The sequence below is a fragment of the Erigeron canadensis genome, chromosome 1 (assembly GCF_010389155.1).
Source record: "Erigeron canadensis isolate Cc75 chromosome 1, C_canadensis_v1, whole genome shotgun sequence".
NCBI lineage: Eukaryota > Viridiplantae > Streptophyta > Magnoliopsida > Asterales > Asteraceae > Erigeron > Erigeron canadensis.
Genome location: NC_057761.1, coordinates 885,692 through 1,029,870, shown reverse-complemented (window position 1 = coordinate 1,029,870; position 144,179 = coordinate 885,692). Strand labels below are relative to the sequence as shown.

At 33.6% G+C, this 144,179-nt stretch overlaps 12 protein-coding genes, 1 long non-coding RNA gene, 1 other non-coding gene and 2 pseudogenes across 20 annotated transcripts in view; 9 read left to right on the top strand and 7 right to left on the bottom strand.

Annotated features, from left to right (window-relative positions):
- The window catches only part of LOC122585618, a 4,470-nt gene extending 544 nt beyond the window's left edge, over positions 1-3,926 (bottom strand). Inside the window, exons 1-3 of one of the 4 annotated variants that reach the window (XM_043757742.1) lie at positions 3,746-3,926; positions 2,539-2,862; positions 1,663-1,998 (exon numbers count right to left, since the gene is read on the bottom strand). In XM_043757742.1, coding sequence (XP_043613677.1) covers positions 1,975-1,998; positions 2,539-2,862; positions 3,746-3,868 — 471 coding nt within the window. In that variant the 5' untranslated portion in view covers positions 3,869-3,926 and the 3' untranslated portion in view covers positions 1,663-1,974. Of the gene's footprint in view, positions 1-1,662; positions 1,999-2,538; positions 2,863-3,745 lie in introns of those variants that run through there. The other 3 variants (XM_043757743.1, XM_043757740.1, XM_043757741.1) reach the window with 3 other exon arrangements.
- Positions 3,927-20,765: 16,839 nt separating this feature from the next.
- Positions 20,766-23,862, top strand: LOC122584709. Its single transcript, XM_043756756.1, has 4 exons — positions 20,766-21,722; positions 21,902-22,087; positions 22,873-22,964; positions 23,056-23,862. The coding sequence occupies exons 1-4, from the start codon at positions 20,943-20,945 to the stop codon at positions 23,693-23,695; spliced, it is 1,698 nt and encodes a 565-aa protein (XP_043612691.1). The 5' UTR covers positions 20,766-20,942; the 3' UTR covers positions 23,696-23,862.
- Positions 23,863-30,879: 7,017 nt separating this feature from the next.
- Positions 30,880-31,550, top strand: LOC122585621. Its single transcript, XM_043757746.1, has one exon. The coding sequence runs from the start codon at positions 30,996-30,998 to the stop codon at positions 31,542-31,544; it is 549 nt and encodes a 182-aa protein (XP_043613681.1). The 5' UTR covers positions 30,880-30,995; the 3' UTR covers positions 31,545-31,550.
- A 3,648-nt stretch (positions 31,551-35,198) lies between these two features.
- On the bottom strand, positions 35,199-35,270 carry TRNAG-UCC. Its single transcript has one exon. It is a non-coding gene; the product is annotated as a tRNA-Gly (tRNA).
- Positions 35,271-37,128: 1,858 nt separating this feature from the next.
- LOC122583280 (secreted RxLR effector protein 161-like) lies at positions 37,129-37,869 on the bottom strand. Its single transcript, XM_043755703.1, has one exon. It carries the CDS (start codon positions 37,867-37,869, stop codon positions 37,129-37,131), a length of 741 nt encoding a protein of 246 aa, XP_043611638.1.
- Positions 37,870-45,520: 7,651 nt separating this feature from the next.
- On the top strand, positions 45,521-51,113 carry LOC122580431 (deoxynucleoside triphosphate triphosphohydrolase SAMHD1 homolog). The gene is made up of 19 exons (XM_043752707.1): positions 45,521-45,806; positions 46,871-46,908; positions 46,990-47,012; positions 47,800-47,906; positions 47,989-48,040; positions 48,127-48,211; positions 48,700-48,790; positions 48,907-48,942; positions 49,042-49,118; positions 49,213-49,275; positions 49,354-49,409; positions 49,483-49,556; positions 49,651-49,743; positions 49,811-49,912; positions 50,022-50,102; positions 50,175-50,266; positions 50,382-50,397; positions 50,556-50,666; positions 50,758-51,113. The coding sequence occupies exons 1-19, from the start codon at positions 45,690-45,692 to the stop codon at positions 50,863-50,865; spliced, it is 1,422 nt and encodes a 473-aa protein (XP_043608642.1). The 5' UTR covers positions 45,521-45,689; the 3' UTR covers positions 50,866-51,113.
- A 949-nt stretch (positions 51,114-52,062) lies between these two features.
- LOC122579765 (ubiquitin-like-specific protease 1D) lies at positions 52,063-57,182 on the bottom strand. Of its 3 annotated transcripts, none has more exons than XM_043751996.1 (14): positions 56,821-57,182; positions 55,448-55,502; positions 55,270-55,358; positions 54,892-55,163; positions 54,192-54,240; positions 53,981-54,072; positions 53,866-53,898; positions 53,692-53,787; positions 53,434-53,521; positions 53,260-53,357; positions 53,051-53,173; positions 52,786-52,900; positions 52,522-52,629; positions 52,063-52,421 (listed from the first exon to the last, which is right to left on the bottom strand). In XM_043751996.1, the coding sequence occupies exons 1-14, from the start codon at positions 57,112-57,114 to the stop codon at positions 52,299-52,301; spliced, it is 1,635 nt and encodes a 544-aa protein (XP_043607931.1). In that variant the 5' UTR covers positions 57,115-57,182; the 3' UTR covers positions 52,063-52,298. The 3 variants fall into 3 exon arrangements, with proteins under 3 accessions (XP_043607931.1, XP_043607939.1, XP_043607947.1); XM_043752004.1 differs by having other exon boundaries at positions 53,984-54,072; XM_043752012.1 differs by having other exon boundaries at positions 55,270-55,343.
- Positions 57,183-58,113: 931 nt separating this feature from the next.
- On the top strand, positions 58,114-60,231 carry LOC122585389. Its single transcript, XR_006321700.1, has 3 exons — positions 58,114-58,440; positions 59,386-59,440; positions 59,941-60,231. It is a non-coding gene; the product is annotated as an uncharacterized LOC122585389 (long non-coding RNA).
- A 1,284-nt stretch (positions 60,232-61,515) lies between these two features.
- Positions 61,516-74,216, bottom strand: LOC122599174 (methyl-CpG-binding domain-containing protein 9). Its single transcript, XM_043771635.1, has 9 exons — positions 73,540-74,216; positions 71,367-72,867; positions 69,987-70,628; positions 69,129-69,434; positions 68,689-69,051; positions 68,478-68,576; positions 65,658-66,104; positions 63,696-65,165; positions 61,516-62,175 (listed from the first exon to the last, which is right to left on the bottom strand). Exons 1-9 carry the CDS (start codon positions 73,944-73,946, stop codon positions 61,792-61,794), a joined length of 5,619 nt encoding a protein of 1,872 aa, XP_043627570.1. The 5' UTR covers positions 73,947-74,216; the 3' UTR covers positions 61,516-61,791.
- A 6,251-nt stretch (positions 74,217-80,467) lies between these two features.
- Positions 80,468-84,972, top strand: LOC122608170 (U4/U6 small nuclear ribonucleoprotein Prp31 homolog). Of its 2 annotated transcripts, none has more exons than XM_043781264.1 (9): positions 80,468-80,551; positions 80,887-80,952; positions 81,041-81,178; positions 81,306-82,198; positions 82,292-82,362; positions 84,059-84,161; positions 84,254-84,329; positions 84,411-84,676; positions 84,759-84,972. In XM_043781264.1, exons 1-8 carry the CDS (start codon positions 80,549-80,551, stop codon positions 84,516-84,518), a joined length of 1,458 nt encoding a protein of 485 aa, XP_043637199.1. In that variant the 5' UTR covers positions 80,468-80,548; the 3' UTR covers positions 84,519-84,676; positions 84,759-84,972. The 2 variants fall into 2 exon arrangements, with proteins under 2 accessions (XP_043637199.1, XP_043637204.1); XM_043781269.1 differs by having other exon boundaries at positions 84,744-84,972.
- Positions 84,973-91,172: 6,200 nt separating this feature from the next.
- LOC122583036 (U4/U6 small nuclear ribonucleoprotein Prp31 homolog) lies at positions 91,173-92,080 on the top strand. The gene is made up of 3 exons (XM_043755478.1): positions 91,173-91,822; positions 91,916-91,985; positions 92,072-92,080. The coding sequence occupies exons 1-3, from the start codon at positions 91,173-91,175 to the stop codon at positions 92,078-92,080; spliced, it is 729 nt and encodes a 242-aa protein (XP_043611413.1).
- Positions 92,081-97,490: 5,410 nt separating this feature from the next.
- On the top strand, positions 97,491-98,336 carry LOC122582936. Its single transcript, XM_043755371.1, has one exon. It carries the CDS (start codon positions 97,491-97,493, stop codon positions 98,334-98,336), a length of 846 nt encoding a protein of 281 aa, XP_043611306.1.
- Positions 98,337-107,233: 8,897 nt separating this feature from the next.
- On the bottom strand, positions 107,234-112,511 carry LOC122585211 (annotated as a pseudogene).
- Positions 112,512-122,572: 10,061 nt separating this feature from the next.
- On the top strand, positions 122,573-124,947 carry LOC122584781 (U-box domain-containing protein 19). Its single transcript, XM_043756840.1, has one exon. It carries the CDS (start codon positions 122,714-122,716, stop codon positions 124,766-124,768), a length of 2,055 nt encoding a protein of 684 aa, XP_043612775.1. The 5' UTR covers positions 122,573-122,713; the 3' UTR covers positions 124,769-124,947.
- A 2,266-nt stretch (positions 124,948-127,213) lies between these two features.
- Positions 127,214-138,624, top strand: LOC122582642 (annotated as a pseudogene).
- Positions 138,625-140,811: 2,187 nt separating this feature from the next.
- Positions 140,812-142,735, bottom strand: LOC122597850 (7-ethoxycoumarin O-deethylase-like). The gene is made up of 2 exons (XM_043770427.1): positions 141,780-142,735; positions 140,812-141,668 (listed from the first exon to the last, which is right to left on the bottom strand). The coding sequence occupies exons 1-2, from the start codon at positions 142,653-142,655 to the stop codon at positions 141,060-141,062; spliced, it is 1,485 nt and encodes a 494-aa protein (XP_043626362.1). The 5' UTR covers positions 142,656-142,735; the 3' UTR covers positions 140,812-141,059.
- Between the last annotated feature and the right edge of the window lie 1,444 nt (positions 142,736-144,179).

Here is a 144,179-nt window from a genome sequence, read left to right as displayed (position 1 = left end):
AAAAGTCAAGATTTAGAGTTTAGTTCTAAGTCTAATAAGGAAATGGAATGTATATACAACTAAAAAAGTTAATTTAACAAAATAAATAAATTAAAAGGACACGTGTCAATCAAGAATTACACCACGTGTCGTGTCAAGAACATGTCAATTGAGAAAGAAAAAGAGTTTATTAATGGGAAAACGATCAATCAAATAAGATTTTAATATCTTTTGTATTAATAAGCCAAGATTCAAAGTTTAGTTCTAAGTCTAAGAAGAAAATTGAATTTATATACAACTAAAAAAGCTAATTTAACAAAACAAATAAATTAAAAGGACATGTGTCAATCAAAGATTACGCCACTTATCGTGTCAAGAACATGTCAATCCTTTTTAGCTTATGGGTAGAGGCTTTTACTTTTTCTTTTTAAATCAAGTTTTCAATAGACAAGTATATATATACATTTCGCCAGGCTTCACCTAACGGTATATGTACTATATATGTATATGCATCCATAAAATTTTGAGGTATCATCATTATTAGTGGTGGTATATATTTATATATACTAGGTTAGTCTCGTGCGTTACACGTTTATATGTTATACTATTGAGTCATTAATAATATATAGTGAAAAGAACATAGAAATTGAGTTAAATGATTATATATTATAAAATAGACGTTTATATAGAAAAAATGTCAACAAAATGGAAGATATTAAACATTATTATTACAAATTAAAAGTTCTAAATAATTAAACATACTCCGAACTTGCCTTTTCTTTTGTTTGAATAAAATATCAAACAAAAATTTGGTTTCATCACAGACATGCGTGTGATTTAAAAATGAAAATAGATTAGAATGTTGTTATAAAAGAAAATTTGTTTCTTACTAAAAACTAAATTGTTTTTTTAAAGGAACTTTTGTTCCTTCTTCTCACCGAGTAAGTAGTTTACAAAACCAATGAAATAAATATTTCCTTTTTATTACTTTTTCTGCTCTCTATTTGTTCCAATGACACCAAAATGACCAATTGATTTACGTTGTGTAGTTGTTTAAGGATCATTAATTAAAAAATTTTAATACAGTTATTCGGAAAAAAAAAGTTTTTAATAGAAACATTTTCAATTATTGTCTTTTTAATTACTATTATATGATTTATAATAAGTGAAATAATGACAAACAAACTTAAGTAGTTTCTGCCTTGCGTTAGAAGTTAGAGGTCATAAATTTTAATCTTGCTTATGTCTCTTAAATTTGCTATTTAAAACTATATATAGGGTGTTAAATTGTTTTAAAGGTATAACATTTTCACTTAACACCCCTTAATAATTTTACTTAAATAACCCCCTTAATGTTGATTACCTTTACCACAACCACACCACCGACACCACCACACTGCCTATCATCACATTCCGAGGATACTCCTCTTTTAATACTATGTTATTTTACAAAAATAAAATATTTTATTGAAGTGTTACGTTTTCATATATTAAAATATAGAAGTTGAAAATGGTAATGTTATCATTTTTACAATTTTTTTTATTACCGTATGCACAATATATATACGGAATATTTTTTTTAAATAAATATAAGATATTAACGATGTAAAATTAAATATTTATAACCAATATTTATTCTTTTGATATAATTAAAGTTTCTATGCAAAATCACAATTTTAAAGGTAGTGCTCAACAATAAAACATGTATATTTGTTACTAACAAAAGTGGTAGATATATTTTTTTCAATTTTAATAACAAATCTATCTATACTTCCTTATAATACAAATGAGAGTTCTAAATTCAACTTTTTCTTAACCCAAAATACACTTGTACACAAACAAACCATACACGCTCCTCATTTTCACCTTTCTCCTCCTCTTCCCACACTGAACACACACACAAACACACATATATCACCATAACTACCTATTGCCGTCAATCACCGCTGTTCATTACCACTGCAGCTATAAATCCCCAAAATCATCATCATTTAATCACCGTAACGCACAAACATCCATCTAGTTTAATAATAACATATTGCAATGATCCCAAATCGTTTTAGAACTTATATATAAGACTGCTACTTTTTTAATAGTGATTTTTAAAATTAAAAATAGAAATAAAAATTGTTATTTAAGATTAGGATTTATCATAATATAAATCAATTAATTAATGTTACATAATGTTCAAAAAAACTTAAAAAAAACTATGTTACCTGATTTAACAAATATAAAATATAATACTAATATATAGTGATTGTAATAATATGGAAATATTACTTAACTAATTGATAGACAATTTTTTTTCTTCAAATTAAATGGAAATATTTATGGCATAATAAAAGTAATCTAATTTTGTAAAAGTATTCTATATTTTACGAAGGAACTCTACTTAGTAATTGAATATAGTTTATAGGTTGCAAAAAAATAAAAAATAAACAAATAATTAACATATAATTGTTATACTTTTTCATGACAAATTAACGTATATATTTTGTCATCTAAAAACTTCATTAAATACACCTATCTTAAAAGTGATGGAAGATGACATATACTTACTTGAGCATAAATGATGCAATAGATGTGGTTTCCATGTGTAGTGAAACTGGAGCTCATTATTTGAGCACCACCTTCCTCTATAATTTTGAGAACTTCAAATGGCATCACTTTCTTGTGATTCACCATCATTATCAAGTTAGCCTCCAGTATTAAATCCACTTCCCTCACTTGAACCATGAGTGGCTTCCTTCCCTTTCCCACTTCATCATCATCGACCTCCTTTTCTAACTCTTCTTTCCTTCCCTTCAGTCGCTCTACTTTTTCCTTCAACAGTTTTAATGCATTCGCTGCTTGATCCAACATCTCCGGCATCGACGTTCTCTCCTATATAACCGGTAACAAGATGAGAACGTCCATACACGTACGTTATAACCAACCCGCACATAAAGCAAAACATATAAACAGATAAATAGCTAACAACTCCAAACGGATGCACCTATGCCGGTTTGACTTCTGGGAACGCCCTAAAGAGTTTGTTCCCATGTGCTAGATGGATATAGCGTTACTAAAGCCACCTTATCACATTTGCATATGTCAGAATTTAAACCTAAAACCCCGAGAAGGAAACTACATTGTGAAAAACTCCTGGCCATTGGGCTAACACCCTAATAGCATAATCTCTTTTCTTTTACCCATATATAAGGCCTTATAGTTTAATAATATATACGGAGTATATTCTAGTAAGGATGTTCTTCTTTTAAGTACTAATAATAAAAACACTATATATAAAACATTTAAATTCCAGTTTTGTACCTTAATATTCTAATTATATAGAGATGCATTGATAATTGATGCAAATTTTCACATGTTGAAAATAAATATATTTTCTCATTCGATGCAAATGCTTCTTCAATATACATACAAATGCATCAACTCATGATCTTTGTGATTCTGAAGTATTCAATGCATCAAAATGTGGCAACTTTAGTCCCCACATATGGCGACGACTCCAATCGCAGCCAAAAGTCAGATTTCTTATACTGAATGCATTCTCGGATTATTTTTTAAATAGAACATGAAAGGAAGGGAAAGGAGAAAAAAATAATAATAAAGCTATAGTATTCTAATAGAAAGAAACTCTATATGGATTGGAAAAGGAAGAAAAGAGAATTTTCTAATTCAATTAATATATATAAGTGTTTGCATCATTTCGTGTATGCATACATATATATATGAGCTCGCTAGCTAGAGAAAGAGTAGTACGTACATGAGGCTTAAGTTGAAGGAGAGTTGCAAGGGTAGAGTAAAGATCCTTCATACGATCTCGACGTTGCTTTTCGTTAACCGCCTGCCGGGAAGAAGAAGAAGCTAAGCTTCCACGCCTCATCATATCAATCTGTTTTAATTTTTTGTGTTAGTTAAATGCATACTGTTACTACATAGTCTATATATAATATATAGTTTTAGTTTTGGTACGTGTTTACGTGCGTTTAGTCATATCGTCAACGCATGCATGTACGTAAGTACATACATTAATTAATTATTTAATTAATTAAATGGAATGAAAAGGTCGTTGTCTTTATCAGTATAATTGTAGCTGAGTAAAAGCGAAAATTAAATAGAAAGCAGGGAAAACGTCTATGGAAAGGTTTTTGTCTGCCTCGTACATTATGCATCTTCCTCGTAATTGCTATAAGCAGCAGACGCGCATTTAATATATTCACTTTTGAAGGTGCGTCAAAACTCCTGATGATCAATCATCATCGTACATATTGTGATTATGTCATCTACGTATTGTGACTATGGAAATATTTTGTTTATGATGTGTATTTCATTAGGTATAATTTTTATCTAACTATTATATAACACAAATAAAAATATTTATGGTCAAATTTGGTAACCTTTGACTTTGAAATTTTAAAAAATGTATAGTTTTAGTGAGACAAATGAAGTATTATATAATTTAATATGGATACGTACGTGTATATTATTAATTCATAGTTTAACATACTTTAAAAAAGTTCGTCAAATTTTATTTTTTAAATTTTAATTTCTTTAACAGATTTTATTAATCCCAAAATATTATGTGAACCAAATATATCTACTTTTAAATTGTACTTTCTCAGTCATTTTGGGGTAAAAACAAATTCCGTGCAGTGTAAAGATTTACACAAATATGTATTTTCCATAAAAGGATAAAGTAGGTACTTTGATGTGAGTCATGTGAATCTTTGGCTCCAAAGTTTCACTTTCATTATCCCACCTGCATAACTAATTAAAGAATTTTTTGTATGGATGGGAATAAAAACCAAACAATTGGTGCATCTAGGAACTTAATTTACACAAAATATTTGCAATTTGTAAAACAAGAATGTCTACTTGGAGTAAAAAGTGAAGGACGGTATTGTGATTACCGAACTTCATTTATAAGTTTGAGAAACTATGCTGCTTATTGGTACATGAATTGTGGTGTCAAACAAAACATTTATTACAAAGATAGACAAAAGTATGTTGCATGAATTTTGATACATGAAGTGCGATGTCTTAGACACCGGACTTCCGAGGACGTGGCGAAGTCAGGTGTTTTAGATACCGCACTTCCTTGTTTTGCAGATATTTTGGATAAAGTTCTTAGATGCACCAAGTGATTCTACAAAATGAGATAACATCGATAAAATTGTTGTTTACTAGTTAGTCCTGAGATCCTTTGTTTATTTAACAGAAATGATTAATCTTCCTAATATAATAGCCTATATGATACCAGACTTCCTAATATAATAGCCTATATGAGAAGTTATAATTTTCCTTTACTTAATTTGACGACTAAGTTCACCCGGCGAATTTTGGTCCTAACAATTATCTACTAAAATTTGTTAAATATTCGAAGCATAAGACATTAACTATTAGCTCGATTTTTAACTGATTATTATCAATATATGAATGGTGTCTCGTTCGATTAATTTTATAAATGATATGTAGTTGATGGAAACCAAAATTCATTTATAAAATGTAAATCTATATTGATTGTAACGACATAAATAAGTTTACTTAATTGAATGAATTAAAGACAAAGCTCGCCTATAAAGGAAGTGATAATCTACGTACCGTAATTATTATTCATTCATAACAATATATGTTTAATTCAGTTTCACACTATAATAAAATATATACACTTGTTATAGATAGCTAATACTTATAATTGTTATAGATATGTCACCGTGTAACACGTAAGAAGAAATTAAAAGATGAAATAATAATCAGTAAGTTAACAATAAGCAAGGGAGAGAATATGACAATAGTCTCGAGACGATCAATAATTCAAGGGAGCCGGAACATATAAAAAGGGGTGGGCGATGATAATAATCATAGTTTGGTTGAACCGAAAACGTACCTTTACTAATTCTTGAAGCCGAACTAGTCAAACTCATCATAAGTACGTATCATGTTTCCGGTGCTTTTCTTTTTGACATTCTAAACGCGTTATTATTATTTTTTTTTATTTTAAAACTAAATTATAACCTACTGTTACTTTTCAATTACATGCATGTTTGATATGAAACTCAGAATTCTCTAAAAATCCTTATTAATCCACCCCACAAATGTGGGAAGTAAGACTCGAACCCAGATGGATTCCCCAAGATCAAAGACCTTACCAATGGGTCATCGACCTTATTGGCTCTAAACGCATTATTCTTTCCGAAAGATATACACTCTCATTACCTTTTTTACATACAATAATGAAATTGGACATTTATAATACCTCTTGTAACACTTTATTTATAAAACAAAACAAAAAAGCATTTCGATCCCATACGTAATATATGTTATCATTGTTTTTATTTAATGCTTTTATTTCATCATTTATTTCATTGATCCAACGAGGGTTTAAGACCCGTGCGATGCACAACAGAATGAAAAATAATTAATTTCGTTGAAAAATTAATCGTTTTTTACATGTTCTATAAAAATTCAATTGATACGATACAATATCAAAACATCCATAATTGCATGAGATACACATAAGTCTCTCTAAACTTATAACTAAAATAGCTTAAAACTATTTATACTCAATATAGCGTATAAATTGTTAGTATTCGAGTACAGTTAATATACTAGATTTTAGACCCATGTCCAACACTGAACACGGGATCTACGATATTATCAATATTAGATCTTCATACATTTAAGTCATAAAAACTTATAATTTTAAAGAAACACAGTTTTAAGTGTTATATTTTGCAAGTTGTAATACAATAATCATAGGTTCGTCACTGTCATTATTAGCTTAGACATATTGATGGCGCTGGATCACAAATAATTTTTTACATATGTTATATTTTTTTTTATTTAATTAAATGATTATAAGTTTTAAAAAATTCTCTCAAGATGATGGCAAAAAATAAATATAAATTAAATATTCAGGGCTAAAAAGTGTAAATTATTGATGGAAAACAAAAAAGTGTAAATTAATGAGACTTTTTTTACAAATTAATATAAATATTAATATAATAATATATTTGGATAATGATTATCAATACGGTATATTTACATGATAAGAAACCAAATAATTTATAAACAATGTTTGATTAAACATGAAAAGGAAACCATAATCGTAAGCAACAACCAACATGTCGATTATTAGTTTCTTTTGGACCATGCATGGAAATCCACGTTAAGTTCGTTAAGTGCATTAATCCTGTCATTTATCTACTCCCCGGTCTGATCAATTCCATTACTCAGACCATTCGTAACTGTTCACCTTTTCACTTACACATTTTTCCGCCACATCAGCATAACCATCTCATTTCTTTCACATTCTACTTTTTCCCTTAACCATTCACCTATCATTTGGTTCTCATTTTATTTAATTAAATACACTTAATTAATGACTTAATCAATATATAAAATAAATTAACATTATTAAAAACACAATACATTTAATCATTTGGTTCCCACATTTTGTCTTTTTAGCTAGGTGATCACACTCACCTACCTTTCTTTACTTTCACTCATCACTTCCCCCCATTAACCATTCACCCTTTTTCATTTTTATCTTTCACCTACCTCTTTCACCTATCTTTACAAATGGACTTATGGTACTCATAAGACTTTTGTGTCTTTTCATATACGATTATATATGCATTAACAAAAATACATGTTAAATATTCATGATGTTATTAAGTATAATTTTTTGAGTTTTAGAAAGATCAAATGATTATAAAGAATTGATTGTTTAAGATTTCAACATCATAACCAACATGAAATTGAAAGCTTTAGATTATTGATATCAAAATTAAAGAATCATTAAGAAGAGAGATGAATGTTGGTTTAGTATTAATGCAAGAACTTAACTTTTATATTATATATATATATATGGGGATGGGAATATAAGGCTGTTAGGTACCTAAGCTTAGGTGCTGGACACTCACATATAAATTTTTTAAATCATAAAAATCATGGGGGCCTGGACATTTATTCATTAAACAATAAATAATAAAATATTAGTATGTGAGGGGTTCCACAGCTAAGCTTAGGTGTCGGACAGCCTTATATTCCCTTTTCTATATATATATATATATATATATATATATATATATATATATATATATATATATATATATATATATAGCTTGTGATGTTTACATATGAATAATTTGTTCATATGTACCATTAATATATGAATTTATCAAGCTAGTCATATGTAATTTTACATGTTTTTAGCCATTTATCAATTTTACATGTTTTTAGCCATTTATCAACCGTAAAACATGTGATTTAATATATACTAATAATTAATTTAATATATACTAATAATTATAGGTTTTTAAAGTTTTCTTTTGAAAAATGAATATGTGAAGAGAAAATCAAAGGGAAACAACGTAAATTCCTATATCCATCATTGGATGGCGTATCATTTGTCATGTGGAAAATATCTTTATTTAGCAAGAGAGTGCCAATTCACTTATTCCACCGTAATACGTACATTTTTAAAGTTCAAGCATTCACATAAGTCCCAAATGAAAGTCAAAGTCGTGGCATGCAAAACGGAATGAATTTATACGTTATTTCCGCTTATCGTGTATGGACTTTTTGTTAGTAAAGTTAGTATTCAAGTAAAACTCAAATAATATAAAATCATGATAAAACAGATATATGAAAATAAATAAAATGAAAACCATTATGTAAGTGACGTCATAGCATATTATGTAAGTGACGCCATAGCACACTCTGTCAAAATAGACTTCATGTGGGTTAAGCTTAACTCTTACACCAATGCTCGAGACTTTCACCAAAAGATATATTAAAAATATATCACACCAATATCTACATAATATTTTAGGGCCCTTAAATGTGCACGTGACATGACAACCTAAATCATGTCTAATGTACTATGTGTACAAGTCCACATAAATCATTCACTACACACTCAACAAGCTACATATATCAACAATACAATATTAAACTCATATCTACTCAAGCATGCTTTAACAACACCCAATAAACTTTCCACATATATTCCACACCCAACATATGCATGAGATAGTTGAAACAATATAAAAATGGAGTTTAACTATTAAAACTAAGTTTTTTTTTGTGTCCCCAGGTGTCAAAAGTAAGTTATCTTACCTTTTACAACTTCACAATCATAAATACCAATAGTTTATCAAGCTTGTCATGTATTCTCAATAACATATACACGACCAATGCACACATCAACCAAACTAACAAAACATGACACCATAAACTCTAAAAAGAAATTTCTCATGAAACAACACTTCTATTGTTCACGTGATTCCTAAAATCACAAACCACCTTTTTATACTACTACTTTATATAGGAACAAATAGCAACGACCATTTACGTCAACATGTCTTCTCCAATGAATCTGAAGCAACCAATAATAAAATCACTTATTCATTTGATTTTTTTTTACTACATGCAGGCAATAACAAAGCATTTTTCTCCTTTATATTTATCTTTTTCTGTTCGACATCAAGACTAGGAACAACATAACTCATTTTTTTTTTTTTGTGCTTGTAACTCACGGACCCCAAAAGACAACAACACCATTTGACTCTCTTTTCTTTTGACCTGCTGTGTCTTTCAAGAGAACACAAATAAATTTGCATTTTTCCTTATTACAATTTTTAGCCACTAGCCAATAAAAGGAACATCATAATTTTTATTTATTATATACATATAGTTGGAACCAAAGAAAAGTCAAAATCAATCTTTGCCACTTTTCTTAATTTTAAAATCTGCAACTAGACTCCCACATGATGATAATTCCTTTTGGTGTCACATACTACAACTTGAATAGAGCTTTATTAACTTAGGTTTAGGGCTTTATTAACTTTACACTTAAACCCTTTAACATAGTTAACGATGTCACAAATATATCTAACAACCTTTTGTACATAAACCGACACTAATGGAAATACATACAACATAACAAGCACTATAGTAACATTTAACGACATCTTAAATCACACTATTGGGAACTCATACCCGAAATGACACGCCTTAATCTACTTAATTACCACATAATCAAATAATTATTAATACCATAATGAACCACATAAAATATGACGTCACTTAACGATAGGTCAACATTGACTGAAGGTCAAAGTTAACGGAATTAGAATAAAAGAGTTCGGGATGTTACTGTAAATTCGAATTTTCTCAGGTAATAATCAAATGTAATTTGATAATATGTGATTAGATTTATTCTAACATTTGAGTTTGTTAAATTTTATTAGTTTTTCAATTGACTTTGTTGTTTGGTACAATATTGCATACAAGGTGTTTGATAAAATGTCTAAACCAAAGTTTATTATATATGATTTAATATCAAATCACATTTGATTGAGTATTGCATAAGGTGTTTGATGAAATGTGTAAATTAATGTTTGATAATAAGATTTAATAAACTTATGATTAAGAATTAAATTTTTTGGTGTATAGGTTTGTGGATATATACTCCATTTGTTTTGTGGAAATTTATGAGTAACATCAAGTACAATTTGTTATATGTTATTATTTACTTTTATGTTCATAATCATATTTGATTATGTATATAGAGATTTATGTTTTGGTAACTGTATGTAAAATCATAATTGATTTTGTATATAGATTCTACAGATTTGTGTTTTGTAACTTTGTTCATAATCATATTTGATTATGTATAGAGATTATAAAGATTTCTGTTTTTGTAACTGTATGTGTAAAATCATATTTGATTTTGTATATAGATTCTATAGATTTGTGTTTTGTAACTTTGTTTTCTACAATCAAATTTGATTTTGTATTGAGGTTTTAGTTACTTGTGTTCTTATGCCTAGAATCATATTTAATTTTACTCTTACAGTGTGAAAATCCTATATATTATGAACTATTCAAAATCAAAAATAATTTTACACATACATTGTGAAAAACCTATTCAAAATCAACTATTCAAAATCAAAAATGATTTTACGCATACATTGTGAAAAACCTATACAAAATCATATATGATTTTTTATAACACATTGAGACAAAACCAAATGAGTTCCATATAACGAAAACCATTTAAAATTAAAAAAAAAATGATTTTACCTATAGTGTGTCAAAACCCTATACAAAATCGTATATGATTTTATTCATACATCTAGACAAAAACAAAGTGAGTTCGGTATCATTAAATATATTCAAAATCATATAAGATTTTGTATATGCTTCTCTACAAATAAACTTATTCAAATTTAAAATTGATTTTAAGTATACACTATGAAAAATTTATTCAAAATCATATATGATTTTACGTATAAATTTGAGACAAGGCAAATGAGTTCTATACAAATAAACCTATCTAAAATCAATTTTGATTTTATGCATACAATGTGAAAAACTTATGCAAAATCATACATGATTTTACGCATACATTGTCAAGAAAATATACAAAATTATATATAATTTTGTGTAGCACATTGAGTCAAACCAAATGGCTTCCTTAAAAAGAAATTTATTCAAAATCAATTTTGATTTTACTCATAAAGTCTGAAAACTTATTCAAAATCAACTATACAGCACGCTGAGAAAAAAAAAATAAGTTACATATCAAGACACCCATTTAAAATCAAAAATGATTTAAAGCATACAGCAAGGTTGTAAAACTCGTGGATCGGGATCGGATCGGCAAGGTGGGGAGACAGGCGTTTTTGAAAAATCACAGAGATATTGGGGAGATATCGGATTAGGTAATTTATATATAAAAAATAATATTTAGGGTTATTTACTGAAATGGTCACTGGACTATCCACCATATTACTGATTTCATACCCATAACTTTAAAATTACTCTCATCATACCACAACTTATCAATTCTCCACACGGACGATACCTGACCTGATGGGCGTCAGTTTGACCGTTAAGTTGGGGTATGACTACCGTAAATTTAATATATATTTTTTCATGAAAATAAATAAAATGAAAACCATTATGTAAGCTTAACCCACATTAACTAAAAACCATTTAATATATATTTTTTCATGATACATAATGATTTTTAGTTAAGCAAAAAATATTGTTTTATTTAGTCATAATACCCTTACAATAATGTATATACCATAAATGGTTATTCTTTGTATAAAAAATGAATTAAATTATAACAAATTAAAAATTAAAAAAAAACACATGAATCTTTAGCTATATTAAACAAAGAAAATATCACTTGATATGTGTGGTTTTCACTGTTTATGTAGATTTCATGGCGTTACATAAAATCATATATGAAATTTTTGCATTTGATGCGTGCATCCAAAATGCATGTGTAATGTAAAAAATTTAATGCTTTCAAATACGTTTAATCTGGAGGTCAGAACACTTTCCATAGTTTATGTGTAATAGAAAAGGGTATAGTCTAACTTAATGATCATCTTAAAGATAAAGATATATTATAAACAGCCCTTATGCGATTAAATAAACATAATGGAAAATTATAAAATATATTTGGGAAAAAAGAATTATATATATATAACTAGGTATTTTACCCCACGCGATGCGCGGCTAGTTAAAAAGATTATTTTATACATTAGTAAATATGTATTCTATAAGTTTATTATGTGAAAATTGATTATGTTATAGTTCATGGTTAAATTCTGGTCACCTTTTAACTTTTCCGACATGTCAATATTACAATCACTCAACCTACCGTAGTTATTAAACACTTCTTTTGAGACCATTTACCTTAAGATATTTTGATATCATCAACAACGCCATTTGTGTAAAAATAAATCAAATATAAATCGATAATGTAGCATGTTATCTATTCATTAAACTTAATAATAATATATATCTACAAAGCAAAAAACTAAGCATGACAACAATATAGTCATATAAGATATACATAAATACAATACAAAAAGGTAAAAAAAACAATAAGAGAAATAAGAGAAAATCATATAGTTTTTGTTTTCAGTTATGTTTAAGAGATGAAGAAAATACCTTATGTAATGACTGAAAAAAATAATCCTAAACACAACTAAGAAATAAAGTTTTTTTTTATAAAATAAATACAAATATTTACAAAAATATACCAATGTACTTTGTGTAATTAAAAAAACAACAACAACAACCATAATAATAATAATAAATAATAATAATAATAATAATAATAATAATAATAATAATAATAATAATAATAATAATGGTTAATTACATAAATGATATCTGGACTATCCACCATATTACTGGTTTCATACCTAAAACTTTAAAATTTACGGTAGTCATACCCCAATTTAACGGCCAAACAGACGCCCGTCAAGTCAGGTATCGTCCGAGTGGAAAATTGATAAGTTGGGCTATGATAAGAGTAATTTTAAAGTTATAAGTATGAAATCAGTAATATGGTGGATAGTCCAGGTTCCATTTCAGTAAATAACCCTAATATTTATGAGATTATATACAAAGTTAAGTAAATATAGATGGCAAAATAAAGAAATTTAAGAATTGAAGGGGTAAAATAAAAGTTATTTCTGTAACAAATACAAGAGACAACTATATGTCACTACTCACAATTCTCAATTCCTCATCACATTAGTTTATATTTCTTTTTTTCTTGTTTATGTATCTTTCTCCCCTAATCTATCTCTTTCTCTCTTCTCATCACAATAAAGCACCACCATACAACCATGGAATCAATCATCACCATCATCATGAGACTCTCTCTTTTCTATCTATTCCCTTTTTCTCTTCTCTTTGTTGAGTTTTTAGATTTTGATCGTTTTTTGATGGCCAATGACCGCCGCTGACCATCGTTGACCACCGGTGACCTCCGTTGACCGATCCACTGGGCCGTTCCGGCAGAATCGACTCCTCCAGCCGCCGATCCCGAGTTCAGATCCGAGATCTCGGCCGATCCCGACGATATTTACAACACTGGCATACAGTGTGAAATACCCATACAAAATCATATTTGATTTTATTCATACATCTAGACAAAAGAAATGTGTTCGGTATCATTAAACCTATTCAAAATCAAATTTGATGATATTTCATTTGTTTGGGTAGATATATGGAATTTCATTAAACCTATTCAAAATCAAATCCGAGGGGGAAGTGTCATCACGAGGGCCTTCGGCCCCGCGCTTTAGTTTAGGGTTTGAAGTCCTATGCTAACCCTACAACTTCAAACCCTAAACTAAAACTTAATTTCTAATCAAAAATGATTTCACATGTATAATGTTAAAAATCAATGCAAAATCATTTTTTGATTTTATGCATACAAATTAGAAAAGTTGCATTCTAAAACCCTAAAAGTTAAACCCTTGGGGGCTAGCACGGACCCGGTTAATACAACGTATACTAGACCCCTGCTGCCGAAATTGTGACACGAAACTTCAAGCGAAATTCAACTTTAAAAAAAAACTAATAACTAAATGTTAAGTATGAAACTACATTATCGAGCAAACGTTAGATACCATTTCAGTATTTAAGAAACACGAAACTACATTTTTACCCCTTACGTGCACGTGGGGGTGTTTTGACAGTCAGCTAACTGCGTTTGGGTCCAGGTATGTCCCGAGTGAAATTTTGACAGCGTTGAGTATGATCCACATAATGAGTATAGGTAAGGTATGAAACCATCAATATCGAGCAAACATTATGTACCATTTAAGTAATATATATATATATATATATATATATATATATATATATATATTACGCAAAATTAGTATACTATCACTTAAAATAAATTGATTTCAATACTCTTGCTAATTATCCGTAAAAGTTTGTTTGACTTTTCCTTATTGTAAATTTTCTTTTAACCCATTCAAGTAGTACGAGTATTTATTTTTCTCATTTCTTCTAACTTTTTTTTCTTGTCGTTGATTGAGTTAGCATGCATCTACACAAATACGATTACTGTGGTAAAATAATAGTGGCAAGCTTTGCAACTACATACAGGTTTTAACAGCAGAATTCATAGTGGCTATACCCACATACTAAATTTTAGGCATATCCAACCCATTTTATGATGAAGAATTACACACGAAATTAACATCCAAATTTGGCTAGTAGGATACCTACAGGTTCAACAATAAACCATAATTCATGAGGCAGAATCCATTGACATAAATCCTTTTTACATTGTATCAACCCATGCTCCACATTAACAATATACTAATTTACTAAGCTAATTTGACCCCATCGTCTCACAATCCTTCTTGTGGTATAACTGAAATATATTTTTTTATTAAGTTATAGTAGATTATATGGATAATTAGCAAGAGCATTAAAATCAGTTTATTCTAAGTGATAATATATCTACTACTCTTTTATAATGATTATTCACCCCCTATTTTAAGAAAGAGTTAGAAAATAATTAGATGAGAAATTACCAGATTGCCCTTATTAAACAAACCTTAAGGAAGGGTTATTAGATATTACCAAATTACCATTAATGAATTAATTTACATTTTAAATCCTTATCTTCTAAAATATCATTATCACCATTGTATTAACTTACACGGTTAGACCATTTGACATCAATTGTCGATGTCATCGATCACCACCTGTCACCGTCACCGACACCACTAAACCACCGTCGCCGTCACCGTCGTCGCATTGCGCGGGTACAATGCTAGTCTATTTTAATGAGGTGTATGTAGGGAGTTAGCTACATGGAGTTGTAGGAAATATATCTCCATATATATATATACACACTAGGTTTTTTATCCGCACGATGTGCGGTTGCTTAAAAGTATAGTTGAATTAAGTCAGCTAAAAGTTTAGAATGTCAACAATTATTAGTAATTTGTTTTTGTGTTTTATATACACCGATAAAAACTCACCTAAATATTATGTGGTGGCATCATGTATTCATACGTTTAACTTGTAGTTTTTGATGATAATTTATCAGTTTAAAGAAAGTTTTCACAATGTTAAAATCCTTTAGATTTTATCATGTTAACTATAACATTTGTTACTTGAAATCATATAAATTTTAACAAATCAATTAATATTCTGTTGCGGTTGTGATTTTATTAACTAAATAAAATGATGCTTGTTTTTGGTTAAAAAGAAGATTTGATATTTAATATGCCTGGTAATTGTTGTTAAAAAGAAATATGCCTAATAATCAAAAACTACCTTTTAAATATCTTTTTATCTTTGTCTAAAAATAATTGTCATTGAAGTTTACGATTTCTTTTATAATTTTAAAAGATAAATAATTTTATTTAATTGTCAAAGAACTGATATGATGTACCTAATTGCTATTTGAATGACAAGTTAACTCAAGAAGATGATGTTCTTAAGCTAACACTAAAAATAACATCATAAATAAAGTAAAAAGCAAAACAAAAAATTAAGTGACAGTATTAAGAAAACATGGTTATGGCCTTATGGATATCTCCATCTTACTAAAACATGAGAGAAAAAAAAAATCAAAGTATACTATGCAAGACAACAAAAAATTCTAAAATAACTTAGATAATATAAACGAACCTTAGGATCGAAAACAAATTCTTTTTGTGTTTTGTAAAACGAATCTTTTGGTAGGTAGAGAATTTTAAGAAATTTATTATGAATATATATTGTGATTTGAAAGTGATCGAGTTTTACAATTGAAAACATATATTAGAGATATTTATTACCAAATAATATTGTAAAAAAATTATAAAGATGACACATAAGCTTTTATCCCATGTGTCAATTTTTAAATATAACTTTAAATTGAAGAGGCCTTTAAAAAGTTAGGATTCCTACTGTTTTAATATGTATATAGATATATAGTGAAGGGATCAAGTGGGAACCAGATATATGGTGAGAACCGTGAAAACCATTGGAAAATCATTTCTAAGGGCTTTGCCCTAGCATTAAGGGTTACGCCCGTACCGTAAGCGTAACAACCGTCACCTTCTTTTGGATCGTCTCCCATCAAATCCATACCATTCTCATATGCGTCCAGTGACAACCCCTTTAGAATGGATGTAGGGCAATGCCCGTAACGTATCCATACGTTTTCTTAACACGTAACCCATATGATTTTTTACCATATACAATTTTATTTTATTTTGGAATGGGTTTTTGATAAAAATAATAAGAAACAAAATTTTTTTTCAAAAAGTGAAAAATAAAAATAATAAAAAACCACTCAAAAATGAAGAAAGGGGGAGGGAAACTAGTGGTTCTCACGGTTCTCTCCATATTTCTAGTTTCACGTTAACCCTACCCTATATATATATATATATATATATATATATATATATATATATATATATATATATATATAAGGTGAGTTATATAAGGGACTCCTTATTTTAGGGACTGTTAGGGACTTGATCTAGACCGTCCATTTTCATCAAATCTAATCACCACTGATCATCTCCAGCGACATCTCCGGCCATATTCTTCTCCGGCGAGACTTACACATGTGTAAGTACAACTTACACATGTGTAAGTTGAATAAAAATTATGATTCGGAGCGGGATTCGCCCTTAAGGATATTAATAAACCAAATCTGGTGGGGGTGATAGGTCATTGAGGGTGATAGGTCATTGAGGGTGATAGGTCATAGTGTGATAGGTCATAGAGGGTGATCGGTTATAGGGGGTGACCGGTGATGGGTGATCTACCTAAAAAAAATTGTACTTAAAACATGTGTAAGTTACTTACACATGTGTAAGTCTCGTCGGAGATGGTCGCCGTCGCCGGAGGATCATGGTGGTGGTCGGAGATGATCATGGTGGTGGTCAGAGATGATGGTGGTGGCGGCCAAAGAAGGAGGTAGAAGGAGTCCATAACAGTCTCTAAAATAAGGAGTCCCTAATTTAACTTTTCCCTATATTATATATATATATATATATATATATATATATAAGATAAGTGAATATGGGGTTGTCCCTCATCTAAGCTTAGATGGGGAATACCCCACAATCAAATATTTTAGATATCAATGATGAGTTGGTGGAGTGGTTTGGAGTTCCCCTGGTGACCTTTAGGTCTCAAGTTCGAATCTCCATTCCACCAACTTTGAGATATAGGTAGTCCTTCTATGTGGGCTAATGTGTAATTTCGAGTTTAAAAATTTATAATCACGAATTACCTAGCTAATGTCTGCTACACACTTGCAGGCAGTGTACCCGTTCGTATGCAATATAATGACTTGGTAATTACGATGTCGAACACAAGGACTTTGTGAGTAATTGTAAAAATAAAGTGATTCAAGAAAAAGGGGGGGGGAGGGGGTTTGTGGCCGAATTGCCACGTTGCAAGTAGTTAGTAGAAAAAGGTTAGTAATCCTATATGATTAATCGCAGAGAGAATTTTGTTGTTGAATCTTAATAATAGTTTAAAAGGAACACCTACTTGGATCAACTCACATGCCAATCATCGTATCTAAACATTACTTGCATTTGTTGAACGAATCAAAAAATAGACAAGACGAACTTTCTTTATACTTGACACTTTAACTGCTCTAAATATAGTTATCGCTTCCGCGTTTAATTTCTACTCAAAATAATTAAGCATTAAGAACCTGAGTTGATTTTTAAGATTTAACCTTTAAAAGCTTTCTTCCGAACTGCTCATTCACCTAATCAGATTCCTCTATCATAAGTGTTTACACATTCAAAGTGAATTTACTTGTTTAAAATCTTTATCGTTAGTTTCTTCCAAACTTCAACGACGTTAAGTTAATTATAGACCGATTAACTTTTTCATAAACTAATTGACTATGACATAGATTCTTCCGAACTTCTAATTACAATTATCAATTAATAAATATAAAAGATAAAAACAATATTTACACTCATATAAATATGGATCTTCGATTAAACATAAAAACCTTGTTCAACACTTGCAAGCAACATTAAATCGACCCTATGAGATGCTTACTACCCAAGCGGGTGCAAGAGATTTAGCTACTCATATTAAAAAGACAAGAACAAACAAATAAAAAAGAAATCATAAAAACGATTGAAGATAATCCGGTAGCAATGATGATTATAATCAAAAGCTGAAAAGATGTAAAACTCTAACAACTCGTTTGCCTTAAGAATATTGAGAACAAGAGTTATGCTAAGATAATCCCTAATAAAATTCATCCATAATACAGAACCCTAGCCGAGTATATATATGAAAAACGCGTGTAACGGCCGTTAGTAGCCTCACGCCAGTTATCTGCTTTCTTCCCGTGTAACGGCCGTTAATATACTAACGGGCGTTACACGCCTTCACACTTCTCACGGCCGTTATGGTCATAACTGCAAGTTTCAGGGATTTCAGAATTTTCCATTGTAATGGCCGTTAGTTTTGTAACGAGAGTTACACACTCCAGAATTCGTTTTCTTCGTCTTTCACTTGATTTCGACCGAATCCTTCTCCCGTTTCTTCCATATGTCATCAAAATCAACCAATTCATTCGTCTAATCATATTCCAACCTAAAAACACTTAACACAACCTCAAAGCATCGAAAGTTAGATGTAAAACTATAAAAACAACGAATAATTGGTCCTAAAGTTACGTGAGAAATGGTATAAAATATGACACATCAAGGGCTTGGCTTGGTTATACTCAAGTTCAAGTCTGAGGGGGCAGGGTTTACCCCTATTAATCGTCGTGCCTTCGGGGGATTGTAGTGGGTTTTCCTCCATTGAGTATTTAAAATAGGCATTTCTACTTCGAGAGAGCTATCTAGCGCGAACCCAGTTAAGACAACGTATGCTAGAACTCTCGCTGCTGAATCGCGACACGAAGTTTCAAGCGAAATTCACCTTTAAAAAATATATATATATATATATATATTTTAGATTAACATTACTTCTAAAATAAGTTTACAAATCATTCATTAGGCTTTTGATAAACGTATAGAACATTTCATAATTAGATATTTTCTTCATTTAAAAAAGACTTTCATAATCATCAAAATCACTGTCGCCTCACCGTGTCGATATCCATTTAGTCAATTATATAAATGAAAACATTGAACAACTCGATTGATTTTTAAGACATAGAGAAATTTTATAATTTACTGATATTTTTGTCGGTTTCTAAACATAATCTAATCTAATCTAAATTACCTTATAAAGCATTCGTTTTTTCTAAATTTCTTATAAAAAAACTTGATAAACCTAAACTACTCATATCCTTCATTTATTCATTTAAATATCTCTACCTGATATACCTATAATACCCTCTTAATTAATGAAATTATTTACAATAAACATCTATCAACCATGAAAATAATACACTACCATTTTTAAATCAATTACTTTTAAATTAATAACCACACCACCATCGTTACCGCCGGTGCCACCAACTTTGCTACCACTGCCGCCAAAACTGTCATCGCCATAGTCGTCGTCGTCGTTGCCACATCGCGCAGACATTTGTCTATTATAATAAATTAAATATATTTATCAATCAATATTTTTTAAATAAATATAAAATATGTTTTGATTATACGTGTCATTTTATTTTAGTGATACGTTTTTTTTTTTTTTTCAAAAATTCTCTATATCATTCATGAACTTATTAAAACAAGCTATATCATGTGATTCTTATAAGAAAATAAATTTAAAAGAAAAAACTTTACATATTTACATATATGGGATATCCTAAGGGAAAAAGTCAATAAATTTTCACCACCAATATGACCGTTGGCTATATATCCCTAACGTTCATAAAAGTCTTTTTTATTTAAATAAATTCACAATTCGTCCGTTTCTCACCTCTTTGTTAGTTACCGTTATATTCATCGCCCCACTTTCCATCTTCCCTCTTAAACCCATAAAATTCTGTTCATCTTCATTCATTCAAACCCTAATCTTTATATCCAAAAAAAATCCAATCTTTATTTCGAGAAACCCAATCTTTTTTCTTTTTCTTTTTTTGTTTGGTTTCGTCCGTTGATGATATTATTTTTGGCCCGATCGAAAAGAAACCCCAAGATTTTTGAGATCAACTTATTTGTTGATAAATAATGGCGGCGTTGGCACCCGGAATGTTGTTAAAGCTATTAAATGGGATGAATTCAGGGGTGAAACCAACAAGTGAACATAGGAGTTCACTTTTACAAGTAACCGATATCGTCCCAGCTGATCTTGATGAGAAAGATTTATGGCCCAAACACGGGTTTTATATCAAGGTTTCGGATTCTTCTCATTCGATATACGTTAGTTTACCTTTTGAACAAGATGATCTTGTTCTTAGTAATAAAATGCAGCTTGGTCAGTTTATTTATGTTGATAATTTAGAGCCAGGGTCCCCTGTTCCTATTGCTAAAGGTGCTAAACCGCTTCCGGGGAGACACCCGTTTGTCGGTACGCCTGAACCGCTTATGGGTTTGAGAAAAAAAGGCGAAAAAAGTGAACAAATAGGGATTTTGAGTATGAATTTGAATTCGGGTACAAAGTCTTGTGTTCCAAGAAGAGGTTCTTGGGGAACAGGACAAAAAGGGGAAGATGGGGTATGTGCATCACCAATGGTTTTGAAGCCGTGTCCATTGGATTTCGATCAATGTACGCCTGTGAAAACGAGGTCTGCCATGAAGGTTAATTTTCCTATGTCGCCGATGATGAGAGGACGGGCAGATGGAGGCGTTAGAGCCTCTGCAGGTGGAGGGTTGTTATCGAAGATGATGGAAAGTCCTGCTACGAGAAAAAGCTGCGCTATTAATTCTTCTATGATGAAATATACAAGGAGCAAGAGTACAATTTGTGACAGAGATGCAAAGATTTTAAGAAGTCCTTTTAATACAGCTGTAGGTACATCTTCCTCATTATTATTTTTAAATCTTTTGAATTTTTAAAAAATGCTACTATTTAATCAGATTAGTTATAGAATTTTATGGATTTTCTGCAAGCTAATTGAGAAGAAAAAACCAATTACATGTCCCAAATTTAGTTGACCTTGAGTTAATCTTTGACTATATTATTCCAGGAAAAGAAAAGCACAACTCCACCTCCAAGTTTACGGAACGCACGAGTGTTGTCTTCTCCAAGTGTCGGTGTTGGTTCGGAGACCAAGAACTATTCAAACTCAAAAATGGCTTCACAACAAGACTCTCCTTATGGGGACTCCAACTTATCATTTAATTTACCAGGAAAACTTGGCCTTTTGGGAAAGGTATACCTTCAACTGCCAAAACTTTTTATTTTTCTGTAATCCATTTTTTGAGGTTTTTAGTTTTGACTTTACAAACAATATGAATGACTTCAAATGTTTCTAACCCATATAGTATTTCTTGTTAACTCACTCCCTTATTGTGACCCAATTTTTAGAGTTTTTGACCTTTTTCCACTGTGAAAACATTATTGAGACTTCAAATTTCTACAACTCCATATGGACCTTTTGTAGTACTTTTTATACATTTCTGTGTTTCAAAGCCTTTTTTTTAACGGCAAATGTTAGTGTTAGTTCTGAAGTTAGAAATTTACCATAATATACACCACGGGGTTTGAACCCCAGACTTCCACATAAGGAGCCCCTTGAGGGGAAACCTCGTGACCGACTCACCTAAGTGGAATTGGCGTTTCAAAGCCAATGTGATCCTTATAATTCTGTTTTGACTTTTACTCTGCAAAAGTTTGTATTTTTCTGTAATCCATTCTTGAGTTTTCGAGTTTTGAGTTTCCATGAATGATCAAAATGTTTAAAACCCATATGGCATTTCTTGTTTTGTGGCTTTACAAACAATGTCACCCTCAAAATTAAGTTGCTTAATGTGAGTTTGTGACCCAATTTGCAAAGATTTTGACTTTTTTCTACTGTAAAAAAACATATCAAGACTTTATATTTTGACTTTTTTGCAACTCCATACAGACATTTTGTACTTCTCACTTCTTTCTGTGTTTCAAAGCCAGTGTGATTTGATTCTGATATATCTAATATTTAAACTCATATTACTTCAGGAAGCAATCCAACAACGTGAAACGGCACAGAAGATAGCCCTACAAGCACTTAGAGAGGCCTCGGCCACTGAAACTCTTGTTCGGTCTCTCAAGTAAGACTAACGTGTATTCATCAGTTTTTACTCTTTGTGACTATATACATTTAGGTCTCCTACAATCAAATTTGTCTTATTAAACTTGCAGGAATCTATCAAACTTGAGCAAGTCAGCTAAACCCGAAAATCCAGCAGACTGTTTTGACCAGTTTCTTGATTTCCATAACCAAATTGTTCAAGCAGTAGCTGAAATGACATCCATTAAAGCTGCAACCGCTCAAATCCCAGCAGAAGAACCGCCAGTCTTGCACGATATCATGAACAACAATAATGCAGACTCAAACAATGCATCCAAGAGGCGAGCTGCATTATACAAATCGATTGCAGCCTTCCCTGAACGAAACGATCACAAGTCAACAACACCCTTGGGGAAACAAATGAGACCACCATCGAATGTTAATCCAAAACAGAAATTCGTTGACAACGATGAAAACAAGAACCCCGGGGGGTCTAGTAGCTGCAGTCTGAGTAATACCATCAAACTGGGAATGCAGATTGAAACCGAGGCTGGGAATTGGTTTATGGAGTTCTTGGAGAAAGCCTTGGAAAAGGGTATGAAGAAAACGAAAGGAAGCGTAGAATCTGATGCTAAGAAAGTTCCTCAATCACTTGTATTGAAAGTGATCAATTGGGTTGAAGTTGAACAATGTGATTCTAGTAAGAGACCAGCACATCCAAAAGCAACACAAATTGCTAGGAAATTAAGAATTAAAATGAAGAACCCTTGAAGTTTTATTGAAGGGTGAGTGTGTGATTTGTGTGTGATTGTGGGAGGATTTTTTTTTTTTTTTTTCGAACGGCCATGTGAGAGGATTTATTTAATTGTGTCAAATATTGTTTGATCATGTACTATTATTTGTTGCTAATTTATAATAACAATATCAAGTGAGATAAACGTGCCAACAGGCTTTTCTAACCTAACGTTATGAGTTGTAGTTTGTAAAATTTAGTTTGGAGGTATCAAACACGGTTTCTTAGTTAGTTTGACCGTTTAAAGATATAACAATGGGGGGAATACAATTGCTTATCTTGCGATGTGGTAGTTTAAGGAAGCACTTAAAGATTTCGAGCTGGTTTGTGTAACTATTCACTTATGTTTATAACTTAAGTTTAGGCTTCTTTAAACTGGCATGATGGGTAGATGAAGTAATTTTTGGTACATATAGAGTTACGAAGTGATAGGATGTATTATATTATTTTTTAACATGTTTCACTATTAGTTGTTGCATTTTTCCAAGTTAGCAATTCATTGATAGTATAGCCGAGTCTTAAAAGGTAGTATTCACCTATTAACATATGTCTTCTACATGGCACTGCTCTAATTATTTATCATACTTGAGTCACTAATTATGACATGGAGTGTGGTTTTAACAATTTAATGTGTCTCCCTTCTGAATTGTGATATTGCCCAAGAATGCTTATCAGTCCTTGCTATGGGTGCAGTTGGTTTATCTCTATATTTCATGTTGGCTCCTTTATGGTCAATTCTGTTTCATGCTTCCTACAGTTGATGCTTTCCCATTTACGAGCTCCCTAAATGAAAATTTCTGGTTGATTTTTGCATTTTGTTCAAGGTAACATTTTTAGAGCTTGATTGGAACTGCAATAGCTATTCTCAAACATTTAGGCTTTACATAGCTTTTATTCTGGAACAATCTAATATGATCTACTGATGGACCGCTCTTTCCGAGAGTTGTGACCTTCCATGGTAGACCACATCTGTTGCAAGACCCTCAAGAAATAGAGAAATAAGACACGTGTTTTATAGAGTTATGACATAGATGTTCGCCCAATCACCCTAGATCGAATGGGACAACCCCCTATGCACTTCAAGGCGGGTCGTTTAATTGCATCTCTTCACCATAGTAGTTGTAGCTTTAACTTATCGACGCAACAAAAAAAGTTTTGCATGTATGAAGTTTTTGTATCCGTAGGTCACGGACCAATTGGTAACAAAATAGAACCATGAACACTTCTGATCATTTTTTCAGTTAGATTTGAATTGATGTAACATAAACGTTAATCATATATGTTGGATGAAACATATATGAAAGGACTGATCTTTTTTATTCTCTGGTCTTCCTGAGTTCCTGTTTGATGTTGCTTGTAACTTGCTGGTAACTGATCTTTGGATATTTTTGTTACTCCGACCGTTGCAGAATCATGAAACTGTCAAAGAAGCTGACAACAAACAACGAGTCTTTGTCATGTGACCCGCTTTATCTGTCCAAGATAATTTCTATCATGTGGTGAACAAAATTTCTACGTTTGCAAATTGCAACAGAATGCCAGCCCATTTTTCTGGTTTTGTCAATCTCTAACCGGTCAATTGGTACAGTAATTTATAGATTAAAGGGAACCTGTCAAATGGGCGGAAAGTCGCCAGAGCCAAGAAAGGTATTTTAAATGCACAGAACCTTCGATCTTTATGTGAAAAGTTAGATTGTCAAATAATAGGAGTATAATATTTAACCAAACTTGACCTTTTAATTATTTATTAATGAAGGGAATGATTTTTGTTAAAGAATATAAATTTTGGACCAAAAGTTCTTCAGGGTCAACCCAACCTGACTGACCCATCCACTTTGGCATCTTAAAGATTGGTCCTATGATTGTAGGCTTCCGTTTGTTAGAATGAAGTGTTTTGAACTGAAGCCTAATCGTTAAGGTTGGGAAAGAGCAACAATGATTTGACTTCAATGACTATGATGATGTTCCTCAGAACTTCAAGTTGTGAGAAACGGACTGGAATGCGTTTCATCAGATATACCATTTCCACCATTTTGGCATATATCTTTTTACGTTTGTCAACCTGAGGCACGTATGCAGCAGCAAAGGATACTAATTTTTCTTTGAGTACGTGAATTAGTACATGTGAAATCTTGCTAATATTCAGCTTTGAATCCAGACTGGTTGTTTTGATGTTACGCTTGTCATTATCCATGTACTAATAGTTCAATTTGTTGTTTATTTTTAATTATTATTTTGCCTCAAATTTACGCAAAAGAAGCTATCGGGGTCACCAAAATACTCTTCTCTAACGGATTATATTATTTAACTCTTCCTAAAATGCTTCACAACTGTCCATGGGGAAGAAAGGGGGCGTTGCTTTGCAAGTCTGGATGTTACAATCAGTTGCATTCTATGGCAGATGCCAACAACCTCTTCAATATATGTTCAGTTTGCTAGCAGTTGGTTGGTAAACCTTAAATTACTGTGTAATTTCATTGGTTATTTTTAGAATATATAAAATACATAAATTACCGATTATCATGGTTTCAAATAGATGCCAATCATAGAGAAGGATTATTAAGACGAAAGAAATGGAAGAAGAGTTGCAAGAGCTTTTGGGTCTACTAAGACAGCTTGAGTTACGAAGAAAAGAAGCCGAGCAGGAGCTAAAAGGAAGTGAACGGAAAACTGTGGCAATCGCATTAGCTTCATCTGCTTCGGTAAATAATGCATCAAATTTTCAAAATATTTTTAAATATAAGCAGGGTAACTGACGGAATTCATTAAAACATGAGTGGTCCTTTATCTCCAAATTCCATGCCCGTACCAAAACAGCCAGCAGGCAAAGCCAATGGTTTGGTCAGGGAATCAGAGCAACCTTCATAGACCAGAAACGAAAGGTCCAAATCTTGATTGATTTCTATATTTTTTCTTTCTGTAGTTTATAGAGAATTTAGCTGAATGAATAAGAATGTGGTGAGTACAGATGGTTCCCCTGTGTCAACTATCTATGAAAAAACTGGCACTGGTCGGGCATTCTAATGCAGAACTGTGGAGGTGGGAGATGTATCATTAATGGTTGCTACAATTCAAATGGAAATGGCGAAAACCATGGAGACTCTCGGAGCTCATCAAACACAGTGACTAAACACTTTTACAATCATGAGATCAAAACCTCATCCACAGCCCATATCCAACGTCACGTTGCATAGACATTTTTAATATGTTGCTACTTACCTACTGTATATTCGCCTTTTACCTCCCCCTCATCTTCAACATACATTATAGTGAAGAATATAGAAAGAAGGGCAGGTAAATACCACTTTCCTATCTGTTATGAGCAACTGTAAATGGCTGTTACTTTTGGTTCAACCACGTTGCCATGCACTTATTATATCTAGTTTATACTCGTAAGTTATTTTCATTTGAGTTGGTAGTTAATTGTGATTAGTGGGTCAAGTAGTACATGGTGTTATCAGTTAAGTTTAGTTTTCTTGTAATTAGTTTTCGTTGCCTAATTATAGTCAAGCATGTATCCTTCAGAATTATGAATGAATGAAATGAAAGTTTAGTCTTTTCTCTTGTCTGTTATTCTTGGAGTTTCACCCACTCTACGGGTTTTATCATTGGGAGTTTCTAGCTAGGTTTTCTCCGTAAACCTATCACTATCCCTGGCTGGGTATAACATAAACTTATAAAGGTGGCTCTGATCCATCTCCAACATACATTATAGTGAAGAATATAGACATAACTGCGTTTGTTACAAGATTCTTGGCCTGCCTGCAAGCAAGAAAGATCGGGTAGAAAAGAAGTTTTTGGTTGATGCTGATCTTAGATTGATGTATGGGATTTTCAAAGCTGCGGGAGGAGGAGGCTACAGCATTAAATTAAACCAAAATCTTTCTGTTCAGTGTTTCCGTCTCTGGTTAGTGATATTTATAGACACCTTGGTGGTTTTTTATCGTGTTGTACGTGGTGATGCAAATAATGAAAATTGCTCATAGTTTGAGGGGAACATGTCTGGATCATGAAGATTATTCAGATGAGTTGGATGTTATGGTTGGCAAACCAGTGATGTTCAAGTTTGAGCTTACACAATTCAATCTCAAAAACAATTTTCATGTCTACACTGTTTCAAGCTTATAAGTTATCTCTGATTGAACTGGTATGTTTGTATGACATGTATTTTCAGTTTACATACATAAATATTATAAATTTAAGATGTATAAGCATTCTACGTTTTTATATATGTTCTTTTTTCCAAGTGTAAAAAATGCAGACGTATTCCTATGGGGATTTAGGTGTGCTGTGAAAAGCTTAAACATTCCATTCAATATTCTCGGCCACATATAAATGGTTGGTACAATAGTAGGGAGTAAATTCAGAGGAAAGAATTGAGGAGTAAGTAAAGAGATCAATGTCTAAACTTGTTGGGTTATATAACTATTATCAAATCAAATCACAAACCACACAGCGGAATATTAATTTATATAATTATTATCAAATCAAATCATAAAGCACACAGCGGAATATTAATTCTATGTAGTTAATTAATTAACCAAGAGAGAAACGTGTACCTTAAATTGGAGAGAATAAAGCAAGAAACCTTTATAATAAGGTTTAAATTAAACCTCTTTACGATTGCACACACAACGTTGGAATATATGTATGCTAATACTTGATCACGAACCGAACAACCTTTGTTAATCACCCTTAATATCAAACAAACCAAAACCCGAAACCCTTTGTGTTTGGTAGAAACGGCCGAAGCCAAGAGAGAGGAGAGAAAGAGAGATTTTTAGGGTTTTAGAAAACCTTAAGATTTGTGTGTTGAAAACAATTAGATTAGCCCTCCTTATATAGGAGTAGGAAACTTGATGACCAAGTTTAGGGTTTTAAAACCCTCCATACGGCCGGCCCCCCTAGAACATTCTAGAGGGTTTCATAATTGTTTTCTAATTACAATTCTCTTCTTCGTTAAGTCCATCAGTTAAGTTTAAACCTTTTAACGGATGATCGTTAGTTTTTCGTGATCTAATTAATTAATAAATTACATTTAATATATTAATCAATTATAGTTACATTCGTGTTGAACGTGTGATCCCGTATGCTTAAATACTTTTCGGACATACGTTCATTTTACGTGATCATATTCTAACAAAACTAAATAAAATGAAAGCAAGTAAATGATACTCGTATATGACATACAGCTAATTTGAATATAATTTAACATTGACGTCCCTTTATTATTGGTAACTTGATCAGAGTTAATACGGCCCCCGCGAGATGGAGGATCCGTCGGGTACGCCAATCTTGGATCAATTACGAAGATAGAGTGCCCGAGGTAGAGGTTTTGTCAATATGTAAGCAGGCTGGTCTTGAGAATGGACATGAAGGAGTTTGAGATGACCTGCATTCACTTGTTCCCGCACAAAGTGGTAATCTAGTACAACATGATTCATGTGTAAGTGGCACCGGTGTTGTAACAAGTTTTTAATCCAAAGTAACTCCGCTTAGGTATTGACTATAGCTTTTTATTCGGCCCAATGCTAGAAATTGTTTTGGGATTTCAACTATTTTGAAAGCCCTTTTAACAATAACTTTTTCTTTCTTAATAAATCAAATATATAGCTTTTTAGTTAAACTTCACTATCTCTATTCCCAATTTCATTCGTTACACAGGCACTTCTAGTAAATATTGATAGATGTGCATATATGTTTTTATATAAAGGAAAATTATTTAGATGGTTAAGTTTTACTTAATGGACTTAATAATTAAGAACTTAATGCATTAAGTCATATTTTATGTTCTTTTTTTTACTTAACGAGCATATTACCCGTGTTCGTTGCGGCGGAATTTTATAACTATTTTTGTGGATGAACACATTGGTTACATAATGTGTCAAAAATATAAATTATGAGATTCTGTCTTTTAAAACCATATAGAAAGATCAATGTTAATTAAATTAGATACAAAGATCGGTTTATTTTTGTGGATTTACTTTTTTTGTAAGGGTAATTTCGGTAGTTAGGACTAGGATGTGTAAAATATAAAGTAATGTAGAGGGTAGTATGGGAATGAAAAATTTGCTTAAACTTAACTTCAATACCCTTTATAAGGGTTTATAGATAAACAAAAATAACCGTCAAATGACTTATTTTTTACTTAATATATTCATGCACTATTTATATATTCAGCCACTTAATACATTCAGAACTTAATGTCTAAAAAAAGAACGACCCCTAGGTCAAAGATTCTTACCCCTTTACAGTTATGGTAAGAAATAAAATCGACTTATCAAATAATGTCAATTGTTTATAACGGCTTCACCACTTAACTAGCTTTTATTTGTGTTATCCTCTCCTCAAACTTTTTTTTTATTTTATTTTTTAAACAGCGAAAGGGCCGGACCACGGGTATTCGAACAGGATACCGAGGGCCAACCGATCCCCCCCCCCCCGGCCAAAAATATTGGCTAGTAACAATGCTCGAGGTAAGATTTGAACATATGACCCTTGTTACAACATTCAGGGTGTCCAACCACTGCGCTAGCAAATGAAGGACTCCTCTCCTCAAACTTATTTCTCTTTCTTGTGTTAGGTGTTTTTTAACTAATATTTTTTGATGTTTTATAGTTGGCATAAATACATGCTTTGATCAGTTTCTTAATGAGTATTTTTTTCGTTTTAGATTTCAAATCACTCTAGTCTTTGTAATAACTTGATATATGAAGTAGTTACGCTAATTTATAAAAAAAGTAGAAACATATAAGTATATAACTCATAAAATTTAGACCATTATCTCACTACACAACATGCCAACAAAATAGTTTTGTATAACTCCTCGATTGTCGAAGAGACGAAGAGTATGACAACAACTGAAATTCTAGTGATTTTGTTTTATTAAACATAGCAATATGAAATGAAACCCGTCCCGTGAACTTAAACATAACATTATTTGATTGGTTGATTTTTATTTTCTTACGAATTTAGTAACAATGTTAAGGATTCTATGAGCATTCTAAATTTTGATAATTTCGGTAATTTTCTCTGTATGAAAAAATCTTCAATCAAAATAAACAAATATTACACAAAAACTTGTACATTGCCCATAAAGCGTTGTACATATATGACTTTACATCTTCCCTGTTCACATTTCAAACATCCTTTTACAAAAAAAGGTGTATTCATCACTTCACTATCTTTTTATGACTTCCTTTCAACACTACTAAAAAAACCCCAAAGCAATCAACCTTAATATAAAACCATCTATATATATAGATATAGATATATATCATGCGCGATTATTTCTTGTTTTTCACTTCACGTAATAAATCCGATCAACAAAAATCCTTATTGACCGTCAACGATAACATCTGTTATGATCAGGCCACCACGGCCGCCGGCGACTACAACAATCCGACGGCGGCGATGGCTTTGATACTAAAATCATGGCTCAACGGTAACCGATTTCGTTATTTAATTCTTATATTATGTTCACCGATAATCATACCGATTGTGTGCGCGATTTTCCCCTTCATTTGCGCCGCCGAAGTCTGTTTTCGAATCTGCCGACGTCGGCGGTTGAAATCGGAACCGGCGGCGGAGGTGGTGGCGGCGGCGCCGCCTCAGAGGCGGAAGGAGGATGTGAATAATAAGGAAATGAGTTTGTTAGATAGGTATTTGGATGATCAATTGGAACTTGCGATTGAGATTTTAGATGAATGTGGTGGTGAATTAGGGTTAGGTTTTGGTTGTGATTTTCTTGATGATGATTATTTTGATTGTAATTATCAGTTTAACAATAATAATAACAATAAGAGTAGTAGTAATAGTTTGTGTTAATTTTAATTATGTGATTCTTTCTTTTTATATTATTATTTTTAATATATATTAGAAAAAATATGGGTTGATTGTAATTTGTAAATAGCTAATTTCTTATTGATACCTGGGTTTTGATATTAGTGTTTCTTTATTACAGATTTTGATTTGATCTTGATTGCTTTGTAGCATTGTTTCATGAACTTGTATTTTACTTTGTAAAGTTAAATTCCAATTTTTATTTTAGTCTGGTATATCATGTTAGGAAATTACAACATTTTAGGGCATGTTTGTTTTTTTAATCATTAAATGATTAAATTGGTTAAGTGAGTGAATGGATAAATAACGTCTATATGAATTAAGTCAATACAGTTATTTTTTATTTATTAAGTCAAGAAAACAGGAGGTCTTGGGTTTAAGACTTGGGAAGTACATAGGAAGCCCTTCTATAAAGGCTTGGCTTGGATATACCTAGGTTCAAGTCTGAGGGGACAGGGTTTACCCTTATTGATCGTCGTGCCTTCGGGCGGATTAGTATGGGGTTTTCTTCCCATCGGGTATTTGAAATAGACATTTCTATTTTGAGAGAGCTCTCTAGCGCGGACCCGGTTAAGACAACGTATGCTAGACCTCTCGCTGTCGAACCGAGACCCGAAGTTTACAACGAAATTCACCTTTAAAAAAATGTCAAGAAAACAAACATTTTTATGACTTAATAGATTAAGAATTTTTGATTAAGTCATGACTTAATTTATCAAATTATAAATAAACACCACCTTAGTGTGTTATTGTAAAATATTACGAAATTAAATAGTTATCTAACCTTTTGTTCTCTCTTATTAGTACTTTTTATGATATATTGGGCTATATGCGCTCTGCATTATGTTAAATATTGAATAAACGGTGTATATGTGACATTTCATTGAATAGGAAAAAAAAAAAAAAATTGTGAGTTGTTTGATGTCCAATCCCGGTAATCTTGAACGGAAAATTGAGAGGGAACGTGGTTGTTGGTTGGCGGTTCCCTTACGGTGAAGTTATGCCTTTTGCACACCGAATATGTGTGTTTTTGTATGATCCTTTCGCTTAGTCATCCTTTTCCCTATTTATAGGGAATTCGTGACTTTCTTCCCAAGTAGGGTTTGTTAGACTTAGAACATATCTTTTCTAATGATAAAAGATACGGTGCTATCTTTCTCGAAATTATGGGGATTCATGATAAACACAAATCCTTTCCGTATTTGCTGGAGGTCGGGTGTATCTTTGATGTACACGCAACCCTGCGTGTGTTTCTGATGCACCCTGCGTGCATTGTTGTTAGACTCTTACGAGTCGAGTCAATTTAGACCGAAAACGAGACGACTCGTAGTGTGACTCTTTTTTCTCCTGACTCTTACGAGTCGCGGTGTGAATTTGAAACGAGTCACTACGAGTCGCAAACTTATAATTGTTGTAGTTTGATAATATGGTTATATATTATATATCATATTTATAGTTACATTATTTTGTATGTTATAAATTTATTTTTGATCATTTTAATACGAATTTGGAGATAAACCATAAGATTATGACTTAAAAGTATCGAATATGTGATATTTTGGAAATGTATTAAAATAATCAACTTATATTTTGTTTATAAATACGTCACATATATAAAATTATACAATATTATGTAGTATATACAAATGTCTTGACTATTACGAGTCGAGTCACGAGTCAAAAATCAGGTTTTCAAGTCGAGTAAATAGTTACGAGTCGATAACAATGCCTGCGTGTATCTCCTAGGTGGTACGTCATCATGAGTATAAATTCTGAAACAATATATAGTTAATTGATATTATTTTTTAATGATTGTTTTGATAATAATAATAATTATACTAATATTATTATAATTATATTATTATAGTTCTATACAATAATTCATAGTGGATACTGGATAGTTGTACCCTTGTACATTGATGATGTATGACTTTGCACAACCAATACAACGTTAAAGTTATATTCCCTGATAAAAAAAATTTCATTCCACTAATGCAGATATTCATATTCAATGTGATATTCTTTAAGTCTTATTATTTCGAGACCGATTTTTCCTACTTCGATCTTATTATTGAGGCGATGTATTTTTTTTTTTTCTCTTTTAAAATGAAGGCTGTCACTTTTTTATTTCCACCTGTCCAAAAAAGGCGATCAGTTGAATATAGAAATATAATTAAAATGAGAGGTTTAGTATTTAGAAGTGTGAGAAACTTTTACATTTTTTCAATTGTATGAATATAACTTAGATTTGGTGCATTGTAGGAAGAAACTTTATAAAACTGTTCAAATAATGTAAAAGTGTATATGTGACAATCTATATGAGCTAGCACGTGTAATTTTATTTGTTAGTGCATGTCAAAATGTTACATTATTTGAATAGTTTTACAAAGTTTTTTCCAACAATGCACCAAATGTAAGTTACATTCATACAATAGAAAAAATGTAAAAATTTATTACACTTCTAAATACTAAACCCTTAAAATGAGAATAGAATATCCGTTTATTATTCAAACAAAAAACAAATCCAATTGCGAAAGAGTTGCATATCGTGTCATGGATTGATTACGGTTGAATAGAAGATTTAAACAGATGTGTCATGTCAAATATTTATGATTTAGTGAAATGTACAATATCATGTCATATTCATATTCGTGACTTATAGTTGTCTTGTTGTACCATCTAAAGGGTGAGTAAATATGCAAAAAATCGATCAGAAATCAAATAAACACTCTTTCTATCAATTATTATCACAAATTCAACTCATGCTTTGAAGTAATTTCACATGCACGATATTTTGAGAATATATATTACCCCAGTACCTCTGGCCACATGCTTCTTGTGACTCATTTTGAGCCTACGTGTATGTAGTTCAGATGTTGACTACTTAGGCTTCATTATTCGAAATCTCGTTGTTCGATAAGAAATTTCAGGACATATCATGTTTGTTTTCGGTCATGTGATGTATATTTTTAGTCTATTACACAACGATTGTGTCATTGTTAACTTGTTGAAGAAAATAAAACGAGATCGGTGTTACTTATTCTTAAAAAAAAAGGAAAAAAAGACTACATATAGCTCGTTAAGTCATTACACGCGACGTTCACGTGAGAGGTGTTATTCTCCTAACATTTTTCGAAAGTCACTGGTGAATATTTTGGAAATGATGTGAAAATAACTGTTAGAAACAAAAATACCCCTCGACGTGAAGATAAGGTCATATATGAGCAAGGTTGCGGAAGTCGTTAATCGTTCTCAGGTTGGTTGACGGGCGAGTTGGGAGTACTCGGTTGTATGCGGTGAGTACTCGGGGTCAAAGTGGCAAAGTCGGGGAGTGTTCGGAGTAATCGGCCGACTCGACACCTTACCTTGTAGAGAGTACTCGGAAAATACTCGGCTCTACTCGGTGAGTTTTACAACAATGCATATGAGTATATGACGACTTAACGACCTATATTAAACATCATTTGAAGAGGGACGAAATTTGAAAGATTGGTAAGTGTGAGACGCTGGAAATTTTCATTATAAGCTTTTCACTTTTAGAATGAAAGGTGTAAAAATTGATTAAAATGGGGGATTTCTACCAACAAAACTTATGAATCCAAAATTAAATAGTTATGTTAAAAAACAAAAATAAAGTGATGCGTTTGCCGGGAGTCGAACCCGGGTCTATTGCTTGGAAGGCAATTATCCTAACCGTTGGACTACAAACGCTTGATGCTTTACATTTCTATTGAGTACTTTAATATAGGATTTCTATTTAAAGGGTTGGAGAATATATAAAGAAATTAAAATGACCGACGATAAAACAACAACTGACTAAATACTTGCGACTTTATGTCTTTGAAATTTCAAATTTGGTAAAATTTACATGGCTCATGGACATAGATTGTTTGGTCATCGATTTTTGGAGTTTCATTTTAGAAAACATTTTCAATTAAATTGGTAACACCCCGTCACTTTTATAAAATGCTGATTACTTTTGTAACCATGTTAGATCTAGAAAAGGGTTTTTGTAGCTAAAGTTGTTGAGTTTTAACATACAATTCATATTGACATTAGAAAAATGTTTAACAAGCTTTGTCCTTGATAAAAGTTAATTGCAACCTAGTAAAAATTCATATTAAATAATTTGATCCACAATTTCGCTTTGAAATTTATATTTTTCACTCCAAACCAACATTCTCAATTGTATAATGAAAAACTAGAATCGTGTGCGTGTAATGTAGATCACTTTATAATTCTTTAGTAAGAATATAATCGGTAAGAAGTATTTGGCAACCAACTTCGTCGACCATCGATATTGTAACTCGTAAGGTGATCGGTGTTAGGTCACATTAGCATAGGCTATAAGGGGTCTTGGGGAGACTTAGCCCTCAACTAGTCCAATTTTTCTCCCTACAAGTACTTTCGGTGACGGTCGTTAACACCTAGTAATAGACTAATAGTTCATACTAGATTTTAATATACCCGGATACTCCGCACATACTGATACTGTATGAATGACATTGCTCCCAAAAAGCTAAAAGTTTTGAAAATTGTGTGTGTGGTGGTGCAGAAGTAGTGGTGGGAACGAGAGAGAACGTTGGAAGCGGTGTCTATAACCCCACAGAAAAGATCCAAACATTGTTTCAAATTGGGCTTAACTAATTACTGCAAACAAGATTATTTACTCCATAATAGATCAAATTTTTAAGGTGTGAGTTACTCGAAGGTTTATAATAGCTCAAATGAAACTGAGAATAATAGAAATTTTAAACTCATCAAATGTCTCAATAGTCTCTAATTTTGAAAAAAAAATATTCCGTAGTGCACTTTAGTACTTTACAACAAAAGTGCGTTATAGACTTATAGTAGAATTATTGCGGAATCTGCCAATATAATGTAGTTACTAATCTATACCGAATTTCCTCTTAATTACAAACTAATATTGTTGTGATGTTAGAAACTTAAAATAGTATACTTATTGTCGTCAAGTCCCTAATCAAAAATCCTGGTTCCCCTTCCGAATGTGAGTGATAATAAATGGTATGAATTAGCTAATCTATATTAATCAGTTTTGAGGTACATACAAAAAGGGTAAGCCAGATACGATATCTCTTCGGTTGCATTCTTCAATCATCTTTGATTTTTTTTTTTCTATACATAGATTTTGTGCATAAATTATTGAAACTTTTGGATCGATTATCAATGAAAGAGAATACACCAGTACATGCGTGATTATAAGCTCAAACGATCAAACTGAAGTTCAAAGATATAAGAATATTGGCCCCTCTACATTTCATCCATACTCATTTATGTTGAACAAAGGATCAAACAAGTAGTGTTTGATATGTTACTTTGGAAAGGAAAAGTACAACTCTCAATAGCAGGTAATACAACTCACAATGAATAAAGAAGTAATACAACTCACAATGAATAAAGAAGTGAAATAAAAGGGACTCACGATTTGCACTGTAAATGTGCTTTTTCTAAATGATTAATAAAAAAACAAAACATGGCCTTATATAGGCCTTATAAATTAAATAGCTTAGAAATTGAAAATTCCCACGTGATGAAGGTGTTGCATATTTTAACACTCCCCTTCAACACCAACTCTGCCCATCAAGCCAAGATGCTCACTGAAGCTTTTCAACTTGACGCCATCCAAGCTTTTTGTAAACAAATCTGCAACTTGACTTCCTGTTCCAACATGCTCCAACTTAATTTCTTCTTGCGGAACTTTCTCCCTGATGAAATGATAATGAACTTCCACATGCTTAGTTCTTGCATGAAAAATTGGATTTTCAGCCAATCGTATTGCCGATAAGTTGTCACAGTACAGTGGAACACCATACTCGGTTGTTTGATGCAGCTCTTTTAATAGTAGCATGATCCAAGTGATCTCTTGAGCTGCCATAGCTGCTGCCCGGTACTCGGCCTCGGTAGTTGATAAAGACACAGTTGGCTGTCTTTTGCTGCACCAAGAGATTGCTCCAGACGCTAACAAAAACACATAACCTGCAGTTGAACGTCGGGTATCGTGGTCACCTGCATAATCAGCATCACAGTAGCCCACTAGTCTGCAATCTCCACCTTTCTTGAACATAATACAATAACCGAGTGTACTTTTCACGTATATGAGAATTCTACGAACCGCCTCCAAATGAGACTTCTTCGGGTTTTGCATATAACGACTCATCACACCAACTGCAAAAGAGATATCTGGTCTTGTTAAGGTTAAGTAGATGAGACTACCCACCAACTGTCGGTACATTGTTGCATCTTCCAGGTCTTGACCTTCATGAGCACAAATCTTTGCATGTGGCTCCATAGGTGTTGAGATTGGCTTGCTATTAACCATTCCAAACTTCTTTAGCAGGTCACGTGAATATTTTTGCTGATGAAGAAACAACCCCTCTTCATTATAATCAATCTCCAGACCAAGAAATGCTTCAAAGGCCTAAGCTCTTTCATCTGAAAACGAACTGATAGGTTCTCTTTCGTTTGAAAAACTTCTTCTTCATAATCTTCTGTGACAATTAAATCATCCACATATACTAACACAATAGCTAACTTTCCTTCTTTAGTTTTCACGAACAAACTAGAATCTGCAGATGTCACTGAATAACCACTAAAAGTAAGAAATTCAGCAATCTTACCATACCAAGCCCGCGGTGCTTGTTTCAACCCGTAAAGCGCCTTTCAGAGCTTGAGAACATATTCTGGATGATCTTTACTTTGAAAACCCGCTGGTTGATCCATGTAGATTTCTCGATCCAACTCCCCATGTAAAAATGCATTTTTCACGTCCATTTGCCACAACTTCCATCCTTTGCTTGATGCCAATGCTAATAGAATACATATGGTTGTAAGCTTTGCAACTGGACTGAACGTTTCATCATAGTCCAGTCCATATTGTTGAGAGAAGCCACGAGCCACCAAACGAGCTTTATACCTTTCAATTGAACCATCAGTTCGATGCTTTAGCTTGTACACCCATTTGCAAGAGATAGGCTTCACATCTTTGGGCTTTGGCATGAGCTCCCAAGTTTGGTTTCTTTTGAGTGCATCGAGTTCTTCTTCCATAGCTCTTCTCCATTTTTCATGTTGAAAAGCTTCTTCAAAAGTATCTGGTTCTTTTGGCTCTGTTTCTACTATGGCGGCATTGACATACTTAGGATTTTGCTTACGGACTCTAGTCGATCTTCTGAGGGGATTTGCTAATGCTGGTTCATTTGGTCCGCCTTCTTCTTGCCTTTGATACATACTCGTTTGCCACGGGTTTTGACCAGCATCTTTTTCTATCTCTTGATTACCATCTGGAGCTTCAATTTCATCTAAAACTATCTTGATTTCTGTTTCTTCTAACTTCTCTTTGAACATACCAGAATCTGGTAGTACCTCTTTGTTAGAGGACCACCAAGAAGAAGCTTCATCGAACACAACATTTCGAGATGTGTAGCATTTCCCAGTTGTTGGGTCACAACATCGCCACCCTTTTCTCTGATCATCATATCCCACAAAGATACATCTAATAGCCTTTTTCTCCAGTTTGTTACGTAGGTAAGCAGGAACAAATACATAGCATACACATCCAAATACTCGAAAATAACCAACAGTAGGTTTTATATTCCACAATTTTTCATATGGAGAGATAAAAGCTAACCTTTGCTGAGGAAGCCTATTGATCACAAATGCTGCAGTCTTCATTGATTCCTCCCAAAATCTCCCTGGAACATTTTTTGCATGAAGCATACTTCGACATATTTCTACCAGGTGTCTGTTCTTTCTCTCGGAAACTCCATTTTGCTGTGGTGTGTTGGCACACGTAAACTGACGGCGAATTTTCATCTCGAGAAGAAAATTTAAGAACTCATCTGAAGTGTACTCTCCTCCATTATCGGTACGTAAGCACAAAATACTTTTGCGGGTCTCCGCTTTTGCTGACTTTTTAAACTCTTTAAATTTTGCAAGAGTTTCAGATTTATTTTTCATGAAATAAACCCACACATACCTCGAAAAGTCGTCAATGAAGGTCACCATATACTTCATATCTCCAATGGAGGGTTGCTTGATTGGTCCAAACACATCAGAGTGGATTAACTCTAATGGTTCTTTTGCTTTGAACTTTGACTCTTCATATGGCAACTGATGTGCTTTCCCGTATTGACAGCCCACACAAACTGTACCTTTTCTCACTTCAAGTTCTAGAAGTCCCTTTAACATCGACTTCTTCATCATTACTTCTAACTTGGAGTAACTAACATGACCAAGTCGCATGTGCCACAAATCTGTCGTTTCATTTCTTGTTGCTTTGTCAACTAATGCAGTTTCTGCTGACATCACGTACATTGACTGCATGCGTTATCCCATCATAACTGGTTCACCAATAATCTCCACAATTCTATAAACTTTCACATCTTCTGGACCAAATAAAACAAATTGACCAGAGGATGTTATTTGTGGAACTGAGAGGAGATTTTTCTTCATACCTGATACATGAAAAACATCTTTGAGTTGCACCTCTGTATCTTCATGATTGGGAGAGACTACAATATTACCAACATGTGCAATTGGTAATTTTGAGTTGTTTGTTGTCACCACAACTCGATTCCCCTTGTACTTTGATATGTTTTTCAACTTGTTTTTATCACCGGTCATATGGTTGGAACAACCTGAGTCGACGATCCAGTCGTGCTCATAATCAATCTTACTTGACGTTGTTGTCGCAAGAGCTAGCTCATCTTCATCTTCAGCAAATGATGCCTCGACATCCCATTCATCTTCGCTTTTGGACGTAGCATTGTTGCTTTCTACAACCGTCTTTGAACGACAGTTTTTCGCCAAATGACCTTTCTTACCACAGGTGTAACACCGTGGTACAGGCTTTTTGCCATAGAACCGGTTCTTTGAACCTTCACCTATATAATTTCTTCTTTCACCTTCTTTATTGTTGGCCTTGTCATCATTCTTTTTTGATCCACCATCACCATGCTGCTTCGAATTTCGCTTGCCTTTATTGGCATAGAGTGCCTCTTCTTCATTCTTCAGTGAGACTCCTCCCATTTGCCTAGCTAATGCTTCTTGACCAGCTAGTAAATTCTCGAATTCTACAAGTGACGGCTGGGTTTGCCATCCTTGTATAGCAGTTGTATAACTCCTAAATTCTGGCTTCAACCCGTGAATGATGATTCGCTTCATTCTGGCATCACCAATTGGAGCCTCTGGATCCAAATCAGAATCTCTCGGCATATCGACTTCACCTTGTGGAAGTATTGTGCGATTGTCATATCACGCTGCGTTACCGATAATAACTCACTCTCAAGGAGTTGAAGTCTCGTATCGTTCTTCTTTGAGAACAGCTTGGCGAATGTATCCCAAGCCTCCTTCGGCGTTTTCGCATCACAGATATGCTCAAGCACATCATCTTCAACAGTTGTCTTCAAAACAAACATTGCTTTACCCGTTCTGATCTTCCATCTCCGCAACACCCCGTTAGCATCTTCAGTTTCTGGTTGCGTTTCAGCATTCCCATTTACCACCTCCCACGAGTCTTGGCCTTCCATGTAAGACATGATACATGTACACCAGGAGTTGTAGTTTTGATTGTTGAGTTTCTTGATTCCACCAACGACTTGAAGATCACCCATCTTAGTTATATGAATAGACAGAGATGTACCAACCTAGCTCTGATACCAGATTGTTGAACAAAGGATCAAACAAGTAGTGTTTGATATGTTACTTTGGAAAGGAAAAGTACAACTCTCAATAGCAGGTAATACAACTCACAATGAATAAAGAAGTGAAATAAAAGAGACTCACGATTTGCACTGTAAATGTGCTTTTTCTGAATGATTAATGAAAAACAAAACATGGCCTTATATAGGCTTACAAACATAAACTAAAAGATAAAAGCATGACTCCATGACTCCATGATTTACTCAACTCATGACTCCATGACTTACTCAACTGACTACCCATGACTCCATATTCCTAAAAACTAGGACAACCCATAAGACTAGGTAACCCACTTTATTCTAGCAAATAACAATTAAACATAAATTAAATAGCTTAGAAATTGAAAATTCCCACGTGATGAAGGTGTTGCATACTTTAACAATTTAGTCATTAACATATTGTAGTTTGTGGGAGTTAATGTCTTTCTAGAAACAGTTTTTTATTGTTTGGCAAATTAATGACCATACACATCTCACTTTTTATATTTCTATTTTTGATGTGATTAGGTACTGTTGTTATCTCACTTTTCGTATTTTCATTTTTGATGTGATTGGGTATTATTGTTGTTATAGCGTGTGTTGTTTCTTAAGCTTTATTGGTCATCAAAGTCAAAATGTGTGTATATATACCCATAAAATAATAGAAGTTTTTTGTTAAAAAAGTAAAATATAAGACACAAGTGCATTTAGTTACACCGTGTAAATATGTAATGTATATCATTATTTTTTTAGTAACATAAGGGGCAAGGGTGTAGTGCCACACTTGTGGCAAATTGGTAAAAAATCAGCCAATAAAAAGATGCCATGTGGTTGTAAGGTTTTTTTTCCAAAATCTACCAAAAAGAGCCAAATATGTGGGTGTAGTGGCTAGTTCGGTTCTATCAGCATGTGGCTGTACTATCTATCTATAACCAATAAAATAATAATTATACTAATAATAATATATATTGTATCCAATAAGAACATGGCAACTTCGCCTTGATGCACGCAAAAGTCATAAACAATTAATATATATATCACCCAACGTTCACTTGCATCGGCCAAAACATGTCGATGAAACAAGCCAAAACTAGCCGATTTTGCTTGCCGAAACTTGCCGATACAAGCGCTATAGGATGCCGATTTGTCGATACTTGCCAATAGTTTTTGCCGATAAAATAAGCCGACTACCCCTTGCCCTTAATAACAATGTTTTTATTTTCTCCATAGAATTTGTAACTTGCTAAAGGAGACGCTCTTTATTGTGGTACCTACCTACGACTAATTTTATAAAACCTGCCAATTTAAGACACTCAGATCGAGTGTAACCCAATCTTTCATATTATCATGTGGAAGGAACAAATGATATGTAACATGTTTAAATAGTAAAATATCCAAACAAACCAAAACGTGTTAGAAAGGAGAATATCCATTGTTTACTCCACCGTTTTCCTTTTGCTTGTTTCCCCTTTTGAATGATTGCGTATACATAGTGACATTACCCTCTTTTTGTCCTTAATTATTAATTTCACCCTCAACACTTATTATATTGACACAAATGCTTCTTTTAGTTTTAAGAACTCTTTTTAGCTCTCCAGTTAATATTTGATTATGTAGTGTATTATATAATTGACATTTATCGTGTAACAAAACGAAAATTGCTTAATATATATTTTCATGCTTATAATTTGGCATGATTTATTTGAAAAAACAATACAAATGTGACACTTAACAAAAAGCTATATGCCTATATCAAAGCATTATAACGAAGTTATTTGACTGACCCACTATATTAGGTATACTACTTTTTTTTCTAATGCGTATTATATGACATGACTTGTATTCACTATTTATGATATATCATACACTTTTAAATAACTTTAAAAAGTTATTGCAAAATGATCTGAAATCAAGTTGCTTATTACTTATTTAGTTATTCACCTTTGACAATTTATAATGTACATAAATGCCGCTTTGTTTTAAAAGCAGTTTTCCTCACTTAAATTAATAACTTCTAATCGAAAATAAGACAAAAAATATCGATTGATAATATAATGTACATATAAAAAAGACTTTTTTACGCTTTGATCAAGAGTTAATGTTTTTACCTCTGGAGATTGAGCTTAGAATTTTGATTTCTTATTCTCGAATGTGTTAATCTATTTTAGGTGCATTCAGAAAACAGTCTTTCTAGCATAAATAATAGGAGGTCAAACTTGAAAATTATGCCATCATTCTTCCAAAACATGCAAAAACTACATACCACACTCAATCGAAAAGACACATTCAAAGTGATTTCTCCCAAATTTCTCTCCTTCCAAGGTTGGAGTTTTTATTCAAGAAAGTATATTAATTGAGGTTGTCAATACTTCTCGTGTCTCCCTAATAGGGAGGTTCTATTTTGAGCCTACCATCCATTTACCTTTGTGAAAATCTTCAAAGATATGTTTGTACTTTATTTGTACAAGATGGTCCCTGTGACGAGTTCGGTTGCTAGAAATTTTTATTGGTCATAGATTATTGTTTGAATGCTTCGGTTGTATCTTGAATACCAAAATCCAATATTTTTATAGTATATGTAGGTCCTATTGATAAGAGAATCCTTGAATGCTACGAATTTGCATCTTATGATGATCCATGTTCAACGAGTTTGATTTTTCTTTAAATTACTTTACAATTCGAAAATAGCTTTCAGTTTACAATTTACGACCATTTATGCAAAACTTTAATCTATAGTTTAATTGAAAGTGTTAGCCATTGTTATAATCATGGGGGGTTTAGGCATAGGACGAAGTGAACAACCGGCCGAGGTCCGATTTTTTAAGAGGGCCCAACTTTTTATGTATTTATATAAGAATATATGTTATAAATTAAGCCCGTTACAAATCTTAATAATTATCCAAAAATTAAACAATAGTACTTAACAAAAAAAAACTCGCGTACCAATTTGCTATAATATTTATCATCGTTTTTATATCTTAGTTTGTATAATTATAATTATTGTATCTATCCTCCGGGACTCCTTTTTCTTTTCTCGGCCGAGGTCTATAATTCCTCAGAGACGGCATTGGTTATAATATGTGTCAATTTATAACAAAAGTTACATATTTTCAACTAAACTATAGATTATAGTTTTACTTATATGCATAAAAAAAGAAAAAAAAAGTTTATTAATTTAAAGTAAACTCGTTAAACATGGATAATTTCATAATGAAGTAATCCGATCATCCAAGGATTCTTTTGTTAAGCATACAATCAGACGGACCTAAGTAATATTACTAACATTTGATAATAAATTAATAAGTTGGTGTAGTGGTTTGAAATTTCCTTGGTGACCTGTAGGTTTAAGTTTTAAATCCTTATTCAATCAACTTTGAGATATAGATAGTCTTTCCATGAAGGCTTGACTTGGATATACCCAGATTCAAGTTTGAGCGGACAGGGATTTCGGGGGAGAGGATGTTGGCTGAGAGACCAGAGATCGAATCTCAATTCCTCATGGTCTCGGACATTTACCTTTTCAGACATGTGTGGGTTGTTTGCACCCTTGGTCTCCAGGGGCGCCTTCGATTTCCAACCGCTAGCATACTGCCCACTTGGATGTTATTGCTAGTGTTCGAACCACTAACAAATTAACACGTCGTTCTAAAAAAGATAACATATGTTAAGCCTCTCGCTGTCAAATCGCAAGTTCGCAACATAAAATTTCAAGCGAAACTTACCTTCCAAAAAATAATAACTCCCAAATTTTTTTTATACATAGGTCTTGAAAATCGCCAATTTAATATTTTAATTAAATGGTAGATATAAGTATCTTTTACCATTCGTGTTATGTGTAATTCTTTTATAAAATTATGATGTAAAGAATGTAAAAATTAAAAATCATGATGGATAGCGGTTTGGTTTCACCAAACGTCAGCTTTTGGTTATTTAAACAACAAACACACTGATATGTTTAACTAATTCTTTTTAGTTGTTGATAAATATACCTGAATAAGATAGTCATTGATCAAAATAATTTTTATTTCATAGTGAAAATGGTATTAATAATTTCACATATCTTAAAAAAATTCAAATTTAAAGACTTGCTCGAGTATCATTTTGTCCAAACGGTTATTACGGGTCCTCTAATTAACAGGTTTTGAAAGTAAAAGGGTGCATTTAATAAATACCAGCGTCATTGGTACATCCCTCAAGGTTGTGGTTCATATTATCAAACACCTCACATTACAAATATTTCCATTTCTAATTAATTTGTTATTTTTAATTTGGCGCCTCTCCCACCACTCCGAAATTCCAGCAATATTCCTTCCCTTCCCTTCCCTTCCTCCCTATAAATAAAATTCTATTTGCTATCAATTCACACTTTTTTCACTTTCTCTCTCTAAAAAATTTCCTCTCTGCTGTTTCAACTTAACGGCGACGGTTACTGTGAATGGGAGCTTTCCGTAACGGTAACGGAGGTGACAACACTGCTTCGCCGTCAATGGAGGATCAACGCTTGTGGAAGCACGTTCACGATAACGTTCACGGCAACATTTATCTCGATCCTGTATCATATCTCTTCCCTCTTTTATCATTATATATATATATATATTCATCTGTATATATATATGTGTGTGTGTATGTAAATGGCTATTAATTTTTAATTAGTTTCAAATGTAACTGTTTTTATGAGTTTCTGAAGTTTATACTGTAGAATTTTATTAATTATTAGTTTATTTCAGTTACATATCGCTATGTATTTGAACATGTTGTTCTAGCCAGGTTATTACATCGGTGTTTATTTAATTCATATTTAATTCTGCAATATCTATACATATACTAATATATATTATATGTATATGTATGTATCTATGTGTTTATCTGTGGATAATTGTAGGTTTAGTGTATCGCTAATTAGGAAATTAGGATATAATCAAATTAATGTCTAGTTAGGTTCCATTTGACTGCCTGTTTGATTTAATTTTGAAGTTGCAGAGTTTGTTGTTAAGTTATTGATGATGTGTAGATTTTGAATTACATTCACTAGAAGACTAGAAATCAATATATAGAGATATGATTGTGATTGCGTAAGTTCTACCGTCGTGTATCTAAGTCAAATCTGCAAAGTGTAACTATATCGGATTACTACAGATATAATTCAAATTAAATTCAGGTTGTTGCATTTGTTGTTAAGTTTTTCCAGCTGCAAATTTTTGCTATCACATTCACTAGTGAGATTAGTTTCGGTGTAAGTCAAATATTGGTCTGAACTAAGTCATAAGATTTGATAATATTGTTTAGACTTTATAGAAAATGTCGAAATAAAGAATTTGAACAGAGAGAAGGAAATACATGTTTATGAGTGGCTAAGATGTTTGATAGGCTTCTGTTAGATTTTGCTAGTCGTTCTCTATAGTAAATTGCTAGAATGTTGAGTATTTATCTTATGCAATAACCTCTGTACCACAGCTTATCATGAATCTTGCTAGCTACATTTTGAATGTTATTTACTCTTTTGGAATTGTTTCTTTCTTTCTTGGATGTTATGTTTCATAAAATTCGTCTCTGCTGAACATGATTTTTGAGATCACATTAGATTGAATTTTAAAAGTTTGTTCTTTGGAATTGTAGCTTGCTCTGAAATTTATCGACACTGAGCAGTTCCAAAGGTAAGTCTGTGCATTTTGAAGATACTTGTTCAAACCTGTCCTTTAAAACAATAAACTCCCCTAACTTTTCAACATTGTCAGGCTTCGGGATCTGAAGCAACTTGGTAAGCCTTGACTTTGCTTTTGATAAAAACTATTGTTAGTTTGTTACTATAAATTATTTTATTTTTTTATCTTCATTTGTCGGAAGCTATGGGAGATTTCCTATATTGCCTGTCACTGTAGCTTTATAACTGTGTTCTGTGGGTATAATTTTCTTAATGATCCATCACTGTAGTTTAATACCTCCTTCCAGAGAAACTACTTAAACCAAAACAAAAGTTATATATGGATATGTTATATATTTCATCTTACGTTATGTTAATATTATTTCCATCTGGAGTTATGTTAGTATTAATGCTTTCCCCATAAATACAATGTTGATGATAGTCTGTTTATATCAAGTACTTTAATATATCTCATTAGATATTATTGGTGAAGATGAGCAAACACTTATACTTACTGGTGGACCTAGAAATAGGATGTCCTGTTGGTGGAGTGAATGTTGGGAGGAACTTATGATGCATGTTCTTAACTTATATATAATTGCAGTGTGTAAAATCATTTATATGTCATATCAAGCCTTCAAAGACAATATCTTCTGCATTAAAGATCAAGTAGTTGGATTTACATAGGTTGTAAGTATTTAACCATTCACAGCATTGTTGTTTGTTCTCTGTCTTCGTTTAGATAAGGTTACTGGTGAACTGTTAGTTGTTTTTAGCTTAATTGTACACCCTAAGAATAGTTCTGAAGCTACGGGGCTCTAAATATATTCTAGCTGTACCTGGTCTGTGGTATCGTCATCAGCTTGAATTGTTTGCTGTTTTATGCCAAGTTTATTTTCAACAGGTCTATCACACATGGTATATCCTGGAGCAGTACATTCTCGGTTTGAGCATTCAGTTGGTGTTTATTGGCTTGCTGGTACTGCAGTTGAAAAAATCAAGGCACATCAGGTGAGAAATACATCTTGATTGCATGGCGATATCCTTAATCCTGTTTGTAAATACTTATGTATTAACAATGACTGGATTGCAGGGGTTAGAGCTTGACATTGATCACTCAGATATACAGACTGTAAAACTTGCTGGTAATTAAGTTTCTGTGGTCTAAATGTCTAATATCACTGCATATGCTTTTCTGTTTCTATTATTTCCTATGGTTTATCATCTGTAGGTTTATTGCATGATGTCGGTCACGGGCCATTCAGCCATTTGTTTGAAAGAGAATTTCTTCCTCAGGTTATTGAAGGCTCTACATGGTAATTCTATCAGTAATTCACATAGTGCATCTGTCTAAAGCTGTGTTTCTAAGTACCCATAACTATATTCATGATGATTTTATAAGTCTAAGAAAGGGTGAATACTCATTTTAATCATCTTTTGTCTTTTATTCCCAGAAGTTGTTCTTTTCGTGCGTGTGCAATGCAATCATTCTGCATTATATTTGCCAATTTCATTTGTTTGTTCTATTTTAATCAGCTTTTGTCTTTTATTCCCAGAAGTTGTTCCTTTCTTGTTTGTGCAATGCAATTTGTTTGCACTTTATTTGCCAACTTCACTTGTTTGTTACTTTGTTGTAAAATGGTGACCTGTAACTGAGGATGTTAAATGTATCTTGGTTTTTTTTCATCATGTCTTTCTTTAATGAGCTGATTAAAGTGGTTTTATGTTTCTTTGATACTTTTAAGTTCAGGTCTGATGAATTGTTTTACCCATCTAGTGTCAAATTAATTGATGATTTTTTCAGGTCCCATGAAGATATGTCTTTGCACATGATAGACTACATGGTTGATGAACATTACATAGATATTGATTCTGAACGCCTGAAGAAAGTGAAGGTTATTTTTCATAGCACACCTTTTTATTACCTTGTTTTACTTGTATAAAGAAGTCTGTCTTGTATTGTTTGTATGTATTGTCTGGTTACAAATGGTATATCGTTTTCTTTTTACAGGACATGATCATGGCTGCTTCTGAAAAGGCTGTAAAAGTAAGAAATAACAACTGAAGTTACTTCTGTGTTAAGAAGTGAAGCCTTTGTATTGGGTCTGTCTCACTATCTAATGCATCATCATTTGCCATTATTCAGCCTGTGCAGACTTCAAGAGAGAAGGTTTTCTTATATGACATTGTTGCAAATGGTCGAAATGGCATAGATGTTGATAAGTATGTAATTTACTTGTCCAAGACCTACAAAATCAACTGTTTGTTATGAGTGAATAACAAAATTCGACTCTTATTTTCTATTTCGGCTGTGCAGATTCGATTATATTGTCCGTGACTCTCGAGCTTGTGGTCTTGGCTGCAACTTTCAGTTTGAAAGGTAAAAACTTATGCTGTGCAATATTATTACTTTTTGTATAATCAGTTGCTTGACAAATAATTCTTTGGAATTTCTCAGGCTGTTGGATACTATGCAAGTCATAGACAATGAAATCTGCTATCGTGCCAAGGAATGTTAGTATTTAATTGAATTACTTCATAGAAATTGTTTCCATCCATTGTGTTTTAACTTATTATTGTTGATCAGATCTGACGGTCCATAAGTTGTTCTACACCCGTGCTGATCTGCACCGCACAGTCTATACACATGCTAAAGTGAAGGTAAGTGTTGAAACTCAAAGTTTGTTGATCTTAAATTTCACAGAATGTGTTCAAAGTTGAACATGTTAATAACCTGTTTGGGATCACTTTGTAGGCTATTGAACTCATGTTTGTAGATGCTCTTGTAAAGGCGGATAACTATCTTCATATTTCATCATATATTCGAGACCCATCTCAGTACTGGAAGGTATTACTTTGTGTAAAGCTTGACACAAATAAAGTTTGTTTCTCACTATGTAATACAATATTTGCAGTTGGACGATTCAATATTGAAGACGATTGAAACTGCAGAGGCTGACGAGCTTAAGGAATCAAGAGATCTAATTCGAAGAATTCGGAGAAGGGACTTGTATCAGGTTTTTCTTTAATGAATGATTGACTATATAAAAAACTTGTTATAGCAATGTGCTTTGGCTCATTTAGTTAATTTTATGAGGTAAACTTTTTTAATCTTTCTTTTGGTAGTTCTGCAATGAGTTTACCGTTCCCAAGGATAAGTTGGACCATTTCAAACGTATCACTGCACAAGATATCATTTGTTCACAGGTGCTCTAACTTGTACTCTGTTACGATCTAGTCCCTCGGTTATACAGTTACTGATGGTTACTTGTGATTCAGAAATCTGGCGGGGTTAGTCTAAGAGAAGAAGATCTAGCAGTGAGCAATGTCAAAATTGATTTGACAAAAGGGAGAAACAATCCTCTTGAAAGGTATCATTTTAAGAATTGTTTCTTACTAGCACTTGTCTACTCTATATTTATTTTCTTGCTTCAAATAAAGTTTTCTAACTTCATACTTCTATCTCTCTGTGTTTGTCCAATCTAGCATCAACTTCTTTGAGGTACATAAACTTCTTATTCCTGAAACCTTATCTTGCCTGATTATATAGAATGATAAAGTTAACAAAACGCCAACAAGATTTATCTTCTTCTAAGATAATCAAACCTTGTTGGGGTCATTTAACACTTTAACCCATGTTGTTCATATCACCACATACAGGATTATAATAGCAAAGAGAAATTCACAATTAGCAAAGATCAGATAAGTAACTTGCTGCCTGCATATAATCAGGACTTGATAGTGAGAGTGTACTCCAAGAAGCCTGAACTGGTACTTTCAAATCCCAACAGAGCAATAATTTTTCTCACACAAACTCACCCTTGAGAGTTATTTGGTCCTCATAAATACCTCCACTTTTTAGGTGGAAGTAGTTTCTGAAGCATTCGAGAATTTCCAAGTAAAGACATATGGAGTGAAAGCGCAAGTACATGGAACTCCTGAAAGGAAAAGGCGCAGGATCTTCTCGTGATTGTCTCATGCTGTTTCGCGTAGAAGATGTACATGCAGAATATATACGGATACTTCACTTTTAGTCTATCCGATAGAATTACATAAATACAGGTAGAAAACTTATGATCACTGCTGGGTAGTCTTATGTCTGGTACTGCAGCTTATTACAGTTGTATGGATGGTCGTATGCTAGATTTACTAGTAAGAAAAACCTTTGATGTGGCAAGTGGTAATATCATTTTTTTAAATGATGTATGTCTTGGCAAATCATGTTACCCTTAAGAATGTGAAGTCTATGGCAACTATGCTTTCGTAACTAGGGACATGCATATAGTCGATTTAATTATACTAGAGTCCCAATTCGTTTACTTTGATGGTATTTTATCTGTTCGCTGTAAACATAGATATCATATACTAAAAGATGCAACTTGATTAGATTCATGAATTAAAGCAATTAGTAATTCTGTTTCTAGTATGGCTATTTGGCCTCCCTACTTAGCTCTTGATTTTTGCTTTAAGCTTAGTCAAGTAAGTTCCATGCCTGCCTTCATCTTATGAGAAGGGCCCGTAGCTTTCTTACAACTAATACCTACTTTCATGTACATTATCTTCTATAAACCACTTAACTAGTATTAGTTTAGGACTAAAGTTTGTTAACCTTGTAGTTTTTGGTTAAAGTATGTGGTGTCTGTTTATGGTTTTACATTATGAAAATAAGTTACGATCAAGTTTTAATAAAGGAATCAATTTGTTTATATACATCAAAGGAAACCAAGTACACTTTATGTACATCATCCATTGCTAATTTGGTTTAACCACTGAAATGTTCAACGTATGGTTTAACCATCCGCATAGATTTGTAACTAAACTAGATAAACATGAGATTTTTGTTTTGATTCTTTTTGAAACTTTCAGATTCAAATAAAAATGTAAAAATAACTACGACATTGAGTTATTTAAGGGGTATTTTTATTTTAATTATTTAACATTTAAATTTGTTTTGCAAAATTACAATGTTAACCCTATATATTTTAATGAGAAAAAAGTTTTCATAGTTCTCGACAAATAGTCATTTTATCTTTTTACTATATATATAAATATATATATATATCCCTGATGTAAGGAGAAAAACTAACCCTTTTTAATTCTACCACTGATTTACCCATATGTGGATATCTATATCGCCTTAAAATCCAATTAAACCACTAAAATTAGATGTCAAAAAAGGCTATTTCCATGCTTATATTGCATAATGCATAGTCACTTCACTTACCAGCAAAAGTGGTATCCAAATATCAACTACGTTGGTGTTCATGGGCAAAACAGACCAGTTTCATAACTATCTAGAAATCTGGCATTTTACTAATTTCAAGCCCTGAAAGATGATAGATATGTACAAAAGAAATTAAAAAAAAAACATAAACCCCAATTTCTCTGAGATGTCAAATGTGGCTAACACTTGGGAGATAAGGTGGTTTCCTTCTCTTTTGCAATCTTGAACTCTTGTACAAGTAGATCATATATTTTCCCTCTTAAATTGGAAGCTTCTTCAGGACGAAACCATTCTTTGCTGAACTGATAACACCAAAATAACACAGATCACCATCTAATGGTACCAAACACAGATATAAATGACTGATAAATTAGATAGAAAAAATGATACAAGAAAGCATACCATTGATAAATCTTCCTCTCGTAACCTCTTAGGAGCTTCCTTAATGAAACGTTCCATATAGAACAAAACAAATAGCCCACAGTCAAAAGCGTTTCTTTGCCTTGGAACCTATTTGAAATTAAAATATCTCATAATCTTAAATCTAAAAGATGGTCATAAGCATGATGTTAACTAACTTCAGTAACAAAAACCAATCACAAAGCAAGAAATTTCTATAAGAAATGAAGATACTGATCAAGAAGTCACGTTGATTGAAAAATTTACCTTAACTTTTCTGTCAGTTATTCTACAGCCGAGGTTTTCCCAGATTTCATCCTTGATGGGGGGATCCAAAAGTTCATCTGATTTCTGAAGGTAGCTCCACTCTTCTTTTAGAAAGCTGTAATAATACATGAACTACAATTATAACAAAGGATAATGGGGCTAAACATTTATTATAGCTATAAGCTCTTTCATCAAACAGAAAACGGAATCTCAATCCATTATATTCTGATAAACTTGTTAACGTAGTGTAACGATGTAAATATACCTTTTGATGTTAACAAAAATTGATTCACTGTCATGTAGTCCAAGTGAATCCAGATGAAGAACAACAGGGCCTAACTCATCTACGTTGTTTGGGATACATATAATTACCAGGCTCCAATGAGCACTATACGAAGAATTGAAGAAAACATCAAAAACATTTAATTATATAGATAATAATTGTTAAATACCCAATAAGTATTGTAAGCTTACTTTTCATGAATTGGGAGAAGTATGTAAGCTTTTTCAAATATGTGGGTATTTTTCCACCATTTTCTGAACTTATGGAAAGAGCCTTCCTGGTAATCCAACTAAAGCACACAGACAAGTTATTAACCCATAGTTTAGTCATATAAAAACAAATTACTGGAAAGTAATAGTACATACCTTCTTGAGCTTGTTGTAAAAATATGTATTGAAGAAATGATAATTGCATTTTGCATTTTCTGATGCAGATGAAAGCTGCTGAAGATATCTAGCCAAACAAGACAAGCAAGTTATTGTAAGCAACTTTCTGAAAGCTCATTACCCCAAATACAAATCAGGTGCAAACATGTGACCTTATTTTGCAAATTTCCCTTTTCCAAGAAGATAAATTGAACAAATTTCTAGCATATAGTTCAAGATAGTTAATAAACAATTTACCGGATATAGTAGTTCATAATAGCTGATGAAAGCCATGCTTCAGGATCAAGACATTTCATGTCTGTGTAAATAACTTGAACTGGATCCTGGTCGTCCCTGTGAAAGGAGCATTTAATCATGACTGACTCCAAATTTCATTAAGTGGTAAATATGAGTCATTGTTATTTGACATACCTTGATGGGTAGTAGACTTCAACATCTTTCATGCTGAAAATTTAAATATGATCAATCAAACACATCTAAAGTCTAGAGATAATAAATATCAAACAAAAGAATACAGCAGTACCACTACCAGTCACTTAATTTTTCTGCACAAGGTGTTAAATTCCAAACCAGAGGCTCATCATCCTCATCTTCATCCAGCAGACGATAATCTGATGACTATAAAACATAAGATCATACAAAATTGAGCAAATGTGGAAGTATACGCAAAGAAAGCACATTTTGAAATTCAAAAAAGAATTTTCCAGGCATACAAATACATAACAGGAATGACTTACACATCTAGGCTCCCATTTTGTTGAAGGCTGGCTTTTGGGAGCAGGTATCCTATCGAAGAAATTAAAATGTTAGGCTTACATAGGGTGTGTTTGAACTTGCATTTTGAAACTAATTACTGGATAGAGAATAATCAGACTCGCATAATCTACCACAGCAAAACAGGTAAAATAACGAGAAAGGACAGCTATTATTGTTTCCCTGTTAAGCGTCATATAAGTTTTGCAACCTCAACAAGCACTGACATACACTTAAAGAAATAGCTAAATCCATGCACGATGATTTAAAAAGGACTTTGCTAATCATAGACGGGTATGGATAAAATGCAGAGAAGTGTTGTACGTAAAAAAAATATATATATATATAAATAAATAATAATAAAAAAAAAAAAAATTATAATAATAAATAAATAAATAAAAATAATGATCAACCAACATGTAAAACACTTTTTGTGTGTTAACTAGAGCCCTAAGGGCAAGGTTAGCAAAATCCTATATAAATAAGTAGTGATAACAAAACAAAAAGAAGACAAATAATCAGAATCAGTTTCACAATGCCCAAACACTAGAAACTGAATATTAACAACTTGAGAAAAGATAATCAAATTATCGCTTTCAAAAGACAACACAAAACACCTCCTTAAAAGGGAAGCTATGAGAAACCAGTGATAATTACAGACGGGTGAAGGTTGAAGTTTCATACCTTTTGAATGATTCCCAAATATCTCTGTCAGAATCAAGAGAACAGGTAGTAGAACGGTTGACTTTTTTATCACCATTTGAAAATTTGTGCTTCCCACTATAAAACAAAGGACTGTTGGTCTGACAAGAAAATGGTTTTGTTCTCGAAGATGTTTGCTTTGTAGATCGCTCCCTACTCGAAAATTGTGCAGCTTGGTTCTTGGCCCTTCTTCCTTGATCACGTTTACTGAATAATTCGTCGTCTTGAAATGCATCTACAGTCCTGGAAAACTTCTGCTAAATTAAAAAAAAGAAACGTAAATGTTACTTTCTTCCTTGACTAGATACATAACAAGCAGTCATTTGTAAAACAATTCAATAAGGGATTGCAGTATCGTACATCCCTGTCCAGCTTCTTGTCAAACAGATTTGCAAAATATTTCTGATCACTTCTCTTTTTCCCGCGTGACGCACCTATAAAACCAAAATCTTTGTGCCAAGAGTAACCATCTTAAAGCTTATGGAATCTGAATAAGCAGAAACATAATGTACAGATTCAGACATGATCAAAATCTCACCATCATCACTAAGATCAGAAAGTTGCATAGTGTCTTCACATTTGGTAACACCACCCTGATAGCAAAAATAATAATAAGTAACACTAATTTTTAACAAATTAGCATAATGCCATTAAATTAAAGCTTTATAATGTACTTAATCATTCATCCATAGAGCTAAAACAACTGAAGAACACTAATGTCTTCCAACACCGATGAAATAATTACTTAATAAACAAGGATTTATTGCGTAAATCCCTAGAATACCCATGTACTTTTCCATTTATCCTTCCCAAGTCATCGAACTATTTTGTTCAATTAAATCATTAAAAGAAGGTTTTGTGTCACTTTTGAGTCATTCACAGCTTTTAAATCAATTATTACTATATATCATTTACCATTGTATGTAAGGCTAATGTTTTAGTGCATAGTGCACACATTTAACATCAAAATAAACCATTTTTGAAACCATAACTTTGTATATAAGAAGCTAAGGATGGAAAAAAGAAAAAAATAAATTTAGTAACTCAATTAGACAAAAGATAGTTTGATGGTCGGGAAGTGACAAATGGAAAAGTCCGTGAGTATTCTAGACAATAAACCCAATAAACTATTTAGCTAATTTGCAGATTTCATTTGGACAAAGAATTTCTTAAACTATCCAACTTGTCATGTTTAGCTATAGTGTGTATCATACTTTCAGACAATCAGAACTTCTTACATGGACCAAACCTTTCACACATCTGCTGTTGTGCTTATCAAAGATGAGGTGACCTCATCATCATATAACCGGTATATTAATAGCAGACGACCAGACGTGGCAACAACACAAATTGATAAGCCATCAAAATTGGGGTTAATGGCTTCATAATGTATACAACTATACACAAATGTCTATAGTATGTATCCAACTATAATCATGTCCATTGTATGTATTTAACTTTGAAACTTTTAACACTGTATGTACTCGACCAATCAAAAGCTTGCAAACCAACAACATGAACTCAACGTGGCAGCATGAACGGATGCCACATATACCTCGATACTTACAATGTTACAAGTTTGAAAGTCAAAACACCTAAAATAAACAAGATTATAGTTGGATACATACTATAGATATTCGTTTGAATACACTTTAACCCTCAAAATTGTCATCATGTCACCAAAGACCAAATCATAAATTAGCAAACTTGGTATACACAATTATACTAAAGCAAGTGTATGTAAATGCAGAAACTAAGGGCTCATTCCATAATTTCACTTTAAGCCGAAAACCGGTAACAATACTATAGTAGTAATATATGTATACAGGATAGCTACATTTGATCAAAATTTAACACATTAGGCATAATAAACCTGAGTATAATAGAAAATGTAGGTCAAAAAGTAAAAACCTTTTTGCTATAAAATTTTTCTCTTCTTTCGAGTTCGGCTTCACATCGGCGAATATCTGCCCTGAGTTTTTCTCCTTTGTCCGGTAATCTATCACCCCTGGTTTTTAGAGTTGCTCTTTTCTTTGTAAGAATTTTATTAATTTCAGCTTCTGTTTCCGTTATTAGTCCATAATCTATATCATTTTCCGGTCCGTGACGGTTGGGTTTCCCCGATGAAAGGATGAGGAGCTCATGTGGAGGATCGTCGGCATCAATCATCATATCGATTTCGCCTTCGCCGAGTGGTAGTGGCATCGCCGCCGGTTTAAGTTTTTGTATTCAAACCGGCGGGGGGTTTTCACACGCTGGTTTTTGTTTTTGGTTTGTTTTTTTTTGGATTTGGTAATCAGTATATAAACATACAATCCAGCATGTGTTATATTGGGGAAGGGAATACGAGGCTGTTAGGCTTGGTGAAAAATTCCCACATACCTGTTTTTTAAACCATCAAAATCATAGGTGCCAAACATTTATTTAAAATATTAAAATATTATTATGTGAGAGGTTTTCACCTAAATTGGGTTCATAACAACCTCATACTGGCGCTTGAATAATTTATAGTATGTAACTTTTTAGGATTAAGGTTAAGAGTCAAAATTATTGCCTTAGACCAATATTTTATTATTTTTTGTTTAATGAATAAATGCATGGGCCTTATGATTTTTATGGATTAAAAAAACAATATGTGAGTGTTCCACGCCTAAGCTTAGATACCCGACAGCCTTATATTCTCATCCTTCGTGTGTATATATATATATAGGAATGGGTTATTTGTAATACAAGGATTTGAAAAAGTACAAAAGTACAAGGTATTTTCTCCTTCTTCCTTCTTCCTTCCATCTACGACCACCACCACCACCATCATCATCTCCGACCACCACCATGATCCTCCGGCGACGGCGACCATCTCCGGCGAGACTTACACTTACACAGCATGGATGCCCGGCGATTTCTCGATGCTATGGGTTGTCGCCCACTTAGCCCAGCACCAGGGTCGGCCCTACCATTATGCATTTATGCCTTACAAGGTATTGTGTCTGAGCAGGTTTAAGACCACATATTTAAACAGTATTGGCCGGAAATAATCATATGAAGGATAAGATGAAACAAGGATGATTACATTTTGCAACATAATGATCGTTTATCAACATTGTGTAACATCCTAAGTTTTTAGGCCAATAAAAATTTACCTTATTAATAGTTTTGGCATTTAAAATAGTTTACTAGTATTTTATTTCTAAATATAGGGTTAAATTAGTCTTAACGAATAGCGGGTATCTTAGTCACTAAAATTAGAAAAGGGGCGTGGCATTCCCTTAGGTTGCCAGCCACATTCCCACCTATTCTTGAACCCAATTTCTCCATCATGTATTCATCTTTCTTGATTCTTCTCTTCCAATCTAAATCAAATCAATTTCTTCCAAACAATTCAAGAATTCCTCTAAGAATGTAATAATAATCTTCAATCATCAAAATTAAAAAGCTAGAGTTTATGTTTGGGGGTGGGGCTGGCCAAATTCCAAGAGAGAAAAGGGAGAAAGAGGATATTTTAATTCAAGACTAATTCCTTGAGTTCTTGAGGTAACAATCTTTATAACCTAATTTCAATTATTGATTTCTTTTAAGAATTTGGGTTCATGCAAGTATGGAAAATTTGGGGGTTTTATTTATATTGAGTAAATTGCTATAATATGAATTAGGGTTCTTGTAAGTTAATCAAATTAGGATTTTAATTGGGTTGCATGATAGATTTTGATGAATACTAGTAAGAATAAGTTGGACAGATTCTGTCCCTGAGTTTGAAACGAGTTAAACACCCACTTGACAGAATTTTCACTTGTTGAGTCCTAAAAAGAAAATGTAGCTTATTGTGTTAAATAAATTTTGCCACTGGAATGGATTAAAAAGACGAAGTAGAACTCTAGATATGAATTTTTGAAGTCAGGGGCGCCATGCTGATCTTTCAGCAAAAACTGATTATGTGTCTGACATTAAAACAGGTAAAACACATTCTTGCAAGTTAATTCATATCTTAGTCACTGAATACAAAATGTACCTAAATGTGTTAAGAAGAAGTGGCCACTGGAATGAGGTCAAAATATGGTGTAGAACTCAAGTTATGGTCATTTGAAGTCAGTAAGGTCAAAGCTGTTTAACAGCAGCAGTTTTGGTTTTTAAAACGACCAGAAGTCACCTTTGAAGGACAATTCACGTATTAGTCATTAAAGATAAAAGGTAGGTATATGTTTCATGTAAATTTGGCCACTGGAATCATGTTAAAAGAGTAAGTAGAACTTGAGTTACACTCGTTTGAAGGCAGCTTGGTCAAATGATGAAAATGGAACTTTTTGTATGAAAGTGAGCTGACCATATGAAAATAATTTAAGAGATACATGTTATGTGAACTAACCTAAGATTAATATAAGAGTGTAAATGATGGGTTGGGTGTTGGAATGCTAGTGATTATGGCTATGTGACCTTATACGTGATGAATGACCATATTGTGTTTTTAATGTGAATTGATAGGTTGATTGCAAATACGTTGTTTTATGGTCATCTTGCAATTGTGGTCGCAAATAAGGTGAGTGTATATGCATATAATCATATTCTTGTTATTTGAGGTTATAGGTGGGTAAATTCTTATGACCCATAGTTGATTGTTTGTAAGAACTAGTAGGTGGGTAAATTCCTACTAGTCATGTTGTTGTAAGAGCTAGTAGGTGGGTAAATTTCCTACTAGTCAAAATATCCATGGCCATATTGAAAATGATTATGTGAGCTAGTAGGTGGGTAAATTCCTACTAGCCAAATTGATTGTGTGAGCTAGTAGGTAGGTAAATTCCTACTAGCCAAATTGTTTAAGAGAGCTAGTAGGTGGGTAAATTCCTACTAGCCAAATTGTTGATTACGACTAGAAGGTGGGTAAAGTCCTACTAGTATTATGAATGATATGAATGAGATGACTATCAATTGATATGCTATAATTGATGTACTTTTGTATGGTAACTTGTTTATGATTGTATGTGTATGCATTCACTAAGCGTTTAGCTTATTCTTTTTAGTTGTTTACCCTTTTTATAGGTTGTCCCGGATGCGGAAGAAAGTTAAGTAATGTAAAGATTGAAGTTAAAGTTGCTTTATGGATATTGGTTGCTTTAGCTAAATGCGGATAAGGGTAACGTTAATAGGACCCGTAGAGACCCTTTTGAACTTTGGCTCATGATACATTGATTGGTTACTTCTATCGAGTCATTTTGTATTAGAAATGTGTTGGATTGTGTTTGAAATGTACCTTTGGAAAACTCTTAATTCGTAACAGGTTTTAACGATGATTTTACGAATGGGTCATGCCGAAATTTCTAACTTTTGGTACATTGTCTTTTATAACTAGTTCTACTTTTGTTATGTTTATTTCTGTCTAAAACTTGTTTGAACTCAGAAATACCTTTTTTCCCATTGCGGCGCAGTGGGAGTGTGTCCAACCCACTGCGGCGCAGTGGGGTTTTTCTCACGCAGGTCCGAGACTTTCCACTGCGGCGCAGTGGAGAGTGCTCAACTCCACTGCGGTGCAGTGGGGGTAAAAAAAAATCATTTAAAATGGTCGAGTCGAGATTGGTCCTTACACATTGGCATAATTATGTATGAACGTTTCAAATAAAAAAAACCTTGTATGCATTAAAAAAACCCAGGCTCGGCGGTGGGATTTATGTATTAAAAAGAGACAAATTTTACCATGTGATATTGCTACATTATGGGTGCTATGGTAGGGGGGCGAACTCGCTTTAGAGAAAACAGGATAGAATACTAAAGGGCATTAGGTATAAGCCTTGCATAACATAGGGGCGGTGAACTACGGTTATCAAGACATGTGAAAAATCCCTGCTAACAGAAACTCGCTTTCACTTTGTGATATTTTTGTTTAAATCCCATATAAATCCCGGGTGAAGCTATCCACACACTTTTAAACTAGTAGCAATAATAATCAAATACGAAAATAAACTTTCCATACTTATATAAAAAGGCTGCAAGCCTTCAAGACGATGACACCAATTGATGACAAGGACAAAAGTCAGCGCCAAAGGCTACATATACATATACTTGAGAAGCCAACTTCCAAGCTGCAAAACAAATTACCATATCCCAATACAGCAATATTCTTTGATCTAATCTACTATTATTCCATATACTTCAACTATGATAATGATTACACATTTACACCGATGTACTATATCCTTGGTCAATTCATTCACCCGTACATCGTAATCTAGGGAGGCAATTGCTATACAACACTTAGACTAGCTCCTTTGTTTATAGAGTGCAGATTAACTAAGAGCAAGAACAGTTTCGAAAATATCTGACAAGATATGAAAGTCATGATGTTAGTACTTTTTGCGTCATACCAAAATAATGAATATGGAGGAAAAAAATTTCAGGTTAGAAAAATTCGAAGTGATATTAGAGGACATGCTTGCATAATCAGTTGGGTTTTATTTAACAATGCGATTATGCAAACCCAAAAAAAAAAAAAAAAGACAAGAATAAGTAATGAACTCAAACACTAAATCTCTAAAAGCTCTAGAGTAGAAAGAAATTGGTTTCTTCAATTCACCACAACAATATATGCCCATGATTCAAATGGAAACAGAAACTAACTTCTTAAACGGAATCCTATCCTCCTTATATATAAATATGAAATTGAGATAACATCAGTTCTATATAGTTCTTGCTTTCTTGATCAACAAAATGGCTAAAGAAACCACAAACGAATATCTACAACACAAAAACTACACCTCTTCAATTTCAAATTTTGTACAACAGATTTGCAAACAACCTTAGGTAAGCTTCATATCAGTATCTGCATCGATGAATCAGCCATCTTGACAATTTTTCATACTAGCATTTACAAACAGCCATAAATCTAACTACTTGTATTTAACTGTCAGAATCTCGCATTCTCTTCTTTGATCTCGTTTTCGGTCTTGAAAGTTCAGCAGGTTTTGAATCAGTGACAGGTGAGCTGCTCGACCTCTGATTGGTTTTTGAATTTGACTTTTCAGAAGAGTCTTTTTGATTTGGCTTTTCTGAAGTTTTCTTTTCTGACTTAGAAGCCTTAGGTGTAACGGGTTCTGTGGGCTCTAGATTGGATGTCGGGGGGTTTTCGTAATATATCACTGCATCAAGAGCATATATTCTAAGAGCAAGAGCAGATATGCTGGAAATTTTAGCAGCAGTTGCTGGTGATGACCAATACCACCATTCTTTTCTCAAATAATCAGTTTTAATCATGTCTTCCAATATAATAGTTGCTTGTACCATCTGAAACATAACTAAATATTAGATTTCATTATAACAGTGGCCAAATAGGTGGTTAGGGGAGATGGTTCATAATTACAGTGGCCAAAGGACGAAATTGAACCCTGTTTGCCCTATTTTCTTTATACCTACAGTTCGTTACATTTTACCCGTGTTTAGATAAATACAACCCAAATTTACCATTCATCATCACAATGAGCTGTTTTTATGCAAAGCATGATGATTTTACAAAACTTAGAGCCACCAGATAGTAACGTCTTGTTGGCCACTTTTAGTAATGCACTTCTTTTTGGGTCACTTGGTTACCAGGGATTTGAATGATAGGTCAGTGACGAGATGGCCTTGATATTCTTTGATAAGTTCATTTACCTAATTATATATATATATATATATATATATATATATATATATTAAAAACCTATGTAAATGTACAAGTACATTATACGTGAAATGTACAAGCTTTTAAAGCACATACTAATTTTAAACAAATTTGTTTTAACCCCCTAAATTTTAACCAAATTTAGTTTTAACCCCCTAAAATTTCTATTTTTTAACTTTTACCCCTAATCAAAGTTTTCGCTTTCATTTTCACGACACTAAACTTTTAGGTTCTCATGTTTTCATCATGCAACTTTTACACAGTTACCGTTTTACTTGTTAAACATTTGGTCTTTGATTATTTTCATTTGTCTTTTTATACATACAACGTTTTCATTATACAATAATTTTTTATCATCTTTACGTCTTACGTTCATGTTACATTTAAAACATTAATATAGTTATTGTTTATGTTTTTAAACATCTTAATATTCTTTTACATTATTTTATTGTATTACTACATGTTTAGTTGTTTTTTTAATGAAAGTTTTCATCTTTTAACTTGTATCCCACATCAAAATTTCCGTTTTCATTTTTATCGACACTAAACTTTTGGGTTATCAGATTTTCATCATACAATTTGCACACAGTTATGGTTTTACTTTTAAAGATTTGGTTTTTGAATATATTCTTCCGTTTTTATACATATATATAACATTTTTAATATATAATAATTTTCATCATGCTTAAGCCTTACATTCATGAAACATTTAAAGCATTAATATAATTATTGTGTGTGTTTTTGTACGACTTATTATTCCTTTATAATATTTTTAATGTTATTGCTAGATGCTTAGTTGTCATTTTTAAAGTTTGAGTTCGAATATTTGACATAAATTTTCCAAAACTTTATTGTATAAAAAACGTACTCTGCGGCAACGCGCGAGGTCCATAACTAGTATCTACTGAATATTAAAATGCAAGTTTAATGACCTTACCTTACCTACCTAATATTAAAATGCACATCGGCCAAAAACAGATAGTTTCTCTCTATATGGTGGCTTTAACCTTTTGTTTAACGTTACTTCAATAGACTAGTCAAAGTTTTTGCTACCTAAATCGTGAATCGGGTCATATGTATTAACTTTCACGATGGTAAGCAGTAACTTTGGAATAACATAAACTATCTGAATCTACAAACTTACCTCATAAATTGATTGTGCTGATTTTACAAAAGCACGCCAAGCACGTATGCGGTCCAAGCCTCCCCTTGAAGGTCTCAAAGCTTCTTTTGGAAGTGCAGTTTCTATATCGAACAAATTGATCTTAAGACACCGAAGAATTTCAAGAACACGGCCAGTTACAGGTTTCAAAGAGGATTGACAAATACGCACTGGGGTTCTGTTCTTCAATGATGATTTCCCACTGGTACCCTTCAGTTTCAATTTTTCAACCTTAGATGGTGTCTCACTTGGGACTTGTTTTTCCAGTGTCTGAAATTCTGTTGGCCCATTCATTAGAAATGATGGAATCCCATTTGACCTAATAAGACCAATATCTTTGACTTCTTCTTTAAGAGAACTGCGAGGGCAAAACTTTGCCCGGATCTCCTCAAATGAAAATGGTGAATCAGGGTCATCACGAATATCAAAAATAGTTGGCTGTTTAACCAAAGGAATCCTTTTACACTTGGAGGAATGTTCAGATTCTTGAAGATTTTCACACTTTCCATCATTATGACCATCTAGCTCCTCATCAGTGAGAAAGGTCCAGTGGCATGAAGAACAATGGTGTCTAGTGGGCCCTGTTAACTCCAAACAATCACACCTGTACCAGTTCCCCTCATTGACCTTTTTACACTTGCGGCCCTGCTTCTTCATGTACTGAATAATTGCCCCCTGTTCAAATGAAGAACCAAATATCATTTCCAGTGCTGCCCTTGCCTTGGTGCCATAAGCAGATGAACTTGATTGATTAGCTTGAACGGTTTGAGGGGCATTTACTTCGTTTACTCTATTTATATGCCACAGTTTGATTGTTTCTTTCAATTCTTTCTCTCGTGCATCATCGTCTCTTAGCCACCCAATGAGATCTAGAATTTCAGAATCTGATTCGTAGCAAGTCCACATAGAGTCGTCAGATGGGTACAATTCAGAAATTTCGAATTCGTTCAATCTTGACAATAAGCTGGAAGAGTTTGGACATACTTTCCTTCTACTTCGCGGGCTTGAAACAACAATGCGGTCTGGGCTGCTAAGAGCCCAATAAAGTCTTCCAACTAAATCCCGCCCCAGATACTCTCTTCGAATTACGGGTTTAGCAATTTTCGATTCCAAATTTGTAATTTTTTCTTGCAAAGAAGAAACACTCTCCTTGACGTCAAAAACAGATTCTTGATCCTGGCCTGCATTCCTATTTTCATCATGTTCTTCATTTTGCATTTGACTTTGAGCATCACTAGATTTTGAAGCAGACAAATGTTCTTCCTGAGATTTATCTTCAACTTCTTTTGCTAAATTTGAAGCCAAAATTTCCTCCCTTTTATTTTGACTTTTAAGCTCTTTGTTGAGCTTACGCAACTTCTTTTCCAAATCACCAGAGTCTGGAGCAAGGTGGTTTCGAACAACCCCAGAACTCAGAACCTCGTCACATAAAAATTTAAAAAGGAAAATTCTCTGCATAACAAAGAAGGTACAAACTTTATGCATCATGATCATCAGATGCATCAAGAGCAAGAGCTTGATTACAGAAAGAGCTACAATTTGATCATTCAATCATTAAATACCACCATTTTAGAAAGAGCTACAGCTTGATTTATTTTAATTTTTTGTCAAACATGAAGGTTAAACTGGCAAAATAAAGATCGAGACAATGTTTTATCTAAATATATACACTTTGGGAAAGACGAATTTCTTGATTAGCACATTATGCTCATATAACCATTCACATCGAATAAAGGGTAATATAATTGTGTGTATAAATAGGTTCAAACACTAGTTGATAGCTACTAGAAGTCTACAATAGGGATAAAAAAGGCCACCCCAACCCACTTTGACCAGCACCAAGAGGTTAATAGTTTTGACATGTTACCCAACCAGCCCATATTGCCCCCTTCTATGATATCCGCTTCAGAATACCAAGAATCAACAGCTGGAAGTCAAACATACCTCTTCAATGCCCAACTCCCAATACTCCATTAACTCCATGGTATCTGCTAGTGGAGCCAATTTCTCCAAAAGATTTCTTGTGAATTCTTTCTGAAACTTCTTCCTACCACGCAAACGTGACAGTGCTCGAGTCCCGCAACGCTCATCTTGTGCAATAGATTGACAGGAAAGGCAAGACGGGCAATACCAATTCCCATCAGGTATCCTTGCAAGTGGAGGAACTAAACAATATGTATGGTACTCAGAATCACATTTATCACAAAGCAAGACACTATCATCATCTTTATCCATCCCACATACTTTGCACACCCCGTCCTCCCATGGCGCAGCGGGAAGTGAGCTCTCCATTGTCTCGACAAGAAGAGAGTTTAACTCTTTCTTCTCTTCTTCACTTAATGAATCAAAGCTATTACCACTCTCCGTAATTCTGCTGACCAGGTTATGTACCTAAGGTGGTACATGTGCATATTTGGTCAAAAAGATGTTATAGAATATAAGGACACTCGTACATAACATAGTTGTCAAAAGCGACGGCGAACTCAAAGCGCAAAGACCCTATATGGGGCGAAGGCAAGAGGCGCAAAAAAAGCGCACGCCCGGAAGAAAAAAGCACACTAAAGTAAAAACCAAACCAAATGTCATTCAAATTAGCAAATTCCATCTAAATAACACATAATGCATTAAGCCAAAAAAGTTCAAGACAAATTGTTAAACACAGAAAGTTCAAAACCATTGACAAAACTTAATTAGAACCACGGACTATGCCATGCCCACTTGTTGTACTTCCACCCAGGGTCTTTAGATTTAGGACGTTGAGAAACATTACCACCTTGATTCATTGGCTCTAACAGATGATATGAAAGAAAGTTTCAGTTGAAAAATCTTTTGAGTAAGAAAAAATAATTTTAAGAAAAAAGGAAGAAAACTTGCCTGAAGTTGAAGGGAGAATATGTTGATGAAGAATGATTTGATGTTGATATATTCTGATTGATGATTTGATGTTGATATTTGGAACAATATACAAACGTGATTTATGACATGCTATTAATACGCTTCTTGGATGACCAAAGGGTTTTTAGGCGCCAAAGGGTTTTATGGAAAATAGTAGACTGCCGCCTAAATTGTTGGTGGGCCTGGGCCTAGGTTTTCAGGCGGCAAAGTATTGCCTGGCCATCGCCTTGCGCCTAGGCGGCTTGGGCACACGCCTTTAACAACACTGGTACATAAAACTTTCAGGAATTTGTGATATCATCTCTATTTTACTGACAAGTAAATCAGACCCAAAATATAAATGGACGTGAGGGCAGGGTCTTATGACTCAAATGTATACAGCCTAACCGAGGTATCCCATGACCATTTCAGAATCCTACACTTGCCACCCACAAAATATGGACCTAGGGAGGTTCGAATCTGAGACCTCTTGTGAGAGGGACATAAGAACGCCTAAACACTATGCCACCTTGAAGGTGGTCTCGTATAAACCATCTAGTCCATTGGAAATGCAAAAAAAAATAATCGTAGTTGCATGCTTAGAGGTGGCAATTTAGACATGTGTACTTATGAATGATCAACTTGGGTTTATGGTCTATCCCAAACGGATTAAATAGGTCCCAAATGTCCAACAGGTTAAAAGTTTAAGCAGATTTGTATTAGTTTAGATTAGTCTTTTGTTACCGTCTTATTTCAAGGGGAAAAAAAATATTCTTGTTAAAACAGATTATTGTTCTAGTTCTACATTTTTTTTTATAAACTCAACATCCAATTATGAAACTTGTCATTTTAAAAACCATCCATCTTAGCAACAATAAAATAAGGAATAATGAGTAAAACGGACGCAGAAACATATTTTTACGACCTAACTTGACGAAAAATAGTTCGATAGTTGAGAGGAGACAAAATGCAAAGTACATAGAAGATTTAGATAATAAACCATAAAAAATTTATGGGGCTGACCAAGCCAATCCACTTCCACCCACACTCAAAGCATGTCTCAACCCGAACCCCCTTTAACCCAACCTTCCCCTGTTGCCAACACTATGCAATGCCTAAACAAGAAACAATGCCAACAATACAAAAAAAATGTGAGCTGCCAATAATACGAACCTAGTAAAAGTCAGTCAGCAATTTCATAAACAACGATGAGATTAAGTAATTCGCCGAGCAATACTTTGATGGTCAGGAAGGGACAAAATGCAATCTACATAGGAGTTCTAAGTAATAAACCATAAAAATGGTTTTCCTTTAGATCTTAAAGGTATCATATACGTGATGCTTCAGTTTAGCAGCAGCGAAGCACGGATACCCCATTCTTGTTTGTGTAAAAATGGATAGAAAGTCATTTTGCTGCCAAGATACTAAATTATAATGTTAGAATGCTTACGAGTATTGTCACTCATATCAAATGTTCCAACAGAAACATTTTGATACTGAACTGCTTAACTGTCACGTTAGAATTATTACATTTTTAACGGTATCATATACGTGATGCTTCACTTTAACCCGCAACGAAGCACGGATACCCCATCCTTGTTTGTGTAAAAAAGGATAAAAGAAAATCATTTTGCTGCCAAAATCCTTAATTTTAATGTTAGAATGCTAACGAGTATTACCGCACACATCACATGTTCCTGCAAAGAAGTTTTGTGACTGATTGCTCAACTGTCATGTTTGAATTAACACATGTATTGTTGCACACATCAACACTTATGACTGACTTTTTTTCTAATGAACTGTTACATTAGCAAATTGCATGCAATATATGTGTCTTTTTGGTAATTAATAGTACAAGTAAGTAGAGAAGGCAAAAATAAATCAACTAACCTCTTCTTCATACAACTCTTCAAACTTTGTAGATAGCGTTTCAACCAATTCAATGTCATCAGGTCTGTCATGATACGCTATTCGTAATATCTGCCAAACCTGAAAAAACACCAATACAAGTATCGATATGTTCAATTTACTAATATCATTTGTATAGCTTTTAGACTTTATTGCTCAATTCTACTTAAATAAACATGTAAATGAAGAATACCTCACGAACATCCTCAATAAAAGATTCATGTGAAGCAACATAGAAGCCTGCAGCCAATCTCAGGTCAATTGTTCTAAAGTCCAATGGACGAGAAACCATTGCAGGGTACCCAAGTACTCCCGTATCATCAGGATCATTTGGTTTCAACACAGGTTTCGCCAAAAGATTAAAAAACACTCGATCTTCATCTGCAGCAGCAACAGACCGTAACACCATACGACACCGTTTCATAACAGCATCAGATAGTGTTACACCACTTTTTTCTTTTTCTTTTTCTTTCTCTTTTTCTTTTTCTTTCTTCTCAGTAGGTATCTGCTGAGGATTTTCAGCTTTCACTTTCTCAAGGACTGAGATAACGGCTCTCTGTTTCAGTTTTCATCAAGTCAGTTGTGAATTACTATAACAGACCTCAATAATTTAAAAAAGAATAGATTACACACCTTTGTGGGCCCTGATGCATTTCCCTTATAGACTTCTTTGCTAATTGAATGCTCCAATATCTGTTTGGCCCATTCTGGTGGATTTTTAGCCAAAGAATCATTAATGCACCTCCTAATCCTTGCCCCGACATTAGTAGGTAACTTCCTTACAGGTTCAAGAGCTTGACTCCATTCAGGGGAATCATCATCAATTACAATCGCCTCTTTGGCAACGTCTCCTGTATCGGTCTCTTTTTGATCTATTATAAAGTCAGTAACTTTACAGTTCACACAAGAAAATATTTTCTTGGAAGCTTCTGCCAGAACCTGAGAATAAAAGTTTATTGATAATCTTTAATGGGAGGCATTCAATGACCTAATTGAAAGATATCAACCTATTTTACGGGATAATGACAATCTAGGATACATCTTACTAGTTATGACTAATAGGTTGTATTCGGTAAATTTAACTGTTAAAGAGCTTAGCTAAAAAGAATATGGGTCTCTTAAATCAGTTGATTAAATAAATGATCAATTTTTCACTATTGTTTCTGGTAACATATAAGACCAAAAAAAGGAAAGATTGGGGAAGGGTCAATGTGAAAAATTAAGATCCTGCTACCTGAGATGCAGATAATAAACATACTTAAATAGTTTATACTGACAATATCAACAACTTTTATGTGCAAAATGGTTGTTATTTATTGTCAACAGGATACACACAGTTAAAATTTAAAAAAATAATAGCTAAAATGAAAATGTGTTCAGTTGTTCAAAAGTCATTCCAAAAAGGAGTCATCCATAGGTTGTGTGATCAAAACTCCAGATAGAAAATAAAATGAAGGTCCATCCAATCCCACCATTTTGATAAAAACTTACCATGGCATCAGCCTCCATTGCAGCCACTCCAGTAAGAGAACCACAGAGTGTGCCACCATCACCATACAAGCAATGGAACACTTTACCACACTCACGAGTCATCAGCTCTGAAGATTCAAGGTTACCATCCATAGACAATGCAACCAAAATGTATCTCCTGGCTAGTTCAGGCCAAGTAAATTCATTAACAGGGAAAACTTCAAGATTTGTCTTCTTGCTACCAACCGCACCTTCTATATCTTTCTTCCTACCTTTTCTTGACCTTGACTCTATGGAACCAAATGGGTCAAAGATTTCCTTGATTTTTCCTAACATATCCTCAATTAATACTTTCAGTAACTCCATGTGGATCTTTGCCAGCTCAACACCTGCACATTTGCTAGCTGCTTCTGCACGAAAACCATCTCCCTCGTATTCTTCTGATGTATTTACCGAACTTTCACCTACACTGGAGGTGACATCATCTGCTCTGTTAAGTTCACATAAATTCATGATCCTATTCTTTTGAAAACCATTTGAAGATCTTTTCGATGGATTTAAATCATCAACCCATGGATTCATCAGCTCGTTCTCCAGCAATTGTCTAGAAACTGGTGCCTCCAGCCCCAAAACTTCATGAAACCGCAAGCAAGTCTCATACACCTAGATTAGATAAAGTGAAAACTTCAGGCAAGCAAATCTTTTGTAAAGAATTTTTAGGTTTTACAAATAAATCATGCCGTAAATATAATTGCAGAAAACTATAATAGTAACATTAAAGTCTGTTTTTCTGGATAACAGGATTTAAGAGGATGTAAGCATTTGAATACCCATCAGGCGACTTTTGTCACATTCCTTTTTAGCTAAGTTAAGACTAAAGGTTTTTTGTCACTCTACAAGTCAACATGTTAAAAAATAAAATAATACGACCCAACTTTCTGGTACATGTTATAACTGTGACACTACAAGTCAACATAAGTAACCTTTTTACTCCAGATAAACGGAGTAAAGTTGATCCACTACCACATGTTGTCATTTTCCAAAACTTTATAAATAGTTAATGGTTAAATATATCTACAAAAACGCTACTATTATCACAATAATCTATTTAGAAGATTGTAAGACACTTTTGGGAACTTTTAACCCATCTCATTAGAAACTACTCCCTCGGTCCCAAAATACAGGTTCACATTGAAAATGCACACAACTTTAGAAATGTGTAATCATTACATTGTCTACCTATAAAATATCATCTAGACGGCAAAGTCTCTTTTGGTTGGTTAAAAATGAAAGTGAAAGTTAATTTAGGGACATCCCAAAATAGAAACATAAACACTTATATTGGGATGGATGGAGTATGATATTTACTCATGTGACCTGTAAAGGCTGAAAAATCACTACCTGAATAACATCACCGATCAAATGAGGAGGAAGGTTTGAGGTGACTGTTTTGCCAGGTGGACTTGATCTTTTGTCTGTTACCCCGAGACTATTAGACACTGCCTCGTGTTGTAAACCATCTCTACTGATAGCCAAAAAGAACCCACTTCTAACAGTTTGAGAACTCGATTTTTGACATCTTTCATTCAAAGATTCATAATTGGAACATGTGGTAACACCAGAAAGCTGTTCAATGAGTTCTTGTACAAATTCTAAATCCAAACCAAATCTATCAAGTTCTAACCATTTCCGCAACACTTCGCAAGAAGCTTCAAGCTCATCAATCGTCATTATTTTATCCGGGATGCTATTAAGAGGACCAGCTAAAAAACTAAACTTCCCTAATGAATCAAAGCTGTATGACGCATCATGTTCATTGACACGATGGTTGCAACAAAAACTTAAGACATTTTTACTGTTGTATGCTTCCCTGCATGCATGTAGTAGAGTTTCTACAGCTTTTCGCCATGCAGACGAAGAAGAGCTCTCCTCTACTGAAAATTCACCAATGACATCATTAGCTTTTTGAATATTAACATCGGGTTCAGCAGTCATACAACTTGCTATCTTCAAATAACATGAACTATCATCATCCAGATAGTGTGGTGGAGAATAATCTGTAAACATCATGTGAATCTTTGAAACATCATCATCATGAACTGTCTCATTAGCCCAATTAGGTGGTTCAGAATTTGTCATGCAGAGCACTTGTGAAGCATATGGAATCGAGTGATTGGTACAAGGGTACCTATTTACTCTGAAAACCGGGACAGAATGACCACAATCTAAAACATCACAGACAAAAATGGACCCGGTAAATTTATCATGCCAAATAGATCGATAACCCACTGGCCAGATTTGACTGGTGTTGTGAAATGAAACCCGTGGGTCAATTTTCCCAACTGATATAACAAAAAAGTCTTCAAACTGAACTGGAAAATCATTATGACACGATTTCGACCCGTTTGTCACAGGATCAGCTTCTACTGCATTTTTGCCATTACGCGAAATGTTCTTATGCTCTCTGATCTGTGACTTTGTTCTTTTGGTAGAATGTGATCCTTTTTGTAATATAGTGACACCACTACCCTTATCTTCTGTTCCGATGGAATTATTTGCAGATATCAAACCAAGATGTTGAGCAACTTCTGACATTGAGGTGAATCTAGTTCCCTCTGGGGCGAAGTAAATTGCTGAAGTTTTGCAAGTATTTTCTGAGTACTCAAATCTAACACACCACCCATCTCCTAACACCCCTCGTTTTTCAGAAATGTAATCTTTAAGTGCCTGCAAATACACCAAGTTGCCTTTTTGTGTTGCAGCTTCAACTTCAAGATCAATGTGTGCAAATCGTTTCACGCTTTGGGAAGGAAACCCATTTGCTATCAACCTCGTATCCGAATTGGCCATTGGAGAACTTAAAGTAAATCCAAGAAAAGGGTTACGCAGTAGATCCTGCATTCTGAAAAGAAAAGTAAACAGTAATCAGTTTCATCAAATTATATGCATACAGCGAACCCTCATCTAATCATGTACAACTCAAACAAAAGATGACTGATAAAAAAAAATTAATAATAAAATTCCACAAATCAGAAGATACGGTCATGGTGGGATGTACGGAACTAACACACTCAGTGCCTAAATCATACTGAAAACCCCACGTGTTCCATTTCTCATGCAGCAAGCAAAAATAATACATTAGCATGACACAAGATTTAGCCTTGCTACGTAAAGCTTGAGAATTGAAACGCATAGCACGGTGTAATACTTATTTATAGACGTATGGTCCTTAAACACAAATAAATGCATTTGGAAACTTCTGATCCCACTATTTAATTTATCATTTCTAAAATCATCTTAAAGGGTAACCAAAGATTCTTTCACACTAAACCCTAATTTATATCAACAAAACATAAACAGTTGATAAAATTACCATACATTAAATTCAACGAAATTAAACCTAGATCTATATAAATAGTAACATATTTCTTACCATTCACACACATAAGATCACAATTATGGAAAAACATATAATCACAAAATACCTTCAATTACATACATACATACATACATTCATCAACTATAAAACTATACATAATATGTATTATATATAAACTAAGGTAAGCAAGCATACTTAGGAAAGCTGGCAGCTATAACTAGCTCTGAATTCACAAAATATCCCTCATCACCGGCTTCGGCTTCTCGAGGGGGAGGTGCATTCATATCAGGGAGCCCTAGACCACCACCACTGCCACCGGGGGCAGCTCGGCGGAATCTTTTCGCACTACGCCGTTGAATCGAACAGTCAAAACACTTCCATTCTCTTTGTTCTTCTCTAACCCCTAAACATTCAACATGAAACCTTCTCCCACAATCACCACAAACCACCATCGTACCTTCCACCTCACCACAAGACCGGCACCGGAACTCCGGCGAGAAAACACTTCCGGCGCCGGCGAATTCACGAGGTGATGGAAGTGGGGCTTCATTTAGATCGATTTCTAATGCTACTGAACGCCCACTTGTTCCAGAATGTTCCATTTTTTAGAAATTATTAAAATTTATATATATATCTCAATTAATTCAAGTCAAAAATGAAAACCCATGAAAAAAATCGAGTTTTTAATAAAACCCAGAAAGCATTATCAAGGATTTGAATCGGTGAGTGAAATCTTGAATTACGGCGGCGGGTGGCGGCCGCGGAGAAATGGGGATTATCCGGCGAAACGTGTGTGAAAAGGGAGTGAAAAAGAAAGGCTTGGTTGTGGGGTTTTATTTTGTCTCGAGAATAGTGAAAGAGGGATTTGTTGAATTGTTGTTTATTTGGTCAAATGTCCAAATCACAAAACCCCCCTTTTTAAACATAATCACGATTTGTTGCAAGTCCCATGTGTCAAGAAGGTCCTCACGGAAATTGTGTGAAGCATAAACACGTTGGATGAATGAAAAACTCTTCCGAGTTATCATTCTCATATGGTTATTTAATTTAATACCTAGTACGAGTAGTATTTTGTGCCGACTAGAGATGATCATGAATACCGAAAACCAAAACCATGCCAGTTTTGATAAAGTTTTCGTTTAAATTTTGGTTTTTGATTTAGGATTGGATATGTTATTAGTACGGTATTGATAGAGATTTGGTTTAGGTTTCGGTTTTTAATTTAGGATTTGGATATATTATTAGTACCAAGTGTTTTGGTATCTGTAATACAAGATTTGAAACCGAATTCATGTCTATTGAATAAAAACGTTTTAAATGTGACATGGTTTACATAATAACAAGGAAAATTAGAAAAAGACAAACCTTCAAAATGGAAAATGTCTGTTTTCTTACTTCCAAGAGCTACATCAACACCTTTTTTTATTGTATTGTTTTTCTGTTTAACCTGACATATCTTATTTGATCTACGAAGTAAGTTCTGCTATATTTGTAAACCCTTTTGATGTGAACATCCAGATTGTATGAATATAACTTCGCTACCGTCTTTTTAAACTTTAAATGATATGTATCATCATATGATTTAAGAAAATTAAACATTGGTGAGTGGTATTTTGTTTGGTTGAAAATATATATCATCTAACATGTTGGTTAAAGACATAATATTTGATTGGTTGGTTGAAAACCTCTTTCTTATCAAAGTACATATATTTTGGTGAAGCTTATAATATAATTACTTAAATTATATAGGTGGATGTGACATTCATGTGTTTATATAGTGACAGGTTTGAGAAAAAAATAAAAAAAATGTATTTCTGAAATTTAAATTTTCATGTTAATTGGAGTTAGTTAGTTATTAACTTATAAAAATGTGCCCATGAATTTGTTAAATCAAACTTTCAAGATTATTGGAGGTTTATTCGCACACATTGAAGATCAATTTGAAATTTTGTATTTATATCAGTGAGTTAGTTATAAACTTTGAATGTGCATGGTTAACAAAGTTTTCAAAATTAATCGAGATGATTTATGGATTAGCACATGAATTACAGTTAATAAATTATGTGATAAAGCCCTAAAGACCACTCTAAAGGTTGACTTTACACAGTGATGATCAACAGAGGCGGATCTAGAAATTTGGATCATCAGGGGCAAAATGAAACTTAACTTCAAAAATTAAGGGCATATGAAACAAAAACGTGATAATATACATAATCACGATATACATATATACAACGGCCTCGGTCTTATTATACTACATCCGCCGCTGGTGATTGATTAACAATGTAATTGGATGAACAATACATATATATATATATATATATAATTTTACTAATGGGAAACAATAAATAAATATAAGTAGGTTAAACACTATTTTAAATATAATATTATAATATATACTTATATATTATGTTACTAGATTATTTTCCCGCGTAATACGCGGGATGAGCATATCAAATTTTCATAGTAAAGTGATTAATAATTATATATAGGATATATTGAAATATGATTATATATCTATACCCATAATTTTATTTAAATTATTATTTGCTTATGTCATACTTGACATCAATTAAATTTATTATTAAAGAGTCGTAATAAGTCAACAAATAAATATATATTTTTCTATTTCCTTTTTTTTATGAAAAATTAGTCATTATAACACATTTAATGAAATCCATATTTTCTAAATTATTAAAAATTATATTGGTGTCCATTAATTTAATATGATAATTACTATTTTTATATGTATCACTAGTATTAATACTCGTGCGTGTTGCACGGTCGACTATAATTATGTATATTTATATTTCATTTTATTTATAACAAACTTTATATGTCTATTTAATGCATAGACAATTGAATGCATAAAAAGTATTTCGAATTTGATGGAAAAATTGTACATCTTAAAAGAATATATACGGGTTTGTTAATCAAAATAAGAAAAAGAAATAGTTGGAGTAGGATAAGAATAAAAAGAAATTAAGATTATGAAAAAATTGAATTGAAGAAGGATATATAAATGATAGATGATAAATATACAAAAAGAATTCTTGTAAACAAATACTTCGTATATAGTAATAAAGAAATTTTTAATGGATTTCACATAAATATTGATAATAATAAAAAATAAATGGTAAATGACATATAATTAAATATAGATTATATATTTTTTGTTACATTATCATATATGTGTAAGTTAATTTACATTGGTTGCCAATTGAGTTGGTGATCCATTGGTAAGGTCTTTGATCTTGGGGGATCCATCCGGTTTCGAGTCACACTTCCCACATTTGTGGGGGTGGATTAATAGGGATTTTTCAAAATTCCTAGGTTTCATTCCAAATATGCGTGTAATTTAAGAGTAAGAGTAGATTAAAATCCCGTTTTAAAAGAAAAAAAATTTACATCCAGTTAATAAGTGATGAAATATTAACAATTTTCAATTTATTGGAAAAAATTATAACACAAAAAGTTTCATGTTTATGGTATTGATTATAATTCCATGTTATATAAACATTATTCTTTTTGCAGTAGGTACATATTGAAATTTAAATAGATTTAAATAATTAATATATGTTTTTGTTCAAAATATATATGAAAAGTACATGATCATGATTTATTTTTCGGTGAGGATTTGCAAGAAATTTCAAGCGGCCCACTTTTATTTGGAATTACAATTAACTTGATTTAATATAGTAAGCGGTTATACGCTGACACATATATTTAATAGTTATATAAAGTAAGTAGAAATTAAATAGGAATAAGATAAGTAGAAATTAAATAGGAATTATAATTCGATTTAATTAAGTATATTAAAAAGAACACTTGTCGTTTAAGTAATATGTCATGTGTCGATTAAATAATACATCAATCCTGTTTTAGTATACTGGTAGATATGTGCATGGTTTTATATTTAAAGAAAATACGATAACTAATGCCCTAAAGGCGGTAGTAGCAAAATACAACAAGTTACAAGATTTATTGCATCACAAAAGGTAAAGAAAAATTATCACAAATCGTCCCCATAGTTTGCTCGATTCGCATTTTCATTCATGTACTTTTTTTTATTAGGTATCCCTGGGCTTTTCATTTTCATTGTCAGTCGTCCCTCTTACAAACGTCTGTCATTTTTTATTCGTTAAACCCACGTGAGGGTAGAATCGTCTAGTTTCACTACATAACATAATCATGCAGTCATAGTTGGTCACACTCCAATGCCCTTATTCTAAATTATTATTACTTATTGTTATCAATTGTTGGTTTGTATCTACAACGTCTATATTTCATGTACGAGCAATTGTACGTTATAACTTTTAAAATTAAATTGCAAAAGATCTCAAAGTATTAATATACAACAAAGATGACAAAAAAGAAAAAAAAGGAAAAAAAAATCGACTAAAAAAAATACCACAAAAGATGAAATTGAATATACAATTTCAATATTTCAAGATAACATTTTTTTTAAAAATTTGAATTCGTAAAGGTTTTATTTATTACATATATTTAGTAAACTATTTTATTAAAATTTATAGTTTTTGCATTTTAAAAATCTCACTATTTTAATGTATAACTTTTTGATTTAATTACCACATATTACGCGGAAATAAGCTGGTGTTTCAATACTAAAAAAAAATCAAATAAAAAAGTCAAAACTTAACATAACATTTGTGACCATTTGAAGGTAAACACATGTAATCCGAAATTTTTCTACATGCATCTAAAGAAAATATTTAAAAAAACAAAATAGAATAATAGTATTGGAAATAAAGTGATATATATATATTTTTTAACATTCAGTCGGTATGCGACATCAGGGAAACCTCACCGTAAATGGTGAAGTCTTACACATACTCTAGACAATGAGATATTGACTATGGGCCGTTACAAGTATTCGGAGGAAAAAACCCAAGACTTGTCATCCCTAAGGATCGAACTCAAGACCTTGGGTAAAACCTGGGATGCCTATGACCAGTTGGACTAGTCATCATTGACAATATATATATATATGTTGACGGTGGTACTATTTATTAATTAGTATTAATAGATACTCTTTTAACTAAATGAAATGTAAATGACATCTAAATAGGAAATTTAAATCACCAAAACTCTAATGGCTGAGATTCATTTGTTTTTTCATCCAAGGGTTATGATTTAATTAAGAAATGAATTTAGGATGTTGATTTATAATTATTGAGAGATACACAATTTGTTACTAAAAATCTGTGTAAAAATAATGTCATTTTTTTGTACAACGAAAAAGTGTACGTGTAAAAGTATTAGTGATATTTTCCTTTTATATGCAAACAAAACCGGGCGAATGAGGAAGCCGTCTTCTTTGATTGATAGTTTAAAAAGTCTTGTTTAATTTGTACTAAGTAGTCATGGATCAAAAATGGAAGGAAATTTAAATAGATATTTTTTTAATTAAATGAAATGCAAATGACATTTAACAAAGGAAATTTAAATCTTCAAAGCAATCTAACGGCTGACATTTATTTTTTTTTCATTCAAGGGTTATGATTTAATTATGAAATGAATTTAGGGTGTTAGTTTATAGTTATTGGGAGATGAAACATTTTGGGGTTTTATTATTTTTAGATGTCTTATAATATAGCTTTTAAAATGTCCAAGATACCCTTCTTACATCTTATACGATTTATTCATCATGTCTTTCCATAATATAACCTAAGATACATACGTCCTACAATACCTCCATCCCGTCGCCACCATCATAACCGCCACCGCCACTATCACCACCGTCGTCGTCACCACTACCGCCATTACCAGTCACCAGTCACCTCTTATATCTCGACGCTACCACCATCACTCTGCCGCATTGCGCGAGTAAGCTGCTGGTTATAAGACATTATAAAATATTTTTCCCCTCTCAAACATATATTGATGTACTTATTTTACTCCCCCTCCCATCTAATACGGAGTCCTATTTATGACTCAGTTTCCTAAAATAGCCATATTACCTTTTTCAATAATATGACCGAAAATATCTATGCTACACACATCTTTAATATACATACAATACCTTCATTTCGTCGTCACCATCACCACCACTTCCACCACCATTTACCAATGATCTCTCATGTCTCACCGCCGTCATCACCACCTCGTCACATCACACGGGTAACTATTTAGTATTTTTAAACCCTTATTTGTAGTATACTAACTAGTCACGACATCAATAAGTCATAAACCGATCCCCGGGAACGAGTCGCGGGGTTAGCCATAGTCGGCTCGGATGGGTCCCTCTCTGAGTAGGTCGAGGGTGTGGACAAACTGCACGTACTTACTGGTCGTACTACCCTAACAAGCAGAATCTGTCCCTCCTCGATCCACAACTCCTATAAATACCCATCCCAGATCCTCATTTGGGAGAGGATACTATTCACATACCCAAAATACTTGATGCCGTGGATGATGAATCCTTCACCCATAAGGGAACCACGAGCAAGTATCTAAAACCTTCCCAACCTGTCCTCAGCAAAATTACCCCCTACCTAAGCGAGTTCCCTTACCTAAACACTTATAAAGCAAACAATCATTTTCTCCTTTTAAACTTTCCGGTCTTTGAAAAGTCGAAAATATCCCGAGGTTTATTAAAATGTTGAAAAGTCTGTTATTGTTGTTGCGGGCAAGGCTCGAACAAAAGATATGTTGCTTTTAAAACAGTCTTTTAAAAGTCGAAAATACTACCGTTTTCGCTATCTTTGCCGTATTACGCGGGTACCATCTAGTAAACACATACACAAATGTATATATACGTAATATGAGTTTAGGTAAATTAAAACAAGTATTAAAGTAAAACAAATAAAACAATAGGTTTTTCTTCAGTGATAATTACCATGCATCATAAAAATCATCGTACATCAACGGCTTTGTGAATCTTACGCATCAATTTAACTATGATTTAAATGTCGACATCTTGTTTTATTTATTTTACTTTAATAATTGTTTTACCGTACCCAACCATATGTAATATAAATATGCTTGTGTAATCCGGTTTTGAAGTTCCTAAACCGGTTGATTTGTATTGTGCTCAAGCAGACCGACATAAGCCCCCGTATAAAAATAAAAATTATATAAACGGCACACAGAAAATAAAATACATATATATCGTATAAACCGGGTGAAAAGGCCAGACGACGCGGCTCCGATTCTACTTCCGACATCATCAGTTTGTATAAGAATGGTTAGTTGTTAATTTCGTTTGTTTTAATTCCCTAATTATTGTTTAATTCGGCAACCCTTAATTGTCTGATATATCAGTTAAACAGTTCAGGGTTTCTTGATTACTTTCTAAAATTGATATTTTTAATTGGTTGGACTCAATGTATTAACTTAATAATTCAGCTTATTACAATGAATGCATTAATTGATTAGGCTCAATATTAACTTAATGATTTAGTTTTGATGCTAGAAAAAAAAGCCCTAATTTAGAGTATCTTTGGTTATTTTATAAAAAATATTTACAGTCTGTTTTTTGTTGTTTGGTGTATTTTGTAATAAGTGGAAGTTTTTACACAGGCAAATCTTGAAGATTCTTTTCTCGCAGATCTCGAGGATCTTTCGGACAATGATAACGAGAATCTGGTAAGTGGCTCATCGTTTTTCTTTTTTAATGTCGTAATTGAAAGTCGTACTCAACGATCGATCCTAATTCCATGTTTTTATTCAATAGGATGAAGACAATGGGGATGCAGAACACATGGAAGAGGATGTTCATGGAGATTTAGCCGATTTAGAAGCAATCAATTACGATGATCTTGATAGCGTTTCCAAGTTGCAGAAATCACTGAGATATATCGATATTATGAAGGTCGGTAGAATAATATTTGATTTTGATTGTTGTGTTCACGTATTTTGCCGAATTAAATTTGTTTGTTATTTTTCTCGTGTATCCTTTTTGTGTGCGGATTGTGAATAAATTTTTTTTTATGTGGCAGAAAGTTGAGGGTGCTCTCGAGAAAGGGTCAGACATGTCAAATCAAGCTATGGTTTTGCAAGATGATCCTGAGTACCAGCTCATTGTGGAGTGTAACACATTGTCGGTTGATATAGAAAATGAGATTGAAATTATTAATAAATTCATTCGTGATAAGTACCGCCTCAAGTTTCCTGAGCTCGGGTCTCTTGTGCACCACCCTATCGATTATGCACGTGTGGTCAAGAAGATAGGGAATGAAGTTGACTTAACCCTTGTGGATCTTGAAGGGCTGCTGCCATCAGCCGTCATTATGGTTGTTTCTGTTACGGCATCTACCACCAGTGGGAAACCTCTTCCTGAGGATGTTCTTCAGAAGACCATCGAGGCTTGTGATCGAGCCCTTACACTGGATGCATCAAAAAAGAAAGTTCTGGATTTTGTTGAAAGCAGAATGGGCTACATTGCTCCGAATCTTTCTGCCATTGTTGGGAGTGCGGTTGCTGCCAAACTCATGGGGACAGCTGGTGGTCTTTCGTCACTAGCAAAGATGCCGGCATGTAATGTTCAGATTCTAGGTGCCAAAAAGAAGAATTTGGCTGGTTTTTCTACTGCATCATCTCAGTTTCGTGTTGGTTACATTGAACAAACAGAGGTTCTTCAGACCACCCCTCCTTCCTTAAAGATGCGTGCTTGTCGGCTTTTGGCTGCAAAATCAACTCTTGCAGCACGTGTTGACTCCATTGGAGGTGATCCATCTGGAACTCAAGGAAGAACTTACCGTGAAGAAATTCGCAAGAAGATTGAAAAGTGGCAAGAACCGCCTCCTGCAAAGCAACCTAAACCACTTCCAGTCCCTGATTCTGAACCTAAGAAGAAAAGAGGTGGTCGTCGCCTTCGTAAGATGAAGGAGAGGTGTGTACTCTCCTGATTAATGCACATAACTATTTTTTCTTCTTCTGCATTCTCGCATTATTGTGCTCACCTCTCTAACCTTCCTTTAATCAGATATGCTATTACAGATATGCGAAAGTTGGCAAACAGAATGCAGTTTGGAATTCCTGAAGAGAGCTCACTTGGTAAGTAATTTTTTTCATCATTAAAAGTAGTGTTGTTTATATTGGCAGAAGTTAAAACGTGTTAACATGAAAAGTTGATACCCATAAGAGCCTTGAGTGCCGGTCTGTTAGGGTCCCTAGGATACACTTAGAGGTGTGACTGAGCCTAGCCAAATTCGAGCTTGATAATACTCAAGCTCAGCCTTTTCAATTTAAGTTCGAGCTTGAGCTTGGCTTTGCTAGAATTGAGTATCAATTTAAAGCTCAAACTATGGTATTGACTCAATTACTAGGCTCGAGCTTGGATCCTGATCTACTTATTTTATTAAGCATCCTTAGAATAACAAAGCTTTGAATAAGCTTCACTCGAATCTTGACTTGTAACTTTATTATTTCTATAATGTACTAGTGAAAAGATGAATGAATACCTTTTTAATTTAAAATGTTACCAGTTAGTAAAAAGATGAACGAATACCTTTTTAATTTAAGAGCCCAATAGTTGAAGTATATAACTAATATAGTTTTTGATTTAGAAAAATCAAAGTCAAATGTAGTGTTTGAAGATCGACATGTAGGAATTGGCTTGGGAAGGAAAGGCTGTTTCTTTAATCATCAAGCGACTTAGGGTGAACTTCCAACCACCTTATAATTTTTTAACTTTCCAATGATCCATCCCACATTGGTTCCATAAATAATGTGGCAGATAATGTTTTCCACACTAGAAGGATTAACAGGATTATTGCTTTCTTTGTGATCTCCTTAACCAAAATAGATTAACTGGCTTTGAAATGTTAAATCTACTGAATAATAGACATACATGACACAAAATGGACAGCCCTTTAGAGTATTTTTGATCTCATTCCAAGTTGCTAAACTATGTACTTTCTCTTCAATTATTATCATCTACTGATCAGAAAACAATCTCTTACAACTTTACCTATCAAGTAACAATCACATCTTGCTCCCGCCACTACCATTATAATCGTGCCAACACCAATAGTCCAATACTCACCTCATGGCTTCATCCCAACTTTGCACTAATGCCTATTCTAACTGCCATGCTAGAAGAACCAAACAGAACTTGGAACAACATCTAGCTTTATGAGAAACTTGTTATTGATTTTAAAGAAAATGCTCTCTGTAGTATGATACTATGATAATTGTGACCTCTGCTACTGACCTTAGCAACCATCAGAAAACAGGTTTAAAATATATTGCCTGTCATGTAGCTGTTCTGTTGCCCAGCACTACTTGTGCAAACCCAAATCAACATTTATTATTTACTATGTGTTGTTAATATCTCAACGAAGATATTGGTGCGCTAGAAGGATATCTGTGATAGTTTATTTTTTTTGGGTAGGCAATATCTGTGATAGTGTATTGAGTAGTAAACTGCAACTAGTGATCTCTATATGGTGCTTCTGGCCTTCTGTAGATATAGTTTAGGACACAATCAAATTCCAACCCATTAAACGATACACCATCAAATCTCGACACTATTAGAACTTAGATTTAACCTTGTAATGTCTTTTTATCCCCCCATTTACATCTCCCCTGTCTCATTTTACTTAACTCTATCTTCGTACTTATCTATACAATTGATAATTTTTTTTGGCACTAAAAAGGCTCTGAAACACTAGTAGCCACTGGTATTACTTTCTTGAGATCTAATAGTAAAGCTTTTTTTTAATCGTTGGTGTTGTCTTTTTGATTATAGGCGATGGACTAGGAGAAGGATATGGTATGCTTGGTCAAGCTGGAAATGGGAAGTTGCGTGTATCAGTTGGTCAGAGCAAGCTTGCTGCCAAAGCTGCCAAGAAGTATGCTATTTCCATATTGCATATGTTTTTCTTTTCTTTTCGGAATGATTTATCCAAGTTCTTATCGTACATGTTTGAATTTAAATCTTCAGGTACAAGGGTAAGCAATATAGTAGCGGTGGGGCAACCTCTGGTTTGACTTCAAGTTTGGCTTTCACACCTGTGCAGGTTTGTTTTCTCTTACCATTTGCTCACAAGTGAAAAGATGAAGTTGGAAAGTTGTTCATAACCCAATGTTCATTTGCGCAGGGCATCGATCTCATAGATCCCCAGGCAGATGCTAATAGACTTGGGAGTGGAATGCAGAGCACATATTTCTCAGAAACGGGAACATTTTCAAAGATCAGAAGAATTTGAATCACATGGCTATCTAGAGAAGCTTGCACACTTTGATTTCGTTTTGTAAGGTGGAATTGAATACTAAATAGCAGCATATACTTATTTGAACCTGGTAGTTGTGAAAAGAGCTATGTAAAGCATATGCTTTATTATCCACCCTCGCTGAATCAGAAAAGGTGAAATTTGTGTTATATGGAGATCTTATTCTTTTCTACTCAAGTATCCTATAACTTATATATTCAGATGTCTATGATGCAGAGATGACCATGCTATTTTCACTTCGTCATTGGAGTTATGTAAGTAAATGATGTGTTCCGTATGCTGACGAAAGGATATAGTTACAATGGTAGCTTATCTGTTAACGTAATGATCTATAAGATGTATGCATTTGAATATGCTACTGGTAAGTTGTTGAACCAATTTGCCCATTTGATCAACTTTTGAAGTGACTTCAACCCATTTTCCCTTTGTAGATAAGTCGGTTAAATAGTTGGCTTCTATTTTCTTGAATGGTTGATATCTCAAAAGGTTTATTGACACCATTTAAACTTGCTATTGGACAATAGATACGGTTTGAGAAATGTTCTACGTGCAGTACCTTGCCATTATGTGCATTTAAACTGCCGCTTTAACACGTTCAGATCAGTGGTGATTGGTGAACAATTATACTCACTGGCTTTGTAAATTGTAATGATGTGAAGTTAGCTGCTGTTGCATCTTATGTGAAACAAAATGTTTTAGTACAATGCAATTATAAGTGCATACATAATTTTCATTTTATTTTACCCTTCGAAAACTGCATGTGCATTGCTGGAAAACTGCGACACGTTTTCGTGGAAAAATATTAACTACAAAATTTGGTAATTTGGTATTACAATCCACCAACTAAAAAAAATTAAAATAAATTCACTCTTACTTATCTTTAATTCTTTATCATATAAATTCACTCCAATATATGGGCCTTTTTTGATCTGGCATGTCTTTTTATCGGCTGTCAAGTTTTCGACCTGGGTGAGAAATCTTTACCAGTACTTGGTACATAAATTACTTTTGGTCGTTGATCAGTAAAAACTAAAAAAGTCATTCAATAAGCACTACACCTAGCCTTTTGAGACACATCAACATCTTTAGGAAACCATGTCAAATAACTTCTCCTAAACAACCGTATGGACTTGACCGTTGATTACACTATCTTTTTGAGAATTTTATTTAATTCAATTTCACACGTTAACAACATTATCTCTCACCGTATCTTTGTCTTAATTTTTAACATCCTGACTAACCTTTATCCTAGGTTAATACACGGACAACGTACATGTTCTATCATTCTTTAGATCATTTCATTAACGTTATAATTAAAGATCAAATATTGCAACTTCTATTTCATCACAGATCGATTCTCCATTTTTAATGATTTTATTTAATAAGTAAGCAGAATAAGACAAAAGCAAGACGACCTCCACAACAGGGCTATACGAACATAACTATCGAGTATAAGTAAACACAAGTAGTCTATGATTAACTAAAAATAAAGTTTAATTAGAAGTTGACGAACTTATAAACCTTAAAAGATAATCTTGTGATGCGGCTTATACAAAATTGAAAATTGAAAAGATTTCTTCTAAAAGGTCACCCACAACAATTTTCTTGTACTTTTTCCATGTCACGGATTCAATCTTTTACAACTGGGGACTAGGGAGAGTATCTATTGCTTTTACCAATGAGTGAAACTCAACGGTACCGTCACCACGTGACTACATGGACCCACATAGTGGCGCCTGGCGGATCTAGTGTTGTAGAGGAGGAGGTTAATGGCTATGGCGGATCTAGTGGCGCCAGCCCATGTCAACCAATTAGTATTGATCTTAAAGTTTTTGTGGTTAGAACCCTTGAAAAAAAACAAAGATTAACCAACTGACTCAATAAAACTTTAGCTGTAATCTGATAACTCATTGGCCTTACATTATGTTTTGTAAAAAATTATGGCAGGGTGTGTTTCAGACTTGCAGGATTTAAAAGGAATAAGACCTCAGATTCAATGTTTCTAAGTATACATATAAATCAGTTTTAACCCTTTAACTTTTGATATACTCTCATTATATTATATATATAACAATCCAAATTTGGATTGCTACAGTAGATGACTTGGTTGGATAGTAATTGGCTTGTAATCGGCTTGCTTAAGTTGTTTGTCTTTATCATTTTCATTCAGTTGTTTGTCTTTATCATTGTCGGCTAATGAAAAAATTTGGCCCAAATTTACAAACAATTCTTTATATTTTGCCCCCTCTATCTTCTCTCTTTATCCTTTACAAACTTTTTACTTTCTGCAATCAGACTTAATTGGTTTCTTCTTTTGAAAGATGCTTAAAGGTCTCTCTTCAATCCGCAGCTGCCGTCATCGTCGTAATCGTCGGCGTCCATTGGAGGTGTTTTACGCCGGCAATACACGGTTGTTGTCTTCCTAGATGTCTTCTTCTATTAATAACTGTTTGGTGGTTCCTCAACTTGCATATATTGTCATCCTGGGCGTCGTCGTTAGCAGCCGCCGGAAGTGTTTCAGGCCAGCGGTATTGTGATGACGGTTGTTACCGTGTCGGCGTGTTAATTAGTAGTAATTTGCTGTAACTTGGTACCTCTTGAGCATGCCAAATATCAAATACTGTACAAGTTTTTTCTTCCTTCATAACTCACTTTCGATGGAGTGCATCACAAATCCATGTTTAAATTTTGTTTGTATCTGTATATTTTAAAATCATTTACCTTTTTCCATACTTTAATGTACACAGCTTCAGTGGCGGACTTAATTAAACCAAACAAATAAGGATGGTGTTTTTACATGATTTTTTTAGGGGTTGCAATGAGATAAAAGATAGAATATTTGTGGTTGAAATGGTGGGTGTTTTTAACATGAGTCATAGACTCACACATACATGTGTAACTATCTGTATACGTGTGTATGTTTTTGGAAGGATATTTGGAAAATCAAGAACTAAAGTCTGAGTAAGCAACAAGAGTTTTGGAGGGTAGGAGAATAGTAGGTGGTAAGGGTGTTCATGGACCGGTTTGGTCCGGTTTTGACTAAATTTCAAACCAAACCGGTATTCCCGGTTTTAATATACATTAAACCAAGTCAGACCAACTATGTTGTCAAACCGAACCAGACCAGACCATGTGAGCCAGTCCGGTTTGGTCGGTTTGACGGTTTTAAATTCTTATTTCCCTTTCTTCTATTTCCATATAATCTTTGTGTATATTTGTGACAAATAGTCATAACAAACACTTAAAATTAGAAAATTTATGAAACTATTAAAACATAATATATGTTTGAGTCAACAATCAAAAGACATTCGATCATATAATATTTTCATATAGATTCCACATCATTTAATATATATGAGAAAGTTTACAAGGTCGAAACAAAATATTTACATAATGTATATTATATCTATTGTAGTACCAACACATTATCGTAAAAATACATGTATATGTATATGATTCCTTTTATTAATGGTTAGATATCATCAAAAGTCATATACATATATACCTTTGGTCCGGTCCGGTTTATGGCGGTTTTTTCTTTGTTGAAACTGTAACCGAACTGATGAACCCGGTTTTTTAAAACTTGAATTGTCAGACCAAACTTTAGTAACTCAATCCGACCAAACCAATCCATACATCCCAGATTGGTCCGGTTTTTACGGTTTGACGGTTTGATGAACACCCCTAGTAGGTGGCATAACATGTGGAATGGGGATGTCATGAGGTGGGGTTATAATTTGAATCAAAGTTACACAAATCATCATTTTACATTTACTTATTTATTACTATATAACAATCATATTATAATAATTAGGAAAATGATAATGACAGCCCTTAGGGCTGTCACTAAAAACATATTACATGCTTAAAAACTTGTACATTATATATTAAAAACCGCCCCTTGATTTTTCTAACAGCAAGGTACTAATTAATAATTTTAATTTTTTATCAACCTTCATAAATTTTTAGATAAATCAATTATTCTTCAATAGACATTATATATTTCTGTTAATGAAATTTTATGTGAACGAATATTGTAGTTTACATTTATTCTTAAGTAAATGTTACACTAAACATCATTTAATTTATTGGTATTGGGTTCCGATACAAATACGACATATATTTACTGGTTTCTAACGAATTTTAAGTAAGACAAGAAAGAAACCAACTTCGAGGATAAACAATTAACTATCCTTATATTATGATGCTGGTAGTTGTTTTGTAATACGTACATCTAAGTTTGGGTCTTTAGAACGAGTATAAACTCTTGAAAAAAACACACAAAAGCTACGACCCCGGACAACGCCGAGGCAATTCCACTAGTTTACTATATAAATCATTTTTAGTTTTTATCCTTCAAGTTTTAAGTTATTTTGTAAGTTAGTTATAAATTGCTAAAATTTGGTTTTAAAGTATTCAAAATTTTATTATACTAGTTATCCCTATTTTTATTGTTAATGAATGTCTTTTAAAATTTAACATAATATGTTTTTGAATTTAATATAATATGGTGTGACACATACTCCCTCCGCCACATATTAAGTGTCCAATTTGACTTTTTGAGTCTTTTTCTTTCAACTTTGACCGTAATTATTGTACACTTGATATAACATGTATGAATTGATTGAGTTTTAAGTGTACATTTCATTGATATAACTTGCATTAAATAATATATAACACAAACAAAGATATCTACGGTCAAAGTCGGAAGAGAAAGACTTGACCAATTAACATAGAACAATTAAAATGAGACGGAGGGAGTATAATTTAAGAATTTAGTGTAAGGTCTAACAATAAAAGTAGTTTAGTGTGATGAGTTGATAAAAGTAGTTTAGTGTAATGACTCAGTTTGTTTCAATGTGGTTCTGGCGATAGATTCCATTTTCCGACCATATATACTATGTAAGAATGTTGGTAAACAGTCAAATGGAGGTGTAACGGTCCATTCCAATGGTCACACGACCATTTTCCCAGTGGCGAAGCCAGGTTTTTAAGCTAGGAAGGGCCAAATTTTTTTTTTTGCTTTACCTATTAGGCATAGTCGGCTTTAGTTGACCATATATGTGGGTTAGGCGGTATCCTACGACCTCCATATATTTAAGACCTTCGGTTCGTGCTTGCAAATCTACAGTTTTCCGTAGTGGCTCAAGGGTAAAGCAAATGAAGCAAAGACTTTAGGCCGCAAAATTTTAAAGGCCTCATAATTTAATAATTATACATAGAATATAGTACAAAAGAGAATTAAAATAGCTTAGGAAAATAAGAAATATGTATAAAATGATGTGCTAAATGATATGTGACCATATACACTTACATGTATATAGGTGTGAATAAATCAAGTGTTCCAAATATGAACAATTTTATTAATACGAAAAGCCGTGTAATAAAATTCGCTTTAGGTCTCTTATTTAGTTGAGCCGCCTCTGACAGTTTTTAACTCATGTTTACTTTATTTTAACTATGACTTACTATTCACAAAAGTTTAAGGCTCGGGTAAAGCCTTTTAACAATAGGTTTTGTAACATATTATAATGTTTCAATTCCGAATAGATGAGGAGGGTTGTTTAAAAACTATAAAACAAAGCTTTCAAAGTTGGTTCCGCTTAATGTCATTAAAAACTTAAATCGGCCATGCTACTACTGCTATTTGTATTTTGTAAAATGGCTTTGTAATAATTGAAGTTATAGAAGGATGGAGATCTCCTCAAATTACTTTCAACTTGAGGGTCAAATTAAGAGTTTCTTAGCCATTAGATAAAATTCAAGAGTTAAGATGTAAAGATGATCTTTTAATCTTGGCCTTTGATTTTCATTCAATGGTCAAGATCCCTTCAACTTGACTCAAGTTGGAGTTTCAACTCAAGGGAATCCTCGTACTATATACTTTCTATACTTGAAGATACAAAATTATACCATTTGAAAAATGAAAACAAAATGAAACATAAAAAATTGCAATATAGTTTCTAAGAATTATTTTATTATATAAAAAAAAACAATTAGTGTAGTAATAAACATACACGTGTATCGTTGAGCCAATCACACAAATGTTTCAATTCTTCAAAAGTTCAAAGTGTTTGTAATAAAATACTCAATTGGGATGGGCCAAATGCTACAAAATTTCACATTCTTTGTGAATGTACATGGATATATTACTTACCAATGGAGTTTCTAGGGTGGGCCGTGACCCTTCCTAAGTCTCAAGTGGCTTCGCCACTGCATTTTCCATTGGGGCTCACATGCGGCTCCTATACCCGTGGTGCAACCCACTAGACGAAACCGCACATACGACGACGATGTTGCCACATATACCCATTGCAAAACTAGTCCAGTTTTACTTACATCAATATTTCCATTATGATGTATAGTCAAAATTGGAAGATAACTAGAGATTTTATTTCGTATTATATGTGATTTAAAAAAAAAAAATTTTTTACAGTGTTAGAAGAAATTTATATTCTTTTCATATGCTAATATAAGCTTTTTACTTTTAGTATTGGTAGGGTCTTTAACTTTGGGAGGATCCACCTGGGTTCGAGTACCACTTCTCACATTTGTGAGGGTAGATTAATAAGGATTTTTCGAGAGTCCTGGTTTGGTATACGTGTAATTTAGGAGTAGGAGTAGAATAAAATGCCGTTAAAAAAAAAGGAGCTTTATATAGAAAATGAGATTGAAATCATTAATAAATTCATTCGTGATAAGTACCGCCTCAAGTTTCCTGAGCTCGGGTCTCTTGTGCACCACCCTATCGATTATGCACGTGTGGTCAAGAAGATAGGGAATGAAGTTGACTTAACCCTTGTGGATCTTGAAGGGCTGCTGCCATCAGCCGTCATTATGGTTGTTTCTGTTACGGCATCTACCACCAGTGGGAAACCTCTTCCTGAGGATGTTCTTCAGAAGACCATCGAGGCTTGTGATCGAGCCCTTACACTGGATGCATCAAAAAAGAAAGTTCTGGATTTTGTTGAAAGCAGAATGGGCTACATTGCTCCGAATCTTTCTGCCATTGTTGGGAGTGCGGTTGCTGCCAAACTCATGGGGACAGCTGGCGGTCTTTCGTCACTAGCAAAGATGCCGGCATGTAATGTTCAGATTCTAGGTGCCAAAAAGAAGAATTTGGCTGGTTTTTCTACTGCATCATCTCATGAGGAAATTCGCGAGAAGATTGAAAAGTGGCAAGAGCCGCCTCCTGCAAAGCAACCTAAACCACTTCCAGTCCCTGATTCTGAACCTAAGAAGAAAAGAGGTGGTTGTCGCCTACGTAAGATAAAGGAGAGGTGTGTACTCTCCTGATTAATGCACATAGCTATTTTTTCTTTTTCTACATTTCCTCATTATTGTGCTCACCTCTCTAACCTTCCTTTAATCAGATATGCTATTACGGATATGCGAAAGTTGGCAAACAGAATGCAGTTGGAATTCCTGAAGAGAGCTCACTTGGTAAGTAATTTTTTTCATCATTAAAAGTAGTGTTGTTTATATTGGCAAAAGTTAAAAAGTGTTAACATGAAAAATTGATACCATAGGAGCCTTGAGTGCCGGTCTGTAAGGGTCCCTAGGATACACTTAGAGGTGTAACTGATCCCAGCCAAATTCGAGCTTGATAATACTCAAGCTCAGCCTTTTCATTTTAAGTTCGAGCTTGAGCTTGGCTTTGCTCGAATTGAGTGTTAATTTGAAGCTCAAACTTTGGTATTGACTCGATTACTAGGCTCGAGCTTGGATCGTGATCTACTTAGTTTTTTAAACAAGCTTTGAATAAGCTTCACTCGAATCTTGACTTGTAATTTTATTATTTTTATAATGTTACTAGTGAAAAGATGAACGAATACCTTTTTAATTTACAAGCCTAATAGTTGAAGTATATATTTAATATAGCTTTTGATTTAGTAAAATCAAAGTCACATGTAGTGTTTGAAGATCGACATGTAGGAATTGGCTTGGGAAGGAAAGGCTCTTTCTTTTTTATTTACGAGCGACTTAGGGGCCGTTTGGTTCGCAGAATGTTTTTAAAGGAATTGAAATCTGACGAAGAAATTAAAATTTGAGGGAATTAGAATCCAAAAGTTTTAAAGTATGTCATGTGTTTAGTTGTTAGAATTCAATGGAATTCAGATAAAGAAATTAAAATTTAAAGTATATCAAAAGATCAAATTACCCTTTTTTTAAATTTTTATTTTTCAATTTAACAATTTTATTAATATCACTACACATCTTTTATATTAAAAAACTTTTATATAATAAACATAATGTATTTGCTGTTCTAAAAAAAATAAACATAATGTATATTAATTAATGGTAGATGTCTAGATCAGTACAACCCCACATGACTTTTTTTTTCATCTCTCCCAAAAGGTCACCAACACACCTGCAAATCTTGTTCCCTTTTTCTTTTGCTCGAACAAAATTTACTTTACTCATCATATGAAATTGTTTAATAAACCAAACAATATCTTCATCTATCCCAACCCTAAATCAAACAACCGTAAATAATAAACAACTATTGTTTAACCAAAAAAAAGGATTGACTTTGAAATGGGGGCGGCCGGAAATCATGAGTAGCGACGGCGGCCGGAAATCATGAGCGATGACGACATTAAGAGGGCAGATTTGGTGGTGGTGGTGGATGGTGGTTAACATCCAGCGGTTAATCAAATCATGGTAGGCTTAAAATTTTTGTGGTTAGTTGTTACTTGTAAGAGGGCATTTTAGTAAAGATGAATGAATTTCTTTGAATGTTGAGCATTCCATTAGATTATTGAAGGAATTGGAAATTCCATATTTCAAGGAATTTGATGGAATTTTTTAGATTGCAATCCCATATTTTTCCCAACCAAACAAGTGAAAGAATAGAATTTAAATTCCAATTCTTATGAATTCCAAGGGATTCCAATGAACCAAACACCCCCAGGATGAACTTCCACCTACCTTATAATTTTTTAACTTTCCAATGGCCCATCCCACATTGGTTCCATAAATAATGTAGCAGATAATGTTTTCCACACTAGAAGGATTAACAGGATTATTGCTTTCTTTGTGATCTCCTTAACCAAAACAGATTAACTGGCTTTGAGATGTTAAATCTACTGAATAATAGACATACATGACACAAAATGGACAGCCCTTTAGAGTATTTTTGATCTCATTCCAAGTTGCTAAACTATGTACATTCTTTTCAATTATCATCATCTACTGATTAGAAAACAATCTCTTACGGCTTTACCTATCAAGTTACAATCGCATCTTGCTCCCGCCACTACCATTATAATAAGCTCACTTTCGCGTGCCAACTCTAATAGTCCAATACTCACCTCATGGCTTCATCCCAACTTTACACTCATCCCTATTCTAACTGCCATGCTAGAAGAACCAAACAGAACTTGGAACAACATCCAGCTTTATGAGAAACTTGTTATTGATATTAAAGAAAATGCTCTCTGTAGACTGTAGTATGATACTATGATAATTGTGACCTCTGCTACTGACCTTAGCAACTATCAGAAAACCGGTTTAAAATATATTGCCTGTCATGTAGCTGTTCTGTTGCCCAGCACTACTTGTGCAAACCCAAATCAACATTTATTATTTACTATGTGTTGTTAATATCTCAACGAAGACTTTGGTGCGCTAGAAGGATATCTGTGATAGTGTATTTTTTTTTGGTAAGGCAATATCTGTGATAGTGTATTGCGTAGTAAACTGCAACTAGTGATCTTTATATTGTGCTTCTGGCCTTCTGTAGATATAGTTTAGGACACAATCAAATTCTAACCCATTAAACGATACACCATTAGATCTTGACACTCGTACCTGCTATTAGAACTTAGATCCAACCTTGTAATGTCTTTTTATCCCCCCATTTACATCTCACCTGTCTCATTTTACTTAACAATATCTTCGTACTTATCTATACAATTGATAATTTTTTTTGGCACTAAAAAGGCTCTGAAACACTAGTAGCCACTAGTATTACTTTCTTGAGATCTAATAGTAAAGCTTTTTCTTAAACGTTGGTGTTGTCTCTTTGATTATAGGCGATGGACTAAGAGAAGGATATGGTATGCTTGGTCAAGCTGGAAATGAGAAGTTGCGTGTATCAGTTGGTCAGAGCAAGCTTGCTGCCAAAGCTGCCAAGAAGTAATATAGTAGCGGTGGGGGGTAACCTCTGGTTTGACTTCATGTTTGGCTTTCACACCTGTGCAGGTTTGTTTTCTCTTACCATTTGCTCACAAGTGAAAAGATGAATTTGGAAAGCTGTTCATAACCCATTGTTCATTTGCGCAGGGCATCGATCTCATAGATCCCCAGGCAGATGCTAATAGACTTGGGAGTGGAATGCAGAGCACATATTTCTCAGAAACGGGAACCTTTTCAAAGATCAGAAGAATTTGAATCACATGGCTATCTAGAAAAGCTTGCACACTTTGATTTCGTTTTATAAGGTGGAATTGAATACTAAATAGCAGCATATACTTATTTGGACCTGGTACTTGTGAAAAGAGCTATGTAAAGCATATGCTTTATTATCCACCCCACTGAATCAGAAAAGGTGAAATTTGTGTTATAAGGAGATCTTATTCTTTTCTACTCAAGTATCTTATAAAGTTATAACTTATACATTCAGATGTCTATGATGCAGAGATGACCATGTTATATTATCTTTGTCATTGTAGTTTTGCAAGTAAATGATGTGTTTCGTATGCTGACGAAAGGATATAGTTACAACGGTAGCTTCTGTTAACGTAATGATCTATAAGATGTATGCATTTGAATATACTACTGGTAAGTTAAACCAATTTGCCCATTTGATCAACTTTTCTAGTGACTTCAACCCATTTTCCCTTGTAGATAAATCGGTTAAATAGTTAGCTTCTATTCTCTTGAATGATTGATATCTGGAAAGGTTTATCGACACCATTTAAACTTGCTATTGGACAATAGATACGGTTTGAGAAATGTTTTACGTGCACTACCTTGGCATTATGTGTGATCACGTATGTATTTACATATACATTAACAAGAATGGTATATATATATTAATAAAATATATTTTGTGTAAACGAAATATATAAGTTTATTTATGTAAGGTCAAACAAATGACAACAAGTCATTATATGTTGCTAATTAGCCTAGTCGACCATATATATTGTAAATATATACATATGATTATGACAAGTTTGTATTGGCAGTGAAAGAGGAGCCCAACTCTCTGGCTTACTAATATAAAAACTCAACCCATTGGCCTCATAAAGGGATATACCCATCTAAGTTGGAGGACACTCACTTGTCCATTTAGGCTATAAGCAACTTCCTCACAAAGAAAAAGAATACATTCCCTAGATACTACAAAAAAATCTCCCTCTCATCAAAGAACGAGAATCAGAGGCAGAGGTCACAACTCACAGAAACTCATTCTCTCACTCATACAATCAATCATTCATAGCCTAAAAACACATCCATTTCTATCCTCCAAAGATCGAAACATCTCTTTGGGAAGATCATCATCCACCTTAGATTCGTGAAGAAAATTTAGTAGGTTTGCACTACATAGTAGGAGATTTTGATGATCTTCGTGGTTAAATCCATTCGTGATTGAGCTTAACAATCAATGCTCAAACAATGTGCATTTAAACTGCTGCTTTAACACGTTGTTCAGATCAGTGGTGAATAATTATACTCACTGGCTTTGTAATGATGTGAAGTTAGCTGCTGTTGCATCTTATCGTGAAACAAAATGTTTTAGTACAATGCAATTATAAGTGCATGGATAATTTTCAATTTATTTTACCCATCAAAATTCAGTTGGTCAGAGCAGAGCAAGCTTGCTGCCAAAGTTGCCAAGAAGTATATATGCTATTTCAATGTTGTATATGTTTTTCTTTTGTTTTCCGAATGATAAGTTCTCATCGTATATGTTTGACTTCAAGTCTGGCTTTCACACCTGGGTAGCCACTGCCAGGTAGGTTTGTTTCTCTTACCATTTGCTCGGATGAATTTGTTGGAAATATAATTAGTTTAAGACTTAAGGGGTTTAAAGTGTTATTAGGACAAAGAGGAAAAGATACGTCTGTTCAAGGAAAAGGGCCAACTGTTTTGGGCCTCACACAAACAGACAGACGCGACTATACAAAAGGACATGGCGCTTGTGAATCAACACAACACTTTAGGGATAACCGCCAAAAGTATCTAGTATAAATAGAAGTAGATTTCATTCAGTTTGGTATCCAACTTTGTAATCAAATCGTTACAGTGATTGTAAACATATTTGATTCAATATAATTGTGTGATTCAATTATATACTTTTTTCTTCAATTCAATAATCATACCTGGGCATCAGTGGCATTAAAGCTAAGGTTAAGATTCAGGCTTGAAGAATCGTTGCAGATTGGATCAACAGGATCAGCGAGTAATCGAGATTTTCTGTTCTAGAAGAACTGAAACAGAGTCGGTGATTTTTGTGAAGAAAATCATTTGAAGAGGCTGTTTGTTTGTGATAAACAAACCACCAGAAACTTGATATTGAAAGGATCGAGTGAGTCGATCAAAACAAACGGAAGAATCGAGTGATTTGATTTTGAAGTACAACGAGAAACAGGGACGATTTGCTATTGTTTGCGGTGTGAAGCCACAAACAGGGGGCGACGGTTTCTTATTATTCATAGAAGAAGACACAGAAGGCGGAAGAAATTGGATTCGATTGATTTTTACTTTTGATCTTCGACAACAACAAGAAGAAAAGAAAAGGAACGGAAGGAGATAAAGATAGAGGCACAATATTGGTGAAAGGAAACAAAAGTCAAAGACTAATTTGGTGTTCACGTGGGATAGAAGGATACAGGTTTTATCCTTTTAATTTCCATTCATCTTATAGTAACCATAGTAATTTTAGAAGGAATCCATATTAGTTTTTAGTTTTAAGTTTTAAGAAGAAAAAATATAGAAACCATGTTGGGTTCAAGCAGTAACAACAACGATAATGCACTTGGGGGATTATTGACACACTTTCAGTGCCCGGTTTTAAATTCTACAAATTACCCAGTTTGGGCTATTCGTTTCAAAACTATTTTAGAAACAAACGGTATATGGGAAATTATAGAACCAGGCACTGGAACCGATGTGAAGAAAAACAAGGCCGCGATGGCATATATATTTCAAGCGTTATCAGAAGATCTAGTTTTACAAGTTGCAAGTTGTAAGACCGCAAAAGAAGTGTGGGATGCACTTAAGACAAGATATGTTGGAGAAGATCGAGTACAAAAGGCAAGATTGCAAACACTCAAATCGGAGTTTGATTTGCAAATGAACGAGGAAGAGACAATCAATGCATTTACCGCGAAGATAAATGAGATTGTCACTAAGGCAGCAAATTTGGGTTCAACATTTGATCAACCAAGTTTAGTACAAAAACTTTTGAATTCCGTACCAGATAGGTTTATACAAATTGTTGCATCCATCGAGCAACACTGCGATCTTGACGAAATGGCGCTAGATGACGCGATAGGAAGATTGAAGGCTTTCGAGGAGAGAACAAAGTTTAAGAAGAATAAAGAAAGCGACAATCAAAACAAGTTATTGTTGACACGTCACAACAATAATATTAATCAAGGAAGGCGTTTTGGGAAACGTGGACAAGATTCGTCGAGAGGACGAGGCAGAGGGAAATATAAAGGCGAAGGACACAACTCAGAAGATTTAGAAGGAAACGACAACAAACCGCGAAGGAATGTTGATAAGTCGCAGATAGATTGCTACAAGTGTGGAAGCACCATAGTTTCTCCATCAAAGTCTTGATATGATACTCGGGGCTGCCACCAAGGTAAGTCAATGAGTGAGCCATCCTATCTTCTATAACTACCAAATCAGTTTCACTCAACAAATTCTGACCAAAAAACTCCATTACAAAGGCCTCTACATGTTTATCAACAGTTTGCCCAGTTTGTTGCTCACTGGGTATTTGTTGTTGATGTTGAACGGGCTCCTGTCGCCTATGTTGTTGTTGTTGCTCTTGCTGGAACTTTAGTGCCACAAAGTAATAAGGTGCACCATCGATATATACTAGTCTCATCCCATTAGACTTGTTAATATACATTCGAGCCTTCGTTGCAGGCACATCCGTTATAACAGAATGCAACGCTGAAGTATGCACATCACAACTATGAATTCTGCCATGCTTTAACTTACCAGCATAACAGAATCGACTCTTCTCCAAGTTCTCTCCAATATGTCTGACCCATTCCTCAACACCACTTGTCTTCTCATTCAACCAATTAACACCACTGGTCTCTTCATTCTTAATGTCATTCCAACCCGGTTTCCAACCGAATGAATTGATGCTTTTGCTATTATCTTGGCAGTCCAAAATCTTTTCACTAAATAGATTCATTCCGTTCTTATCTTGGCAGTCCAAAAACTTTTCACTAAAGAGATTCATTTCATTCTTCAACAATGTGATAGTTCTTACATTAGTAACAATATGTAACCATCCCGGTTTCCAACCAAAAATTTCCATAGCAATTTCCCTATTTAAGACTCCTTTCTTCAAAGATTTTTGTCCCCAAAAACACCACAATACACAATATCACCAGAAGATTGGAATGCCAAAACCTCACCAAGGCTATTCTTGACTAACACATCTAAACTTAAACTGCCAAAATCATCCATAAACTCCCTAAAAACAAATGAAATCACCGTGAGAAGAGAAGAGTTCATAGAAGGGGAAGAAGTTGTATCAATATTCATATCTGATATACAAATGAGGAGAAATACACATATATATTCTCAAACCGACCTAACAGCCCATCTATCTAATTTGCCATTTTCAGTCCCTCTAGTATCACTTATTCCACTAATAGATAGACTATATTTTGTTATGTAACAGACTTTTGCTGATTAAATTCGTTGTATAAAATTATTTGGGGTTTTATCATTTTGAGATTATGTGTCTGATCAATATGTTTTATTCTTTACTAGCTTTGTACCGGCGATGTCGCGAAGCATTGGAAAAAAATTGGTTAAGTGGTGGTACCGTGTTATTACATGAATGTATGATTCAACTCAAGTGTTTCTTATTCCGGCTGAAAGTGTAAACCGCCGTTTTTGTTTTAGAGTGAGCGTTTTTTATGTTGATTAACTATTAAATCCAGTAACGCAAGTGAGCTTTTTTTGTATACTATGTGAGCAACTGCAGGGAAGAAGGGGCACGCATAAGATTTTTTTTAAGACTATTTTTGAAATTTTAGTGATAAAGTGTTTGATGGTAGTATAAATTAAGAGGGTAAATTAGAGATTTTAAAGGTAGAGTGTTAAATTTTAGGGGGTAGTTTGTTTATATAGATATATAGTATAGAAAAGAGTTTGAGGGTTTCTCATTTTTTGGGATTATATGTTTGAGTTAATTGCAAAATTGGCCTCTGTGGTTTGTACATTTTAGCAATAATGGTCCTCTTTTGAGTATTGTTGCAAAGGAGGTCTTTATTTAAGAAGTTTTTGAACGATTGGTCCCTTTTTAACAAGACCGTGAATGGATTTCGTCATGCCTCCACGTGGTCATATCTATAACTACTTATAAAACAAACAAGGTATTCTATTTTTGGAATCTCTTAATTTCCTAAAACATTTATAGCATACATCTTTGATTTACTAAATTACCTACATTAACTCCTTAAATCACATGAATTAATTTAAGTCAATTATTTATCTTATTGAAAGGACCAAACTCAACTCGACGATTTTATAAGATTTTTTTTTTAAAGGAAGTTACTCAATTATAAATCTGGACAAATATATTTACCAAAACTCGTTATAAAAGATAACTCACAAAAATTAGAAATTTCGGCATGACCCGTTCGTAAAATTGACATAAAAAATCTGTTATGGATTATAATTTTTCAAAATCCATTTAATCATAATCACTACATTACTGTTACAAAATGATCTATTATAAGTAAACGAAAACTCTTTGAATCTAACAGTCGACTTAACAACAATTTTACCAAAATGACATATCATGAGCCAAGATCAAGAGGGCTATTACGGGTTCTATGCATCAATACCATTTTTTCGTCATAGCTATTACTTCAATAATCTTCAAAGCATTAAATCTTGTTTCCATAACCGGGACAACCTATAAAAAGGGTAAACAACTAAAAAGTAAACAAAGCTTAGTGAATAATCTTGCATACGTTTATACATACGAAGGAGGGCAATGCACAAAGGTCTATTGCATATAGACTATGACACCGTCGTGCCATATCTATAATACTCACCTTTGTGTCAACGCATTACATGGATCCATATAAGCAAAATGATTACAATCACAATCACATATATCAATAACAATGCTCCACATGAGCTATGGCCACCAATTAGGCTTGTAATCAAAACGGCCCCTACATGGGCATAACGCCAAATCAATTACCACACATGGAAACTGCTCGACATCGTATGGTAATTGACCCTAGGCATATATAAAACAAGAAAACTCACCTCCTCCGCGACAACCAAAATCATAAATCAAGATGACCGCAAGAATACCAATTATGTATGCTTCAACCTAGCAACAAATCACACACGCATATAGGATCATCTATCACATACTAGGCCGTCTAGCTATAATCACTAGTATTTCAACACCCAACCCATCACTTACAATCTTATACTAATCTTGGGTTGGTTCATCAAACATGTATCTCTTATATCATTTTCATTTGACCAAAACTTACTTTCGTACCAAAATCGTCATTTTTATATTTGACCAAGCAGACTTCAAACAAGCATAACTCAAGTTCCACTCATTATTTTTACTTGATTCAAGTGGCCAAATTTAGATGATACATATACCTACATTTTATCTTTAGTGACCAACATGTGAATTGTCTTTCAAAGGTGACTTCTGGTCGTTTTAAAAACCAACACTGTTGTTGAAAACAGCTATGACCTTACTGACTTCAAATGACCATAACTTGAGTTCTACACCATATATTGACCTCATTCCAGTGAAACAATTTACTTAACACACTTAGGTACATTTTATATTCAGTGACCAAGACATGAATTAACTCGTAAGAATGTGCTTTACCCGTTTTAATGACAGACGCAGAATCAGTTTTGCTGAAAGATCAGCATGGCACCCCTAATTTCAAAAATTCATATCTAGAGTTCTACTTCGTCTTTTTAACCCATTCCAGTGGCAAATTTGAGCTAACACAATAACCTACATTTTCTTTTTAGGACTCAACAAGTGAAAATTCTGTCATGGGGGTGATTTACACGTGACAAGGTCAGGGACATAATCTGTCAAACTTGTTCTCATTAGTATTCATCAAAATCTAACATGTACCCTACTAAAAACCCTAAATTTGATTAAATTACAATTACCCTAACTTGCATTATAGAAATTACGTCATTTTTATGAAAACCCCCAAATTTACCAAATATAATTGATTGCATGAACCTTAATTCTTAAAGAAATCAATAATTAGAATTAGGTTATGAAAATTGTTACCTCAAGAACTCAAGGAATTAGACTTGAATTAAAATATCCTCTTTCTCCCTTTTCTCTCTTGGAATTCGGCCAGCCCCCCACCAACAACATAATCCCTAATTTTAATTTTGATGAATGAAGATTATTATTACATTCTTAGAGAAATTCTTGAATTATTTGGAAGGATTAGAATTAAGGTAAAGATGGAATGAAGAAAAAAATGAATAATGAAAAGGGTTGGTGGAGGAATTGTGATTCAACAAAAAGAAAAGAAGTGTCTGGCAACTCTTCTAAGTGCCAAGACCCAAATGAGCTTTTGTGGTATTTTACCCGCTATCCGTTAAAGTTCCAACTAATTCAACCCCGTATCTAAAAATAAAATACTAGGAAACTATTTTAATGGTAAAGTATAATAAAGGTTAATTCTCATTGGCCTAAAATTTTTAGGATGTTACACTTATTCGGCGTCGTTGCCACTACAAGTCGCCACTGTCACCACCGACACGCCGCGGCCCACAGTCAACTACACCACCGCATTGCCCGGGTATCCGTCTAGTGTATATAACCCAAAGGGTTGAAACTTGATTGATAATATGATATACCCCAAAGGTATGCAATGTAATTAACCCTAATTAACTCTCTTTATTAAATTTTCTTATTACATATAAAGGTATTCTAGTCAATAAAGGTGAAAACACTCTTCTTACAAGTATATCATGGCTTTTGGGAGTTTTGACTAAAATTTTAATCGATTAAACGCAAAACCTATTTAAGTAATTCTCTTAAAAGTGTTTTAGTACGCAAACCCTATCGATTTCAGACAATTGAAATGACAGAAGACGCTTCCATATGAGGGTGCCTCACTCTTAATAGTTTGAAGTACTTTTGCCATCAGCCATCGTTATAGTTTTCCCACTACAAGATAAACCATTAGTGGGAAACCGCTTCTTGAGGATGATCTTCACAAGACCAACGAGGCTTGTGATCTAAGCTTTTATCTGGTTTGACTTCAAGTTTGGCTTTCATTTTATCTTTAGCATTTTCTCATAAGTGAAATGATGATTTTGGAAGGTTGTTCATAACCCAATGTTCGTTTGCACAGGGCATCGATCTCATAGATCCCAGACAGATGCTAATGGACTTGCATAGTAATGGAACTCAGAGCACATATTTAACAAAAATGGGAATGTTTTTAAAGATTAGGAGAACTTATCACATGGCACGTCTAGACTACTAGCTTGCACACTTTAATTTTATTTTTTAAGATAGAATTGAATACTGATATACACTAATATGTTGAGTATCTTATAACTTATGCATTCAAATGTCTATGTCATAGAGACGACCATGTTATTTTATCTTCGTTTATGGAGTTTTGTAAGTAACTGATTTGTTCAGTTTGATGACGAAGGTATATAGTTCCAGTGGTAGGTGACTATCTTCTAACTTAATGATCAATAAGATGTTGTAAGCATTTAAATATGCTATAGATAAGTTATTAAACCATTTTGCCCAATTGATAAACTTTAATTTCATCTTAATTACTTCAACCCATTTGCCAAGTAAAGGGGTTAAATCAACAGCCTCTATTCTTATGAATGGTTTTGATACCTCGAAAGGTTCATTGACATCATTGAAACTTACCATTGAACAAATGATTTTATAGTACTCGCTAGCTGTGAATCTAGCTGGAGCATTCTATTGCGAAAGCAGATGTAATACTTAACTTTCCTCTAACTTTGTAGCTTTGTGCAACACAATTATCTCTATAACATTTGTTACACCATAATAGTTGATAAACCAAGCACCCTTTTTTTTATTCACTAATTTAAATATTTTCAGTAAGATCCCTATAATACCATTAATGAAATTATTCACAACATACATTTCTCAACCTTTAAAATAATTATATCTTTTCGTCAATCACTTTTACATTAATTCTGTAACGCTAGCACCACTACCGCCGCCACCACCACCGTCACCACACCGCCACATCGTGAGGCATTTGTCTAGTAATTACATAATCAAACATAAATTTACAATATATGTGCGTAACTGAGAAACTTGAAATATGTTTAATTCGTGGAAAAATATAAACAATAAAAGTAGGTATTACATGATCTTTTATCAAACACACCAAAATTATAATTTTACATTCGTTATCTTATTATGTCACATAAATTACAGAAAAGTTTCATAAATTGTTGCTGGGCTTGCTGGCTTTATCAAATATCAATGGACCAATATTTGGACCTTAAGTGAGATGGAGCCCAAAAATGTACAGGGGTTTTTTCATAAGCCTGTCAAGGTTGGACACGCTGGGTCAATCTTTTCTGCACACCTATTATTACCTTTCATCATTTAATAAAATCACAGTATCATTATGATAAACTTGACTTCAAAATGTATTTGCAGTAGTCAATTAGGAGTATTATAGAAAAAAAGCAAAAAGAGTGTTAAAGTTGGTAGTTACTTTGGAACAAATTAACGAATATTAGTAAGGTGAACAATTCGTATAAGACTAGGTGTCTAAGTTGTATTACTAATACAGTAACGATTATTCCTAGTTTATAATAGTTTTAGTCTACGATAGATAAAATGTTGAGTAATAACGAGTTTTGAAAAAATAAATAATTATTTTAAAGGTCAGATGGAGTTGTGGATAATAAACATGGATAGAGCTAATATATTATTAACAATGTAAGTGTATTAGTTTTTTTTTATTAGTTTAATCGTTATTAGTACAGCTTATTATTATGAATCAAGGTATGCGTATATGTATTTCACTCTCGTAATAATTATGAGGAAATACCCACCATAATGCACGTCTATAGTGCTTGATTGTACAAGGGTTTATTTTATATTTTGGTGATTCTTCATTTCAAAGGTCAATAATTACTACTGAAAACGTGTTTAATCGATCATGCAAACATTTGTGTATATATAATTCTCTAATGATATTAATATTTTAGAAATTCATCAAGTTCAGATAAGTTTTTTCAATTATTTGTTTTTGTTACACCCTAGATATAAATTATTGCTCCTACAATATTACTAAATAAATATATATAAAATTGCCATGATGCTTCAGAGATACCTCCAGGTATTTAATATAAACTACTATATAATAATTTTATTCTCAATTTGCTTGATTAAATATATAAATTAGTTTCTTTCATTTCAAATTTAATTACTAATGTATATATTGACTAGATGTAAAACTGAAAAACTGTGCATTAACATCGCTCGCTTTAAGTCCTTGAGCATTAGCTCAATGGTTCAAATACCATCCCCTTATACATGAGGTCTTGAGTTCAAGTCTTAGGGGGAACATAAGGAAGTCCCTTTATAAGGGCTTAGCTTGAGTATACCCATGTTCAAGTCTGAGGGGGCAGGGTTTACCCCTATTAGTCGTCGTGCCTTTGGGCGGATTAGTAGGGGGTTTTCCCCCCATCGGGTATTTAAAATAGGCAATTCTACTTTGAGTGAGCTCTCTAGCGCGAACCCAGTTAAGACAACGTATGCTAGACCTTCCGCTGTCAAATCACGACACGAAGTTTCCAACGAAATTCACCTTTCAAAAGAAAAACCTCAGCCGCTTAAAAGGTACTTCCAGATAGTATCATTTTCTGAGCATTCTTTTCTTTACCTAAACATTTTAATATCAGGAACAAATAAAGAAAAAATTGCCTTTTACAAATAAAAGAAAGACGAATTGTCTTTTTGGTCTATGTGCCTACCTGGTATCACACCAATTGTAACTTTGATACAAACAGATATGTGAAAAGCCTTGTTTCTTATTCTTGTGGTATCACACCAGTTACATCCTTGGTCCAACAATAATATTCCGTTTAACTTCATCCGTTAATGCTTCCATATGCGTCTCACGTACGGGCAGAGTTACTATAATACTTAACGATCGCTTTAATCCCCCAAATATCTAAGCCCCAATATTTGTATACTATACTTAATGTTTAGATTTTGAGCTAAGTACCTTTTTCTATAAATTGCATTGCAATAACACTCTTATTGCAGTAATACTTGCTTTAGAGGTATTTTGTGAAAGTAAATGTGGAAAATTAAAATTTAGACATGAGCTATTTGTTTTATAATATAGTATAGATATAGATAAGTTGAAGTATTATATATATATATACTTCAGTGAGAACAATTTTAAAATAAGAACGGTGAGAACACTTAAAAAACATCATTTTGATGCATTAAAAGTCCATAAAACTAAAATAGTGCTTAACTAATTATCATTATTTAAGTGTATAACAACACATTGGCCTGTCAAAATCAAGGAAAACATGTTTTTTGTTTTGTGCATCCATCTTGGATGCATATTCTTCAAAATAATGCATCCACCAAAAAACGTGATTTTTTCGATTTTGACGGATCAATGTGTTGTTAAACACTTAAATAATGATAATTAGTTATGCACTATGTAAGTTTTATGGACTTTTAATGCATCAAAAAGATGTTTTTTAAGTGTTCTCACCGTTCTTATTTTAAAACTGTTCTTATTTGATTGTCCCCCTATATATATATATTAATTAATGAACTAGACCCCAAAATTAATCTTGCTTAGAAGCTTAAAAAAATTTAAACCGACACTACGTAAGGGGTAGTTCAATTATTTAATAACGCCCCCATATACGACTTTCATCCCACCTAGTCCACTCCAATCGTTTTTTAGACTCATTGATATAATATTAAAACAAACAAACAAACTTGCTCATCCATATTAAAAGTCCCTCCAACTTTTACATGTGATGAGGATCAAACCCATGACTTTTATTTCTAGAAGCCAAAGTGTTTACCACTGATCCAAGTCATATTGCTTGGACGTCCAACATATTTTACCCACATTGATATAATGAAATCCCCAGGAGATATTCGATCAGTCTTAGTTGGACGTCCAACATATTTTACCCACATTGATATAATATTACTAATCCTTGTAATAATACGTTGCATAATGTCGTTTCTCATAAGTCTTAACTAATAAAGGCATACCGTTATGCTAGCTATTTCGTTCTGTCGTTCAGAACTATATAATATAATGTTCTTAGATTATACCAAAACTAGCAGGAAGTCAAATTACAAAAATGTCTTATTATTACTTTTAAATTCACAAAAAAATATGATTGAATACAAAGCTCAAGAAATAAAGTCTAGTGTTAAATCAAAGAAAATTATATTTTTAGTGATTGAAAACCATTTAACTGCTTGCCATCCGGGCAGTACCAACAAGTGATAACCTATCTTCAAAAACATCTATATATCCAAATGCATCTGTGCCCGGAGGGCATTCCAAGGCGGCTTCAAGTACTCGATGATGTACCTCGTGAGAATCAACAGAGTATTGTAAAAATTATTAGAGAGAATCAAGAACAAACAAAATAATTGTTATTAAGTCATATGATGAAACAATCATATGAATAGCAAAATAAGTTTTATTACAAGACACGAATATGAGAATACTCCATCAGATCGTGGTTGAAACGAATACAAGAAAACGATCCACATGATGCTTAGATTTTAAGTATATATCAAAAATTATGAATCAACTCTCTTTTGATCTTCTACTCTTCTCTCCTATAAAGAGAATGAGATATACCGTTGTATATAATCCAAGAATAACGGGTATTTTTGAAGTTATAACCCACACAACTTTGACCCCTCATCTTTAGGAAAAATACATTTGAGCCCTTCAACCATCTGTACGCTTCCAAAGAAAACCAAAGCTAAGATTGAAGAAACAATCATTTCTCAACAAGTATCCGCCTCTATGATCATGACCGCCTAAGCATACCTTCACACAACTGTATCGGTGAATCAACTCCATAACTTGATCATAATTCCACAAAAGTGCTTGTCTCGAATTAGCGCCAGGATCTAGAGGAACGTGGTAGCATACGACAACTTTTTGATTGAACTTGGTCGCGTCTTGAAGAGTGTCGTCTAACCATTTCAATTGCTCTTTCCCTACTCCACCATTGAACTTAAGAAACCTTCTCTCAAGACCAATTAATCCTTCTGGACTATTTTTCTCCTCATTTGGATTCTTCTCCCTTAACAATTTCACGGCTTCAATCGTGTGAGGATGATCACGAGGCCAACCAATAGCACTAATATCATAACTATCAAGAACAACAAATCTATACTCGGGGACGGGACAAAAATCATAGTAAGCGCGAGACTCACCACCAGGAATAATATCACCCAACAACAACCTACGGAAGCAACTCACTACGAGAAAGATTATAAAGACAGTGATTCCCAATCATATGATACACATTCCCATCAAACTTATCAAACTCTTTGACTACTTTGTTGACAGCATTCAAAGATTGATCTTTAGGACAGTGCCCATCAACAATGTCCCCAAGATTCATCGAAAAGCTAATAATTTTGTGATCGTGTTCCATGTTTGTATCGCCTTTTGCAACACACGAATGCTGTTTCTGTAATACCGAGGAACGCCACCAAATGTCAGGAATGTCGGCATACTGAACATCAGTGATAACCCCAAATGAAAACAGAGGTTGCTTTCCTTGTGATACTAATCCATTTGGGTACCCCATTGTTACGAATTAATAGTTTTACTTTAGTTTTGGGGTCGATATGTAAAAAAATAAATAAGTCAGGGGGTGTTTGTGTCAATTAATTTGAATGTTTATTAGAGTCGTTAGTTAAGCGGTTAGTGAGTCAAAATCAGTCAACGACTGATTTCCTTTGTATAAATACCCAATATTGTGATCAATTGAATGCAGACTTGATAATCAACATAATTCATTCTCTTTCTCTAAATTCTCTGTATCATTTTGGTATCAGAGCCTCTGAAGTGGAGCGCTTCCGATATCCATCACCGGATTTCATCTCCAATCACGATTCCGATTAGGTTTCCGACGACTTCAATAGATTCTCTTTTCTCTAAAATCAATGCCGCCAGATACTCGCAATCAGGATTACGAACGATTACAGAAGGAATTCGCACAAGCTTAAAAGGATTTAGCTACTCAGATCAATTCATCATTATCGATGCGAGCTACAATTGAAGAATTGACAAAGGAGGTGGAAATATTGAAGAATCAACGACAGTTAGCGACAACACGAAATGACAGTGAACGTATGAGTGTTAATAAGCTAACTCGGCTTGAATTTCCTAGGTTCAATGGCAATGATGTTGATTCATGGTTATATAAGTGTGATCACTTCTTCACCATTGATGAAACTCTAGAAACAAGCAAAGTGAGATACGCAGCAGTTCATATGGATGGCAGAGCACTCTCATGGCATCTAGGTTACATGAGAACAATTGGTAAGGCTATGGAAGCTATTTTGTGGACTGATTATGTTAAATCCATAACTGCTAGGTTTTCCAACACTACAATGGAGGATCCTATGGCTTCATTGAAGGCTCTCACTCAAACAGGGGAATTGGATGCTTATTGTGATGAATTTGATGCATTACTCACTAAGGTTAGTCTTCCTGAAGATCATACTGTTAGTTGCTTTATTGAAGGATTGAAGCCTGAAATTAAGTGTCCTCTAAGAATGTTTAAGCCAAAAACACTTAAGGATACTTATGTTTTAGCAAAATTACCGAATGATAGTAATAAATCCTTAGGAAAAGCTTCAAGAGGAAGTAGTAGTTATGGAGATAAAGGTGGAGGAGTTAGAAACATACCTCAGTTAACAAATGCTTCAAAACAACCTATATTAGCCACACCTCTGAATTCAGTGCCCTCTAATGCCTTAGTTCCAGCCAAAATGACAAATAAACATTTGGAAGAAAAGAGATCTAGAGGTGAATGTTTCTATTGTAGTGAGAAATTTGTGCCAGGACATATTAAAGTTTGTAAAGGAAAGAAACAATTCTTTTTTATAGAGGTGGAGGAAGGAATAGATAATGAGGTGCATATGCAAGGGGAGGTGGAATGTAGAGAAATTGTTGTGAGTAATCCTGAGCAGGCTGTAGTGATTCAAGGTGAACCTCAAATTTCATTGAATGCAATTTTAGGTATTCCTTCTTATTCCACTATGCAAGTAGTTGGAACTATAGGTACCAGAAATTTGCATATTTTAGTAGACAGTGGAAGCACACACAATTTCATCAATAAAGCATTAACAGAAAAAACTAAGTGTGCTCTTACCCAGATTCCACATGTTAAAGTGTCAGTTGCTAATGGAAATGATATGGCCAATATGGATATGTGTAGAGCTTTTAAGTGGATGATGCAGACTGGTTCACTGCAGATATGTTATCATTAGATTTAAGGAATTATGATATAGTTTTGGGGGTTCAGTGGTTGGCTACTCTCAATGACATAGTTTGGAATTTTAAGAATTTGACTATGAGGTTTGTGTTGGGGGGTAAGCAGTTTGAGTTGAAAAGGGATAAGCAAACAAGGAGTCAGTTTGTGTTCTATGGAGAAATTGCACAGTATATTGACCACTCCTGGGGTGGTACAAGCTGAATTATTGACACTGACAGAACCTAATGGCTAAACCACTATGTGTCAACCAATACTTAAAGACTGCCAGTCAAATAGGAAATTAGAGGAGTTATTGGAAAAATTTGAAGATATATTTCAAGTGCCCAGGGGATTGCCACCACAGAGAATTTGTGATCATAAAATTCCTTTGAAAGATGATAAGGTTAATTTGAACCTTAAGCCATATAGATATGCAAAGACTCAGAAAGATGTGATAGAAGGTTTAACACAAGAATTACTGGACACTGGGGTGATTAGACATAGCAAGAGTCCTTTTGCTGCTCCAGTTGTGTTGGTAAAAAAGAAGGATGGCACATGGAGGATGTGCATAGACTATAGGCAGTTGAATGCAGCCACAGTTAAGGATGTATATCCAATTCCTTTGATAGAGGATCTTCTAGATGAATTGCAAGGGGCCACAATTTTTTCAAAACTGGACTTAAGGTCAGGCTATCATCAAATAAGAATGCACGAGCCAGACATTTATAAAACAGCCTTCAAAACTCATGCTGGTCACTTTGAGTTTTTAGTCCTTCCGTTTGGACTCACCAATGCCCCAGCAACCTTTCAGTCATTAATGAATGATGTGTTTAAAACCCTACTAAGGAAGTGTACTTTGGTATTTTTTGATGACATCTTGGTCTATAGTAAATCTTGGTCCAAGCATATGGAGGATTTGGAGTTAATATTATCTATTATGAGAGAAAATGATTTAAAGGCCAAGAGGAGTAAATGTGAATTTGCAGGAGAGAAGGTGGAATATTTAGGTCATGTGATTAATAAGGAAGGAGTAGCAACTGATCCAAAAAAGATACAAGCAATTATGGAGTGGCCTGCAGCTGTGAATGTGAAACAATTAAGAGGATTTTTGGGCCTAGCAGGGTACTACAGAAGATTTATAAGGCATTTTGGTATTATGGCTAAACCTCTCACAGAATTACTCAAAAAGAATAATTTCTCTTGGTCCACTGGAGCAGAAGAAGCTTTTAATCAACTGAAACTAACACTGAGCAAACCCCCAGTGTTAAGCCTCCCAGATTTCTCAAAGATCTTTGTTATTGAAACTGATGCTTCAGGAAAAGGGTTGGGTGTTGTTCTAATGCAGGATAAACACCCAATTGCTTTCATCAGCAAGGCTCTATCACCTAGACAACAAGCTTGGTCAGTCTATGAGAAGGAATTGTTGGCAATAATTTTGGCTGTGAAATAGTGGCACCATTATTTGATTAGTAATCATTTTATAATTCAAACTGACCACCACAGTTTAAAGTACCTCACTGGTCAAACAATTGTAACCCCTCTGCAACAAAAATGGTTATCTCAATTAATGAAATATGACTTTGAGATAGCCTACAAAAAGGGAGTTGATAATGTTGCAGCAGATGGCTTGTCTAGAGTGCAGGGTTTATCCTTGTTGCAAATGGGGGTGAGTACATTGGATCCTCTTTTGTTGGAAAAAATTAAGGAATCTTGGCAGTAGGATGATGATCTCTTGAAGGTGTTAGAAATTCTGCAAAGAGGTGGTGTGGTGAAAAATAGGACATGGGATGGTCAAATATTAAGGAGAAAAGGAAAAATTATGGTGGGCAGGGTAGCTAATTTGAGGAAGGAAATTATTTCCTTATTTCACTCATCTACAATTGGGGGTCATTCAGGAGTGGTACCTACATTAACCAGAATCAATGATCTATTCTATTGGAAGGGATGTGCTAAAGAAGTGAAAAGCTTTATAAAGGAATGTGCAGTGTGTCAGAGAATCAAGTATGAGCTGGTGCCATATCCAGGGTTATTACAACCTCTACCAACACCTCAATCTATATTCACTGATATCTCCATGGATTTTGTATCTGGCTTGCCAAGAATACAAGGTAAGGATACAATTTTTGTTGTGGTGGATAGATTGACCAAATTTGGTCATTTCATTCTTCTAAGTCATCCATACACAGCTACCACAGTGGCTAAGACCTTCATGGATAACATTTTTAAGATACATGGTCCTCCAGTTACTATTGTTTCAGACAGAGACCCTATTTTTGTTAGTAATTTCTGGAAGGAATTCATGAGGTTACAAGGGATTCAACTGTCCATGTCCTCTGCATATCATCCTCAGTCAGATGGGTAGACTGAAGTGCTTAACAGGTGTTTAGAAGCTTATTTGAGGGCAATGTGTATTGATGCACCAATTGATTGGGTTAAATGGATACCTTTAGCTCAATGGTGGTACAATACCACATGGCATTCAACAATTAAAATGTCATCTTATGAAGCCTTGTTTGGAGTTAAACCAGCCATTCATATTCCTTTCATTCCTGGTGATACTTCACTGGCATCAGTGGAGGAGTTGCATAGACAAAGAGAAGGCATGATTCAAAAATTAAAACAAAATTTGGCAGTTACAAGAAACAGGATGAAACAGGCAGCAGATTTGCATAGGAGTGAAAGAGAATTTGAAGTAGGGGACTGGGTTTATGTAAAGTTGCACCCCTTTGCTCAACAATCTATGAAAATTCATCAAAATAGGAAGCTTTCTGCAAAATATTTTGGTCCCTTCTTGGTACTACAAAGGATTAGGTTAGTGGCATATAAGTTGGATTTACCTACTTCTGCTCAAATCCACCATACGTTTCATGTTTCTCTGCTCAAAAAGGCTCATGGGCCTCCACTGCAGACTGCTCCTTTTCCAGAGGGACCAAGATTCATTCTGCAGCCTAGGTCCATTATTGACAGAAGAATGGTGAGAAGGGGTTCTAAAGCTGCAATTCAAGTATTGGTTCATTGGGAAGGATTGTTCTTGGAAGAAGCTTCATGGGAGTACTTGGATGACTTGAAGTGTCGTTTCCCTGCTTTTGATTTTTGAGGGCAAAAATCTTTAAGGGGGAGCATTTGTTACGAATTAATAGTTTTACTTTAGTTTTGGGGTCGATATGTAAAAAAATAAATAAGTCAGGGGGTGTTTGTGTCAATTAGTTTGAATGTTTGTTAGAGTAGTTAGTTAAGCGGTTAGTGAGTCAAAATCAGTCAACGACTGATTTCCTTTGTATAAATACCCAATATTGTGATCAATTGAATGCAGACTTGATAATCAACATAATTCATTCTCTCTCTCTAAATTCTCTGTATCACCCATTCTTGGAAAACAACTACGAGTATATCCTAAACTAATTAAAAAACAAGAATTATATCAAAACAATAAGCATATGGGTCTGTATATATTCCTGATATTCATTAAGTCTAATCAAAATTTTAGATTTATATTAAATTTTTAAAAATTAATTAATCAGTTTAAGTGTATGCGTTGTAAGTTTAATAACAAGTCACATGATTAACAAACATTAATATCGTTGGTTCGTTAATTAAAAACGAAGGATAATTTAATTGCATAAAATGGTAGTAAGAAATTAATTGCAAAAATTGAGAGAAAATGAAGAGAAAACGTACGATAAAATAGAGGTCCAAATGAAATGGATAGATATCAAAACGGATAGTGTGTATAGACCATAGACTACAGAAATATTTAAATTGAATTTCATTTACAAACAAGAATGATGAAATGAAGGATTCTTACTTTAAAAATTTTTTTGCCGATATTTGGAGATAGGAAAGCTATGGTCGTCAATGGGTGTTGATCGGGATGCGGTAGCAACTCGCGACACCGGAAGTTATGAGGAAAAATTGTGGTTAGATAGGGGTTCAACTTGAAAGAAAGTAAAAGATACAAAAATCAAAATTATTTAATAAAAAAAACTTAATGTAGTTGTATTTATGTTTATAAACTTATATTATACCCCTAGCTATTTCAAGTTTTCAACACCACATCCAAAAACATCATTTCAACCACTAACCAATAAAACATCATGGATCAATGGATTATTACACATCAACCATTAATCTCATCTTAGATCTACCGTTTAATCGTTGTAACGCACGGACACCAACCCTCGTTGAATAATATTGATATTAACCAATATCATGGAGACATTCAATTCGTTAGCAAATATCATGATTAAATTTAACAAATCTATTGTATACAAAATGAAATCACTATATTTATCATGAATAACTATATAAACAATAATTTTTTTCAATTATAATAAGGAAAATGCGATCAACATGCAATAAGTTTTTCATAAAATACAATATGTAGGACATAACAGGTAAGCCATCACATAGGATGCTTCGAAGTTAGATCTTAAGGGGAAGTAGACGATAATTTTTCTATTTCGTTTTAAAAATATAATTAGATATATAAATAATTCAATTCAATTTCGTACAAAATCTTATAATACTCATCTAAATAGTTAACACTAGATTTTAGACCCGTGTCCAACACTGGACACGAGACTTACGATATTATTAATATTATATATTAATAGATGTAACTCATAAAAGCTTATAAGTTCAAAGTTGAAGATATATGTAGATATTATGTGTTTAATTCAAATGCCAAGAATGTTAAGTTAATAGAAAGAAACTAATGTAATAAAAAAACATTGGAAGCATATACCCTGCTTCATCAGTTGAAAGACTTTTTTACAGACAAAATTTGTTGTAATGTCTTTTGTCTTTCCATCTTTGTCACATATTAACACCTTAAAGCCCCTTTCTCGACTTAACTCGAGATAGTGCGATGTACAATTGTTCTTGTGTGAATGTCGGACTTTGTAGATAGAAACCAATTTTAATAACATTGTAAAAATAGTTATTTTAGTTATTTGTTTTTTATTAATTAAATAAAATTATGTAAAGACTAAATGGTGATATCATCGAGAATAAATTTGATGAAATCGATCGATATAATTAGTTAATAAGTCATAAGTTCAACTGTCTCTATTAATATTTTAATAGTACAATTACTATTAAAATCTTGATATATTTACATTAAATTTAATTTATTGTTAATTAACTAATTACTTATATATATGATATAACGTATTATTGGAATTTTATTGGATAAGTATCAGCTATTATTCTATCGGATATATATTAGCTATTATTATTTATTTATTATATTCAAATTCTTGGGTAAAAAATGTAAATTTGTTATGGAAAAAAGAAAAAAGTGTAAATTAAAGTCAAAATTGAAAACAAAAGTCAACATTAAAAAATTGAGAGCTATGATTGGTTGATAAGTTATTAGAGCAACTGTGATTTAGTATAATAAAAGATGTGTTTTGTTAATAGGATAATAAGGAATAGTAGTAATCGATCTAATTAAATATAATTATAACCAATTCATATCTTTATCTTTATCTTTATATATACTAAAAGACAACTGAACTAATAACTTATTAACCAGTCATATCTCTTAATTTTATCTAATTGAAAATTGATGATGTCATAATTATAATAAATAAATTATCTTTATCGTTATATATACTAAAAAATAACTGAACTAATAACTTATTATCTCTCAATTTTATCTAATTGAAAATTGATGATGTCATAATTATAATAAATAAATTATAATTTACGATTTACGAATATCTATACAATTGATCAATATATATCTAAAACATGCGATATATATAATTTATGGATGCTTTAAATACTCTTTGGTTCCATGTCAATTTATGGATTATAATATATATTTAAAACATGCAACGTATTATATAATTTAGGGACACATCATATGTATTATATATATATATATATATATATATATATATATATATATATATATATATATATTATGCAGGTTAGCCTTTTGGACAGGAGATTATAATTGAGAGGATACAATATAGAATTGAAGTTAAAAAACTTCTATGAATGTATGACTATATCGGTAAATATAGTACAAGCCAAAAAGAACCATGATGGATCGACCTTTTCTACTAAAATAACTTATGAGGCTTTTTATTAAAATGAAGGTGAAAGTTTGATACATTAAAAGTTATAGCCATGAGTTTATTACTTTACATAACTTTTAATCAGTTTTTGTGTTTTGATATCTAAAGATGAGTTCCTTTTATATGTAATAGGCATACGCAATCCAAATTACAAAGGTATCTGTTTTTACTATATTTTGAGTTTTGGATAGTAGCACAATATAATCCTAATGATATTTAAAAAACTACACTCAAGAAGCAAACATGCTATTTAATGATTCGGTTCAACAGTATGACTAATAAAAACATGTCGTTTACGTATCGAGCTACATTCAAACACTTTATAATCCAACCAAGTTTAACGTTTTATCTAATCCAACCAACTATATTAGCTATATACGTACACATAGTTGGTACAAAACTTGCGATAAAGCGATCGAGGACACTCGCGAAGGCCAACGATGAGTACAAACGGAATGATGCAAGGGACCTCGACAACTCCCAACACCGACGGGTGGCGAATGGGACGTGGTCATAACATTTTTAATTACGTTCTTACGATCTTTCAGGATTGCTTTTTAGATATTTTCTTTTGAATTAATAACACTTTTTAGATTGTATATAGTTAAACTTTGATAATAATCTAATCTTTATAACAAAATAAACCCGTGTATTTGACACGGGTCTAAAATCTAGTTTTAAAATAAATTATGTATGGTTAACTCTACGAATTTTTATTTTTTTTTAACGACGTATTAGTTAGTTAGTGATTCGAACCCTAATTAACAGTGATATCCAGACGGGAAGTATACTAGAGGTTAGAACCCGAGAAATACCCCAGCAGACCAACAATGTGATAACACGGCCCCATTCCACGCTCTAATTACGCTGATAGTAACGTAGAGTAGCTTTACGCTCCAGCACCTCTTGAAATTTCTTACAATTTTAGTTCCATGGAGTGAATCATGTTCAATCATATATAACGAAGGTACAAGCATTATAACTATCAGCTACATGCATTATAACCCTGTGTTTAATAGAGTATGACTTGAAATTGATAACCTATTCGAATTGACATGTAATGAAGTTGATAAAATCAAACAGATATATACATATGTTAACGGATTAGGCTAACTCATGGGTTGGACCTTGGAGCTCGATCTGTAATTCTGTATATGGTGCTTGAGAATTATACGTTTCAAATGTCAAAAATAATTAAGAGTGTCAAAAATTACAATTACTATACTATCTATATAAACAAACTATCCCCTCCCCCATTTTACTTTCTACCTTTAAATTACCTAATATATCCTCTACACTTAAACTACCTCCACGCACCTTATCCCTAAAATTCTAAAATTACCCTTAATAAGAAAAACTCCACAATTACCTAAAACCCCTATTGTTATAAAATCTCCATTAACTCTAAAATTATTGCTGAAGGTATTATTACGGATAAGAAAAAACATCTTAATTGTCATAAATTATATTACAAAATGTTTAAACAATAATTACCTTTTTATAACTCACGAAATTACGAACCAATTATGTCCTTTGTATATTCGTATTAAATTTTAATCTTTGACTATTTATTTTTTTAATTGCCTTAGTCTCCTCTCATACAATTGTAAGTGATTATTTTTCATGGTTAGTGTTTGCACTTCATTATATTTTGCACCTAATATATGACTTATTTTTAGAATGAATATATACAGTTAGATCTTGCATTAACGCATCTCATTAAATCCGAACATTATCAACCGTTACGGTGTCTAAAGCGTTATAGACCGTCGCCGCTGCAACGCGCGGGCACCACTCTAGTTTAAATAGATAAAATATATTATTTGCATGATTAATATATTATTTGCATGCGATAAATATGGAAAAACAAATTGATTGAGATCCTATAATGTTTTACTAGATTATTGACCCGCATAATACGCGGGGAATATAATGAAAAATATATTGAAAGTTGTTGTTTGTGTATATTTGTTTAAATGATATATCAAAATATACTTAGTTCTTGAAATTGCTTCAATCAATAAATCTACATATATAAAATGGAAGTCAAATATTCAAATAGATATATGGACCATTTTGTGACTCGATCTTATAAAATCTATAAACCGTTTGTTAACATATACATTGTTTGTTGTATAATAAAATAAAAATGAAAAAGATACAGATTACGATAAAATAAAAATAGAAAAGATATATGTTCATTTCCATATAAAATTAAGGTGTGAATCATTTGCTAGCAACAGGGGATCTAACTTACGTTGTGTTAACCGGGTTCGTGCTAAAGAGCTCCCTCACCCCCAATACCTAGTAGGATGAGAAACTCTCAACTAAACCGCCCACATTTAATTGAGATAAAACCCTGTTGTCTCTGCAGGACTCAACTGCTTCACTTGAGGAATTTATTGTAAAATGCCTTCAAACGTCTTTCTCATGTCTCGAACTCACGACTTTAAGCATAAAAAACTGGTTCTCAATCACTGAGTTGTAAATGAGAAGTACATATCTTTATCTTCTTTATATATAAAACTAAAAAAAAATAAATATGTTAGAGGTTATATATGTGGTTATTATTTTCTTTCGACAAATAATACTTTTGTAAATGTTGGCTTCTTATGTATTTTTTTTAAGAATTTTCTCATGGTTATATTTTAACTCATGTTATCTTAATCTTAATCACAAATAAATTAACAATTGATGATTACCAAATAATATATTTGTTATTTCATATTTTGCTTAATTATCACTTTTTCTTCTATTTTTGTTTTACATGTGTTTTACTAAAGATATTTGATAAAATGACAAAAGTTATTAGATAAAATGATAAAAGTTATTTTGTACCATATATGCGTATCCGTACTCTAATTAACCACTTTAAACATCAATGACACCCAAAATCATAAAAAAAGTTAAAGTCAGGTTATCTCATATCTAACTTAAAACGTATATGCATCTTAGTTCATTTTAATATTTTTATAAAGTATATATATGGCTATTTATTTTATACTAAAAAATATTAAAAATTAGATGTAAGAAATTTTTTATTGAAGTTGGGTGTAAAACAATCTTACCTTTACTTCCCCATGTATATATGTTTTTTTAATAATTTTGTACAAAATAAGAGATCCATTTACTTATTTTGTAAAAAAAATTAAAAGTTAAAATGTAAGAAGTTTTTCACCAATATTAAAATATCCTTCTTTAAATTATTATTATTATTATTATTATTGTTATTATTTTATTATAAATTATTATTATTATTTTATTATAATAATTATTATTATTTGATTATAATGATTAATATTTTATTTATTTATTATTATTATTTTTTTATGAGACTATTTTGTTATTATATTATTATCATGATTATGATAACTATTATTATTATATTTTTTATTATTATTTTTAAATTTTTAGTATTATTTTTATTAAATTATTGTTATTTAACTTTTTTTTATTGTTATAGTTAATAGTATTTATTTATTATTAATTATATTTTATGACATTTTTATTATGGCATTATTTAACTATTGTTATATAGAATTTATTATTATCATAATAATTATTATAATTTTTATAAAAGGTTAACAAAGGGTAATTTTGTCATCTGTCATAATTTGAATTCAGATTCTTTAGTTGAATTTCCGTTAAATTCTGTTAACCAAACACATTACCGATTTTAAAACTTTCCAACTTCCTCAAATTCCAAATCTTTCAACAGATTCCAACTCTTTTAAAAACATTATGTGAACCAAACGGCCCCTATAACTTTTTTATTTATTTATCACCCATACTATTTCATTCTTGTCTTCTTATGATTGAACACTATTTTATTGCTAAATAAATTCCATTGAAGTTCGGAGTGTCACAGATCCATTTCACATGAGACTAATTTTGATTCCTAACTATGATGAAAACTCGGGTTGCAAAATTAAAATGGGTTTGAGTCATCAAGTTTTATGTAATCAGTTTATAATCGCTTCATTATTAGCTTGATCTACATTTTTGCATTGTTGTAGGCATTAGTGATTCAAATAGAGACTGCAATATGTGGGTGTTGTTAAAGATCTTTTAAGGAATTTGTAATATTTATGTGATCTAATGGGATGATAAGTGTATAACATGTTTACACTACCATTAAATAAAGTGCAAATGTTTTTTCATATACAACCGCTTGTTTGTGGGTAAAAGACAATACTTTAATGGAAGGGTTCTATAATGAATTTCAAGTCCAAAAAGCCTCCAAAAAGACTCAAATGTCGAAATATACCGATAATTTCACTTGATTCTATATGAACGTTTATTTTATCATATATAATCATGCACTTTAACTTCTATGATTTTTTTATATATGAGTATAATTTACAAAGAATCAATGAAAAATAGGATATAAATGTGTAATACACGATACTAACCTACATTTTTTTCATTACTAATAACTAAGATTACATACATTGATTCTTATTATAGGAAGATAATAAATAAATTATATTTTAGAAATAGTTTATCTGAGTTTCAGATAATAATAGTTAACAAATGGAAAATTAAAAAAAAAAAAAAAAACACAAAACCCTTTTATTGCTTATATTGAACCAAAATATAAATAAAGCAAAACCTTCAAATTGAAACAAAAAAGCTACTAAAATATGTTTTGTTGTATTGCGTAGATTGATGATGAAAATCAAGAAAAATTAAGCTATTAATATATAACAACACATATCAATAATTTTTCAGAACAATGGAACCTCCATATGATGTTAATAATATCCTAATTCGTAGTTTGATTTTCACATACTATCTAATTAAATGTAACTATGGTGTCTCGAATGCTAACTATTACTTTATGTTTTTTTTTTTAAAAAACGCCCCATCTAATATACTACCATATGAAATATACTTCAAAATTATCTTATGGATATGAGGAATCATTGTTCTTATTATTTGTTGTTTAAAAACTTTTTTTGTTAAGGTGTGAATAATTTGCTCGCAACAGGAGATCTAGCTTACGTTGTTTTAACCAGGTCCGCGATAGAGAGTCCACTTACCCTCAATACCTAGTAGGAGGGGAAACCTCCAACTAAACCGCCCGAAGACACGATGGTATAAAACTTTGCCCTTTCTGCAGGACTCAAACATGTTTCAATGTAAGACTTTATTTGTGAATATTTTTTCTCATGTATCAAACTTGAAACCTTCAACATCTAAAATTGGTGCTCAACCACTGAACTATAATGAGAAGTACTGTTTTAATAAAACTATATAAGGTATATAAGTTTTATAAAGATTATATAAATATAAATAATGAATGAGTTAAAAAGAATATGGAACGTAATATAAGTTTTCTCTAAGTATAATAATATAAGTATAATTAATAAGTAATTACTAATTAATTAACTGAAATAAAAGAATTGAAGGAAAGTAGTAAACGTACATGTAGTTAAAAACAAGAAAGAAAAGTCAATAACTAATCCAATGATCAGAATTCAAGTTTTTTTTTTTTTTTTTTTTTTTTTTTTTTTTTTATCATTCAATGGTTATCCTTTAATAAAAAAAATGAATTTAAGATGTTGGTTTAGTATTATTGGAAGATTCAATTTTTAATAATAAAGTTAGAAATATTTTAAACATTTTAAATTACAATCAAAAGTAAAATTTAATTTTATGATTTTTAGCTTTTTGATTTGTGATTTGATTAATGAAGTTAACGATAAATTTAGAAAGAGTAATGATCAATCCTTTTAAATTATTAGACTAAAAATTCTTCTAGTTAATAGGATTGTGACATGTGAAAAATTAGGGGATGAGATTAAGAAAGAGAATTAATGGATTTTACGTATTAACAAGTGAATATATTAGAAAGATTTTTGAAAGGATTTTTAAGAGGATTTATAATATTCCATTTAGAAATCACATCAAAACAAAACAGTGTTTTAGAAAAACACAATTTTGTCGGCAACGAGTCACGTAGTCTCATCAATTGCGCGCATTAAATTTAAACTTGGAACCTACACACGAAGCCGTCTTTCTCTTTCTCCCATACCATTCCACGTTGTTTCTGTCTCCATCGTTATATCGAATGTCAAACACCCTACCACACCCCACCACGTGTCCACCTCGCAACCTGTAAACACACATCTATTTATACATACACATGCACAACGTATAGTATAGTATAGTATAGTATATCCCACTCAAAACAAAAACAAAAATCCAAATCATAATTAATTCTTCATAACCTTACTTTTCATTCTAATAATAATCCAAAACCCCACTTTAACATCAAAATCTTTTTCTAAGTCCCTTACAAACCTTTGAATTTTTGTTGATATAGATTTAGACATGTGTGATACAAATGCTCGCCGGGTTTTGACATTTCCGGCGATTCGTCCATGTGAATCTGTTTCTCCGGCGACCCTTTTATCTTCTCTAATCACACTTGCTAAAAACATATGTTCATACAAATCAAGACATATTTTTACAAATGCGAGTAACGCGAAACACTCGTTTCGTCTTGTCGGAAACATCCTCGTATTCCTCGAGGATATCCGACAATACGAAACGAGTCTTTCGTATGAGATGGTTTTGTCACTCTCGGAGCTCCATTTCGTGTTTCAAAAGTTGCGGTTTTTATTGGAAGATTGCACAAGATCCGACGCCCGGGTATGGATGTTGACCCGGTCCGAAAAGGTATCGTATCAGTTTCGAGCTATTTTTCGATCTGTTAGTGTGGCTTTAGATGTATTGCCATTGGATTCTTTAAATATTTCATATGAATTGAAAGAATTGATGGGGTTTATTAAGCAACAAGCTTTGAATTCAAAGCTTGGTTTTCGACCCGAAGATGAACGGGTCTTGGAGCTTCTCAGATCCGTTTTGGATCAGTTGGAGCAACAAATGAATCCGAATTTAAAACGGGTTCTTGAATATTTGGGAATAAGGAGTTGGACCCAATGCAACAATGAAATCAAGTTCTTGGATTCTGAAATCGGTTTGGAAAGATCCACACCAAAGAAGTCGGATCTTGGTATTCTTAGTAGTTTGATGGGGCTGATGACATACAGCCGATGCAGGGTTTTCACCGTCATAAACGATGAGGAAAACCCTGCTTCTTCTGATGGCTTTCGAAGAAGCAACCATTTGATTTCGTCTATGAACGTTGATGATTTTCGATGTCCTATTTCTCTGGAAATCATGTCGGATCCGGTGACTTTAACAACCGGACACACGTATGATAGAGCGTCAATTGAAAAGTGGTTCAAGTCGGGTAATTTAACATGCCCGAAAACAGGTGAGAAGGTTAATAGTGGTAGCTTAGTTTCAAATTTGTGTATAAGAAGTATTATTAAGCAATATTGTGTCGAAAAGGGGATTTTGTTGGGAGAATCTGTTGGTGGCAATCGTAGTCGAGAGATTGCTCATGCCAACACTGGCGGTAGTGTGGCTGCTGAGGCGGCCATAAAAATGGCGGTTGACTTTTTAGTCGACCGTTTGGTGTTTGGCACAACAGATGCCAAACATAAGGCAACTTACGAGATTAGATTGCTTAGTAAAACGAGCATTTTTAACCGGGCTTGTTTGGTTGAAGCTGGTGTGATTCCGTGTTTATTGGACTTGATTTGTGTCAAGAACCCAAAAATCCAAGAAAACGCAATCGCGGCTTTGTTGAATCTTTCAAAGTACCCAAAAAGCAAGAAAGTACTCGTCGAGAACGGAGGATTGGAACTAATCCTCGAGGTTGCACAAAACGGGATGAAAATGGAAGCCAGACAACACGCGGCGGGTACGTTGTTTTATCTTGCTTCCGTTGACGAGTATCGGGACATCATTGGGAAAATCCCGAGATCGATTCCTGTTCTCATGGAGTTGGTGCTAGAAGGAACAAATAGATGCAAAAAGAATGCGTTGGTGGCTATTCTTGGGTTGTTGATGTACCCCGAAAACCATTGGAAGGCGCTTGCAGCCGGAGTTGTCCCGTTGCTAGTCGATCTATTGCGATCTTCAAGCCAATGCGAAGATCTACTAGTAGATTCTTTAGCCATTCTAGCGACACTAGCTGAAAAACCGGATGGAACAATGTCGATTTTGAGCTGTGGGGCTCTTCATGTGATCCTGGATGTCGTTGGCTCAACGACTTCTAAGGCATCAAAAGAGTATTGTGTTGCATTGCTGCTCGCAATGTGCACAAACGGTGGGGCTGATGTGGTTCGCGTTTTAGTGTCGAACCCATCTCTAATGGGACCTTTATATTCCCTACTCGCCGAAGGGGGTTCTCGTGCTAGCAAAAAAGCAAGTTCGTTGATCAGAATTATACATGAATTCAACGAAAAGCATGCTTCTTCTACCACGAGACGCCCAGTTGATCATTTCCAAGAACAATTTGTAAATGTTTGGTAAATTTGTATATTTCGATTTGGTAAAATTCTGTAACATTAGCTCGTTTTTTTTTATAAGAGCTAATCTCAAATAGCTATAGCTTCAGTCTTTTTTGTATGAAGCTATATTTGAAAACTCATCTGTATGTATAATTAAGTTTTCTTTCATGATAATAACACAAACAGTACTTTGAATTGTTACAATATATTATATATACTAATATATATGTACCTGCATATAAAAACTTGTTTATCATATCAACAACATGTCCTAGGAAAATAAAGATGGATGTAATTAATTGATTACTGATCTTAATATATAGCCTTTTCTAGTCCTACAATTACTGGTTCCATTGAAGTTCTTGTGTCTATGTTAATCATCTGTAGTTTTGCTTGTAGAAATTGTAAAAGTAACGACCCCATCCTGGCACCGCCCTTGTTTAAGGGCCGGTTTTGGTTAAAAGAATTTAAAGAAATTAATGTGACGGAATATAAGCATATAAATATACATATAATCACGAGTAAACGTAACGGAAGAATCGAAACATATATGTAATCAAATTAATTAACAAAGAATAGAATTGAGATGTGTACCTTATGCAAAGATCCAATAAATAATAATAATAATAATAATATTATTATGTTTTAGGATTTAAAGCAAAACTCCTCTACGATCGCACACTAGACACCTCTTAAACCGTATGCTAGTACTCCGATCACAAACCGAACAACCCTTTGTTACTATCCCTTAAAGTCGAACCAACTAAAACCCGAAAACCCTTTTTTTTTGAGGTTCGGCCAAAGCCAAGAACGAGGGAGAAAGATGAGAGAATTAATGTGTGAATGAATGAGAAAAACCCTTGAATTAATCCCTCTATTTATAGAGAATAATTAAAGTTTAGTTTACTTGGTGATCAAGTTAAATCAAGGCTTAAAAAGCCTTAATAAAACCGTCCCCCTTATTAGAAATTAGGGTCCAACACCAATGTTTTAATTTCACATTTTAATCTTTCTCTTAAATTAATTAAATACAATCAACCCTTTAATTATGTTTAATTAATTATTGTGATCAAATTAATTAATATATTACTTTAATATACTAATTAATAATATAAAGTATCGTGTGACCCAGTAAACTTAAATTATTTCCGCTCATGCAATTTATAATAAAATGATCACACTCCAACAAGACAACAAACGTATTGTACTCTCAATAATCAAGATGTATCGGATTTGCTAATTCATTAAATTGGTTGATAGTCGATATGATGTTGTTCTGTACTATGTGCCTTAGATTATATTTGAAGATTTTTGTGGTCTTTCTTTTTACATGGGCCGGGTTAATACTTCACTGGCCCAACATTCTAGTTCTTTTTATTTTGGGTGGATCACATAACACAACAGAAACCCACGGGGGGGTCACGTAACTCGTGAGTGGTGACTGGTGACTAGCAAGAAAAAGAAAAATGAGTGATTTAAGATGACAATGTTGTTCTAAGTTCCTCGTTATCTTTGCTGATTAATAGTTGTTGATTAATGTTAATAAACTATACTTTCAACAATTTATTGCGAGTTAACACTTTGTATCGATTATAATTAGTCTTTAAGTATTAATACAGACTATTTAAATAATTAACTAACAAATATCGTATTCAAAATTGTTCATGTCAATTAATAAAAAATATGTTTTAACAACTTATAACGTATTTTATTAGTGCTTTATTTAGTTATTTTTAAGTCTTTCAACATTACTTTATTTAACTAATATTAGTTTTAAAATTATCGTTGAAACTGTTATAACTTGACTATAAACACATACACACTTGTGAATATCGACGGTACTAGGTTTCAACTCTTAGACTTAAAGAGTAATGTCGTGTAATAAAGTTCCCTTATCTTGGAAGAAAAAACTAAGAAACCATGTTTGATGTAGTGTGTGAGGGAGAGACATCGAAATTTGTCGGACTATTTCATTACATTACCAAAAATAAAAAGTAAATATATACTCGTACTATAGTAAAAAGTGATGGAATGGGTGCTAGAGTTGTAAAGCATTGAGATGAACATATGACCTAAAAACTAAGACTTGCCTGAACCCGAACTGATAGGGTAAGGGGCCGGGTCATAGGTTTGATTTTGTTGCATGGTCGGTTTCGGGTTTGCATGGGCTCGGCCGGGTAATGTTGGGTTTTGACACGTAATGAACAAATATACCTTAAACCCGAGAATCGAACCGAACCTACCGATCGGGTAACGAGTCGGGTCACTGGCAGTGGTGGAACCAGAAACTTTTGTTACGGGTAGCACAAATCTAGTTACTGGTCTATCCTTTTTTTCAGTTTGCTTTGAACTTTAATAAACCTTTATGATTAACCTTTGTAACTTTAAGAAATTAAACTCAAATGGTGGCTTTTGTTCAAAGGAAGTGATCTGTACACCATCGATTTTTAACCCTACACCATCAAATATGGTTTGTACAATACAGTAAGCACATTTGAAGAGCAAACTTTGTGATGTATAACCAAAAATTAATTGTGTATAGATCATCACCTTGTTCCTTGTTTAATGAGTTCAAAAACTAAAAACAAAACGATCACAAGATTTAAGGAACAGTATAGCATATATTATTATGTGTTTGTAATTTTTTATATAATCTTATTTGTTAATCGAGTAATCTTGTTGTTTTTATAAATACTATGCCATATCTATTTCTACTCTTAAAACTATCTTAAATATGTGTATGTCAAAATTTGAAGATTGGTCTCTCCCAAAAAACGTTAGTGTTTACCAAGTGTAGTCCACATCGACAGGTAATTTTGTTATTTTTGTTTCATGTTGTCATCCATTCTAATTAGACGGGTTGCACTTCGTGGACAAAGTTGAGTGCCTCTCATGTGTCACCGGGTTGAATTTTATAATACCGTCGAGTTTCGGTTTGCACGGGCTGGGCTGGGCCGGGTTGGGTTGTGTTTTGACCCTGGTAGAGCATTATTCTTGTTCATATAAAACCCTCTTCTTTGATAATATCAAACCATGATTCTTTTTCAGTGGCAGACAAAAATCCGCACAAACACGTTCGGCAACTTCTTCTTCTTCATGTTCACTCCTTGAACAACTCGGTGGTCTTAAAATTTCCAAACAAGGTACCCCTGGCACACTCTCTATGATTAATCGATTGATTATTATTCTTATATTATTGTTATTTAGCATCCAAATCCCTTTATGTATTTATTTAGGTTATCGGTTGGTAAGTCGTTGTTTTTACTCCCTACTGAGGGCTGTTTGTTTGGCTTATTTTAGATAAGCCTGAAAATCTGTTCAATGATCTTTTTAATTTAGATTGCTAGCTAATAGTAATAGGGATTTGTTCATGAAAGTGTACTAAACTCTGCTCGGTTTGCTATTGTGTGTGTTAAACTCTCTATCGTGTGTATTAAAATCTATTATTAATTTTATCACGGTTGATGTGATGCAGATGTCGTTAAGGATGAACCGACAATCAATGTCCCTGATTCGATTTTCATAAGAAAGATGATAATCCTCTCGGGATCCTCAAGAATGTAATATACAAGTATTTCGACACCAACTACAACAATCAGTTTCATAAGTTTGCCCTATTGTCACCACTAAACAGGTATGATCCAGTTTCGGTTTTCTTGAATTTTGTTGCTGGAGTTTTTAGCTTCACTATTGTGGCTTAAGTAATTGAAGTAAGATCACTTGCTTTATGGATGGTTAGGTAGTCTTACATATACCCGAGTAATCAGTTTTAATTGTTGCCAATAAACAAGTATTCTGAAACATGCTGCATGTATCAAGGATACTTTTCCATTCTTTCCTTATGCTCCAATGGTTATATGGTATGATGGAATGGGAATGGGAGAATGAGAAAGGGAATTACTGATAAGAACTAGCAACTGTAACTCACAAATCTGAAGAAACAATTCACGACAAAAACAATCAAAGCCGGCTGTGAACCGAAGTTGGCTGTGTACAATTGATTAATAGATAATCTAGGTTTAGAGCCCTAGTAACTCCACAAGTTCTGTAATAATATTCTCAATAATACGACACATTGGCCTACTGGCCTTATTTATCCAAGACTAACCTTGGAACACAAGTAATTACTAAAATAAATAAACTAAACATTGAAAATGACACTTTCCACCCTTCTAGTTCTGTCCAGCCTTGTTCCTCTTCTTTTTTCGTAAATAAACTTCTCCCCAGCTCTTCACAACCTTTTGACTCGGACGCTGGTTCACATCATTACCCCCATCCCAAAGAGCCACCTTGTCCTCAAGGTGAAAATCCGGAAACTGTTCACTAAGTTGATCAAACTTCTCCCATGTAGCTTCCTCCACTGGTAGCCCTTCCCATGAAACGAGAACTTCCTTGTCAGCCTCCATATGGGAAGGCAGGGTAGTTTCAATCCGCACATTCCCTACCGCTTTTCTTAACCGAGATACATGAAAAACATTATGAATTGCTGATCCAGCCGGCAATTTCAATCGATAAGCCACCCTCCCAACTTTGTTCAACACCTCAAATGGCCCATAATACCTGGGTGCCAACTTCTGATTCACTCTGTTAGCTACTGTAGATTGCCGATATGATCTTAATTTTAAATAGACCATCTCACCCACCTCAAATACCATATCCCGTCGTTTCCCATCAGCTTGACTTTTCATGATTTGTTGAGCTCGTAACAACTGAACCTTTAAATCCTCCAATACCCGATCGCGCTCCATCAAAAACCTATCCACCTCAAACGTATTCACATTGCTAGTATCATAGTGTATCATTCTTGGAGGATCTCGACCATACATTACTTTAAAAGGGGTCATAGCTATCGACGAATGATACAAAGTATTATACCAATACTCCGCCCAAGGTAACCATTTAAGCCACTCTTTTGGCTTAGTAGAAACAAAACACCGCAGATAAGTTTCAAGACTACGATTGACCACTTCTGTCTGTCCATCCGTCTGTGGATGATAGGCTGTACTACGCTTAAGATCAGTTCCCATACTTCTAAATAATTCCCGCCAAAAGTGACTCACAAAAACCTTTTCTCTGTATAAAATTATTGACTTTGGGATACCATGTAATCGGACCACTTCATTGATAAAAACATTTGCAACTGATGAAGCTGTATAAGGATGTGCGCTCCTTTACTCAAGCGGTCCACCGCCACCATAATAACACTGTAACCCCCTGATTTTGGCAACCCATCAATGAAATCCATCGTCAATTCTTCCCAAATATGTAACGGTAATGCCAATGGTTGTAACAGACCTGCTGGAGATAGATGGGAATATTTATTCCGCTGACAAACATCACACGCAGCCACCATCTTAGCAATATCCCTACGCATTCCTACCCAGGAAAATTCCCTTGTCATTCTTTGATATGACTTCTGAGTAACCTCATGGCCTCCAATAGCACTTCCATGAAGCTGATCAAATAGACGTTGGGTCCAATAAGATCCCCGCGGAATTACTAACCTTCTTTTGTAACGCAACTCGCCATTTATATTAGTATATCCGTCCATACCCATTTCTCCTTGTTCCATTCTATCACGAATTGCTACCAACTCTGGATCCGTCTTGAGCAACATCAGCAAATCCTCATCCAACTCTACTGTTGTAATTGTCAACTCTTGCAATTTTGAAACCTCACCCCGTCGAGATAGTGCATCAGCCGCGCCATTCTCCTTTCCTGGTCTTACCTAATGTCAAACTCATATCCCGATAATTTAGCAATCCACTTCTGATGATCCCCGGGCACTGCGCGTTGCTCTAGCAAAAACTTAAGACTTTTCTGGTCGGTCAATACAGTAAACTTACGGCCTAACAGATAGGGTCGCCACTTTTGTACCGCTAAAACAATTGCCATCAATTCCCGTTCATATATCGATTTCAACTGAGCCCGTTTAACCAAAACCTGACTGAAATAAGCGATGGGTTTTCCTTCTTGCATTACAACCGCCCCAACCCCACTGCCTGATGCATCCGTTTCAATCACAAATTCCTTGGAAAAATTTGGTAATGCTAAAACTGGAACTGTTGTCATTACCCGCTTCAACTCTTCAAAAGCGCTGGTAGTATCATCAGACCACTTAAATCCCTCTTTTTGTAGCAAGATAGTCAATGGACGAGCAATCGTACCATAATCCTGAACAAATTTGCGGTAATAACCCGTCAACCCCAAAAATCCTCTTAATTCCCTTATTTTACGTGGCTGAGGCCAATTAATCATAGCATCAATCTTAGCTGGATCAACCTGAACCCCACAACTCGTGACAATATGACCCAAATAATCCACCCGTTCTTGGCCAAAAATACATTTTTTTTGGTTACAATATAGCCCCTCCTCCCGTAAACGCCCAAAAACCACGGATAAATGAGCTTTATGATCTTCCATATTTCGACTATATACTAAAATATCATCAAAGAAAACAAGCACGAACTTTCGTAAATAGAGACGAAATACCTTATTCATGAGAGACTGAAACGTTGACGGGGCATTTGTCAACCCGAATGGCATTACCAAAAACTCATAATGACCTTCATGGGTACAAAAAGCCGTCTTGGGAATGTTGGACTCTTTCATGCGTATTTGATGATATCCCGATTTTAAATCCAGTTTGGAGAACACAGTTGCTCCATGCAACTCGTCTAACAGCTCATCAATGACTGGGATAGGAAATTTATCCAACGCAGTAGATTTGTTTAAAGCTCTATAATCCACACAAAGCCTCCAACTTCCATCTTTCTTTTTAACCAATAACACAGGACTAGAAAAAGGACTGCTACTAGGCCGAATAACACCAGACACCAACATCTCATTCACTAATTTTTCAATCTCATCCTTTTAAAATTGCGGGTTTCGATAGGGTCGCACGTTAACAGGTTGTGATCCGTTCTTTAAATCTATAGCATGTTCATGCTCCCTTGATGGAGGCAAACCTGTAGGCATTAGAAAAACATCAACAAAGTCAGTTAGAAGGTCATCCAATGTGGGATTAACCTGGGAGCCTGACCCCACCACCACGTCCAACTCCCTCAAACACAACAAATATCCCGCGTCGACTTCCCCCACGTCCTTAGCCAAGGCTCGTAAAGTCGTCTCACCACCTCGTAACCCCGGTTCACCTCGCAAAGTAACCCGTCGCCCCTCATGATGGAAAGACATGGTTAACGGCTTAACGCGTCCCAATTAACCCGCATATCACCTAAACTGTGCAACCACTTCATCCCCAAAATAACATCCGTACTTCCCAATTCTAACGGATAAAAGTCCTCTTCCACCTCAATCTCTGGAAAACACAATGGCACTTTGCGACACAGTCCCACACTCCTATCCACTTGCCCATTACCTAGATCAACCTCTCTTGACCGCACCCCGTGGATTACCAAATTAAGTGATGCAACCAGCTGTACTAATAAGAAGTTATGCGTAGCTCCACTATCAATCAACACAACCACATCCCAATTTTCTATTTTTCCTTTGATTTTCATCATTTGAGGTGATGAAAACCCCACCACAGAATGGTCAGACACAGAAATAGTGTCCAAATGTACATATTCCTCCTCCTCGTCCTCGGAATCCTCTGCATCTTCAGGTGCAATAATTAACTCTAAACACCGTAAAGTCTTGTCAGGGCAACGATGTCCTGGTCCAAACTTATTATCACAACGGAAACATAAACCCTTCGCCTGTTTATCAGCCATCTCAACATCAGTAAGCCGTCTAAATGGTGGTTTGGTTTCCCACTTTTAGTCAAATCACTTGATGACTTAATAGCTAACAACCCTCCTCCCGATATCGTTTTTACCCCCGAAGCAGTACGGCCTGACCCTTGCTTAAATCCTACTCTTCCCATCGTAACCCCTCCACTCATGCGATCCTCATCGACCATAATTGCCAATTTGATTGTAAGAATCAACCCCCGTGGTTGCAAAAGACGAACAGCCGATCTGATCTCAGGCTTTAATCCTTTAACCCCCGTGGCTGCAAAAGACGAACAGCTGATCTGATCTCAGGCTTTAATCCTTTAATAAAGGTTCCCAACATTACATCTTCCTAAACACCAACCAACTGCGCTGCTAGCTGTTCAAACAAACTCACATACTCCCTGACAGAACCCTCTTGCTGAATTGCTAAAAACTGTTCATACAAATTACCAGCTTGTGAAGGTTGAAACCTGTCTAACACACTTGTTTTTAGCATATCCCAATGACCAATGGGATCACGTTTTTCTCGCCAACGAAACCAAGCTATTGCTTGACCCTCCAAACACAGTAATGCAGCTCTAAACCGCTCGTCAGAAGTAACAAACCCTTGAACATCGAAAAACCTTTCCATCTTGTAAATCCATCCAGACATGTCTTCCCCGTCAAACAAAGGCATCTTCAACTTACATAAACGATAATCTCCCTGATGCACGGGCTTATCCCCAAACTGATTGCTTCCATGCTTGAAGATCTGGTCACGAAACAACCCTGATCGCTTGCTGTTCAACCCGTTATTTGGTTCTGGAAACGAACCAGAAGCATTTCCCGCCTCAAAATTCCCAAACCGCAACTCGGATTGCCCAATTGGACTGATCGGACGACCCCCCGACCATCTTTTGTACTCGAGATCTGAATTAATTACCTCAGCTTCTTTAGACTTTGAAACCGTAACACTTGGTTCTGGCATGGTGGTATATGGAATCGCTACCGAAGAAACTGGAGGTTTAAATTGTTCCTGGAACTTAGCTGTAACCAAATCCAGAATTTTGTTAGTAGTTTCCTCCAAGGTAGCTTTGAAATCCGCTGCCATCTCCTCCTGTTCAAGCCGCAATTGATCTAATCTACTCTCAACAGCTGCTGCCCTTTCCTCCAATTCTCGCTTAAAATTCAGAAAGTCAGCATCTACCTCATTAACTTTTCGAGTCATCTTTCCCACCAGTCGCAAGAGCAAAGGCTCTGATACCAATTGATAAGAACTAGCAACTGTAACTCACAAATCTGAAGAAACAATTCACGACAAAAACAACCAAAGTCGGCTGTGAACCGAAGTTGGCTGTGTACAATTGATTAATAGATAATCTAGGTTTAGAGCCCTAGTAACTCCACAAGTTCTGTAATAATATTCTCAATAATACGACACATTGGCCTACGAGCCTTATTTATCCAAGACTAACCTTGGAACACAAGTAATTACTAAAATAAATAAACTAAACTTGAAAACGACACTTTCCACCCTTGTAGTTCTGTCCAGCCTTGTTCCTCTTCTTTTTTCGTGAATTAACTTCTCCCTAGCTCTTCACAACCTTTTGACTCGGACGCTGGTTCACATCAATTACCTCTCGCGTTTGTTTTACCAAAAGAAAGGAAATATCACTGCACTGTTGCATTCTCATTCCCTAGTTTTCATTCTCTAAAATAAGTAAAGAATGGCAGTGAATGAAAATTTTCAAAGGAGTGTTTCTCACTTTCCAGTAATGTGTGAATGAAAAAAAGGGGGCATAATAGGTGTCAGTACGTGATCGCACATTCAATCACATCCCCTAAAAGTTTTCATATTTTTTCTTTGAGGTAATGACGGTTCACTGTGTATTACTACCATATCAATTATCTTTTTAGAATTCCTACATCATTTTCTATAATTGATCTTGCAAATCATCAAGTGAGGTTAGTTTTATCATGTATATATTCTGTTAATAATTTTTTCTTTTTCACCTTCAATTGAGCTGCCGATGCTACTATTAGAAGTTATATATATATATCTGGGCAAGTGTGACCAGTAAAAAATATGAAGGTTTAACCGAATATGAGAAAACACATCGACCATGATTATCTATGGATTTACGAGTACAAACATTGTTGATTTTTTATTGACCAAAATTATATTATGATAAACTTGACTAGTTATTTAAATGAACTGAAATGGAAGAATAAAAGATGCTTGTCTATTACTCATTCTCACATTTTATACCAAGCAATTGAATTGAAATCCTTTCTTTATGTCCATTCTCATTCACATCATTCCCATTCTTCATTACAATTCCATTCTCTATAATACACTCGTACCAAACGCCCAAGAGTTTAGTTGACAATGAATTAGCATTCATTGAGATACATATCTATATGTGTGTGTGTATCATTGGTTGAGTTTCTGCATAATCATTAGCGTAGTGCTTTTAGCCATTAATTGAAACTTTCTTCATGCAGAACTTTGATGATATTCTAGTGCCTGCTGATCATGTAAGCAGGAGTTACAATGATACGTACTATGTTGATGCAAAAACTGTGCTGAGGTGCCACACTAGTGCTCATCAGGCTGATTTATTAAGGGAAGGGTAGCCAATTTTCTTGTTACTGGTGATGTTTATCGTAGAGACTTCATTGATTCAACTCATTACCCTGTATTCCATCAGGTATTTTTTTTTTTTGACTTTTACAAATAACTAAGGGGGTCTTTGGATGCACATTTTGATGGTTATTCGAATAATCATTGGTTAGTGTCTGGCTTAAAGTGATCGTATAATGATTTTTCAATTATTCAGGGTCAAAACTATGGATTAGAAATTGGGCAGGTTGGGTAATGGGTCAATCTGGGCAGGTCTTTGATTTGGGTGGAAAGCAGTTGGCTTGGGTCGACCAGGAACACTTTTGTCCAGTTACTTTTTGAAGCTTTTCTTTGAAGAATAGCTGTGTAAGAATATGACCAGAAAAGCAAGAATATTTGCATAGTTATTTGAATTGTATGCTTTGAAAATACCCTTTGCCGACTTTCGACATGTTTGTTCTGTGTATATTATAGCCAAGTTTGTTTTGATTTTACACTTTGTTCATTCGGAGAAAAAACTTAACCCTTTATAACCCATTATATGAATATTTAGATTTGCAGCTCATGATCGCTTTAAGAACACTCGTATCCTAAAAAATAACTAAAATAACTGATTATAGATTCATTGTACAATTCAATTCACAATTCCCAGTTTCAAAACATACATCGGAATGCCCTGAAAACCTTGTTTATAATCCTCGTGTGCTCAATGGTTCTATATATGATATTTTGCAGATGGAAGGAGTTAGAGTGCTCAGTCCAAATGATTGGAATGATTCTGGCATGGATGGCACCGTATATGCTGCTCAAGATCTAAAAGCATGCCTTGAGGGACTGGCACACCATCTTTTTGGTAAGAGATCGAACTTATTATCTATTGGATTTTGCTAACCATAGCCTTGGGCTTTGGTTATCGCACAATAAAGTGTTGTACATAAAGATAACCACCCTTTAAAAGTAATGTTAACTGCCAATACAACATTTTATTACATGTTAGGATATGTTTAGCAAAATCTTTAAATGTAATAGTCTGTTATTAAGTTGTACTTCATGGTACGAGAGATAATATTATCTTTTTTAAATTTAGATTGAAGTAACTAAAAGGTGAACACCCACTCATGTAATAATAATGAATATGATGTTCTGCTGTATGTTCCTATAGGTGCATGATTTCCCTTTTTGCAAAGTTATAATTGGAGATCAGTTCATTGCTGATCAATGATTACTACAAAAATATTGATAGCATTATTTGGTCAAAGAAATTTCTGTACCTTGTCATCATTAAGTTGCACTTTAGCTTTACAAGTGATAACTAAAATCTTGCAATTTTGCACTTGGAAGTAATGCATACATAATTATTGTGGTACTAATTGGATCTTGTATGCAATTACAAGATGCATTTGCAAATTACAATTTTATTGAAATTTCAGGTCCTGTCGATATGCGTTGGGTTGATGCTTATTTTCCGTTTACTAATCCATCTTTTGAACTCGAGATATATTTCCAGGTAAAACTTACTCTTGATCTATCTCCATGCTGGGTGTTGTATTTTCTAATAAATTATTTAATGTTAAATGATTATTCAGGAGAAGTGGTTGGAGGTTCTTGGTTGTGGTGTGATGGAACAAGAAATATTAAAGCGGGACGGAAAAACTGATAATACAGCTTGGGCTTTTGGACTTGGTTTGGAGCGTTTGGCAATGGTCGTATTTGACATCCCTGATATCAGACTCTTTTGGTCTACTGATAAGTGATTGATACAGTCAAATTGGGTAATGTTTTGGTATATCTTGTGTTGAGGTAACTACAAAACACTATATTTCTTAAATTTGAGAAGTCTATTTTATATAGCAAGTGTCTGGTAAGGTTAAAATAAATGTTGTTTCAGCAATACTATTACTCTTTGAATAATATAATTTTGAATATGTATCTATCAAAATTATGATTTGGACAACTTTCAACATGGTTGACCCTTTTTCCTTGAAGCTAAACTTTTTTAGGTGTTCGTTACAAGGTATAACCCAATTCGACCCATCGATAAGTAAATGGGTGGAAGTTGACCTCTAGTTTTGACTGGCCCTTTATATGGATGGCTTTGAAAAATCGATATCACTGTTGCATGATTGATATCTATGCATGGCTATAATGTATTTTCCATCTTCCCATAACGATGCAGTTTACAAAAGGTGAACTTAAGATCAAATTCACGCCATTTTCTAAGGTATAAATTCATATCTATGTACACATGGTTTCCCAAAAGTTAAGTTCGCTGTCTTATCTTTATCTGTATGGATCACCGAGATACCCTTTTCAATATGTGTTTTCATAGGAGTAAATTTTTTAATTTTTTAGTGAGTTATATTATAAGACTTTTAACATTAAGTTTATTGTTTGCAGTATCCGCATTGTTATAAAGACATGAGTTTTTGAATCAATGATTCATTTATTGAAAATAATCTGTGTGAGATTGTTAGAGAGGTTGCTGGTGCTCTCGCCGAAGAGGTATAAAATCAATTGATTGGTTGTCTCTAGTAATATTGAATCAGAATAGATAAAAAATAATATTAAGTAAAAAATATATTTTTCGATTGGTTTTGGAAGTTGTTTTTTAAAAATATTTTTACTTGAAGTGTCCATTCCCAGGCTTTAGTTGCCCTTATGATTATTGAAGGAAAACTTCGTAGAAAAACTTATTTATATGTGGTTAAAGAATTACAGAAGAATTATGTGTTAAATGTGCAATAACCTAAAAGCCCAACCTTCGGGAAGGGGCTTTTAGGTTATTGGACATAAGCCCTGATAAGCATTTCTTGAGGATCCTATTTTCATAACTCAAACACATGTCCTCACACAAAGGTAACATTTTCAATCCCTTTACTTATGAAAGGGTTGATTATTGGAAATGTTTCTGGGTCAGTCCAACCGGACCTGGGCCGTTTCAACTCGAACCAACTATGACCTGTTAGGTTGTCACCCAACTCAACCAAACCGGCTTTGTATCCACCTTCAAGTCACGAGTTAAAAAATTAGGTTTTCGAGTCTAGTCAAAAAGCACGAGTCGACAACTATGTCTGCCTTATTCTTTCTTGTTCAACATTCAGGTACAACTGATTGACACTTTCACCAACCAAAACGGAAAGACTAGTCATTGCTATAGGATTACATATTGCTCCATGGAGCGTAATCTTACAGACGAGGAAATTAACAAACTTCAGGTATCATTCATCTTCAGATATTGGAATCGAAGTTCTTTACTTTTCTTTGAATAAGTCCTCTTTCACTTTCTTTGTGACGCCGGTACGTGTTGGATTTTGACGCAGGGGGAAGTTATAGATAAGGTGCAAAGTGAGATGAATGTTGAACTAAGATAATTTCCGTTATCAAAATGAAAATTTGAGAGTACCTTTCATCTATTTACAGCATCATTTGTTTTTCGATTGATGAGATCATTCATAAGTTGCACTGTTTCATTATATGTACCCTACGGGTCTTATTTGACACCGTTCAAAACCACCAAAATATATCATATACATTTATTTACTCGTGTTGGAAAAAATAAGACAAAGGTATGCATAGTAGACTATCTGGCCAACAAAATGACATTATGTTGTCTGCCTATCTTTCTCAATAATGCATACAAGTAATGAGGTACAAATCTTGTTACAAAATGCGCTGCTTTTATAACTGTGTTGCCTAATTAATGTGCACCACCCCAGCTCCCCAGCATCCCTGTACCTCGTTAGGAACACCATCTCTTCCGTCTCCATGCGATTTGATGATGACCCAGGACCAACTGATTCATTTCATGAAACCGTACTATCAACATGACTATCACTAGTGCAGTGCCTGTCAATGGAGTGAACAGAAATCAATCAATAGATATTCAAGTGAAATCTGATGCCTATATTTATTGGGGTAACACAAATTTGATCTATACATACTTGATGCTTCAATAGTTATTAGTGAAGTATTATGAAAATACTATTCCGAACCTTTGAAAGGAAACATTTCTTAGGCGATGGTAAGTTTCGAAAATAAACACTGGGCGACTTTCAATACGTTTGACTCGTTCCCACTTTACCCAAATATTGTTTTTGACCCATTTGACTACTCTGAGATAGAACACTCAGCAACCCAACAACACAGTCAACACCCTTTTGACTCGTTTGAGATAAGACACAATCACATGATCCAGTTATCAGGTTCTGTCTTTACATTACTGGAAAGAACTCTCAGCAACCCAAGAACACTCCATCAAATTTCTGCCTCATAACTTCTAAGATTCAATAGTTAAGACCAACTACAACCGATAAGCTGTAGTTAGTGGTTTTAACTGTAATTCTTACAAGAAAGCTTACCATAAGCATTACCGATTATGGCTTTGATTTTGAAATCCAGTTGTGACATGTAAAAGGACCATAAGGGCCAATAATTGATATTTGGAACATATATTTGCCCAATAAACTTCCTTGAACAGCTGAGTGCGCGAGCTAGATTAATTATTGATAACGTAGCTGATATAGAAGCTTGACTTGCTACAAAGGCAGATAATATTGCAATGATAAACATTGGTCAGTATATAACTTCTGAAACATTTAAACTATGCATATTACTACAAAATGCCACGTTCATTTATAAAAATGCATCATAGACTTGCTCCTTGTTTTTCATGAGGTAGGGTGCTTGTCCGCAAAATAGGCTAAAAGAAGGCAAGGGAACACAACAGTTGTAAATGCAATCTGAATTGCTGAAAATGTGGTAGATCAGCAAATAAAGGCTCAGTCCATGTTTAGTGTCAGCAATAACAAATATATCATATATGTTCACTAAATTATTGACGAGCTACATTACATAAATGACTAACTGTACAGTTAACGAGCGTGAAAATTTTTATAACTTTTCTATTTATTGATTATTCATAATAAACTAACTGTATAATTAGCAAGGAATCAAAGTTCTGATTCTGATGAGGATGAGTGTGCGAGTGATATAACCCGGCCTGAATCCATAATCCATAATCTATTCAGCTTTCGTGTTACCACTCACAGCCATTAAGACACTCACACACTCATCCTAGCTCATAAAACTTTGATAACTGGTAAGTCTATTTCTGAGCATCATCTATTCCGTGGGGTTTTACACGCCTTTTCAAATTACTTAATGTTTCTTCTAGATGCGAGATATACCCCTATAACATAGATATTAATTTAGAACTTTTTAAAACTTTTAGTCGAACTTCGTCGACATTTACATACTCACCTTATTTAATTACAACTTAATTTATTTTAATAACTATGAATTTGGGTGACTTACCATGCATGAGTTATATATGCGATATGCGTTCGGAATACCCATACAATATATGGGACTAAAGGTTTCTACCTATTTACTCTTTTCAAACTATGAACTCGGGTGTTTACATTACATGCAAACTACAATATGTGAGTATATTATAACTTACAGATTTATTAATGAATTGAATACATCCAACGGAAATTATTCAATTCGGCTGCGTTGAATAGATACTATGCTTCTTATCTTTCTTATTATACTATACTCAAAGAAAGAGTTTAGTATTTAGAAGTGTAACAAACTTTTACATTTTTTCTATTGTATTAATGTAACTTACATTTGGTGCATTGTAGGAAAAAACTTTGTAAAACTGTTTAAATAATGTAACATTTTGACATGCACCAATCGAAAAATTACACGTGCTAGCTCATATAATTTGCCACGTATACACTTTTACATTATTTAAACAGTTTTACAAAGTTTTTTTCTACAATGCACCAAATGTAAGTTACATTAATACAATAGAAAAAGTGTAAAAGTTTCTTCCACTTCCAGATACTAAACCCTTTTAATTGGTAGAAGAAATGCCAAGAGCTTTAATACACTATCTACAAAAAGGACCCATTTAATTGATTGAAATAAAAGGAAATAAGTTATGATATGGAATAGTGATCAACAAAATGCTAATTTAGCGGTGTTGGAACAACACAAAGAGGGATGGCCTTTTGTAAGGTGAGTCCAAACTTCTCAGTCATGTCTAACTCATTTGGTGAAGATGTGGTATCTATCTTCCAATCAAAGTTATTCAATAATGAGCCCAACATCATCGGTATCATACGCATTGCAAGTAGCAAACCAGGGCATTTCCTTCTCCCAGCGCCAAACGGGATTAGCTCAAAATCCTGACCTCGGACATCAAACTTGGATGCCAAGAATCTCTCTGGCTTGAACTCTTGCGAGTCTTCCCAAATGGTTGGATCTCGTCCTATGGCGTATGCATTCACAAGCACCTGTGTGTTTTCTGGGATGGTGTATCCATTGAGTTTGACTTGTTTATTAACTTTCCGAGGAATCAAGAAGGGTACTGGCGGATGCATTCTTAATGTCTCCTTTACAATGCAGGACAAGTAAGGTAGCTTCGGGACATCATCCTCTGTTACAATTTTGCCTTTACCAATGACTTCTTCAAGTTCCAATTTGGCTTTCGTCATGACCAAAGGGTTGCGTAGTACTTCTGACATTGCCCATTCTAATGTGTTTGAGCTTGTATCAGTCCCAGCAGAAAATAAATCCTATTTTATGGCACATATCAGAAAAGCAACAAGAAGTGACATATGTATATCAAAGTATATATATATTAGCGAATCAGGTTAAATATTTTTTTGCATATATACTTTACTTACCAAGAACAAGCTGTTGATGTGTGCCCGGTTAATCTCATCGGGATTCTCTTGACTAATTTTCAAACACACTCCCATTACATCATTTTGGTTTGATCCGTCTATCCCCAACCTCTCTTCAATCATCTGCTCAAATATCTCCAGAATCTTCTCAAAATGGTGACCCACTCTTCTTCTGATCCCCTGTGGATCCATCTTTTTTAGCAACGGAAAAATGTCCACTAGATTTTGCTTCCCTATTTCAACCATGATATTTCCAATCACGTTTCTAAATTCCTTGCCCGAATCTTCATACGGGTCTGTTAAATCCTTGGAGAAAATAGTGTTGGATAACAGATTCAAGCTGGTTCTAAAAGCAGCGCGACCAATGTCCACCGAATCATTCGATTTGCTGGCTTTGGTGCAATATGCTATGAGCTCATGCACTTTTTGGCCCCTCAGGTGCTGGTTGGCATCAAGGGAATTACTGGCGAAGATGTTATTGTTAAGGATCCTACGCAGCGTTCTCCACTGAGTACCTACGGGGAGCCATACAAGGGAGTGCTGGGAGTGATTACGGGCATGGACTGCATCCGGGATATGTCTACTCGAGAAGGCAAGGTCTTGCTTTTGGAGCACTTCTTTCGCGGCTGCGGCCGAGGATATGACTAGTGTGGTTACGTGACCGAGTCGTAAGGACATTATCGGGCCATAGATCTTGGCTAGTTTGGCTAAGGAATGGTGTGGTTGGTCACCGAGCAAGTGGAGGTTTCCAATTATCGGCAATGGGGTTGGACCCGGAGGTAATGAGTTTCTGGATTTGCTAACTCCAAAATAAGATAAAGTGACTCGTATAAGTATGTAAGATAGTAGTAAACCAACAATAACCAGATAGTCCATTGATGCTATTTCTAGGCTAGTATATTTGAGTTGTGTCAAGACAAGGATTCTAATTGTATTTATATATACTTCATGATGATACCCAAGGCTGAAATTTACTAAAACTTTGGAGGTTCCGTGCAATTAAGTATCTAAACGTGGCTTTGGAATTTGAAGGCTAACCAACGTATACACTCAATAATAGCCACACAAAGTTGTGCAAGACTACAAGCCACACAAAATTGTGTAAGACTACAAGAGTACAAGCCCAACTTAAACTTTTTGTTATATTTTATATTATTCTTTTATGTATATATAATAGTAAAAGTAATTAGATTTTAGTCTTTCTATACTAGAAGGATACGAGCACAATGTGGCGATGATGACGATGATTTATGGTGGCGACGTTGAGTCATGTAGATTGTTGTATTTGTAATTAATGTCAAAGAGGTAGTGAAAACTTTTTATAAGAATGAAAGAATAACAAGTTGTATAAATTAGCTTTTTTTTTGTAACGTTCGTGTCACGAGACGGCTAGCCATTACATTCAATTGGGCAGACAATCATTAGCGACTGATCCACGAAGTTAGGGAACCACAGGGGAGGAAAACCACACCAATTTAGCCGCTACAAAAGACACGACGTTAAATTAGGGGAAAACCTTGCTTGCTTGAATTCAAACCTTGGTCTCCCAAGGCCTAAACTTTATAGAAAGACGGTGATGTCCACTGCATTATCAAGGAAGTTGAGCTAGAAATTTTGAAAGGTAGTAAAGATACACAGGTGAATTAAAATAATAATATTTAATATTTAGATTATGCATGGTAATATATAGACATGTATATACATCTATAAATTTTAAAACTTTTCATTTTAATTTAGAGTCGATATCTAAGAGTTAATAAATTTGTTAATGTTCATATTTTATTCAGTTTTATATATAATTTTTAAAATCCAGTAAATTGTAGATTTTTAAAGATGAAAAGTATAGATACTTTTTTAAATACTAGTAGATACATGTGTAATGCAGCGACGGTGGTGAATGGTGAAGACAGGTGGCGTCGGTGGCGGTCGCAGCGGTGAGGTGACGATGTTGTTATTAATGTAAAAATAAATTATTTAATGAGAGTAGTATAATTATTTTTATAATTTTACTAAAGGTATTATAGCTATATTAGACAAAAATATTTAAATCAGTTAACAAAAGGAGATAGGTATTTAAGTATTTCAAAGACCGAAAGTTAAAAAAAAGCAAAAAAGTTAAATGTAGAAATGTTTTTATTGTAAACTAAGCTTTTGATTGATTAATTAAGAGTGAAGAGGTTAAATGTAGCTCTAATGGTTACATTAATGAACATAAAAAAAATTGTATTTTTCATATCAAATATTCACTAACAAAACTTTAGATTAAATGTACAACTATTTTATGTATTTGAACGACAGTTTATGAAAACTCAAATGGAAATGTAAAATTTCTCTTTGTTCTTCTCAAATAAGAATTTATTGAATTGAAAAGGCCAAATGATTGAAAAGGGTTCAACTATT

Excerpts from the sequence above, each read along its gene's own strand:
- LOC122584709 (XM_043756756.1), top strand. The coding sequence starts at position 20,943 with ATGGCGGCGTTGGCACCCGGAATGTTGTTAAAGCTATTAAATGGGATG. Across the intron at positions 22,088-22,872 it reads AACTTGGCCTTTTGGGAAAG|GAAGCAATCCAACAACGTGA; the intron begins GTATACCTTCAA and ends ATATTACTTCAG. Across the intron at positions 22,965-23,055 it reads ACTCTTGTTCGGTCTCTCAA|GAATCTATCAAACTTGAGCA; the intron begins GTAAGACTAACG and ends TTAAACTTGCAG.
- LOC122585621 (XM_043757746.1), top strand. The coding sequence starts at position 30,996 with ATGCGCGATTATTTCTTGTTTTTCACTTCACGTAATAAATCCGATCAA.
- LOC122583280 (XM_043755703.1), bottom strand. The coding sequence starts at position 37,869 with ATGGAGCCACATGCAAAGATTTGTGCTCATGAAGGTCAAGACCTGGAA.
- LOC122580431 (XM_043752707.1), top strand. The coding sequence starts at position 45,690 with ATGGGAGCTTTCCGTAACGGTAACGGAGGTGACAACACTGCTTCGCCG. Across the intron at positions 45,807-46,870 it reads GCAACATTTATCTCGATCCT|CTTGCTCTGAAATTTATCGA; the intron begins GTATCATATCTC and ends TTGGAATTGTAG. Across the intron at positions 49,744-49,810 it reads ACCCATCTCAGTACTGGAAG|TTGGACGATTCAATATTGAA; the intron begins GTATTACTTTGT and ends CAATATTTGCAG.
- LOC122579765 (XM_043751996.1), bottom strand. The coding sequence starts at position 57,114 with ATGCCACTACCACTCGGCGAAGGCGAAATCGATATGATGATTGATGCC. Across the intron at positions 53,788-53,865 it reads GAAGTCTACTACCCATCAAG|GGACGACCAGGATCCAGTTC; the intron begins GTATGTCAAATA and ends CTCCTTTCACAG. Across the intron at positions 53,174-53,259 it reads CTTCTCCCAATTCATGAAAA|TGCTCATTGGAGCCTGGTAA; the intron begins GTAAGCTTACAA and ends TTCTTCGTATAG.
- LOC122599174 (XM_043771635.1), bottom strand. The coding sequence starts at position 73,946 with ATGGAACATTCTGGAACAAGTGGGCGTTCAGTAGCATTAGAAATCGAT. Across the intron at positions 69,435-69,986 it reads CAATGGAGGCTGATGCCATG|GTTCTGGCAGAAGCTTCCAA; the intron begins GTAAGTTTTTAT and ends TTTTATTCTCAG. Across the intron at positions 69,052-69,128 it reads ATGCATCAGGGCCCACAAAG|AGAGCCGTTATCTCAGTCCT; the intron begins GTGTGTAATCTA and ends AAACTGAAACAG.
- LOC122608170 (XM_043781264.1), top strand. Across the intron at positions 82,363-84,058 it reads TCCTGAAGAGAGCTCACTTG|GCGATGGACTAGGAGAAGGA; the intron begins GTAAGTAATTTT and ends TTTTGATTATAG. Across the intron at positions 84,162-84,253 it reads GCTGCCAAAGCTGCCAAGAA|GTACAAGGGTAAGCAATATA; the intron begins GTATGCTATTTC and ends TTAAATCTTCAG.
- LOC122583036 (XM_043755478.1), top strand. The coding sequence starts at position 91,173 with ATGCCGTTAAAAAAAAAGGAGCTTTATATAGAAAATGAGATTGAAATC. Across the intron at positions 91,823-91,915 it reads CTACGTAAGATAAAGGAGAG|ATATGCTATTACGGATATGC; the intron begins GTGTGTACTCTC and ends TCCTTTAATCAG.
- LOC122582936 (XM_043755371.1), top strand. The coding sequence starts at position 97,491 with ATGTTGGGTTCAAGCAGTAACAACAACGATAATGCACTTGGGGGATTA.
- LOC122584781 (XM_043756840.1), top strand. The coding sequence starts at position 122,714 with ATGTGTGATACAAATGCTCGCCGGGTTTTGACATTTCCGGCGATTCGT.
- LOC122597850 (XM_043770427.1), bottom strand. The coding sequence starts at position 142,655 with ATGGACTATCTGGTTATTGTTGGTTTACTACTATCTTACATACTTATA. Across the intron at positions 141,669-141,779 it reads ACATCAACAGCTTGTTCTTG|GATTTATTTTCTGCTGGGAC; the intron begins GTAAGTAAAGTA and ends GCCATAAAATAG.